Here is a 118,328-nt window from a genome sequence, read left to right as displayed (position 1 = left end):
AAGTATATTTCAAGTATATACCTGAAGATTGTAATTTTTATATATCTTATGGACGAATACTTGGTGTAAATTTATATTTTGAGTAAAATCATTGAAATGTGTTTACTTTTATTGAATGAATTCATTGGACAAGGTGCTAGTTATGTGCATAGCACATCGTAAAGTGTCCCTGAAATTAGCTGAAAATGAATAAATAAATAAAAGAGATGTTTTTTGGCAATGTATAGTCTAAAATCGCAAAATAGAATTCCTGCGTTAGCAGATTTATTTCACACAAAGCACATGGATGTATTGGCTGCTTATCATATGGATTTATTTGTTGTTGCGTGGGAGTGTTCATTATAACATGCAATGGTACGTAAACTATTAATTGCAACTCTTTTACGTTACCAAATCAACACTGAGACCCTGTTCTAGAATGGGCGATCACTGGCTGCGAATGCGGGGTAGAATTATTTACGTTCACTTGTGCATTAAACGCTCTGTTTCGACTAACCAGAGGCGAGTGCGCTTAGTCAGCGTGGAGGAAATACACACTCCTGTCGTGAGGCACTCTAGGCTCTGACGCTATCCAGCCACACTACAAAAATGGCGGAAGGGGAGTTGGACGTAGACTCGCTTATCTCCAGGCTACTGGAAGGTGAGTGTGCTTCTTTGGGTTTTTCCCCCCCCTGGCTATAATTATGCTTCGCCGTCGTACACAAATAACGACGATGTTTTCGCTTAATATGCGACAATGAACGACAATGCGGGACTTTGCGGGCTACCCGCGTCATACGGAGGCCCGCTTTGGCGAGAGAAAAGCCCGGAGTTTGAGTGATGTGATACTTCACTTCACTGGCCCGTCATCAATGCGCTCACGCCCATTTCTCCAGGGAGAACTGTCCTCCATTCATTAGGTCTAGTGACAAAATATCCAACGATAAAATGAACAAACTTACTGCATTCATGTAATTATCTAATTAACTTACCTTGCCACGTCCTGTCACAACAAGCAAAAGATAGCGAGTTAGCTACGCTGATTGGTTATATTCGCACCTTTTTGTTAGTTAACTTAGGCTACTTTATGACCACTGTCGTGTTAAAATTTACAACAATATTGCTAGATCCGTGTCGCACGTCTATAGCTTGCTCATAGTTCTCAACTGGACCAGTCGGTTAATTGAATAGGCTAAGTTCGAGGCTACGCCATGCATATTTGGCATGAACTGCAGAACAATTTCGTGAGTTTGCTTTGGTGGGTGACGTTCAGAAATTGAAAAGCAACCGATTGGTGTTTCTAGTTTAATGCTAAATACAGGATGGTAAGTTTTTCCCCCTCCATAAATGATTCTCTTCCCTAGCATTGGCTAGCCGCATAAAATATAGGCTACACAGCATTAGTATGCAGTCTGTATACGAATGGGTGTATTTTGATTGCTTTGGTTTTTTATTGCACACCATTCTTTTCGATCTTAATAATCTCATAAATAATGGGAAATGCATTTAAACCTTGGCACTTAAAGCAAAACATAAATAATAAATAAATATATATATATATTAATAAATATATATATTGAAGGGGATGGCCTATTTCACTTTATCATTGCACATTTTGCAGTGGACCTGTATCAACTCTAGTGCTCGCTACAGGTGAAATGATATAGATTAACTCGTTAAACAGATTAAATTTAACTAGTGCTAATTGAGCATTATGTCAAATCGATCAATAGGGCACATTTTATTGTCACGATTCTGTGAAGAAAGAGGGGGAAACCCCTCAATGTCCAACTCTGAGCCAGTCCCTATTCTGACGTCAAAATCAAAGGCGGCCAAATATGAATTCTCAAAACAGGCACAGCTGTTCTCATGCTACAATGATGCACAAATTGGCTCCATTTGAGGCAGCAAAAGAGAGTCTGAATGGACAGCAGTAATGACTAGCTTTGTCTGGACAAGCGTCTTGCTTGACTAGTTACAGGAAAATTAAGGGATGTTCGTCATCATTGCTGCAGCAATGCCGAACTCGCCTCCTCCAGGCAAAATGGTGACCAAGGATCCGCAGAGGATCGGCAGTTCATGTTGTACTCTAAAGCCTAGATGGAGAAACAGATGTTTGTTTTCATTCTTCTTCTGATGAGAGCAATTTGTGATTAAGCTTCCTTGTGCCGTGTTATCAATATTCAGGAAGTGCTCAGTCTGTGTTCATTGAGGTGTGGCAACTTGGCAAGTGTGGCAGACCCCCTGTGCCTCTATCTCCCTGCATCCTAATAGGAAAAACGGCGATGATGATTGGGGATGCCTTCTAGCTATACTGTCAGAGACCCTGGAAATATAGGCCTAAATATGAGAACGAAAAGTATACCACCTGTACTTTGGCAGTAAGATGCTTCTTCTGCATCGTAGTACCAACATAGTCCATAATTTCTGGAGCCTCTTTCTGGTTTCCATGCAAAAGTTGATGACATCGGCATACAAAGTAGTTTCTGTCTGTGTGGTATTATCCCAGAGGGGAAATCTGGATGTGGAAAATGAAAGTGATTGCTTGGCTGTGCACTGGTAGTGTTTGGTCTGTGGCTGCTCTTCTCTGTCTGCTGGGGTTTCCTGCAGCTCTGCCAAGTCTCTCTGCTTTGCATGCAAATGTCAATGGTCACAGCTGTGTCTGCTAGTTACAGTGTCTTTACAGTCACTGACATGCTCACATACAGGTGTGTTTGTATGGGGCGACATTGGCTCAGGCGGTAAGAGCAGTCGTCTGGCAGTCGGAGGGTTGCTGGTTCAATCCTGCCCAGGCTGTGTTGAAGTGTCCCTGAGCAAGACACCTAACCCCCAATTGCTCCTGACGAGCTTGTTGGTCTGTTGCATGGCAGCCAATTGCTGTGTGTGTGTGTATATGAATGTATATGTGTGTGTGTGTGTGTGTGTGTATATGAATGGGTGAATGAGAAGTATCAATTGTATGTCGCTTTGGATGAAGGCGGTATAGGGTAAATGGTAAATGGCAGGCATTTATATAGCGCCTTTATCCAAAGAGCTGTACAATTGATGCTTCTCCATTCACCCATTCATACACACACTCACACACCGACGGCGATCGGCTGCCATGCAAGGCCCCGACCAGCTCGTCAGGAGCATTTGGGGGTTAGGTGTCTTGCTCAGGGACACTTCAACACAGCCTGGGCGGGGGATCGAACCGGCAACCCTCCGACTGCCAGACGACTGCTCTTACTGCCTGAACCAAGTACACACAAGTGAGTGGATGGAAATGACGTCCTTCTCCCACCTGGGGCATGTATCATGGGGAAGTGTTACTGACTTAGCTGGATAACTGTGGGTCAACCTGTAGCCTAATAGCTAAGGTGCTACGATTAGTGGTTCAAGACCCAGTGTCGCCATGATAAGATCCGCACAGCTGTTGGGCCCTTGAGCAAGGCTTTTAACCCCACATTTCTCCAGGGGGATTGTCCCCTACTTAGTTTAACCAACTAAGTCACCTTGGATAAAAAGCATCAGCTAAATAACAAATTATTGTTTTTATTGTGACTGCACCCAGAGTAGAACGCTGTACGTGGGCTGAAGTAAAAAGTGCTGTTCCGCATTTTTCTTCTGCAAAGTTATCCAGCTAACTCAGTGAGTCTGCTCTGATACAGGCCCCCATCTGTAACAGCGCAGTGTTGAGGTGTGTGACTCAAGACTAGGGTCAGGGGGACTGCAGTCCTGGAGAGCTGTGCTAGTTTTTGTGGTTTCCTTCTAATCAGCAGCCAATTTGTGCTTTGGAAACAAGGGATGCACACTCTTCAGCCAGTCAGTGACTTTACATCACATTACAGTTATTTAGCTGACACTTTAATCCAGTTGTTTTGACTAAGTGAGGGCCAATCCCCCCTGGACCAATGCGGGGTTAAGGGCCTTGATCAAGGGCCCAACAGCTGCACGGATGTTATCGTGACTACACCAGGGCTTGAACCACCAACCTTCCAGGTCCAAGTCAAGCACCTTAGCCACTAAGCTACAGGCTGCACTTTTAAACCAGCAAACACCAAGGGTTTGCCCTACATCATGATCAGAAGTGCATACGTACTTAATCCTACCGCTAATCCACTCCTTCGGCCTCTCCCTGCAACACTCTCCTCCAACCCACAAGGCGGGCAATGTCCTAGACCTTGTCTTTGTAAGGAACTGCTCATGCTCCAAATTCACGGTTACCCCTCTGCATACATCTGATCACCACTTCATCTCATTCTCCCTCCCTCTTCCTCCCCATCCTCCTCTCCCTCCTCCCTCCCACACTTCCTCAGCCCGCCGTAACCTCCGCTCCCTCTCACCCTCTTCCTTTGCCAGCACCGTCACCGCCTCACTCCCCCCTCTCGAATCCTTCTCCAAACTCCCCGCTGACTCTGCATCTGCCACCCTCCTTTCATCTCTCTCCTCCGCCTTTGACTCTCTCTGTCCCCCTGTCTCAAAGCCACCTCGCACATCCCCTCCCAGTCCTTGGATATCTGACACCCTCCGTACCTCCAGGGCCAGCCTCCGCGCAGCGGAGAGGAAGTGGGGGAAATCCAGAGACGCTTCCGACCTCATGACTTACCAGTCTCTCCTGGCGGCATTCTCTTCCGATGTCACTGCCGCCAAAGCAAAATACTATCAAACGCAAATTCAGAACTCTGCTTCTAACCCCCGGAAACTTTTCTCCATTTTCTCCTCTCTCCTCAACGCACCGCCTCCTCCTCCTCAGTCCTCCTTCGCTGCTGATGACTTTGCTGATTTCTTCGATGAGAAGGTCGCAGTCATCCGCAGATCCTTTACAACCGCCGCCCCCCTCACTGTGCCCTTCCCCCCCTCTAGGCCCATCCCTTCCTTTTCCACTTTCTCCCCCCTTACAGACTCTAATGTTTCTCAACTCCTGCTCTGCCACCGCCCTACAACCTGTGCCCTTGACCCTATCCCCTCTTCTCTTCTCCAAACTATCACACCTGACATTCTCCCATTTGTCACCTCCCTTGTCAACTCCTCCCTGTCTTCCGGCTGTTTTCCGGCATCCTCCAAGAGGGCCCACATCACTCCGCTGCTAAAAAAGCCTACCCTGGATCCCTCCATCATCCAGAACTACCGCCCGGTATCTCTTCTTCCTTTCCTTTCTAAAACTATAGAACGAGCCGCTTCTACTCAACTTTCTTCCTTCTTTTCTAACAACAACCTGCTAGACCCCCATCAGTCTGGCTTCAGATCGGGCCACTCGACAGAGACTGCGCTCCTCTCCGTCAGTGAGTCACTTCATGCCGCACGAGCAGCCTCCCTCTCCTCTGTCCTCATTCTTCTAGATCTCTCTGCTGCCTTCGACACTGTGGATCACTCCATCCTCCTGTCTGCCCTGTCAGCAACGGGCATCTGTGGCACAGCCCTGGACTGGATTGAGTCCTACCTCTCTGGTCGCTCCTTCCAGGTTGCCTGGGCTGGTTCGGTATCGACACCTCGGCCCCTCGCCACAGGAGTTCCCCAGGGCTCAGTCCTTGGCCCGCTTCTTTTTTCTCTCTACACTCGCTCCCTTGGCCCTGTGATCACTGCACATGGGCTATCCTACCACTGCTATGCGGACGATACTCAACTCTTCGTCTCGTTCCCGCCGTCTGATACGCAGGTTTCAGCCCGTATCTCCGCTTGCCTGAGGGACATCCAGAGCTGGATGGACAACCACCATCTAAAGCTCAACTCAGGTAAAACTGAAATGATATTCATCCCTGCTAATGCCTCTCCCCATCTGGATCTCTCCATTTCCCTCGGGGATACCACACTCACGCCGTCACCCAGTGCAAGGAACCTCGGCGTGGTGATGGACAGCAGACTGTCCCTTTCCGAGAACATTGCGGCGGTGACCCGGTCTTGCAGGTTCTTCCTATACAACATACGGAGAATCCGCCCCTTTCTCACCCCCCACTCGACCCAGCTCCTGGTCCAAGCGATGGTTCTGTCCCGCCTGGACTACTGCAATTCCCTCTTGGCTGGCCTCCCAGCGTCTGCCATCAGACCCCTCCAACTCATCCAGAATGCAGCAGCTCGTCTGGTCTTCAACCTTCCCAAATACTCACACGTCACCCCCCTGCTTACTTCCCTCCACTGGCTGCCTGTCATGGCTCGCATCAAATTCAAAACATTGGTGCTAGCCTTCCAAGCAGTTAAAGGGTCTTCCCCAGCTTATCTGCAAAAAATCATCAGACCCTACACCCCTGCCAGACCTCTTCGTTCAGCCTCCACAGGCCGCTTGGCACCTCCCCCTCTCAGAACCTCCACCTCACGCTCACGACTACTGTCTGTTCTGGCTCCACGGTGGTGGAACGAACTCCCCGTTGAGGTCAGAACTATAGAATCCCTCCCCACCTTCAAGCGCAAGCTGAAGACACACCTCTTCAAACAGCACCTCTCCCCATCCCTCCCTACCTCCCTGTGAACCTTAATTGTTGTCTCTGTGACTTGTGTATCAGTATTTTAGTTGGCTAGGTAAGCAGTGTTTGGATAGTTAACTTTGGTGACTTTTGCTCTGTTTGTTTGTTCAAAAAAAAAAAAAAAAAAAAAAAAAAAAAAATTGGCCCTTGTCCTTATCTTTGTTGTACAGGTAGCAGTTGAAATTGTACTTACCTCTAGGGTCTTTCAGCGAACTTATCCCTGGTTATGGGTATGCACTTTGTTGTACGTCGCTCTGGATAAGAGCGTCTGCCAAATGCCAATAATGTAATGTAATGTAATGTAATGCCACACTAGTTTTCACTCCTCCCCTCTACTCAGGACTGATTTAGACCTGAGACACCAGGTGAGTGTAATCTCTGGGCAGTCAGTTAATTGATTAATCAATGCCGTCGTCAGGCAGAGAAGGACGCCAGGACTGCTGACCTCCGGGGCCAGATTACAGTATCGGGGGCCTAGGCTTCACATGATCCGGGCTTGGGGGCTTAGTTTCTCATCTGGCCTCCTTGCAGAACCACCATGGTTCCTGGGGTCTTTTCAGTTCTTTCACGGCATCGCGTTTTAACAGGATGGCGAGCCACGGTGGGTCAATGGTGCAGTAGTGCTACAGGATAGTGAGGACTGAGGAAAACCGACAGGTACCGACATTCCCCCATAGTGGGTTTGGAAACTCACATCACATCACCAGCTTTAGATGTGACTGGGTTTGGAACCTCACACCAGCTGTGATTGTGGCTGAAAGTATTCTGTCCCTCCCCTTTGTGCTAATGCACTAGTGAAATATCACTTACTGCAAGTCCAGTACTGTCTGTGTGAGCTAAATTTGCTAACATATGGCTCAATGCCCCAGTACATTAAACCTCCAGTATTCACTGCCAAGTGTATTCTCCTCCACCCCTCCCCCCATTTCCATATTCGTCCCACTCTCATGGGACCTGGGCTACTGCAGCACTGAAAATGGTTGAATATTCTGCAGTATAAGATAAAATATGAGCATAAACGTCACAAGATACAAGCCAGGTGTGAGAGAGAATGCTGTAGCACACAAGGGTCCTGTTGTGTGTGCTCTTAGCGTGTCTGTGTGTGCTCTTAGCGTGTCTGTGTGTGCTCTTAGCGTGTCTCTGTGTGTGCTCTTAGCGTGTCTGTGTGTGCTCTTAGCGTGTCTCTGTGTGTGCTCTTAGCATGTCTCTGTGTGTGCTCTTAGCATGTCTCTGTGTGTGCTCTTAGCATGTCTCTGTGTGTGCTCTTAGCATGTCTCTGTGTGCTCTTAGCGTATCTGTGTGTGCTCTTAGCGTGTTTGTGTGTGTGTGCTCTTGGTGTGTCTCTGTGTGCTCTTAGCATGTCTCTGTGTGCTCTTAGCGTGTCTCTGTGTGTGCTCTTAGCGTGTTTATGTGTGTGTGCTCTTGGTGTGTCTGTGCATGCTTTTACCGTGTTTGTGTGCTTGTCTCATCACTACACTGCTCTGTAGGGGGGTTTGGACCACAGCGTGGAACTCTGATCGCACTCAAAGGCACCAGTGACCATAGTCGTCATCCCCCCCTTCATTATTTCCCATTGCCAGTCCAGTCCAGGGGGGGTAGGGGGGGTTGAGGTGGCAATGGAGGGGTATTCTTTGCATCAATGCCAGCTATGCTTTCTGTCACCTTGCTCACACTGTTACACAGTCATACGAGTTTCTGAGATATCCACCCCATACCCCATACCCTCCCGGGCCGACAGTGTGACGGCTCTGTGTCGAAACGCCTGTCTGTATCTCTGCTGCTCTGATGCAGCCTATGTCCCTCCAGTGAATATATCCAGCACACGCACAGTTACACAAGTCTACCGTTCAATTTCAAGACAACAACTGCAAGAGAAATTGTGTTTTTTCCTCTGCGTTAATATGCTATATTTTTCCCAAGTAAACTGACCATTTTGTACCGAACAATCTAGACTATCCAATGACCCATATGAACCCAATAAGGACTTATAAAGTACAGAGTAACAGCTCATCGGAAGAAACTTTCCCAAAGGGACATGTTGCTGAGGTCTGCATAAGCAGATTTAAGCACAGGACAAATTTCACTGCAGCCCCTGAGATGGACCTCTCCCAGCTGTGTCTCTCTGGTTATGATCTGGAGAAGATGCTTTTGGGGGGGTGCTCCCCGGGCTCTGTGGTGAGTTTGGGGGGGTTGGGGGGTCGGATGTGTTGTGCTTTGGGGGGGGGGGGGGACCTCCTGTAACCAAGGATCCTCCAAACTATGACCATATATGGTAACACTCACACAGACCAGTGCCCCCACCCCCCACAGATACATAGACACACGGACGGACAGACACACACACACACACACACACACACACAACAGAGGAAATTCACAAGATCTAGAAATCCATGTGGAAAAAATAGTACCTTGGACGTAGGCTGATCATTATGAACTTTGTACTAAAGTAGTCAGTGTGCTAAAGTCCACTGGAGTATACTTCAGGGACACTAGGGTGTGACGATCGCACGCTGTGACAACCTAAAACAATGATGGATAAACGCAGGAAGAGGAAACCCTGCGAGTGACATTCCTTCCCATGTGATTCTCACGGTTTCCTGCGTCTGTGTGTCACTGTCGTCCGCGGGAGGCTGTTGTGGGTGTGGCTGGAATGCAATTGAACCAGCCTGTCGAGCTGCCAGTCAACCGTTCCCATGCCACCGATAATGCTCAGTTCTTCTTCTACTCTTCCAGGAAAACTTCAGTCAAAGCAGATGTGGAACTGAGAGCTTGACGAAATGTGAAACCTAGTCTAGGTTCCGAACGGCAGCCTGATTAATCGTTGTAGCTGGACAGTGTCAGTCCTGGATCTTTCCGGAAAGACAGACGGGGCATCAATTGGAGAACTAGACAGGATGTGGAGGCGTCTAGAGACGCTAGAGCAGGCGTATGAAATTAAAATCTCATTGGACACTGTAGTCCTCCAGGACTGGAGTTAAACCTGCAGACACTGTGGCCCTCCAGGACTGGAGTTTGAAACCTGTGCATTAGAGTGTGTGTTTGTTTGTTGGGCTTTGATAAACTTAATGGGCGGCACCACCTTGTCAATCACTGACTGAGGCAATCGGAAGATTTGTATTCCAGCCAGAATACAATGCTGAAATTGGTAGAACTCTGGCCTCTGTCTGCCAGGATTGATGCAGGAATCTCCTACAGGATGCTCAGAAGCGGTAACGGTAGTAGGAGTAGGAGAAGGAGTAGGGAATGTTAGGATGCCCTCTTCTCTCCAAAAATACCCAAACTGCCCTGACCCCTGATATAAACAGTGCTGATATCGGTATGGAGTGTCCCGTCTGTTTAGATTGGGGCGGATTGCATACAAATAAGGGAATAAATGTACAGGCTTTCTCAGTCTCCCCAACCATGTGACATGAGCAACGTCCAATAAGGGATGTTGTGCCTTGTCCAATCTGGAATCATGATTGTCAGTCTGTACTGTTAGACTGAGAACTGGTTCATTAAAAAGGTTTCGCATAATTCACATAAATCCAGTCTCGGGACTGTTTAGTGGTTTGAACTTGACTTAACAACAAGCAGCAGTCATCTTTCGGTTGGGATCGCAGCAGTTTGGGGTGTCCATGTTCTCACTCTCCTCTCTCTGCCCCCCCAGTGCGGGGATGTCGCCCCGGGAAGATTGTTCAGATGACGGAGTCGGAGGTGAGGGGGCTCTGTGTCAAGTCCAGAGAGATCTTCCTCAGCCAGCCCATTCTATTGGAGCTGGAGGCGCCACTCAAAATCTGTGGTGAGTACGCCCCTCCCTCTTCTATTTGTACATCACTTTTATTTTTCTGTAAAGTTTTGTGAAAAATTTTATTTCACTTGCTATGTGGGTTATAAAGGAGTTAATATTGCTATAAAGACACTGTGAACATTCACTCAATCTTCATGAAGAAAATGCATTGAAACAAACTGCTTGGACTTCGGCAAAGTTATGACCACATCGATGCACTTGCTTGATTCAGCACACTGCTCACCTTGTAGCTGGAACACATCCAAGCGCTCTGCACAGACGGCGTTCAGCTTGTTGGAGCTAGCCAGCCTATCAGATAGCAATGACATCAATGAGCCTTAAAGACAGTCACTAAAACTGCCTGTTCTTGGTAAAGCATATGAGAGGCGCTGGAGAATGGACATGTAAAACTGGATAGAGAATATTTTTATTCTTATGGATATTAGGACCTAAAATAAAAAAACTGGGAAGTTGTACAATATGGGACAACTAGGTCGCATTGGGAGCTGCATTGTTCAGAAGACATTTTCCCTCTTGTGAATTTATGTTGTTGTTCTTCTCGTCTTCTCTCCTTCGTTTCTCCTCTCCCTCCCTCCCTCCCTACCCAGGGGACATCCACGGGCAGTACACAGACCTGCTGCGGCTCTTTGAGTACGGGGGGTTCCCCCCCGAGAGTAACTACCTGTTCCTGGGGGACTACGTGGACCGGGGCAAGCAGAGCCTGGAGACCATCTGCTTGCTGCTGGCCTACAAGATCAAATACCCCGAGAACTTCTTCCTGCTGCGCGGGAACCACGAGTGCGCCTCCATCAACCGCATCTACGGCTTCTACGACGAGTGTGAGAGCGCCTACATGTGTACACACACACACACACACACACACGCACACTTATGGCCACACACACATACGCACACTGTTATGGCTGTACACACGCAAACTGCAGCCGCATCTACGGCTTGTGTGAGGGGTTAGACATGCACAGTTTTCATGTAAGAATATAACAAAAAATAATGATGAGAACAGGCCATTCAGCCCAGCAATTTGCCTTTTCCTACCACGAAAGTCTACCAACTGCTTAGTTTACCTAAAAGTTAAATCGTAGCACTGCATCAATCCTGGTCTTTAAAACCCCCAGTGTTTCTGCCTCTATCTCCTGGTAAGTTATTCCGCACACTCTCTCTTCCTAATGTCTGTAAAAATACTTCCTAAGTCCTGTAAAAATACCTGTATCAAGTTTATGCCATTGTTTGTACCTGTAATGATAGGTCAGTGGTATTAATTTGAAAGAGATACTTTTCATCTGAACGTGTTCAGTCTCATTTAATTTCTAACCAGCTTTTCCTGAATTGGAATTAAGATTTTAATCTCCTTTTGAAATTGAGCCCTGACATTCTACGTCTTAGAGTGATTTAATTTTGAATGTGTGTATTATGCGTGTGCATGCATGTGCGTTTGTGGGTGTGTGTCCATTTCTGTCTGAGTGTGTAATTATGTAGGTGTGTGTGTGTGAGTGAGTGACAGTATATGAAAGAGGTGTGTGTAGTTGCAGAGGCTGAGGGGAAATTTGGCTAGTGCTGGAAGATGTGGCAGTGTACATAATATATTTATTGTATATTCATCTTAATGCCCTTAGTTTCTCTCCAATGGGCAACAGACACGCCCTTCCTCTTGCGTGTTTGAGTCCAGTCGGTTAACGCGGCCAGACTGTTCTGTCGTACAGGCAAGCGGCGGTTCAACATCAAGCTGTGGAAGACCTTCACCGACTGCTTCAACTGCCTGCCCATCGCTGCCATCGTGGACGAGAAGATCTTCTGCTGCCATGGAGGTAGACTGCTGTCTGTCTGCTGTCTGTCTGCTGTCTGTCTGCCTGGGCCGTGGTGTCCCCCGGGTTATCTATCATCCATCTGTATATTGTATTATATACATCTTCCAAATGTATGTAGTAAATTAGTGCTGATATTAAAGTGCCAGTCTACGATTTCCTTCCTGCATTTGGTGGCCAACCATACTGACTAGGGGTCATAACGGGTCTATTCTACACTACAATTCCCATAGTTCCCTGATATCAAGACATGCTCAAAACACAGCAGCATGGTTTTCTGCATTGGTTTCTTTTTCTCAATCACTTTCCTACTCGTACTTTCATCCATTGTTGTAAAAGTACTGCAGACAAAGACAACTGTGCTCATGTGTTTATGCTACTCAAACTCTCCTGCATTACTGCCAGAAGTATGTATCACATAAACTATACATCTCTGCAACTCTCATTTCTTGTATAGGTTTCTGTTGCTTCCATGCGTACCACCGTACAGGGTGGAGTATGGCGGTCCCTCCACTAACTAAAAAATTGTAATGTATAGAAATGAAATTAACGCAGATGGTCTCAATGGTAGAGAAATGCCAGTGGGGAATATGTCTCAAATATGGTATTTCTTTATATGGAAAAAACTTTCAAATTTACCTTTAATTTGAAGGTAAGGGCTCACTATAATTGATTGTATATTACTTATGATCGAAAAAGCAGTAGTATGATTTAGACATCTTGAATCAGCTTCTCTACTCACTGATTAGCTGGGAGGAAGTGTCTCTCACCAGTCTTTCTCTGCTGGCAGGTCTTTCGCCTGATCTTCAGTCCATGGAGCAGATCCGGCGCATTATGAGGCCCACTGATGTCCCGGATACGGGTAGGCCCACACACACCTGTGCCCACATCTGTACACTAACTGCCCGCAGGCAACAACTGAAAAGTACAAATTGAAACATCTGCCTACTGAACTAGTTGATCAATGCATGAGCAGATTTAATGTTCGGTTTGTAAATGAAGTCTTACCTCTCTTCCATGCTTAAATGTAATCTCCATTTTCATACTGAGGTGACTTTCGCTTTTTGGCTGGAGTAGACTAACTGTTAAATTGAGCAAATCCCGTAGCTTCGCCGTCGATTTGAGTTTAAACTGGTAAATGTGCTAATGCAAATTAGGCTACTGTAGATGGTAAAGTGAAAACGTTTCATTCCAGTAAAAACGTTTCAAGCAGCATTGTCTGCCGACTTTTCCGAGCAAAAACGTTTTTCTCCATGTTAAATTTCGTTAAAGTGAACATTCCATTCATTAAACGAAAAAATGTCCCTAAAATGTTGTGTTCATTAATGTGAAAATTCGTAAATAGAACATTTGTAAATCGAGGCATACCTGTATATCTTTTACACCACCTATCTCCATGTAACTGTCAATAACGGCCAGCAGGGGGCAGAAATTACTAGTGAAAAGCTGAAATATGACTCCAGACTGTTGCCATGGTGCTTCCCATAGTGTTTTGTTGTTTAGCTTGTGTGTTGTCAAGGGCAACATTTGGTGTACACTATGATTTTGCTCCACTCTCTCTGTTATATTTTAAAAAAAAACACCAGAATGCAGTACAACAGTGTTGTTAATGCTCTCTTTTTGCCTGCCTCTTTCTGCTCAGTTCAGTTTGTTTGCTTGACAGTAATACACTTGTTTTGCCAAAGTATATGTGGAAATAATAAATACAATTACAAAAATAACTAACCCATATTTAAGTAAAGGCTGAAAATAGTGTGTAAGGAAAATGACAACAGAGGCCTCATTCTCTCATGTTTGGTGTAAAAAGAGACCCTTTGTGGCTAATGGCTTAACCCACACTGTAGCCTCATACATTGGCCGGTTCAGTAGGTTTGTGATCAGCTCAAACTAGTGTACCAAATAAATACTTCCACGAAGGACATTAATGACTTGAAATAAGTCCCTGATAATTACTGCACATGAATATCTTGGAATGCATTTATCTGTTTAACATTTTGTGTCTTATTCTTTTCTCGACTTCCTTTTCATAAAAAGCCTAACTAGGGACGGGAGTTGGAAACTAGCAATAGCTACAATCCCTATGCAGAACATGTTCTAGCATTATGATGCTATGCTATGCATTGTCCCTATTAAAACAAACATTAAATGCCGTTGTTGTTGTGTGTGTGTGGGGGGGTGAATGAGAGGCATCAGTTGTAAAGCCGTTTGGATAAAATCGCTATATAAACGTCCCTTTACCATTTAAAAATGAAATGTGGTCATGGTGTGTAAATATCGGGTGTGTGGTTCTCCCAGGGCTGTTGTGCGACCTGCTCTGGTCGGACCCCGATAAGGACGTCCTGGGCTGGGGAGAGAACGACCGCGGAGTGTCCTTCACCTTCGGAGCTGACGTGGTCAGCAAGTTCCTCAACCGCCACGACCTCGACCTGGTCTGCAGAGCGCACCAGGTACGCTCGAACCACCAACGGTCACCGTGAAACCAATTGTTCAGCTAATTACCTGGGAGAAAAGAAAACCGGCGCTTTATTTGGATTTGAGGTCCCGATTTAATGATGGTTGACCAAACAACAACTGCACTGCATCTACACACGTTGAATTAATATTTTTATGAGATAAGATGCTGCAGGCATGTAGGCTACACGCTGACACTGCTCTACCCGCAGGTGGTGGAGGACGGCTACGAGTTCTTTGCTAAGCGGCAGCTGGTTACTCTGTTCTCAGCGCCGAACTACTGCGACGAGTTTGACAACGCCGGTGGGATGATGAGTGTGGACGAGACCCTGATGTGCTCCTTCCAGGTAAATTCCAGACCAGCTGAAATCAAAATAAAAAAAATTCTTCAATTTTGTCAATTCTTTATAACCATGTATTTTCTTCCCAACCACTTCCTGGAAAACCTGGTATTAAAGGTACTGACAACATGGACACCAGGGCGTTTGATATACGTGGCTAACTCACCTGATTAGTTCATTGCTGAAAAGCAAAGACATAACACGTTTATCTCTGCATATTGTAGTTACTAAAAAGAAAGCTGTTGATAGAATAATCACTTTTTAAAATCAAGATAGCATTTGTATGTATTACAAATGGACACGGTGGCATTTTTCCTGTGAAGGGAGTCGTAGCTATGTTATCAAAAACAAACAGAAAACTGCTGAATTCCTATTATGTAGCCATATAAAAAGCTATAAATGTTTACTCTGGTGTGTGAGGTAGTTACAGATCTGATATTAGGGAGAGGCTGGGATATATTCCAGACTGAGTATGAAATTAACATGAATTAATAATGTTTAAAATATTGTTCAGAGGAGAGCCACTAATGCCTCTCTGAAAAGTGACAGGTCTTTACCGCTCCTTTTGCAGATCCTGAAGCCGTCTGAGAAGAAAGCAAAGTACCAGTACGGAGGGATGAATTCAGCGCGTCCCGTCACCCCGCCCCGAACAGCTGCTCAACCAAAGAAGCGGTGAAAAAAAAAACAGAAGGGTGAAAGCGCGAAGGGGGGGGCGGGGGGTATTGTGGAATTGCGAGACCCCCTCCCCCTCTTCTTCGTTTTCAAGAGAATACACGAGCTGAAGCTTTTTACCGAAACAGAAAAGATCCCTTCCCGTTCGTCCCCCAGACTGTCTCTTCTGTAAATCGGCTTTTCCCGCACGTCCAGCGTCCGTCCGTCTTTCGCCCGTCTATTTGTTTACACGCAGTGTTTAAACTCCACCGAGTCGCCTCGTCGCTCCCTGCTCGGCTCGGGAACGCTGGCTTTCCCGCCTATTCGCCACGGCAACCGGCACGCGCAGCTCCTCCAACGTTTTTTAGTTTTTCTTTTTTTTGCCAAGGAAGAATAATCGCCCAAATGACTGCTGGTTCTTCAATAAAGGTTTTGGGGAATTGACCTCATTTGTCATCGTTTTGTTTATCAAAATATGCTGATTTACTAGCCTTATCAGCCTTAACATTTATGGCTTCCACTGATATAAGGTATCTGCTACCAAGAGCATCTGCAAGTATTACATTGGTTATTTAGATTACTCTTGTCCACAGCAACTTCCAGGTGATTAGACTAAGCAGGGTGCAATGTGGGGTTAAGGGCCTTGCTCAAGGGTCCAACAGTTGCTCTGATCTTATATTGTGGCTACACTGGGTTTTGAACCACCAACCGTCTGGGTCCCAGTCAAACACCTTAGCCACTAGACTATAGGCTGTCCTGTATGTGTGTTAAATCAAGTGTGTACTGAATAGCAAAATGTATTTGACCCCAATGTAGTGTCCATTCATGCAAATGTGACTATTGCGGCAATAAATAACCTTACAAATCATATTTATTCATAAAATGTCACAAAAGTAGGAAACCAGTTTTAGTCAGTAATTTTATTTTACCAAAAATAAAAATGGTGAAATCAATTATTCTGAAACAATGTAAACTCCTTTCCCTTTAAAACTATCAACTATCCCTTAAATACTGTCATCACAAAATATTTCAAGTTCTGCGAAAGCCAAGGCTACCTCAAAGCATTCTAGGAATAAAATACAAAGTTAATTCACTCTCTTCAACTCTTTTTCTGTGGTTATATAGGCCTGTGCCCAGGTCATCACAGAAACAGTCATTTTGCCCACCTTGTAGTTCCACTAAGTGAAATTCATTCAAATGATCTAAAAGAACGTGGTCCAGCGCGGTAAAATGGGCTGTGATTAAACCAAGCAAACATTAGTGTTAAGTCCCCTTTTTGTCAGAAAGGGGAAACGTTTGTTTTAACAAACAAAAAATTAAGGTTAATTCAAGGTAACTACCTTACAGCAAAGGCATTATTCCTATTATTGCTTGCAGTTGAGTGCTTTTAAATAAAGTTAGCAGAATCAGACGTTTATTCTCAGTAACAGCTATTAAAATGCATGTGCCTTCTCATGCATGGCAAACGGCATGTTAGCAGCCTGAACATTACACGTTTACTACAAACTCTTGAAAGGCTGGTTAAAAATAATTCATTTAAAATCAGCATTATGAAAATGGTTTTACATTCTTCCTTTCAGGGATGGCCTTATAGTGGCAAGCTCTGTGCTTGTGTACATCCTCTTGATCTTTTATTTGAGTACATTTCACACATTATAAATATCCATTGCTTAACAACTTGTGATGGTACTTCATACTGTCACAGTGGGATGGGGAAAGCGGCTTCAGCAGTGCGGAACTTTCAAATTTACATAGCGCAAAAAAATAAAATAAATGTAAAGCTGGCAGTAGAAGGTCACTGATGACACAAGATGGCGGTTCCCAGATCCAGGTATTTAATGTGTGGTGATGCCTGTATGATTTGTTGTATCGGGTGTGCTTGAGGTCGAAGGCATCGAATACCTGCATCTGGCTGGAAATCCCAGAGGAGAGGGTTGTGAACCACCATCTTGGCTCCCACTGACCTAAGATACCTCTGAGCCTCCTTCAGTAGAAACCATATCGCATTGTCCCCTCTAGATGTGCAGTGCAACTACATCAAAATACCATCCAGTTATTTCCCTCGTCTCAGCTAAGAAACTGACAACCCTTACTACTGTTAAACCCTTTCAGTCCCAACCCCAATATGAAGTGGGCTCCACCCAAATCCCAAGAGGGGTTTGACTTTGGTTGAGAAAATTGAGAGAATTTTAGTAGGGTTTTAATAGGGGCTCAAAACAATAGTATAGCAGTCATTTTGATTGGTCAAAAAAGTTTGAGGGGGCCAGATGGCACTCTTGGGATTTTACAGTAGATTCACTCAAGTGCCATATGGTACTCTTGGGACTGAAAGGGTTAAGAGTTGACAATTGGTTTAGACAATGGAGCTTACAATTAGTTGTAACAGTTTTGCTCAAAACAAAATGGCAGCTTTCAGCAGATGTTTTACTGCAAGAGCCAAAGGAAATGCGAAAGGATTAAGTTTTCTTCTTTCTTTCCAAGAATCTGGGAGACACCACACGCCCATGCATGCCTTTCACAACGATTGTTTTTTAGCTGGAGGGGCTTTTCGGTTTTTGTTTGCTGTGTAAATGCCTGGCTGTATGTGTGTTCAGCCAAATAAGGCCCATTTCCGTTAAAACATTCCTCAAACACACAAGCCATTTCTCTTTTTAATACCAGCAATGCTCAGCCCATCTCAGCTATGCCTGGCACTGGAGTCGACCTGACCTGACAGCTTCATTTCGTTTTTTTTTTTTTTTCCCTTCCTTTTTCCATTTCATATTTCCAGTAGGTCTAGCGCTCCCTTCATCAATGTGAGAGCCCATTAAAAACAAGTCAGATCTTAAAGATCTTGTCCACTATTTAACAATATTAGTAGCATCACACGAGGGAAGTCCTCAATTTCAAATTCACAACAAGTATTAACACTGTAAACACCTCAAGTTTATAATTATTCCCAAATATGTACACGTCCTTGAAGTCTGCAGCAACAAGGCCTTTTGTTTTGTATGTTTCTAATAGCTGACCTATTGTTAGATCTAACAAAACGGGTCTGGTCCAGAGTCAGACTGCACTCATATCAGATACTATTAATACACACCAATGATGTGGGTTAGTACACAGAACGTGTTTTTCTAAACGTGTTGTTCTAACTTCAGCAACAACTCAGCAGTAACGCAAGGTTAATACAAACAGAGAAGTGAAAAAAAACGGCATAAAACATTTAAAAGTCAAAAAGCAAAGTAAGGAAGTGAAATCTACAGCTGCTGTGGTCCATGTACTATGAATAGGACCTGGAGAAATAATCATGTAACCCTCTGGGATGTCATCCTAAATTACAGCTGAGATCCTACAGGGTTTCCTGTAGGCACTCAAGTTGAGCAATCATTTAGCAATAAGCATAGACTGGCGTTAGCTCTGTTAGCCACGCTGCTCAAATTACTTTGTTTCTTCTGCAGTGGTACATTTACACAAATCAAAAAGGACTGTGCTCAGACATATTGCTTCTTTGCAACAGTGGTGGGGTTTGGCGTTGGAATACTGATTGCATATGTGGCTGATGGTGAAATGTGGTGGATATTTGCCTCTACGCGGTTTTGCATCTGTGTGTCCTGGAAGTCTTGTTAAGGTCAATGAAACCATGAGCTCCAGCAAAGAACCAGGAATTCCCCCTGCAGAAAGTTTAAATTTGGCCACAAACTTTCTGCAAGCCAGTGATACTTTAAAATCAACCAAAAAATGGTTATCTGACTGCTCTGCAACAGCCATCTCAGACCCTAGACTTAACTGACAATTTGTGGTTCGAATGGAGGAGTCTGCACTTGAAAAGCTTGTCTCATAAGACATTATAGGTGCACCGATAAGTTGCACGGAATACTGGAAGCAGGACTGTCAATAATTTTGACATCATTTTGGAAATGAATGAATGGTTTAAGTGTAAAGTTGTGTCAAGTGTAAATGAAAACTGAAATGCTTATGAAACAATAACGATTACTTCTCCAGGCCCTGGTCATGACTGTCATGTTCCTGGCACCCAGAATGTATTTTTCCTGATACATAAGTTAAGTTTGTTAACGATATACATTTATACAGGAGGGTTTTTTTCCCCCTTAGGGTGTTCCAAGTCCATTTTCTTCCCTTACTTTACTTTCCCATACTCTTCTCTTCCATTTGGACTCTGGTGATTCAAAGCCACAGCCTTCCAGAGATCCTTCCAGGGTTTCAGACAGTTCTTTAGCTGGACACAGCGGACTGCGCTTCAGTGTCAATCCTTCCACACGGACCCCAAAGATGGCCGCCGCTCGGCGTCAGGAACATGATGTCACATGCCGAAACGGGGATGGGGTCACTCCCTTGCCCCGCGCCCGTCGCAGAACAGGCTGGGAAGAGCCTGCCCACATCGCCATAGGAACAGAGGAATTGATCTTTCTGATTGGCCGGGCCACGAGAAACGTGTATTGAGGAATTGCACACAGGCAGCTGAGAAATGGACATGAAATCATCTGACCCATCCCTGAAAACATTGCGAGAACGTCCCTAAAAAGCGAGAGAAATGCCTGTTCCTTGTTTGGCTTTCCCCCTTTTACTGGCCTACGCTGACAGAACCAAAGAGGACTAATAAATAACATAGAATCACAAAATTACACTGTACTAAACAATATTGATTTAAAACAATTGGATTCAAAATACAAGGTGAATAATAAGAAACAAAAATAAAATAAAATAAAAATAAGACAAAACTAAAAAAAAGCCTTGGTCTTTAAGAATAGTGCAGATTTACCCCTAGACTAGGAGCAACACTCAAGTCACGCAAGACTGAAATAACAAAATACAAAGGCCAAGCTTGCCATTTCCTAAAACAAAATTATGTACAAAAACATCTGTTAGACACCCTTCCCGCCGAGGCTCCTATTTTACCCAGGGGAAGCCGGATTGTAAACCTGCGCGGCATGCAGTCTGTCTCAGCAGTGCAATCAAATATCCGCTAATTAGTACAGAAAGTAGTCATCTATGAGAAGCAGTGTTCCAGCACTGACCTGGTATTTACATTCACCTCGTACTTGGCACTGCACAATCTTCAGCAGGACACCGTCAGGCTAATGTGCTAGATATACCTATCGATTATGATGCCGCAATTTTCTAGACTTCGGATTGGTGGAGCAGTTTGTGACTGGTTTATGATTGGTGGAGACAGAGGTGTATGTATCTGTGATTGGAGACGGTGAGCATTTGTGATGTGTATACAATCTGTGGAGAATTTGCTGTGCGTTTGCGATTGACCTTTCCAGAAGACATCACAATGTTTATATATTTTTTTTCAATCTAATGCTTCTCTCCCCTTCTTTTGCAGGTCTTGAGGAATGGATTTTACCTATCCCTAGTTTACGTGGTGTTTCATTGCCTCATTTAATGCACTTTTGTAAGTCTTTTTAGTGAGAAACCTCTGCCAAACGACTGTTGTAAATTGCGAATTGTGATTGTTGGACACGGCGTTGTGCGTTTCTGACTGGCTGGGGATGGTGGTATATGTTCGAATCTGATTGGTGGAGACAGAGGATTGTGTGTTTGTTACTGGTGAAGAGAGCATTGGGAATGCTTGCTGGGCCAATGAGAGAGCCTCTACAGACACATTCAGGAGGAAGGTGGGGGGTTGGGCGTCCCTCCTACACCAGGACCCTCAGGGGGAAGGAAAGGGCCGCCCCTAAAGACAGCCCCAAGGCCAGGAAGAAGGTCATCAACGCCCCAGCCGTCTCTGCGTCTTTGGGCGCCACCAACCTGGGAAAGAAAGAGTGGAGGAGGGGGAGAGAGTGGAGGAGGGGGGAAGGAGAGGAGGGGGAGAAAGAGTAGAGGAGGGGGAAATATGTAATATAATAAGTGTATAATATAAGTCAGCTGCGAGGAACGTCAAATTACACCTATATAAATTCCAACCATTTACATTTACCTCCACAACCAAACTACTCAGCTCCTGTTCCCCAGGGCCACAGTGTCTGTAGGTATTTGCTCCAGCCATGCACTACAACACCACCAGATTTCACCAATGTGAGCTTACTTCCTGAACCAAGCAGGTTAAATTATTAGTGAAATCAGCTGGTGTTGCAGTGCAGTGAAGTTTGCAGACACTGCAACCCCCAGGAAGCAGGAGTTTGAGTAGCCCGGCTCAATTACCCCACTCACCCGAGCGGTCACCGGAACCAATTATGTCCCTCTTCCTCTCCTTATGTTCCCTTTCTCCCTCTCCCAACATTAGAAAATTATCTTCTCAAGCTCTACCCCCGATGCTGATGGTCTTTATCCACTTTCCGATACAACTCATTAGCTCGCTTTCAGTTCCTCCTAATTCCTTGTGTAAATCGTGCAAAACAACTTTCCCAGAAGAGGCCTTTATTTGCAGGACTCATTTTGTATGGGTAATTTAGCTTATTCATTAACTGTTTAATCCATTAAAAAGTGAGGGTTAGCCTATAAGCCTAGTGGCTAAGGTGCTTGATTGAAAGGTTGGTGATGCTGTTGGGCCCTTGAGCAGGGCCATTAACCCCACATTGCTCCAGGGGGGCATTGTCCCCTGCTTAGCCTAATCAACTGTAAGTCTCTGGATAAATGCGTCAGCTAAATAGCTAATGTAATGTAACATTAGTAGTGCAGACTATTTCTTGCAAAACTCCATTGTTCACAGGCATTACAGCAGTGCCATGGCAGTTGAAATGTGGCGTGTGTGTAGATGTATAATTAGCCACTGCTATAATTAGCCATGTGTATGCCATAAGTTATATAATTATACTTAGGTATTCTAGCTGCCAACCGTGGTATGCTAGTTGGAAAGTTGATGTACTCTTCAAGGGTTAAAGTTTTATCTATGCGAGTGTGCTTAAATGACTGCAATGTGACGTAATGTAATGGATGTGTGTGTGTGTGTGAGAGAGAGAGACTCACTGTGGCGCGTAGCTCATAGACAAGCAGACACAGTAGCCGCTGGTCCCAGAGAACAGCAGCATGATGATGGAGAAGGCTGCGTCCTGGGGGAATAGTGCTGGGAGGTAGTAATGGTTCCTGATGTTACACAGCATGATGAGGGGGATGAAGATCACACGCGACACCACCAGCACCGGGAACAGACGACTCTCCTTCGGGGGCTGCGGAGAGGTGGGGGAAAACGGTTATCGGGGCTGTCGACTCTCCGTCCTGGCACTCTGTTCTGGGATCCCATCGCTACCCGTGACCTGGGTTTTCCCTGTCTGAATGAACCTGGTGAAGAGTTCTATGGTGAAAAGTGTATCGATATGTAAGTGGCTTATAATCAATATATCACATGTACGCTGCTTGTTATAAAATCAAATGAACCTAGAACATTAATTACAGCTGAGCTTATGAAAACGCAAGAAACCACAGTGAAAACTGTTGAAATGAGAGCAAAGAATGCAAAGAATGCAACGTACATTTACTCACTTAGAAGAGAATGTTAATCAAATGTTTAGTATGTCTATATTAGAAAAGAATATTAGAAGAGAATATTAATCAAATGTTTAGTATGTCTGTATATTTTCAATGATTTACTGCTGATAAGTTTGTGTTAGAAGTGCATAAGTGACTCATGTGTAATCCGAAGTACCAAACATGATTTTTATGCTGTGGAAAGTACCAAACATGAGTTATATGCTGACCCATATGTAACCTGAGTGGAAAAATACAAGATGACGTGTTTGTTGGAGGGCAGTTTGTGGGGGCAGGGGCGTCCTGAACTTTGTGTGGAGTTGGCAGAGCATGAGGACCTTGGGCGTTTTGCCACAATGATGTTTGCACCTGTTTTGGGTGGGAGGAGTGGAGATGGGAGTGTATAAAATGGGTGTAAAAATGACATTCGAGGTCCATTTTTCTGCAAAACTGGTCCGGCTTTATGCACTTGTGCTAATAATGTCTGATTTTCCTGAAGAGCTTGCTGCCTGTCTATTCCCTCGTGAAGATGTTTTTCGACAAATTGGAGATTGGACTTAGAATTAGTTAGCTGGCTAAAAAGTGAAAGTTTTCTGGTCGACTAGGATATACCCAGGCTATATCTGGGTAAAAACTTGGGCTATATTGTGGTTAACCTAGTCTGGTTAGGTCTCTTAACCTAGATTTCCACCTCCTGAAACATCTAGATTGCACGTTATTTATTTATTTATTTTTTACATGTAGAGGGTGAGCTTTTGCGGTAAAACACCAGGCCGGCCACTCACCCACTGGACCACCGTGGTGATGGTTCTGCCGACCCAGTCCATGATGTTGAAGAAAAGGAAGCAGCACACAGGGATGAAGTACACCTCTGAGCGGGGGAGGGGAAGAGAGAGAGAGAGGTCAGCACCATTCTGCCACCAGGCTCTCCAGAGCTCCCAGCAGCCTCTCCTGATTTAAGAGCGGATCACACATAGAGCCAGGGCTGAAACGGTCTCTTCCAAGACACTTTTCAACTTCGACGAGTGCGGCAAAGCCATTACCCATTTTATTGGGCTACTTCTAAATATAGGTGACAGCTGCTGAGACCAGTGATTTGTAGGCGGTTTTGACTTCAGACAGACTGACTGAATTTATTTGACAAACCGACAATTAGTTATAAACATATACAATTCATCAATCAAAAGGAAAAAAGGTATCAGGATAACACCGTAAAGTTCAAGAGCTTATATAAGTAAGACACATTTACAAATGCTAATTGTAAACGTGTTAAGTGTGTGTTAGTGATGCAGTGACGTACCCCATTTTGTTCCTTCGGATTGGGTCTTCACCTCCACCGTTATGGCGGGGAACACGGACAGAGTGACTATGAAGACAAACGTCACGCAGAACGCCATCACCCAAATCTGAGAGAGAGCAGGAAGGGGAAAGGTTAAACCAAAAGCGTGACTGGACATTATGACACCAAGATCACAAGAGGCTGACTGAGGGAACATTCCATGGGACGCCTCACTGGAACTTTCCACCGAACAGTTCTTGGCTTACGCTTGGCATTGTGCTTTAAAAAATAAATAAAAATAATAATCTTTCTAATGAGACTTTCCAAATCTAGAAAAGCCAATACCAGCTTTATAACCAATTAAGGAATTACATTACAGGACATTTGTTATTTAGCTGATGCTTTCATCCAATGTGACTTACAGTTTATTAGACTAAAGCAGCCTGTAGCGTAGTGGTTAAGGTACATGACTGGGACCTGCAAGGTCGGTGGTTCAAATCCCGGTGTAGCCACAATAAGTCCCGCACGGCCGTTGGGCCCTTGAGCAAGGACCCTGCATTGCTCCAGGGGAGAACTGTCTCCTGCTTAGTCTAATCAACTGTACGTCGCTCTGGATAAGAGCGTCTGCCAAGTGCCATTAATGTAAAGCAGGGGCCAATCCCCCTCGGAGTAATGCAGGGTTAAGGGCCTTGCTCAAGGGCCCAACAGTTGATCTTATTGTGGCTACACTGGGGCTTGAACCATCAACTTTCCCGGTCCCAGTCAAGCACCACAGCCAAAATGCTGCCCTATTAAGTAAGAATTAAGTAAGGGCCACACCATGATCAGGATGGCATGCCTATTTAAGGCGGTGAGGGGGACGCACCTTTTTGAAGACCTCCCTGACGGACAGCTTCTTGTCCGGGGTGCGGGCCGACTCCAGTGTGATGAAGGCCTCCTTGTGGCCGGAGTGGACTGGCGTGCCGTTGGGCAAGGAGCCGTTGGCGTGGCCGTTCTGCTTGCCGTTGCCCAGAGCCACCGTCTCATCTGCCGGGGGTGGAGAAGCACGTCAGCCATCTTGTCTTGTGCCAAGAGTGTGTGAATAGGATCGTCGAGCAAGGCAACATATGTGAATTTTCCACATATTACTGCATGGCTGCGTTGACTAACGGGGTTCAGCTGAAGGACCATGTTCAATGTTAAAGTGTGTAACCTGGGGGGTCTCTTTTCTTTAACGAAGCAGTTTGCTGGATAATGGCACTGAATAAATCCCGGAAAACTCCCAAATCTAGATCAGATTTAGTAGAAATTAAAAAGAACGGTTCCGGATTTTACTCACATTGCCTTCTATTGTAGTGGAATGATTGACATTGGAAAATAAATACTGTGCCTTTAAGAAGTGAACAGGATATTATGTACGTGCCTAGTGACCTGGAAGTGTGTTTCTGTGTGTGTGTTTGTGTGAGAAACTGTGTGTGAGAGAAATCTGACTGTGTAGCTCTATCATCAGATATAATATAATATAATGTCTAGCAGTAGATTGCACTCGACTTGTTGAAAAGCAGGGCTCTTTTTCCAATAAGGACTATATATTATGGTATTTCAATGATTTAGCAGGTACAGAGCTGATTTTGAGTGTCAGATATTTTGTTCAAATATCTCTTCAAAATGTATTAAGTTCATATTTCATTTTGTGAGAAATTCTTAAATTAGTAGTTACTTTGAATTCATACTTTTGGTATCGGAACAATAATAAAGGCTCTCTGGATTCTGACCACATTGTGAGACTTAGATTACATTTTTTAAGTAACATTCCACCGCCTTGAATGGTGAGCTAAAGCAAATACTTTGATTTAGAAACATTTGTTTAAGAGAGTTTTTTTCATTAACTTCGTTTCTGTGCATCGTGCCTCAGAAAAAGGTGCAGCTTGTGGATGTAACTGTGGTCATCTCAGCCGAGTCGCAGACTTACCACTTTCTTTAAGCAGGAGCTCATGGTTGAGCTCATGGTTGGGCTCAGGTTCGTAGTTCTTGCTTTTGTTGAAATAGAACTGTGCAAACTCCTACAACAAGAGCCAACACACACGTTAGAGTGTCTGTCATAAATGCTGATCCCCCGAGACCCGACCCACGGCAGAGATCAGACACCTTGCAATTAAGCCAAATAATATCCATGCACGACCCTGCTGAAAAAACTTTTCACAGGTTTTGAAACAGCTGGTAGCTGGTTGACCAGTTGAGACAAGATCCTGGCTCAACATGGTTTAACCAGCTCAAGCAATGCTTTGAAACAGCTGGTAACTTGTAATTTCAAGCTGGTCATAGCTGGATTCTACAGCAGGTGAATGGTTAGTACGTATGACAGAATAATTATGTACTATTTATGTGGGGTGGTAGTCATCCAGGCATTTTAGCAGAGCAGTTTGCACTAGCTTGGACTCATTGCATCTCAGTGTATGGAGGAAGGCAAGAACTGCCTCCCATTTGTAACTACCTGAAAATGAATCCGTGGGAACTCTGGGTAATGTAGTCCCAAAACGTACAGCGGGGCAGAGGCTGTACTCACCAGGTGTGGCAGCAGGATGTAACTCAGTAGGGTGATCAGGGTGCCCACACAGGGGGTGATGAAGTAGCCCAGGGCTGCCGTCTCCTTACCTGCTTCACCTGCGCGGGTGAGGGCAAGAGGAAGAGGAGTCAGATACACCCACAGTAACCCCACACTGCGTTTTATAACAGCTTTCCAACTGGGTGTTCACTCATGAGCTATCAGTGAAGTGTGTGTGTGAGAGTGTGAGTGTGTGCGGTACTCACTGTATATGGACAGCAGCATGTGTGTGTGTATGGAGTGTGTGTGTGAGTGTGTGCGGTACTCACTGTATATGGACAGCAGCATGTGTGTGTGTATGGAGTGTGTGTGTGAGTGTGTGCGGTACTCACTGTATATGGACAGCAGCATGGCGAGGGCAGCGAAGGTGCCGGCCAGGCCCTGACCGCTCATGAACACAGCGCTGTACTTCTGCGGCAGCATCCCCACCAGGCCGAACAGACTGCCCTGCAGCACGGCCCCGAAGGCTGGGGAGAGAGAGACCTTCAGCCTCGATACACGCTCATAACACACTGTCCATAATACATAACACACGCTCATAACACACTGTCCATAATACATAACACACCGCTCATAACATACTGTCCATAACACACGCTCATAACACACTGTCATAACACATAACACACCGCTCATAACATACTGTCCATAACACACGCTCATAACACACTGTCATAACACATAACGCACTGCTCATAACACACTGTCCATAATACATAACACACTGCTCATAACACATAACACACGCTCATAACACACTGTCATAACACATAACACACTGCTCATAACACACTGCCAAACATACTGCTCATAATACACTGTCCATAACACATAACACACTACCCTGCAGCACAACCGCAAAGGCTGGGGAGAGAGACACCTTCAGCCTCTATACACGCTCAAAACACACTGTCATAACACATAACACACTGCACATAACCCCCAAACACACTGCTCATAACCGCCCCAAACACACTGCTCATAACCACAAAACAGACTACTCATAACAGATTACTCATAAAAGTAATTGGAATTTACCCAGTTTAGATTTACTTTTTAATATTTTATCACATTTGTTGTATTAGTTGTATTATTAATTTAAAAGGGGATTACCTTTAGAGTGACTTCACATTGCTCACATTTTCCACAGATTATCTAGCTGAGTATGTAAACTATTCTACGAATGCCAAGCTTGAGGTCTTGCGCTTAGTATCGTCCTGTAATCTGGTTCAGTTCCCCACTGGACCACTTTACTGTATGAGGGGCACAAACTGGGCCACGTTCATTAACGCGGATCCAGTGGGCTCAGATACGCACAGTCACTATACCTGAGGCCAGAACTACTGAGATTTCTGAAAACACACAACATGTTTATCACAGAAATCTGCTTCCTCCTCCGAGTCACACCCGATTCAATATTTAATAAGTCAAAAGTCACACCTTTAGTGTAAAGCTGCTGAGTATTAAATGTGGACACAAAAAAAAAGTTTTATCAGTGCAGCAAACAGCAGCGTAAGCTACCTGCAGGACTCGCAGACGCCCGCATGAAAATGTTGACGTGAAATTCCAGCCTTGACTGACAGACTGGCGAGGAGCCAACCTTTACCCCAGTGCAGTACATTAACAGTGCATTAATACTCCTGCTGTTGGTATGAGCCTGGACAACAAGACGGGAAATCTCACAAATTTCAATCAATAAAGATATATCTATGTAGAAGAAGATATACTGCATTGAACCCGGTCGGGTAATCTGTCCTCTGCATTTGGCCAATGCTAGTTACCTAAGAGTGGACCTTGCTCAAGGGCCCAACAGCTGCATGGATCTTATCGTGGATACACTGGGGCTAGGACCACCAACCTTCCGAGTCCCAGTCATGCACCTTAGTTACTACGTTTCATGGTATTAAAGAAATGGGAATGAACAAATTCGTTTTCTGCATATTCACGTCGGCTGCCAGGCGTATTTGAATTTTTTCCGGTTTCTCTTTGTACGCCATAGCCATAGCGAGGCAGGAGTTCTCTGTAATTACAACCAAATTCCTGCCACTATGGTGAGAAAACGGTGTGCCTGCTAACTCATATGCTTGTGGAAAAACAGGCACCACAGTGGCTGGGATTCATCAATCAAGTCAATAAAACAGTAATGTAAGGCCTACAAGGATGATTTAAACCAGTGGTCTCCAACCCTGATGGTTTTCATTTTTACTCTGCACTTAACTAACCAATTTCAGGAGTTGATTACAGTTAACTGGTTACCTGGGTCTGAACAGGTTTGGAAGATTTTAAGGTGAAAACAAAAACCAGTAGAACCAGTAGCTGGTATGAAGACCAGGGTTGGAAACTACTGCCTTATTCTAATACAGTATACACACAGACACTCCTATGTGGACAAGTGTACACGCTTATGAGCACACACAAACATGCATTCTCTAATTTGACCTAGTAGATTTCCAGAGAACTCCAGTCGACAGGCCAGGGGTCTGTTTTTCAATCGGAAAAACATTTTGCTATGGTTTCTGTGTTGAATGATATGCATCCTCCCAACAGTGTGCAACGTTTTACAACAGCCTTTGAGGTATGTTTGCTCCCATTTGGGAGGTGAGTCAATAATGACGTAGGCCTATGCTTTAAAGGCCGGAGAACGCCTTCTTAGACACCATAGGAACAAACCGTACAACGTCAGTCAGTCCGGTCAACACACCACCGTTTCTGTTTAAATTAACATTTTTGCTACGTTTTGCCATGACTGAACGTGGCCCAGAACTCACAGTTGATGAACCAGATGGTAGCCATGGTGATGGAGAAGAAGGTGTCCGTGTTCTCCACAGGGGTCTTGACCAGACCGGCGGTGAGGATGAAGAGCAGCAGGATGCAGACCAGGCTGCCCGTGATCCGCATCTTCTCTGAGATCCTGCCGGGCGGAGGGACAGACAGAGATCAGACCTCTTATGGCTGGCTCTCAGGGCGTGGCAGAGCTTGGACCACTCTAACAATCTGTCCTTTGACTTGAACACATACACTCTCAGAAATAAAGGTACCCTATAAGTGCATAACATTGCACCCCTAGCCAGCAATATATAACTCATTTAAATGGGGTTTTTTTGCTAAGAAAATGTACTCATTTGTACCAAAAAGAGGACATTACTGTACTTTCAGGGAACATTTGGGAAATTTGATCCTTGAAGAACGAAAAATGTACCTCCACTATCACTACATTTCTCAGAGTTTCAATTAAACGTTTTCATTTCCTTTCAGTTTTACTCAGATGTTTGAATTGCTGCAGGAAATTATTTTGGGACTTGATGTGAGAACAGATAGAGCTCTACTTTGCAGAGGGTAGACAATTGACCTCCCCCGCCAGGCCCCTGAATTTCACTCACCGCTGGTACAAGAAGGAGTTGAGGAAGGTGAAGAGCAACAGGGGAAGTTGGGATAGCAGAGTCATCCAGTTATTGAAGTAGTATTCTTTCCGAGCCGTGACCGTGCCGTTGACCCATTCCGACGTGTTGAGCCGATCCTGGAAGTACTGCGGGAAGAGAGGAGAGAGGCACGGGATGCTGACTCAAAGGAACCAGCTTTTCCCACAATCCCAAAACCATATTCCCAGAATTCCGGCCCATTTTCCGACAAAGACTGACGAATCGCCTCTTCTCATTGCACCGTGACCCCTCTAGACATCCTTCCTTTCTTTGGATTTGCTTCTGAGATAATGCTGTCGGTAAGGCTATTGTGCGCTGGTACTTCCTTTTGTTACAATAAAAATAGTTGTTTGTTAGGTTAACATTACACTAATTCATTCTTGCTGATGTCGTATGTTTGTATTCGGTAGCATGGTGTTGGTTTAGTAAAAAAAAAAAAAATTGCAACTTTCATGTTCAAACTGAAATGTTCACATAAGGCTTCAAGGCTTTACATTATCAAAAGAGGTTTACTGTGAACTGTGGATGTTTATTGTGATGCCGTATTTTTGCATTCCTGAGAGTAGTGTGGATGTTTTTCCAAGACTCAGGATTCAGGATTAGAACAGGATGAGAACATCTGTGATGTTATTGTAACATAATGTTATGGGTACAATGTTCCTCACCCAGAAGAGAGCAGGAAAGCGTGTGTAGGGTGTGTAGTTTCATGTGACAATGCACTGCAAAAAACGTCTGTCTTAACAAGAGTTTTGGTCTTGTAGTGAGGCTTCAAATCACATTTTATTCTCATATGTAGAAAATATTAGCTTGTTTTAAATTGCGGTTTCCTGCCCCATTGGCAAATCTTGAAATGAGTCAAACTGTCTCACCTCATTGGCAATATCAATACTTGAGATTTACTTATTTCTTTGGTTTTTGCTATGCGCTGGCATATTTGGATCCCTCTTGGGCACAGCATCACAGTCCAGGGGAGAGCTAGTCCTTTTCCCCCAAACAACAGCCTGAGGCATGGCTGACCAGACAGAGGCTAATAGCCCTACCAAGGCTAACAGCCTTGTGGTTAAGCCTCGAGATAAAACACTACTTTTCCACCGTCAGCGCACAAAAGAAGCTCTTTAGCTGCCAAAGCAACTCCAATCCACACCCACACCCATCACAGGGAAACCTTGGGTAGCATAGTGAACAAGTAAATGTTAAATTTCACAATACATTTTCACTGATGTTTATAATACAGATTGTTATACTTAGCCAGTGAGAAAAAGAACGATGCAAATCAGTTAAACTTTCGAGCTGAGTTACTGCTTTCCAGCGAACACAAAATGTTCTCACAATGTCACTGAAATGAACTGCCAATGTTATAACATTGCAACGACATGTCAGCAACATTGTGAGAATGTTTTGTGTTAGCTGGTCTGCATTGCCATTTCTAAAGCCAAGTACAGAATATAAACAGTGTGTCAAATGCTCTGCTAATTCCCTTGTTAAGAGTGAGGATTTAAATTACATGTCCTGTTGATTCCAATCAGGCTGGGCTGAATGGGCGTAAAAAAAAGGGTCCAGTTACCATGGTTGCAGTCATGAAGAAGTTCCAGGGAAGGAGAGTGCCCAGGCCCAGAATGAAGAATATAACGCCCACCAGCCAACCTCTGTTTGGGGGAAGAGATGAGCTTGTTAGGGCTGTAACACCATACCCCCAACACCCCATCACCCACCCAACACTGCAAAAACAACTTCGTATTTTAGTCTTGCACTATATTGAGACTTATTGAGAAATCTCATTTCTTATTTTGCTAAATAAGACAAACATATTGCCAATCAGATAAGACAGTTTGATTAATTTGGGGTAAGAAATATCATTTGTCAAGCAAACTTAAAAAACAAGCTAATATTTTCTACTTGAGAGAAAATTATTATGTCCAGAACTAAGACACTTGTTAAGACATTTTTTTCTGCAGTGCAGCCAGCCCCCTGATCTGGGACCACCGTGGAGAAACTCTCTCTGCCGCATTTGGCCATCTAGCCCCCACCACTGGGATCAGCACTCACCGGTCCACAGGGGCATCGTTCCGGGTCTTCATCCTTCACGGGTTCTGCTGGTTCTGAGGAACACACACACACAAAGCAGGGGGGCCTCAGTACAGCTCCTGTTCAGCACAGTTTGTTTCCGAAACGAGACCATGGCAGGACAGAGGGCAAAGAGTCCACCTCAGGTACCCCTCCCTCCCCCGTTACAGACAGGCGTACGGACGGGAAGCCGCATGGAGATGGGAACAAACAAAAATGAAACAAAGACCCCCGTGCAGGGTGGCTTGGGGGGGCGGAACTCCAGCTGAGCCGATCACCTTGGGCCTCACGAGCGGCCAATTGAGCACGTACGCACCGAGCCAGCGGAGGGAGGGAGGGAGGGAGGGAGGGAGAGAGAGCGCAGCTCAGATAACATAAAATGCATGGGGCAGCCTGTAGCCTAGAGGCTAAGATACATGACTAGGACCCAAAAGGTTGGTTATTCAAGATCTGTTGAGCCCTTGACCACATTGCCCCAGAGGGGATTGACTCCTGCTTAGCCTAATCAACTGTAAGTGGCCTTGGATAATAGCATTATTAATGATAAATTATTATAACATAATGACAAGCACAGGCCATTCAGCCCAACAATGATCGCCTTTTCCTACCACTGAAGTGGTACTGTTTAATTTGCCTAAAAGCTGAATAGTATCCAGCACCAGATCAAGCATGGTCTTGAAAACCCCCCAGAGTTTCTGGCTCCTCCTCCCCAGATGACTACCTCTCACTCAGCCCTACATCGGTCTCCCTTACTGCGGTGTAATCTGGCTGACCACACTGTATCCACAGCTCACATTCCACAAACTTCGACATCAACAGGAGCAGGTCAGGTGAACCATCTTCTGTCCAAGGCGACAATAACAGAGTGCCACGAGGGAGGGATCAGCTCATGTATCCTTGACCACAGGGTGTCAGGTCCGTCATGGCGGTGCCGCTTCACCATCCACACGGATACAGAGCTTCTGAGCCCTTCCAGACCCCCGGTACCAGCACGTCCTGTCCTACAGATAACGCCTATTTTTAAACCTCGGCCTTCCCAAAATCTCAGAACCTGTCCGAATCCTCTAACGCGCAGGGACAGGGCTCTACTGTGCTCCCATTATAGGGGCGTCTGCTCCTGAATAATTGATGTGTGCTAACATTTTGGAGCATGGACTAGTTAGGATGCATTAGTGCGGTCAAACGTTTTTCAGCTTAGGACCAAACACGCTCCTTGGAGAAAAACAATGCTAGCTTAGAGCCCTGATGCAGGAATGTGCCCTCATATCTGTTGTTCAACTTATGCCTTCACTGCAAAAAACATCTATCGTAGTGTCCTCCGTATTCATGGCGGACCGTCTCCCTCCCTCCCTGGGGGAGGGCAGAGCTGGTCATAAGGGGCTCTGAGTGGCTGCTGTTACAGCTGCTGCTTGCAGCTGAGACTCAGCTTCAATAACAGACCGTGGGACCAATCCATGTTTTTAACTCAATTCAAGGCTGTATTCCAAGCAGACATGCAAGCATGCCAAAAAATACAATAAAAAAAGAAATAATATCACCAGAGAACGTGTTGTCAACCAGTCAAAAGTCAGATGTTACACTTCTAAATATGATGTCTCTACTGAGTCACACAATCCATTCGATCAGCAATCAATCAGCATGATCGGAGACAGCGCAAGGTCACTGTTCCCACAATGCAACAGTGCAGTGGAGGCAGGTGTACATGACAGAACTGCCAATACTGGTCTGCTAGCTCAGAGAACTGCTGTAGCACAGGACACAGAAATGCTACAATGACTCAATGTTGGCATTACTTCTTAAAAACATTGACATTAGCATGATATTGATGATTCTGGGCAGATATCAATTATCAATATTTGTTTCACCATGTTGGCTGACTCCCTTGCCAATACCGCCCTGTTTCACATTGTAAACTACAACCACTTCCACAACAAGTAAAAGAGTACAAACTTCAAACAGGTTCTCCAAATAATACAGTATATATAGAACATGAACTACAAAGAGCTACAAAGGCACAATAGAGTTTGGCTGGTAAAAATGAAAAACGGTTGTTAAATGAGAGTTTCAGATGACTATGATTAGGCTGCTTTTAACTGAAAGGTACAATAGATAGATTTGTGTGTTAAAACATTGTTACAAGACCATTGTAAATCCCTTCCTATCATTGAAAAAGGTTCACTAACATGTTGACTCACCCTCTGCCTGTATTTATAGTCCTTAAATTTGGGTTTCAAAATATACAGTTGACTGAATATGCTGACTGTTGACTTGAATCAAGTTCTACATTATAAAATAAAAATGCTCCTTTGGAACAAACATGGGACGTCGATAAAAATATGATCAGCACTGTCCTGCTCCAACACGCAATACTGAGCATTCAGTTCCTTCAGTTCAAATCAGTTCTTCTTACTCAGCACTATTGAACACACAGAACACCAGCCTAACTACACGGTTACTGCATAACAGCAGTGTTTCAGAAAATGGGCAGACTTACTAATACTACAATTTCATTTCGATTTAATGTTGCGTTAATAGTTCAGCACTTCCTGAATTCTCTCTCTGTACCTGTGACTAGTCTATAAGGGACCCTACAGGCAAGAACAAGCAAATTGCAAGGAGAAATTGTGACCTTTTTAATTACATGTTTACTATAGAGAACCACTTGCCTCAAATATTTAGGGGAGGGTGGTACTCGTAAAAGCACAGAATGACAGATGAGGATGTTTACCAAACACAAACTATCCAACCAAGTTTATGTAGATTAAAACACAATAGAGTTTTCCCTCAGCTTTCACATGTGTGGGGGATGAGGTCACAGAACATCTAACCAGATGCAGACTCATGAATTCCAGCACGCAGTACTGAGGGTTCTTTATCCTTCCAGTTCAACTCAGTTCTTCTCAGTCAACACTACTGAACACACAGAACAGCACTCTAGCTATAGCCCGCACCAGAATGCAGCAGTGTTTCAGAAAATGTGTGTAATAACAGCATACCTGTGCACAGTTGGCAGGCAGCGGGCAGTGTTCACACAAACTCAGACCTCTTCTCTCTCAGCTCTGCGGACAGCTCCTAGCCTCTGGCTGTTGATGCTGGTCTGTGGTGCGGTGGTGTGGATATGAGTGCTGGGCGGAGGGGGAGGGGGTTGTTATTGGAGGTTGTGTACGCAGGGAGAGTGGTGCTGACCTCACGTAAATAGGCGGAGAAAAAGTAATTTATTCACAGGGCAGCCCATTCTAGGAGGGCTTAGACCAAATCTGGAGGGGGGTGAGGAGCCCCCTTCCTGTCCTCTGAGCCCATCTCATTTCTCTCCCTGTAGACTCACTGCACTTTGACACAGAAACCCAGGTGCAGTGTGTCAACAGCAAACTCCGCTTCACAAAGTCAAAGGACGGGGGGGGGGGGAGACAAGGTAGCCTAGTTTAAACACCCAAACGTCTCCTCACGGGAGGGGCTTTCGGTTCCGATTTTGTTTTTTTGAAATGTTGTTTGTCGAAAAAAGGTTCCTCCCAGAAAGTGAATCTGGGTAGATTTACTACTTTCACCCTGAGACAAGGGCTCTACACTAACACTTTTCCAGTGAGCGTGTGCTGTTAAGGTTAAACATTTAGGGGCACACTAATGCATCCCAATTAGTAGAAGTGCCCTAAATGATTTTTCCCAATCAATATTCAGGAGCAAACGCTCCTATAATGGGAACACTGAGGAGGCCTGCAGGCTCTTGCCCAGAAAACAGCGTAATCATACGGAGAAATCAGCTCATTCCGTCTGACGCACCACTGTGTTTGCATCCGGGTGGAAAAAAACCGCTGGTATAATGTGGCACATCTGCGCACAGGAATTGGTGGAAGCGCCTCACCCGCCCGCCCGCAATCCCACGATGAGTCACCGATGACACTGCGCTTCCCATCTTGCGGGTACAGCTGTCCCACTCTGCCCTCACTGCCAACGACTATTAATCACGTGCTGTCGGGACGCACAAGCGCAGACAATATCCTGTCTGGGAACACACGCGTGTGTGTGCGCATACACACACACACACACACACACACACACACAGACAGACACTTACACCTCTATCTCTTCATCAGGTGAACCCAGGCCCAAGGACACAGCAGGTCAGGGGAACTGCAACAAACAGCTGTTCCCACAGTGCACCTGCGATTTGCCTCAGCCCTGTCTGTAATGTTCTGTACCCATTGCCACTGCTTACTACACAACCATTTAAAACAAACACGACCTTTTTTCTGTCAACACAAACAGAAACACGTCAGTCCTGAAAGACTGGAATGGAATTAGCCTCAGTGCTATTAATGAATGGCATTTAAGAAAATACTGCAATTCCATTTCAAATTAATGTTGCGTAACCTATTCAGCACTTCCTGAATTCCCTCTCTGTATCTGTGACTTGTCTGTAAAGGACCCTACAGGCAGGCTCAAGCTTATTACATTTTAAATGATATGTTTACGAATTGAAGGCCTCAAATATAGTACTCATAAAACCACACAGAGCCCATAATAACAGGTGAGAAGCTTACTAAAATGTATGGAGATTAAACACAACAGAGTGCCTAATTTTCTCAGCTTCCATGTGTGGGTGGGGGATCACACAGAGATTCTGAATGAATTCAAGCTACCAGTAAAACTAAGTTATAACCACAAAAGTGTTATACATAGGTCAATACTGCACTTATAAACAGACTATAACATACAATTATCCCCTTCAACGACAATCATGCATCTTATGGACACGCAAAGATAATACACGGTTACCAATAATAATGTTACTTCTCATTAATTGTGCATCGCATTTCACCAAGACAAGCAATTTACACGCACTCAAACAGGCCCCTGACTGAAATAGTAAGCTGCTTACCACAAACTGCAGTCACTACAGCAAGCTCCCACAGAGGCATAGCATGCAGGCATTTTTCCCCAATCTTCACGGTATGGTGAACACAGATAATCAGTAGGCCTAACATAAAGCCAGGGAGGTCCAGTAGTCTAGCTTGCACCAAGAGCACAAGAATGGACAAACCGTCTATCAACATACGTGTCCAACATACTGTGTAGCATGTCTCTGTCAGTTGTTCACTCCACTTGTAATGCTCTTTAATAGAGTGGTGTGATCGTTGTAGCTATTGACACCGATGCCACACTAATAACATGTGTAGGCCACTTGTGTACTAACAAGGATTTAGGCAATTAAATGTTTGTGAAAGCAGTGCCCCAAATGAAAATAAATGAACTGATAGAAAGCCCTTTCAAGGATTAAGCCTAATAGAGACCAAAATAATACTGGCACAGCGATCTGCGAAATTGACTTTTTATCAGGGGTAAAAAAGAAAAAAAAGAAAAAGAAAGAAATAGTGTTTCTAAAAAATAACAAAAACTTTTGGTGTAGAATATTTATCCAGCACTAGTGATCTTCAGCAAGCAACCTCTAGAAATGAACCAACTCCCGAATATTCTTGAAACCCATCGGGGAAAAAACACTACTGAACCCAAAAACCTTTGTTTACCAAAAATACTTTTTAGGACACCGACAGAGTACGTGGTGGTTGGAATTACAGTGGCGACTCATCGCAAATGCAGACTCACGCCACACGGATGTAATTAATACGGTCGACCTACTTATTGCGCCCCCCAGTCATTCAAGGTGAGCGACCTCCTGCTACCACGGCGCTCAAATAAGATGTGCGGAGCTCTTGCTCACGTTCGTGGCAAACCTCAAATACAAACAACGTAGATGGAGGGGTCATTCAGTAGTTCGGGCAGCTCGACAACAGCAACCCGCTAAATGTATTTCCTACAAACCAAATACATGTTTACAGCCGCCGCTCAGGCCACTACTAGCCCACTACAAAAAGAGGAGAAAGCGACGTCGCAATGAAGGGTGTACGGCTGTCATGTTAGCATATCAGCGGATTGAGCAAGCCAACTACTTCGTATTCCTGAGACCACTTGGTTGGTAAATCGCCAAGTTGCGAGCGAGACCCCGCACTAAATATGCCAAACGTCCTCTCACAGCGGGATCCGTTGAACTGGGACCTCATTATAATCCCTTCAACAGACGGACGCCTAGTTACAGGGAACAAGACTTCTCATTGTGGCTCGTTTCTGGCAGCGGTTTACGAGCCACGAGAAAGGACATACAGACTTAAATAGGAAAATTACCTAAATAAACAGACGTAATGAAAAATGACAATGTTTCCTCTTTAGCCAGCTAGCTAGCTTAGGCACGATCTGGCTCTGCTATAGCACCTGGATACGAAATCACACTCACCTTTCGGGTGGCGACGGGATCTCTACTGAATTTCCATTTTTTGTTCACACGACGTTTGAAGAACGGACGGAGAATAACGAATGTGGTTTTTTTTTGTGCTGATCTGGCAGCGATCGCGACGGAGACGTCAAATCCACGCCATGTGCTCCCCGATTCAGTATCACGCATGTAATTACGTGACTACGTAGGAGGAAACATTGCGTTAACCACGCACTCGGAGTCGCTGATCGCGTTTAGCGATTATATCTCAGTTCTCAGAAATCGTATTGCGAGGAAATCCGGAATTGTTACCGAATGAAAGGGTGTATACGTTTGTTAGCTGGACCCATATCTTTAATATTCTACAGTCCTTTCTGTGAAATCATGTTCCCAGCCATTGTTGCTGTGTTTCCAGTGTGGGGCGGCCAAGCATTGCTATTGATTGTCAGTTGCCACCCAGCTCATTTGCATAGCTGATTAAAACTATGAATTGTTACCCAATGAAAGTGGAAATACATTTACTAGTTGGACCTATATCTTTAGGATTGTATTGTATTTTCTGTGAAATCAAGTTCCTAGCAATTGTTTCTGTGTGTCAGGTGCAGGGTGGGCATTAATTGCTATAGACTGTCAATTCACAAGCTGCTCATTATAGACCTATATACCCAGGGATAAACCCAAACCATGCACTTTTACAATTTAATTAAAGTCAAATCAACTTTATTTGTGTTGCACATTTCACGCTATATTTGTCAGTACGTGCTTTAGAGCAGTGCTTCTCAACCAGGAACTGATTTAATTCATTAAGGCCATTTTTGGTGGTATGATTGGTTCAGTTGTTAAATTAGTTGTTTCAGTTTCTGGTTACAAAAAAAACCTTCTGGCAAGACTAGAGTTGAGAAACACAGTTTTAGAGCAAGCCCCAGCCTTTTCCCCCACAAAAGCATGCCTAGGGCAACAGTGGCAAGGAAAAACTTCCAAGGTGGAGAAGGAAGAAACCTTGGGAGGAACCAGACTTAAGTCGGGGGGCCTCCTCTGGCCAGCTTAGGGGTGACAATTATGGTCAGATCAGACAATTAACAATTCATTCAGAATAATTTGGTTGTGTGATGGGTTTTGAATGTGTGGGAGATTGGCAGGGTGCAGATGAAGGAGGTGGCGGTCCCGGGGCAGTATGTGGGGGGTGCCTCAGCGCTGCAGCATGGTTGTGATGGTTGTGAGGGTATCCTCTCCACCAGTAAAACCAGAAGACAAGGGAAAAAAATGACAATACGGCAGTGGGACACAGATGGGACTTCTAGGAAACAAACCGAGGCCTTAATTGTAAGGAGGATTTACTGTTGGGCTAATTCTAGTGAGTATTTAATTTTGTAAGTCATCTAGGACTTACTTGGACTTGGACTGCAATTTAACTGATTACTATCAAGTGCTGTACTTTTAGAAAACAGACAAACATAAAGTCCACAGCTGCTCCCATCTAACTGACCTGGAAAGGAAGGACATTCATGAGCATATTCAAAAACTAAATTTACTGGATGTAGTTTTCCTGTTATGCCAAAATACTGTAAAGATAAATAGAGTGAGAGACGGTCAAGAACTGCTAATAAAGATGAGTTGTGGTGCTTCAGTGAATCCATTAATATTGCTTTTAAAAATATTTTTCCCTCTAATATCCTGCAATGTTCCATTGTAATATGAATCATGGTCCAATGTAACAAATCTGAAATTCACTGGAACAAGGACAAATTTAAATCTCAAATCTCAAATAAAAAATGTAGAGGGGACTGCAAGAATTCTTTTTCGGGTACTGTTCTGATTAAAAATGACAGGTATGTGTCTATAATGGAATCATTGAGCAAATTGTTTCCTTTAAGAATCACTACATCATGCGATTCTAAGTTAATGGGTAAATTTATTTTTGAGCTAATACATATATTTTGGTTAGGAGATTTGGACATGCATCGAGCAGAACAGGAGTGAGCAACTTCTACTTTACAATGCTCTACTAGCTCTTTTGAAGATATACAGTCAAATACGCATATTATGAATTTAGACTGTATAATTATTTTTTGTATTAAATCAAAAGTGTACTCCGTTTTTTTTTTTTTAAACCCACAGTGTCGTTTCCAGGTATTGTCATTTTTAAATATAATCACGTGTGGGTAATAATGTAATCCAATTAGTACAGCTACCAATGTATATTTTTGCTCTTTAAATACAGATCTAAGGCTAACATTTTGACCTCAAGTGGTACTGGATTACATGCCACGATAAGCGTTTTTGGAAGATGAACAATTGCTCTGTGTAGGTCAAAATCATTGTTTTTTGAATTTCCGCAGTTACACAAGTACTTTGTTTGACATCCAGATTCGGACTCTAACGCAATTTTTATATTCTCTTGTGTTAAATCGGTCAAATGTATTATTAGAAAATCATTTGGTAACAATAACAATTGCTGGGAACATGATTTCACAGAAAATACTGTAAAATATTAAAGATATGGGTCTATAGAGTAAATGTATACCCCCTTTCATTTCGTAACAATTTATAGTTTTTGAGTTATGGGCTATGCAAATGAGCTGGGTGGTAACTGACAGTCCATAGCAACGTATGGCCACCCCACACTGGAAACACAGCAACAATTGCTGGGAACATGATTTCACAGAAAGGACTGTATAATCTTAAATATATGGGTCCATCTAACAAATGTATACCCCCTTTCATTTGGTAACAATTTATAGTTTTTGAGTTATGAGCTATGTAAATGAGCTGGTTGGCAATTGACAGTCTATGGCAATGCATGCCCATACCACACCTGACAGACAGCAACAACTGGTGGCAAACAGTTTTTCTAGAAATTAGTGCACAATTTTATATTCTCTGCAAATACATCACAATTATATCCAACTGTATTAATTTAACAATGAAAATTGACAAAATTATAGTTCATAAATAATTTTATTCACCGAACTTTTATTTTGATAAATGCGAACCGGAAGTCTCCAATTGTGGGCAGCAACATTTCCCAACTTCACTGAGCTGCTATTTCATCATACCCTTAGTGATAATATGATCAGGCACTGCGCCTAGTAACAGCTAATAATAGTACGTTGACGATATGAAGTTACGGGAACACATGCGTACTCGAGCATTTATTAATAATCTATGGTTTCACATTATTCAATGGGTGAAACAATAAAATGGTAAAAATGTGAAAACGTCAGCGCCAGGTTATTTAATAGGGTGCTATATTACATGCTAAATCATATGCCACGAAGAGTCGTGCACAATTTCGTTCGGATGTCTGCAATCAAATATATTACAGTGATAATTGTTTTGGAATAAACGGACAATTAAACTGCTTGAGAATTCGCTTTTTGAGAGGCGGGCTAGTGTAGTCTAATCATTAAAACAAACCATAATAATTAGAAAATAATTCAGTTAATTATTTTCTATATAGGCCTACAATACAAATGATAGCCTATGTGCCATGATATAGGCTACTGATGATGATACAAACGTAATTTATCGTAATTGTTCCGAAGAATATAGCCTATCTAACGAAGATGCGCGGTCTCTTTCGTGCAAAGGCTAGGAGTAAACTCCTTTCTGCGACCTTATAATTTTTTGCTAACGCACCTGCAATGCTATGAATGAATCAATTTAATTGAGTTATAGAGCGCAATAACTTTATCACAGGCTATTACTAAGAAAAAACAGGCGTGTTTTAAGCCGCAACAGGCGTTGGCGGTCATTGCATTTATTAGCTATAGCTGCTGGATTCAGGAAATCAGGAAAAAGCCCATGGCGGGTAAACATGAACATAATCAATGTTGCATATATAAGATAACAACACATTCTATGCTATCCTACCAGTCCACTGTTTTGCTTCACAAGTTAGTTGCATTTCTGTTAAATTATATAGTTCAATGTAATCTCCTGGTCTCTCTTGTGAAACTGATAAGACTATTCTTATTGGCTTCGGGGTTAAATAAGAGGTAAATACATACTATATTGTATACGCATTGAAAGCTGCAATTTATTAGCAGAGGCCAAACTGACGTATAACTTACTGCCTACTGTAGGCTATAATGATCACTATTTAGGATAAATCAGCTAATCCAATAACAGCACTACCGTTGAGGAATAACAGCAACTAAGACACTCATATAGGCTAGCTACCCGTTATACTATCATAGCCTACTCGGGGAAATGTTGTAGTGTAATATCAATTTCTATAATCTGCTAAAAGAAACCATACAGTAAACGTGCACTGTTTCTTTAAATGCAGTCATTCAAGGTCACATAAATCATAAGCGCGATAACTTACAAAATCCGTATTGTCTGCCGTGCGCTTTTAGACAAAACCACCCTAAATCCCCTAATAGCTAGTTAGCCTATGGTTTATACGGTAATTCTAGAATATAATTAAGGCGCTAGAGAGACTTACCTCTTCAAGTTTCTGCCACTGATGATACAATCTGTACGATCCGCGCGAACTAATTCAAATGCTGGCGGTTTTTTCTTTTTCTTTAGTTGCCTGGGCGGAAGACAAGCTTTTCAGCTTTAAAGAACCAATCGCAATACAGTAGCCACCACTACAAAGCCGCCAAAACAACACAACCAACCGTTTATTTAATTAAGCTAAATTATATTTTCTCTTTGATACGTTCCAGCATTAGCGTTTACATCAGTTTACATTTAAATTAGTCTGCACAGCCCAGAACATTTTTTAATTTAAGTTAATTTAGACTTTATATAGGTCTATTCGTTAATTTTCTATTAGCCTAACTTAGACTGGTTAGAGCTAAAATAAAATACAAATATAGCCTACTGAGTAGCTACTTCACGGTAAGTTTTTTGGCCGTGGTCTAGTGTGTTTCAGGTTTAAAACAAAGATCTGATATCATTAAAGAGCAATTTAATATCCTTCGTAAATTGTATAGGATATTGTAGGCAGCAAGTGTAAGTTTCAAAGCCATTTATTTTCATTTAATTAGGCTTTTTAATTGTCAGATTTCATGGAACAAATCAATACGACAAAGATAAAAGAGTGAAACAGTCAAAGCAAGGCAACACTACAAAAACAGGACTTAAAACGCAAAAGGAGCGCTTTTTTCACACGATGGGATGACGATTCATCACCCTGTAATTACATCACAGAAATGCTGCCTCTGTTAGGAAACTTTGAAAGACGCTATCTTCAGGATCTAAACTGTTCTAAAAAGGAAGCTAGCCTACCTCCTTATTTAAACAAGCATTTAATCAAATATTCTTGGTGGGAAAAAAAACTGAAAACTCATCCAGGACATCATGAATATGGTTCAGCTGAATATTATATAGTTAGCTGGTCGGCTAACAGCCCAACTGTAAAGTGGGCAGTTAAATAAAAGTGTATGATGGAAACTGTGTTCCACACCCGCGGGCATTCCTTCCAGGCTAGTGATTACCTCTATGCAAAACATATCTGGGAACCTTAATTACGCCTCCATGTTGAATACAAAAATTATTTTAAAAAACGGCTCAAACTAGGTTTTGGAACAGACGGTTGCTGGTCTGGCTGGATTTTACACCAGGGCAGCTATTTTAAGGGGAGTGGTCTTTTATTTTTTAGCTTAGGGACAGAGAATCCATGCCAGAAGCTACTGCCTTGAGGAGAGTGATTCAGGAGCTTTCTTTTGTGTTATTTTGTTTGTGAGTGTATTATACTCAAGTGGTCTAGGCCTAATGTTTAGAGGACATTGAGTCTAATGGTGATTATCTTATTATATGGTATCCAATTGTAATAAAGTTGCCTGAAAGTTTGACTTGAACCTGTGATAGTATGGCACAATGTTGAGACTAATTGAGTCTCATAATTGCTTCCTTGACTAGCATTGGCTCAACTCTGGTCCTCATACTGACAACCGCCAATAACAGATGACAATCAAAAGCCTAGAATCATTGCTGAAAACTTTATTATACCTGCACTAAGGAAGTGATTGAATTCACCTGATTAATCAGAAACAGTTGAGAAGCCAACTGAAAGAACACCATTTGCACCACTGTCCGAATACTTACAGAGGGCACTGTAGATGTGTGAACTGGTCCATCAGCCCCACTGGTCTGAATGATTGGGGGCATGACAATAGGACTGGGGGTGTCAACTAGGTGCAAAAGGCTGGAGAGAGCTTTGGGTGGGACGCAGGGTAGTAGTGGTTCTTACAGTCACCAAGCACTTTATTAGGAGCATTTTTACTTTATTACACCTACTTATTCATGCGATTGTCTAATCAGCCAATTGTGTCAGCAGTGCAATGCATACAGTCATGTAGATACGGGTCAGGAGCTTCAGTTAATGTTCATATCAATCACCAGAATGGGGAAAGAATTTGATCTTAGTGACTTTGACCGTGGAATGATTGTTGGTGGCAGACAGGGTGGTTTGAGTATCACTGCTGATCTCCTGGGATTTTCATGCACACTAGTCTTTGCAAGGAATGATGCAAAAAAACAAACAAAAACAAAAAACAGTGAGCAGCAGTTTTGCAGACATAAATGCCTTGTTAATGAGAGACATCAGAGGAGAATGCCCAGACTTGTCAAAGCTGATAGGAAGGTAACAGTAATGCAAATAACCACACAGAATAGCATCTCTGAACACATCATAACTCAAAGTGAATAGGCTACAACAGTAGAAGTCTAAAAATAAGTCTAATAAATACCTAATAAAGTGCTCGCTGAGTGTATAAGATGCATTCCTGAAATTGTAAAAAGGTACATAAACAAGGATTGTTGATGCCAGACTGGGTGGTTTGAGTATCTCAGAAACTGTTGATCTCCTGGGTTTTTCACACACATCAGTCTCTAGAGTTTGCAGAGAATGTTGCGAAAAACAAAAAACATTCTGCGGTTAAAAACATGGTGACGAGAGAGGTCAGAGGAGACTGGTCAAAGCTGATAGGAAGGTGACAGTCATGCAAATAACCACACATTACAACCGTGGTATGCAGAAGATCATCTCTGAACACACAATGCATCAAACCTCTAAGTGGATCGACTACATCAGCAGAAGACCAATTAGTCTAAAAAATAAGTATAATAATACCTAATAAAGTGCTCACTTGAGTGTATTTTATGACAGACTGAATAGAAAGACTGAAAGCTACTGTGAATTTATCCTGTAAGTTGCTTTAGATAAAAGCATCAGCTAAATTACTGTAATGTGGCGTATGATTACAAATATGCTCTTCTCATTCTTTTTTTCCCAGAAATCACATCTTGACAATGCTTTTAAGCATTTTGTAAAGATAAGAGCTGCACTGTTGAACAGGGCACAGATTGGTTTGGAGGAACCCTGACATTTATATGAAAAAACCCCCCAAAGTGTACAGGCTGAAATATGCCCATATCTGGGTTTTGAACAGGGGTCAGTGGACCGTTGGGGTCTTTCGCCAGCCGGCATACTGTATGCACCAAACCTCCCCCCCCCCCCCCCCAAGTCCAGGATCGCAATCTAAACAGTCATCAGGAAGCGTATTATAACCACATGCTACAGAGAACTTTAGAAAGTGCTCACAGTGACGTGCCCATTTCCCAGCCAGGGCTCCCTCTGGTGTTTTGCTACACATTGTCACTTTCATCTGCATCGAACATGGGATCCAGTCCTTTCCTCTGTAGGCCATCAGAGGGAGACAAAGCCTCCTCTCCTGGGAACTCTGGCGTGTGTAGTCTTATCGTCTTCACCCGTTTGTTGTTAATCACACCCCCCCCCCCCCCCCCTCTAATGTAACTGTGGTTGTAGTCAAGATATCAAGATATTCCTTAGAACCTTTTGAACAGCTGCCTGATATTGCTTCTTTTTATTATTATTATTATTATTATTATTATTATTATTACCTCTGTCTCTGTCTCTCTCTCTCTCTCTCTCTCTCTCTCTCTCTTACACACACTGCACATGTTATTGCAGCATTGGTGAAACAAAAAAGGCTATAGACTACACAGGCCTTCTCTCTTACCAAATAAATTCAGACATACCCCAAAATCATTCAATATTTTGCATAATAATAATAAAGTGCTGGTACTGAACTCCTAAGAATGGTGTCCGTCCACTCAGTTGTGCATTTGTGCAAGTCCTCCTCAAATGCTAACTGGGCCTTTTGTGGAGCATTGTGCATCTATGGTCTGAAAAAATGTTTCTCAGCGTGGAGAATGAATTCTCGCACATTGCTGTGGAGGCACCGAATGTAAAGGCATGTTTGAAAGCAGTCAGTACGCTGGGCATTGCGATCAGATGTGTGTGGTACTTTGAGAGGATGTGCTGTATAGTCCAATTTCCCTCGATTGGCTGTGATTGTTTTTGCAAGCTGAAGAATTGTTTCGCAACTTCGTACTCTGTATCAATTACAGGCAATTGTAAGCCATTCTTATATTCATTTTCTTTATCTTTATCAGTGCCTGCATTTATTTTGATGTGATAGGTCAAGTACCACACTTCCTGAAATTTGACCTCACGTAACGTAAATATGTTCTTATTTGATTAGATTTTTTTATTTTCCTGCTTTTTTATTTTTTATTATTATTTATTAAATTTGATGAAAAATTTAGCAGTTTTAATATGATACATAAAAATAAATTAATATAAAGCAAAGTTCCAGGGCTTCACCTGGGAGGGGGGGGCGTGGCCTGCGAATGCCCCCCCACGACGCCGACACTGATCCACACACGTGCTCTGCCCAGACGGATCCCTGATTCAGTATAACGCATGTAATTTCGTCACTATTGCGTTAACCACACAAGCAGCAGTTGATTTAATCTACACACTCGGGGAGGAGGCGTGCGCTGCTGCTGCACTGTGGAGGAGCTCGGAGCGGCAGAGCAGGAGGGACAACGCGTGTTCGCAACTCTCGGCACCGCAGTATCATACGCAGAGGCTGTGGAGCTACTAAAAAAACATTTCGCCACTCCTCAAAGTGCTCTTCTCTGCCGGGTCAAAATTCGGACGGAGGCACCAACGGTCTGGTGAGTCAGTGGCGCAATATGTGGCGGACTTATGGGGCTTGGCTAGTTCATCTAAGTTTGGGGCGCTATGAGACGAAATGATAAGAGACCAACTTTTATTACACACAAACTGTGACAAGATTAGGGAAAGACTTGCTGGAAAACGATGGGCTGACATTAGCAGTCGTGCTAAACCTAGCGGCTCAGGTTGAATCTGCTTTGGGATGTGCAGCTAATCTCTCTGCCTCCCCTAACTTGCTAGCATCGGCTGCGAGTGCACTCGGCTCATGGCAGCAACAGTGGCCTGCACTGTTCAGCGGGGTGGGCTGCCTCAGTGTTTTCACTCACCAGCCCCTGCTAGACCCAAAGGTGACACCTGTCATTCAGCCCCGACACCGCATCCCACTGGCTCTCCGCGATGACACACCCTCACCCTGGATCTCCAATCTGGTGGTGGCAAAGAAGAAGTCTGTGGGGCTGCGACTGCATGGACTTGAAAGCGGTAAACAAGGCCATCATCCCTGACAAATACCCCCTGCCAATGACAGAGGAGCTCACTGCCTAGTTCCATGGGTCCATTGTTTTTCCAAACTGGATCTCAGCCTGGGATACCTCCAGGTGCCACTACACCCCGAGAGCTGCAACCTCACTGCGTTTATCACCCACAAAGGGGTGTAGAAATTTGGTCCTTTGTGAAGTAAAACTAGTAGTCCTATCATGTCTAGGAAACGACAGAGTCCAAATCTCCAATTTGTCGAAAAACATCTTCACGAGGGAAAAGACACCACGGCAGCAAGCTGTTCAGGAAAATCAGACTTTTTTTAGCACAAGCCGGATCAAAAACATGGACCCGGACTGCCATTTTTACACCCATTTTATACATAGTTAAAACATCATTCTGGCCAATCACCCACACTGTTCTTATCTTAACTCCTCCCAAAGCTCCTCCCACAATGCTCATCGCCAACGGTCCTTATGCTCTGCCTACTCTGAACAAGGTTCAAGGCGTTCTGCCAACTACGAACAAAGTTCAGGACTCCCCCTGTCCTCACTTCACTCTGCACCTGCTATTGGCAGAGTGGAAAACTACCAGACCTCATAAAGTTCTGGATGCCCCCCCTCTAACACACATGTCATCCATACACGTCACTCTGTATCTTTCGCTTTTATAAGACAAACTAAGCAGCAGCAATCATTGAAAATATACAGAGATACTAAACATTTAATTAATATTCACTTCTAATATACTTTTCTAATATACAGACATACTAAACATTTGATGAATTGTGTTTTCATAAGCTCAGCTATAATTAATGTTCTAGGTTCATTTGATTTGATAACAAGCAGCGTACATGGGATATAGTGATTAGAAGTCACTTGCATATAGATACACTTCTGGCATAAAACATCGAGAGTCCTGGAGAAATCAGCTGTACAGTCATATCTTGCTCTGCCCGTGTCTTTGACAGTTCGAGACGCCTCCCCCCCAGCTGGCTGCTGTGTAATTCTAGCACAATTTAGCAGTTAATCAGTTTGAAACTATACAGGGTACATATCATACTTTAATAAGGACTTTTAGCATACATCATCGAGCGCTTTGGAGGAACCAGCCTGCTCACTAAGGTGGAGTCTGATTTTGATTTGTGATTGTTTAGAAGCTTTTAGAAGGGAAATCTTTTGTTCTTTGAATTTTCCCCTACAGTCCGATATTCAGGTTAGCAACAATGTATTAATATAGCAAAAATAGTCTTTAATTACAGTATGAAGCATGCCGGGTAAAAGCTAGGCAGTTCAATTCCAAACTCATGTTAGAAAGGAATGAGCTTTTATGCCCCAAACCTCCTGATGTAAAATAGTAGTAGTTATCCTGTAGGGGAAAATTCACAGAACGAAAGATCTCCCTCCTAAAAGCACGATAACCAATCACAAGTCAAAATCAGACTCCGCCTTAGTGAGCAGGCTGGTTCCTCCAAAACTCTCAACGATGTGTGCTAAAAGTTTATCAATATATCTGTATTAAAGTATAATATGTACCCTGTATAGTTCCAAACTGATTAACTGCTAAATTGTGCACAGTGAGCCCAGCCAGCTGGCAGGGGGGGGGGCGTCTTGAACTGTGTAGACCAAACTGTCAAGGACACGGGCAGAGCAAGATATGACTGTACAGCTCATTTCTCCGGGACTGTCGATGTTTTATGCCAGGAGTGTATCTATTTGACCTAGAACATTAATTATAGCTGAGCTTATGTAAAGGCAAGAAACCACCGTGAAAACTGTTGAAATGAGAGCAAAGAATGCTACGTACATTTACTCCCTTAGAAGAGAATAATTAATCAAATGTTTAGTGTGTCTGTATATTAGAAAAGTATATTAGAAGTGAATATTAATGAAATGTTTAGTTTGTCTGTATATTTTCAATGATTACTGCTGCTTAGTTTGTCGTATAAAAGCGAAAGATACAGAGTGACGTGTATGGATGACGTGTTAGAGGGAGGGCATCCAGAACTTTATGAGGTCTGGTAGTTTGCCAAGAGCAGGTGCGGGGTGAAGTGAGGACACGTAGTTGGCAGAATGCCTGAACTTTGTACAGAGTTGGCAGAGCATAAGGACCGTTGGCAATTTGCCACAATGACGTTGTGGGAGGAGAGTTGGGAGGAGTTACGATAAGAAAAGTGTGGGTGATTTGCCAGAATGAGGTTTGAGGAGGAGTTGTAGGTGGAGTAACTGTGTATAAAATGGGTGTACAAATGACAGTCGGGGTTCAGTTCTGGAGAGCTGATCCGGCTTTATGCACGTGTGCTAATAAAGTCTGATTTTCCTGAAGATCTTGCTGCCTGGTGTCGTCTTTTCCCTCGCGAAGATGTTTTTCGACAAATTGAAGATTTGGACTCTGTCGTTTCCTAGACACGACAATCCCTGATTGGGTGACAGGCAGATGAATACACATTATTTTGTATGCATATGATGTGATCAAGGAAACCAAATGGTCATTGTCAGCAAAGACAGTGAACCCCCCTTGATCATTCAGTATGGGCTTCCTAACCCCCCTTGATCATTCAGTACGATTGAGGTGTTCGGTGACCATCCAAGAACAATGAAGCAGGAAATGTATTCTTCCCTACATGTGCTTATGTACTGATCAGATTTTTACCCTATGCCTGTTTTTCCCAGCTTGATTTTCTAGTAAAGTGAACAAGTTTTGGTGTGGTTTCTGTGTTTGGATTCCCGTCTGTCATTTGAGCCACCCAGCGGTCTAGTGGTGAGGATTCAGCGTTCAAACTGCCACAGCCCAGGTTCGAACCCTGACCAGGGAGTGATTCTTGACGGAACAGGAGAATAAGCAGCACAACTATGTATAATTCATGGCAGCACACAATGGGGACACTGCAGCATTGTTGGGACCCTGCCACACAGACACACACAATGGTGACAACCTGCTGCTGAACATACAGTAGTGTTATGAATACACAAAGGAAGTACACAACACTACAGACACACATGCCCTTTCCGAAATACAGTAGAGGAACGATTTCCAAAATGTGCCCAGAGAGTACAGTAATGAATGTTTTCTAAGCAATTATATTTCTGGCTAGGGGTACAATTTTATGTACCTATAGGGTACTGTCCCAGCAACAGTCAAATGTACCTTTTTAGGCACTTTTCCTATCTTTAGCAGTGTGGGAACACTGATACATGGTGTACAATGACACACCCTCTTTGACCGATAAGTAACTGTTTCTGTCATGTAAATTTGCCATTCGCAATTCCTTCTCCCCACCCTCTCCCCCTGCTGACCCTCCTACCTTCCCCAACTCCCTAGCCTCCTTTTCTCCCCTCTCTGACTCCGACACTTTGAAACTCCTTACATCCCACCGCCCAACCACCTGTCCTCTTGACCCCATGCCCTCTCCCCTTCTACAATCTATCTCTAATGACATTCTCCCTTTTCTCTCCTCTCTAATCAACACCTCCCTCTCTTTCGGCACCATGCCCTCTTCCCAGTCACTCCCCTGCTCAAAAAACCTACTCTTGACCCCTCTGCTCTGAACAACTACCGGCTTGTCTCTCTTCTTCCCTTTCTCGCTAAAACTCTGGAACGGACGGTCTGCTCCCAACTGTCCACTTATCTTCTTCACAACAATCCCCACGATCTCAACCAATCCGGCTTCAAGAGTGGTCACTCCACTGAGACCGCCCTGCTCACGGTCACTGAGGCACTCCACTCTGCTAAAGCCAAATCCCTCTCCTCTGTCCTCATCTTCCTCGACCTGTCAGCCGCCTTCGATACAGTCAACCATGAGATTCTGCTCTCATCGCTGTCTGGGATGGGTGTCACAGGATCTGCACTTGCTTGGTTTTCCTCCTACCTCTCTGGTCGCTCCTACCAGGTGACTTGGAGGGGCTCAGTCTCTGACCCCACCCCCTACAAACTGGAGTCCCGCAGGGCTCAGTTCTTGGTCCTCTCCTCTTCTCGCTATACACCATGTCTCTTGGTTCTGTCCCATGGCTTTTCTTACCACTCTTACGCTGATGACACCCAACTCTTTATTTCCTTCCCCCCCGATACCCAGGTCACCACACAGATCTCTGCCTGCTTGGCTGATATCTCTGCGTGGATGACTTCCCACCACCTGAAGCCAAAACTGAGCTTCTCTACATCCCTGCTAAGTCCTCTCCAACAATCGACCTCTCACTGACTGTTGAGGACTTTGTAGTTTCCTCCTCCCGTACGGCAAAGAATCTCTTGATAACTGCCTCACCCGCAATTCCTGTACGGATCACCCAATATGTATTTAGATTCCTTGAAATTAAAGGTGATGGTCTGGACCTCATATTCATTTTCATTTGAAATCAATGTGCTGGAGTACAGAGCCAAAATAACTGAATTAGTCCAAATACTTATGGACTGTACTGTACATTTAATGTACATTAAACAATGTGCAAGTCTCTTTCTTTGTCTTGCAACATACAGTATTTTAAAATACATGTCAGTTATTTTTCAACATTTCCCAAAATTGTTTAATGTGGCAAGGGGAAGAGTGTTGAAAATTATGACGACATATGCACAAAGTGCATCACCAAAGAGGAACAGCGCTCAGAGTTCAAAGTTCACGGACAGGGACAGACGGACACTGAACTGGATAGCTGCTAAACCCCCAAAACTACAGCCTCAAAAATGGCCACAGAAGTAGATCAAAATCTCTGTGAGCCCGTCTCTACAAAAACTGTACGTGGAGAGATTAAGATGGTATTTATGGCAGGGCTTCCATTTGGGAACGGACAAGCAACCTGGTGTAATAACACCAGGAGTAAGTCAGTTGCCTTTCATCGCCTCCACAGTCACCAGATCATTGAAATTTATTGAACACCATTAAACTTTTATGGGAAATTCTGAAACATGTAGCTCAGAATAACAGATTGCAAAGTAGATTTCTGGATTGCAAAGTAGATTTCTACCTCTTTCATCATGCAAATAATGAGGCTAGGGACTTTTCCTTCTTGAAGTATTATCCCACTACACACAGTCAATAACTTTCCAAGAAGGATTTACTGTAAGGCAAAGGGTACCCCTACTCCTTATTAGTTACTTAATATCCATATAAGGCCATTACATTATTTTTCTAACCCCTAGTATATTGCATATGTGCATAGTGAAATAAAATTAAAGTTATTGAAAAACTGAAATAATGGAAATATACAGAAAATATGGATTTAAACCATTTACCCTACATTCACATGAGGGAGTTGAGCATTATTCATTTTGTGGAGAAGAGTGATGCAGTAGGAAAATGTGAGGAAGTTAGTGAAAATATGTGTTGGCACAAAGGCTCCACCAGAGGGAGCCATAGAATCCTCTACCACTCCATTCCCTTCAGTGAGGTATCTGCAGAGAGAATGAATGTGCTTAAAAAAAGCTGTGTATACCTGTCTTTGAAAGAGGAGGGTCAGTTTGTGGAACTGACCTGTGTCTGGAAGAGGCTCTGTCCATGAAATTGGCTGAGCAAGACCTGGTCTAGACATGTGGAAACCTGGACTGGATTAATGACTCTGAGAAACCCGAGCCTTTTGTGTGTATTTGCTACCCTGGGAAATCGCTTAGTGATCCAGGTGTTAACACAATGCAACAAAAGTGAATCCCACAGTGGAGGTTTGGCTTGAAACATCAAACTGAAATCATAGATTTTTTTTATAATTATGCCTTGTATTGAATTCTGAATACATCATTATTCCTCAATAATTTGATAAGATCCAGCAGAAAAATGGTTGGAGACACGAAGGCTCATCTATTTGACAAGAAAAGACTTCTTTGTGTTTAGTTATTTAATTGACACATGTTCTTCATTCTCCAAAATATTTGTCACACCTTCCGCACCTGTTCCACAAATGATGTTGTAATTTCCAGCCAGTTCATAGATTGAGGATGCTGTAGCTTTTGAAGATATATTTAGTGTGCTTTTGGGCCGTGTTTCCTTAGGGCATGGCCAGATAGATTATAAGGCAGGGCACAAATAGGGATGCTGTTGTTATTGTCTGGGTATTGAGTTGACAGCTAAAGTGCATGTTTCCAGCACATCTTGTTCTTCACCGCCTGGCCACTCCCACTCTCCCACGGTCGGTTGCGCAGAGGAGCCAAGATATTGACATTCCCCCCGAAGATCGCAAACTCCGGTGGTTACCGGAGGTATTGCAGTTCATTAAGACACTGATTACAAAAAGCAAATTACCCCCATTTAAGTCATTCAAAAGAATGAATTTACCAATTATTTACCCGGCGAATTTATGGTATTCTGGACCGTATTTTTACATAGTAAAATGTATTCACACTGAACTAATTACACAGCCGCATAGAAGACGATGTAGGGGCGGCCTGTAGCGTACTGGTTAAGGTGAATGACTGGGAGCTCTAATCCCGGTGTAGGCACAATAAGATCCGCACAGCCGTTGGGCCCTTGAGCAAGGCCCGTAACCCTGCATTGCTCCAGGAGAGGATTGTCTACTAAGTACTATAATAAGTCTAATCAACTGTACGTCGCTCTGGATAAGAGCGTATGCCAAATGCCAATAATGTAATGTTTAAAATTCCTATTCATCCCTTCACGTTTAGATACGCAGTGCTCATGGTATGATGTCAAAAAAACCCATCATCTTTTCCTCCACTCGTCTATTCGCCCCATACCTCCGAATATGAGTAGGAAATGAGTGAAGGAAAGGAGGCTAACGGTAAATTATTTTGAGAATTGGGTCATAGCATGGCAGTTTGAACATGGCAGCCTCCGTGAACAGGCATCATGCGCCATTGAGCAGCTCCCAGCGGAAGCTGTCTCCAGTTCTGGGTGTTTTTGCGCACACCGTGCAGGGCAGCGGTGAGATTTGGCCACTCCCTTTCATGTGCCCGCCCTCTTTTCACTCTGATGGGAGCGCGCTGCGCGTACACAATTTTTAGAGCTCGGTCTGACACTCGTAGTTGCGAGTCAAGCTGCAGTTTAGAGGACTGTAATCAAATTATAGAAATAGCGGTTTTCCCGGTTTAAAAAAAGAAAAAAGCTTTTGAAGACTACATAGCTAACTGTTTTCTCCTTCACCAGCACCACCATATAGTCTTGAGAATGGCAGATTCGACACAGTCTTCTCAGATCTCTTCTTCACAGGGTTTTGGCGATTCCGCCGCCGGACAGAACTCTGCAGCTTCAGGCAAAGCATCCAAAATTTCCGGTAAGACTAGCTAGACGGTTAACGGAATACAGTCCATGCACGTAGGCTCTGGTGCCAACCAACAGACAAAAAACTGTTGTTAAATATTTGATTACGCTCGACAGTTAACGTTAGCTAGTAACTGGAGGTGAGCAATTTACGTTGCTGCTGGTGAGCTCATTTGCTTAGACTAGTTTTTTATTTATTTAGCGGGAGCACTGGTACAGTCGGCTAGCAGTTATTTAATTACAATCTAGCAAGCTAACTAACTAAGTAGCTATGGAGCGTTTTTTGGCGTTAACGTTACTATGGAAATGAGAAACGTTGCCTTACTAGCTGGCTAGAACGTTAGTTAGCTAACGTCACGTAATGTTATTAGCTAAATGGTTCACAGATGTTTGGAAAAAGTGGTTAGTGTAATTTTTGCTACGAATTTACTGACGTGATGGTTTCATGTGCAAGGCGCGCAGGTGTGCGAAATTCGTAGGTTACACCCAGAAGCAAACGAACAATATTGCAATAGGTCTAACGTTAACTAAAACATTAGTTAGGGCAAAACAAAGAAGACCAAGTAACGTTAGTCACTGTTCCTTAAGCTTGCTGGGATAACTATTGATCCATTCACGTGTTAGCTAGTGTGGCTGGTTTTTAGAAGACGTAACATTTAATCGCCGTGTTGGTAACGTTGCCAGCTGCTAATAATGTATTGGTATATGTGAATCATTTTTTTGCTATAACGTTACCTTGCCAAACACGGATTCATTGTCGTTGTACGTATTATGTTATCTCGGGCTGTGTCAATGTTACGGTCGTCTGCATTGCAGGGCAATACCAATGGTGACAGCATACATTAAAGGCGTCGCGGTCCATTTACCGTTGTAAACAAACCCCACCTAAATAGAAAAGACAGGAGCATTTGCATCTGCGTTGCAAATTGCATTTGGCATTTAAAAACAATCAATTTTAAATGGCAAATGTTCCATTTGCAGCGCTGTTATTATTGCAGCTATGCCCAGCGGTGTTCCGAAAGGTAGAATTATAGCGTTAGTTACTAACTAATGCTTTGCGATTTTGTAACGTTTGGCGTAAATGTATATTCATATTTGCACTACAAATTATATAATACGAGGTACCTTCGAGGAATCCTTGCTTTGCCCTAAAAAACTATATTCCCTAATTTATTAGTGATGTTTCAGTTATTGTAAATGCTTAATTTGGACAGAATTATTGATTTCACCCTCAATTAAATTCAGTCTTTCACGTGTATGAAGTGCAAGAGGGCTCATTGTTTGATCGGCTTCCCTTTTGTTTCATGGCGATCGCTTCAGTAATGGAAGCCGACGTGTCTACATCACTATTAGAAGCACGTCGAAGGCGTGCGTGTAGAAAGGCGCATTTGCTCTCATGAACGTATTTTCAATGTTTATTCTTTATTATGGAAGCAAACGCAAATTCGGACCGCAAAGCCAACCAGCCGCCCTAAGCCAGATTTAGTGGCTCCGTGTCTTGGTGACATTGCGTCTGTAGTTGATATTGCCTAAGATGATGTCTGTGCGAACTACTTCCATGAAGGTGGAAACCTGGTTTGCGTTGCCATTTGTGCTATAATGTAACAGCGCCGCGTAAGACAACACAGCCAATTATTGGTTATTGGCATCTACCCAGAATTCCAGTATTAGCTATTCCTACTCATTAACATATGAATCCTTTTATTCTGGTCTGGTAGTTGTACCCCCTAGACTTCCACCAGCTTGATTCTGTTATTTTCTCAGACTGTCCGGATTCCTCCTGCTGGAAATTAAGAAGTCTATTTTATCCCGATTTGGGATTTGAACGATGCCGACTGAACCGGTATACAGAGAGCAGATGCGCCCCCTGTAGCGGAGTTCCATATGCTTGCAAACTGTGTGAAGGCCGCAGTCTGGTCCCCACCCCACCCCACCCATATTTAATAGAAGGCTGCCTGCAGCACCTGCTCTGGTTTTGCACAGAAAAGCAGCAGAAGTCTGAAATCTGGGGGGGAGGGGTCAACCTCTGGAGTTTATTCTCATTAAATTACTGCATAATCAGAAGGTTGACACTAAGGCATGACATCACTTGATGACAAATTTCTCTTTGCCCATTCTGCATGTTTAGTGTCATTAGGAAATGGGATATGTGTTTAACTGGCTCTTCTCCATGTCAGTCAAGGAACCTTTTAACAGCAATGACAAAACCAGTGAGGAAGCACTTAAGAAGACAGGCTGTATTCTATTACAATTACACTCAGTGAGAAATTTAGCAATCGGTAGACCTGTAAACCAGCTTGTTAATGCAAATATTTAAGTATCTCAGAAACTGCTGATCACCTGTGAATTGTGCGAAAAACAAAAAAACATCCAGTGAGCAGCAGTTCTCCAGGCAAAAACGCATTGTTAATGAGAGGTCAGACGAGAGAGGCCAGACTGTTCTAAGCTGACAGGAAGGTGACAGTAACTCAAGTAACTGCGCATTACAACAGTGGTATGCAGAAGAGCATCGCTGAACACTTCAAACCTCTGGATTGGTTACAGCAGCAGAAGACCAATAAGTAAAAAATAAATAAATAAATAATAATAATAATAATTAAGTAAAATACCTAATAAAGTGCTCACTGAGTGTATATGTATCTGTTCAGAATGAGAAAATCACGGCTAGTCTCATAACAGAGAAAATATATGGTGCATCTCACTTTTTTTTTTCAGAAAGGCAAGTCTGACTGGATGAAAGGTTTGCAATATGTGAACTGCATAAGGTCTGGTAACAGCTTGAATTCAATATAGCGTCCCTAGTTTTTCAAGCAAGGGTTTATTAACAATCCTAAATGTGCTGAAGATGTTACTGCTGCACTTGCACAGTTTACTCATGTTAAACAGTCTTCTTTGAAATGCAATTAAGACACCAAGATGCTTGTCCAGATGGCAAAAACAAGCCAGGTCTTCTTTAATCAAATTCTCTTTGCTGACATTCACCAGCTGGCAAGTTAATGTCACACTAACTCAATAGCTTTGTCTAGCAGGCCTTAATGCTGAAATCTGATTTGTTTTTTCAAGGCCAATCATTTTAAGTGGTTGTCAATGCGTTAGTTTTACACCAGATTTGTGTGTTTAGACGAGCTACATGTTTCTTATTTCTGTCCTAAGCTAAAGTTAGTCAACACTGTGAGGAGTGACAAAAAAATAAATATAAATATATATATATATCGGATTCTATATGATCATGCTGTTTAGACTTAAAGGAAACCGTCAGCTACATAAGATATGGTTTCAATATAACTTCATTTGGTTCACTTCAAACTGCCGGTCCAAAGTAGCCTATGACTGCCTTTGGAATATTGCATTGGGGGCCATAGGTGCATTGCAATGGTGAAGAGGCCTTTGTGACTTATCCAAAGGACTAGGGGCGGCCTGTAGTGTAGTGGTTAAGGTACATGACTGGGACCTGAAAGGTCGCTGGTTCGATTCCCGGTGTAGCCACAATAAGATTCGCACAGCCGTTGAGCAAGGCCCTTAACCCTGCATTGCTCCAGGGGAGGATTGTCTTCTGCTTAGTCTAATCAACTGTACGTCACTCTGGATAAGAGCGTCTGCCAAATGGCATTAATGTAATGTAATGTCATTTATGCTTGCATTTTCTCACGTTTGGGTGATGACATCACTGAGAAAATTGGTAACTGAGTATAAGCAGTAGAGTTGACATATACCCAGCAGACAGCACTTTGAGTAATGCATTTCTGTACTGGTGATGGTATATTACATTAAATTACAGTTTTTTTAGCTTATTCATCTATGCAAAGTGAATTACAGTTGACTAGACTAAGCAGGGGCCAATCCCCCCCCCCCCCCCCTAAAACAATGTGGGGGTTAAGGGGCTTGTTCAAGTGGCCAGAATCTGCCCAACCACGACTCATCACAAACCATCCAGGTCCCAGTTAAGCACCTCGCAACTAGGCTGTAGTCTATTCCCAGTATATTGGTGAGGTCTGTTGAGCTGGTCAGGTCTCTGTATCGAACTGAAGCAGCCGTTCCTCAGGGTCTCATATCAGGCCCAGCATGACATTGCAAAATGTTCCTAATTTGTCTGGCTTGATGCGGTGTCCCTGGACTCTGTGACTGTACACAGTGTTCTCGAACTCTCTCGCGTTGCAGTGCTCCAGACCGTCCGTCCGTCTCGACGCAGTGCACTTCAGCTGGGACTCCGGGGGGAGATGAAGAGGGGTTGTGCTTCTGTGTCTCCTCAGCATTGAGCTCACATCGTCTGATGTCATCCTCACAAGAGAGAGAGTGAGAGTGAGAGAGAGAGAGGGCTGCTTTTGAATCGCGCCTTGTTTGAACAGTGTCGGCTTATGTAATGCACACAGCGATGGGTGAACCTACTGTGTCAGACACACATTGTCCAATGGGTCGAGGGCTAGTGAGAGGGCTACGATGCCCAGGAATAGATGGTTGTGTAATCATGGATCGGTAGAGTTTCTTGGCTCACTGCAGGGTAGCTGGCTTGGACTAATTTGGTTAGATGGGTGTGGATAGTGTGGAAGATTTTCAGTGACTTAATTTCATGCAATCACAACAGCAAATTTGTGTTTTGCTTTTGCATAATAATACACATTTATCGCGGCATATTTAAAAACAAAACCGCAAATTGCATTTCATTGCCTGTTCTGTCAAAAGCACTGAATGGTGAAATACAATACGGTTGTCATATGTAATATGCATCGTTGTTGTAGTGATTGCATTTAATTTAGTTCCTGAAAATCTTCCAGTGATGGTAAGAGTTATTCAGTGGCTGTATTTAGCATGATCAGTTAGGGGATACAGTTAGTCTGGTTAACGTTAGGCCAGCTGTGGGCTGCTGGTACAGTGGATAATTGGTGGTGGCAGTTTGATCTAATTAATTTAATTTTTCTACACTTTAGTAGTTTATTTGGTGTATTGGAACCTATGAAATACTCTCAAAAAGTGCATACCCTACCTTCTGGTCCTCTTGGTTGGCTGAATTACCCCAAGCATTATCAATCGAGCAAAGAAAAACATTTGAATCCAGAACAGTTACATATAGACCCAGGTCTGGTTACTTGCAGGGGCAGTGTGTTGGGTTATTTGTCGGATTAGTTATTAGTGATTAGGGTGGTCAGCCAAAGCTGGTTTTGACAGTTGACGTGGTTGGAATCTGCCATGAGATTCTCATTCCTGTCTTTTTATTTTTATTTTCACAGAGTCCTTTCTTTCCTCTTCACCTGTAACTCTCATTCCGTCTCCTCAAGGCAAGTGTCTGCTTCTCTAACGCTTCTAGCTGTCTGTCTCTCTCTCTGTGTCTCGCACTCCTCCTCTGGGCTGCCTCTCATCTCTCTCTCTCTCGCTTTGTGTCTTTCGCTGGGCTGCTGCTTTTGTTCCCTCCATCTCTTTCTGCTGCCCCCCCCTGTTCTCCTCTGAACCCTCAGACCAAAGACCCTCCTCCTTCTCCCCATGATTATCTAAAGGCAGTGGCTGAAATGTTATTCTGCACGTACTGATCTAACACATTCCTTATAGTCGTGCAGAACAGGAGTCCTCTTGTGTGTTGCAAAGGCCTATATCACCACACTATCTGTTCTGCTGTATCGATAATTCAGAGCCAAAGGGCGAAAACGAAAGTGACCCCACAGTACCACACCTCCACTACCCATGCCAGTATTCCTGTTTTTTTGTTGAGGAGGGGAGGGGTGGCAGGATACAAAATATAATACTATATTAAAATAACCTTTTAATAATTTAAAATGCTAAAATGATAACTTAAAAGCAGATGAAGAATGACCACATTCTCAGCTTTATTTTTATTTTTATTTTTTTAAATTTTTTTTAAGAGTTAAAAAGGATTCCTGTTAAAGAAATCAGATTCACAGAAAGTGTGTGGCTATAGGAGGTGGGTTTATGGGGGGTATAGTTTCATGTGGCTGCTGAATGTTGCCTCCTGCTATTAGCTCAGTTTGGGCTTTTGCATGACCCCAAGTTCTGCCAAGTTCTGTTCTTGCTAAACAAGCCACAGTTATATGCTCATCTGTGTTCTTTGCTCATTTATTTATTTGTTCATTGTTTGATTGCTAGTGTAGTTGGCATAACAATGATTTAACAGCAGATTGGTCATGATTCACCTAGCAATTGTTAAGTTATTGTTGTTTTATAATAGTAGTTGTCGTAGTAGATGGTAACCGTGAGGACAATGATGTGGGATATTGTCCTCCACAAAGATGGCAGCAAATTTTCCATTTGGCATTTCTCTTATTTAGTTGGTCTTGCAGTCTCATACGGGATTCCTCTCAGAAAAATCTGTCAGTTGCTTGATGCCATTGTTAATTTGTGTTGTTTTTTGATATGTAAATTCTAGTGTCCATATTGCTCACACCCACCATCGCACCATTGGCACCAGCCTGGTGTCCAGATGGCCGTTTTTGGTTTTGTCATGCCACAGAACCATGGTAACGGCACCTAGCAACCATGCTGAAAAACACAAGGCAACACAAAGATGGATCTGAATCCATAATTTCACCATATTAATATGATTTATGGTGATCTCTACTGGAAAGTAGGAAGTTACTGCACCTCAGTTAGGCCTATTCTGCTGCTGTAACATGCTTCCAGAGTGCATCTGTTTGTTGAGCATTTTGTGGGAAAGTCATTGTCTGCATTTTAAGTGAATTCAGCCGGAGACAAAAAGGCCCCATTGTGTGCCATTCTCAACAAGCGCTTATTGATCCAGGCGTTGTATTGCCACTAGTGGGAATGTTTTGACTAGAGGTCTCCTGCTGCTACACAATACTGAATACAGGTGGGGTGGTGCTTCTGCATCAAGGCTTTTCCAGGAGTTTCCCACACTGCTTTGTGGTGGAGGGTTCTTCGGGAGCGTCTGTACGATTGGGGTGGTTGAGGTTGTGTTGGCGGCGCAGTGAATACGAAGGATCTCTGCAGTTGAATTTGACCCCTTTTCAGACTTTGCAAACTTAATGAGGCCAGAGGAACGGGGAAGAAAGCTCCATTGTTTACAGATTTGCCCAGAATGGATTGCCGGTTGGTCTGGACCTGAGTGGCTTATTGAAGGCAAAGTCGGAGAGCACATGCCAAACATTCCTTTCCCTATCGTTTGATAAGGTGGTCACATTAGGCCTCATGATTCTATGAACTGGTGTGTATCACTGCGTGGTACTCTTGCTGCTTCAGCGGAGTGTTGCGCTTTTTGAAATTTGGGGGGTATTTCACAAAGCAGGGTTATTGAGTTACCTGGATAACAGCGTTGAGGGTGAATAACCCTGGAAGAACCCTTTTTTATTTTAGTCAATCTTTCAGATTTTGGAGGGTTTTACTTGCAGTTCCAGCTAACTCAATAATCCTATCTCCTCGAGGGCGGGGTGGCATACCTCTCCTATATCTACAGTATATGAGGGTCAGCACTAATGAGACATGTCTCATGCTTGGGTCTCACTTTAGCCAAAGCAATCCCCCCCGCCCATCCCCCACTGCTGCTGCAGAGAAATCCTAGCAGAACCATTGGTCCCATAAGCCTCTGAGACCACCGGACCACCTCATCCAGGCAGTGATGAACCCTGTACCAGCCACAGCCTTGCATGGAAAAGCCTGGGGGGGTGGGGGATAAAATCTGCTTTACTGTGGCCTACCCTGCAAGTGTTTCTGAAACCTTGAGGGAGAAATGGCAACTTTTATGTTTCAGTGTTTACAAAAACTGTAAGCGTCTGTTTCAGGTCACTTGTCTAGTATCGTGTTTGTTGAACAGTGGCAAGGCTTTAAAGTTCAAAGTTGACCATTAGTTTCATTGGTATAACATTCTCAGCACCCTTATTTTTGGCTTTGGTTTAATTTGAATTATACACATTATTGAGTTGAGCCAGCTGATTCTGACTGTACAGCCTGACCCCTCTGTCTATCGCACTGTTCTATTATTGTGGAGTTTTGCCCCATTCCATGCATGGCTGCTTGGGCTACGCTGGCTTTGCGCATGGCTTTACACTTTCTGCTCTACAGGAAAGGGATTGGTGTGTGTTCATTCCTGCTGTTAATCTGGTGTTTTCTGCACAAACGTGACGTTCCTACTTCTGGCTCTGAATATGAAAATGCTGCTGTCATTTTTTAATTAATCACTTCCTACCAATCTCTCAATTTGGTTGAACTTCAGAAGCCAGCTCAATTATAATTCAATTTATATTCGAAAGCTTTACTGATGTTTTTAAATAAAATGTACTGTTTTCTATCATTCTATCGTAATAATACTCACCCTAGTGTGGGGAGCCAGAAGTGTGGACTATTGGCGTATTTTATGTGCGTTGGAGGGAGTGAGTGCACTGATTTCACCCTGCTCCTCCTCTCTTCCTTCCTGCTGGATGAAATCAGATGAGGAATCAGAGAGGAAGGCAGGGCAGGGTCCCAACATGCCTTCTGAAGGTGCAGCCACCTCCCTTCCCTCTTGTGCTCAGCCTGGCTCCTCTCCAGTAGATCAGGGGAGCCTTGTTCCTTTAAAAGGCGGACGAATCAAAGGTGGGGACTTTAAACTCAAAGATGAAAGGGACGGCAAAGCAGAAGTCCAAAGGGTAAATTGGGACTCCTCTGCTACATTGCTGGATTTCTCCATTGGCACCCTGCCCTCCAATCCCTTTGGCCTTGACTCTGCTCAGGACAACACCTCCCCAGGGACAGGAAACGTCAGAGTATTTGAGGGAATTTCAGAGAACCAGGGATCCATTGACACCCAAAGTGGAGACGGGTTCCTTGTCTTTAAGGAGTGCCACTATGGAAGCCCTCGCCCGGATGCACACAACTCCTTCAGGACCTTTCACGAGTTTGGAGCCCCGGACCAGGACTCCCCCGAGTCTCCGTTTGAAGTCTTGGGAGATTCTGCACGAGCAAAAAGCCTTGGAAGTGAAGTTTCTGACATCACTGACCATTCACAGACTCAAACACTGTGTCCAGCACCAGACTTCGAAAGTGATGTCCCAGGTGATGTAGTCAAGGAAGGAACAAGACCAAGCATACCAGGTGCTCTTCTGGACCGTCCAGACAGGTCATCTGAAGTGGTTGAGTGGAACAATGGACAAGCTTCCACCTGGAATAAGTTAGATCCTCTAGGCTGTGGGGTACAGAAGGGTGCATCTGAAATACAGCCTTGGACATCTCCTGTGCCACCTCCTCATTTAGAACCCTCGCCAATCTGTCCATCTCTGTCCTCTCAGGTTGAAGATGATCCCTGGAAAAGTGACCGGGATGAAGCGGAGATCTTGGACGCGGACAGTTCGGATGAGTCGGATGACACCGTGATCGAGGACACAACTGACCGCTTCAACTTGTCAAAAAATGTCTCCTCTCCGCAGCGTAGATTAGAAGGTCCAATTGAGTCAGAGATGCGCCCAGTTTCGATGGCTTTAAGTTACATCAAGGAGACGAATGAGCATAACCTAACTGAGGAAGATGATGAAGAGGAGGGTGTGTACGAGATTGTGAAAGACCCTGCCTCAGAAAATACTCTTGAACCCTCTGAACCACTGCAAGCTGCATCTGTAGCCTCGGATTGGCACCAACACAGCGAAGGACAGAGTGGTCCAGCAAATTCAGACTCTTCCAGTTATAGCTCTGTAGCTGCGTCTTCAAAAGAGATGATGCAAGTTGTTCCATCAAAAGAGCTAGAATTTGAAATGTCCCGGGAACCCTATGCTAACCTTATTGGTTCTGATTCAAAGAATGAGCATAGCAGCCACAACCCGCCAAGCTACTGCTCACTGACCGAAGAATGGAAACCCAATGAGCTACATGATCTTCCTGAGCCAAAAGCTGTTGAGCAGGTTTCTGAGGAATCAATTCAATTCGAAAAGCTGTCAAGTGTAACCAAAGCACAGCCAGCCAACATCGCAGAGATCCTCACTGACCCTCCTGGTTTGGACTGGTCTGTAAATCCAGGGGATGTGTGCATGCCCGAGGCTTTTCCCAAGGCACCGAAACCTGGTTCTCAAGCGGCAGAGGACTCCCCAGAGACAGCGAGCGACCCAGAGAGCATCGAGCCGGAGTGCTCCGTCTCGGCCGCCACCGATAGCCTTGTGGGGTTCATGAGGGAGTGCCTCAATTCACGCCAGCCCAAGGAGCCTGTCGAACGCTACGGACGCCACGTGGCGGAGGACAAGTCCCCCCAGTTGGCAGCCCCTTTCTCAGGGTCCCCCCCTGCAGTACTGCTGAATATGGAGGAGGAGCGCCTCACCATCTGTGCGTTAAAGGAGTTGGGCAGCAGCCAAGAAGAAACTGAGGACCTGGTACAGTGGACGGCAGCCCCCCAAACTAACTCCAAGCCCCAATCTGGTCCCGTCGCTCCCTTTGCTCCTAAACCTCCCTCCCCTTCTCTTAACAAACGGCCATGGGAGGCACTGCCAGGCGGGGATGTAGACGGGGCGGATGCTAACGAACCCGCTCAGCTTGCAGCACATGCATTAGCGGCCTTACTAACCAACCTTTCAGGTAACATGCCTCTCTCTCAGGCTTTTAGCCTGCTAACCCCACAGGCACCCTGTCATTAGTAGTCATTAGTGTATGGTAAATGGACTGCATTTATATAGCACTTTTATCCAAAGCGCTTTACAATTAATGCCTCTCATCCCATTAACACACTTGCACACCAACGGCAAAAGGCTGCCATGCAAGGCCCCAATCAGCTCATCGGACGCAATTTGGGGTCAGATGTCTTGCTCAGGGACTCTTCGACACCCGCAGGGTAGGCTATCAAACCGGCAACTCTGCGACTGCTAGACGACCACCCTGACCACATTCTTAGTAGTTGATTCAGTAACTCACACAGCCTTCTGCCCTTCCTACTGTGTCCTGTCCCTTTGTCCGTCCTCTCCTCAACAAGCAGCTTTAGAAATAGTCTCTCAGTTATGTCATCTGCTGTTTTGTTTTTTTTACCTGGCGACCTGTAAATTCAGATGCATTTTGATTGGCTGTTCATGCAGCTGCAAAAAATAACTCTGAAAGTGATCCCAATGATATTGTTTGTCAATGTTTTTTCTTTGAAGTGGTGTGAATCCATTTGAGTTGGAACAATTTTTAAAACAACATATTTATAAGTCATAGTTCTAGTTCTAGTTCTTGGTGTGGACGGGCCTTAAGTCTACCTATAGATACACGTGTGAATTTATTTTAGTTTCTATCCATTAAGCACGCAGGACTACATGTGTTCAGGCAATTTCATGTAGAATTATTTTTTTATTTTTTTATCAAACCACAAATGAAGCTTCAGCATAAGGTTCATGATATGATCAGGAGTCATGCAGTCTCTGCTGTTCAGATGAAGTTTTTTGAGTGATGTAGTTGTTGTACCATAGCAACAAGAACTGAGTAAGTAGGATATAGCTGGTACCTGCCGGACTGAAATTGCAATACAAATGCCCTATTTTCAAAGCTCCAGATTGGCATTTTTAATTGGCCAGGGCTAATTTAACCATGGCCTGGTCTAATGATGGGGAGCTCCAAAGCCCCTTTTCATGTTGTTAAACCCCAACTTCTGCCTGTATTATATTGGGGGACACAACGGACCGTAACCCAAACAGATGCCACCCAAACAGAAAATGTCCGAATCACAATGCAAAAAATAAATATCACATTACGAATGAATCAAAAAATTAAGTACATTACGATGGTCCAGGCACTAAACCGTTCAGCTAAACTTAACACACAAAATGAGTGAGTCTTCCCAAAGTAAGCTTTCTGAAAAACTGAAAACAAAACATGGAACAAGACACTTGGCTTGTAAAGTGTAAAGTGTTAACAAATAGAGTCTCAAAACGGGTACTAAAACAAAGCTCTTTCAAAAAGTGACTCCTAAAAAACTGAGGCTTCTGGCTTTATGAATTTGGGCAGTTGAACACAGCTGGACATAATTGCCAATTAGGACAATTAGCTGCACCTGCAGGAGCTAGCCACAGGCACGCAGAGACTCCAACAAGCGAATATTTTGACAAACCCTGAAATTGACCTGTTAAGGAAGACCTCGGTAGGCAGGACGGTCGCTTTGCAGAAGCAACGACAACCTCTTTCTTTTGTCTCCGTGTCACTTCACTATTGTGAAATGAACTCCACACAGCAAAGCAGCGTTAACCCAGAAGGTGCTCCAGTGATCAATTATATGTAAATAAACTGCAACCTGAGCTCTCTCTCTGTGTTTCAGTTTATCGTTCTCTGGTGAGAGGTCCTAACAAAGCCGTTTGGCCACAGGGCCACCTTCCAGGGTTGACTGAGCTTTTCCCATAATGCACTATTCTGATTGTTCATAGCCAAGCCTGCCGGGCTTTGCGTTAAGAGGAAGTGATGTGTAATGTGCGTTTAATTGGCTGCTTTTGCTTCCATGACTCTCCATTTTTGTTCTCAGGTTAAAGGAGTGGATAGGCTTCACTGAGAAACTAGTATATTTTACAATAAGTTTAAGGTGTTTTTTTTTTTTCATTGTTTGTTTAATTTGAAAATGAGTGAAGTAGCCCTGGAGGTTGTTGGTCCTCAGCATTGCCACGTAGTGACTAACTGGGTCTGTGGCTTTCTGGGCCTCGCTGAAATGTGAGTTTACGTAATTGTGTTTCTCCAGTGCCCTGGGGGAATGGGGCTGGGTGGCGTCACACAGTATCTGCCCCAGAGCTTCACCAACTCCCCAGCTCTGCCCTTAGTAAAGAACCATCAGGAGGATACACACACACACACACACACACACACACACACAGGGGCCATATAGTAGCAACGGTGCATGCATACGTGCATGAAAACATGCACATGCGTGACGCACTCCCCTCCTGTCAGCCAACGGGAAATGGAAGAGCTGGACTGAACAAATGTGCTGCTGTGTGCAGTGGAATGTGGCTAACCAACACTCAGGATTTCAGTGCTGAGAGAAATCTGGTCAGCACTCTCTGCCTGTTATAAAGGACATTTTTTCCTCCTAAAGTGGAAATATCTCAGTGAACCTTGACATGCTCATTACTAAGAAATCACAGGGTATTCCCCTATTTTTTTTTCTTCAGGCCTGGTGCATTTATATAGCGCCTTTATCCAAAGCGCTGTACAATTGATGCTTCTCATTCACCCATTCATACACACACTCACACACCGACGGCGATTGCCTGCCATGCAAGGCGCCGACCAGCTCGTCAGGAGCATTTGGGGGTTAGGGGTCTTGCTCAGGGACGCACGCACAAAGTTTGTGTTTGTTGAATTGAGGGGGGGGAGGTGGGGGGGTGGGTTTAAGCGCACATATGGATTGAATCCTGATTTTCTCTGAGTAAAGCCTTGTTTCCATGGGAACATCATCACGTGACTCGATTTGGGGCTAAGGGCCTGTATGCCATTGTTCCTGGCATTGGTGATCAGCAAAGATCCTGAGCCACAACATAGGACCTGCACGACTGACTTACAGTGCATCCGGAAAGTATTCACAGCGCTTCACTTTTTCCACATTTTGTTATGTTACAGCCTTATTCCAAAATTGATTAAATTCATTTTTTCCCTCCAAATTCTACACACAGCCCATAATGACAATGTGAAAAAAGTTTTTTTGAGATTTTTGCAAATTGATTAAAAATAAAAAAACTAAGAAATCACATGTACATGTAGGCAAATTTTCAGTTTGTGATTGACATACCTCAAAATGAATGGCTGGATTGTTGTGAAATTCGCTTTTTGTTTTCCAAAGAGGAAGAAACCTCTAGATTTGACCAACCTCATGACCTTTCCTCTAGTGCCAACATCAGACCAAGAATATCTCTTCAGTAATGACTAGAATGGATTGCCAAGAAACTTGCTGTGCACATTCATGCAAGAGGAGAATTTTTGTGCCTTGGCAGTTTCTGTTCTCATGGTTCTGTACTCCTGCATGTTGGATTTGAAAGTAAGCAATGAATAATGACGTGAAACTTCTGTCAACTGCAAGATAAACTTGAGGGTATTTACATCCGTATTGCATGATCTGTGTAGGAATTACATCCCTTAGTCATACACAGTCCCCCCCAAATTTATGGGACCAAAAGTAATCGGACAGTTGGCTTCTCAGCGATCAGGTGTATTCAATTGCTGGAAATGATATTGTAGCACTGTCCAAATACTTATGGACTGCACTGTATGTAGGGGGTGAAACATGCAAAGATATGAATTCTAGACAGCCCAAACAATACAGCCATGGAAAATTGAGCAGTCCACCATGTGTGCATTTTGTGTTTTGTACTTTTATTTTTAAGGCGTTTTTCCTGTTTCTTAGAGGGTGGTGTGGCGAGTGCTCACTGCCATAATCACAATCACAAGATTATCAGGCCTGACTGAGGAGAGCCATTGCACAGTTAAAGGGTCACAGACTCAGTGACGTGGAGTCCGTCTAGGCATGTACACCAGAGTCCAACAATACAGCCCCGTGCCTGGGATTAGCTCAGATTGCTCCATGCGTTCTCGTGTGTGTGTGTGTGTGTGTGTGTGTGTGTGTGTGGGCATGTCGCGTACTGGTTAAGGTACATGACTGGGACCCGCAAGGTCAGTGGTTCCATCCCCAGTGTAGCCACAATAAGATAATAACATCCGCACAGCCGTTGGGCCCTTTACCAAGGCCCTTAACCCTGTCTCCTGCGTAGTCTAATCAACTGTAAGTCGCGTTGGATAAAAGCGTCAGCCAAATGACATGACATGTAATGTAATGTTATGTAGTGTGTGTTTGTGGGGGCGGGTGCGGGTGCTTCGAATTGCACTTTGTCCCAGTATCATGTGAGGAGTTGCATCAGACTTGCCCCCACCCGACTGCTCATTTCTGCACCATCGAGGAGGAATTTAAAAAAAATATGTTTATGTTCCGAATCCAACAGCTAAACAGGCTTGTCTAATGTTCGGCACTCTAAATACACAAATACTCTAAGCGCTATGATATTATCAAAGGATTCATGGTTTTACCTTCTTTCTAACACAATCAATGTGTGAATTTGTTACATAATCCAGCTGAGCAATTGAGTACCTCTCAGAAAATGGTAGTTTACATTATTGTATGTCTGACAAAATGTGGCTTAAGTGGGTAAATGATCCCTCTGAACATGAAAAGCACATAATGAATGAAAAATGTCAAAGGGAACCTCTGCCTTAATAGATACTAAACGTTATTATTTATCATGGATTTTTAAAAAAGTAAATTGGACTAAATGACCTATGTTAACGTAAGTTACAACCGACGTCTAGTCCAACATTCAAATGGACAATGGCCTATCACACTAGTACTGTGAGAGGTATTTAGCTAACGTTACACCAAATATACTGACTTCTAGCAGACTCAACTTTAAAAAATACGAGTTGGAAGGCGACGGTTGGTAGCTAGCGAAAGCTTGCTAATTAGGTGATGATGCCAGTGAGCGAGATTCTGTTCAAATAACATTCTAAGTCAATAAAACCCAATGTAATATCACCTAGCCTAGTTAAGACATTCTGTAACTGCAATGAAACCGTATTTACCGAGCGTACTAAATAACAAAGCGTGCTAACTTCACTTGCGGGCAGTCAGACTCGTTGCTACAGAAACGGATGTGAATTGGTTATATCGCGAGATTTTAGATTTGGAGAAGTTTTAAATGTTTTCATGATTTAACTCATTAACGCTTTTGGCTGATGGTCGACTGATATGTACAGCAGGTGAACTAGATACAGTACATGTTCTGATTTTCCTTTAACGATAATCTGTTTTGAAAACGTGCCAATTAGGACGCCGCTGGAATTGATCCATGTCAATAAGATTGGCGCCGGGTGCTATGGGAATGTTTGTAGAATCTTTGTGATGCACTTACACGCTTTTCTATTTGCGCTATGTCCAAACTCACATATTGATGTCACACTTGAACGTGTGGCGTCATCTAAATAACCATTTCTAATTGTATAAAGACGTTTTTGACTTATACTAAGAATACCACCCATGGGTGAACTTACAACCCTTTGGAATACATCAGTTCTGCGCCCTTTCTAGGTTATCGTCAGTGAGGTACATCCTTACCTGTTACTTCAGTAATGAAGTTTCAGAAAATGATGAATGGACATTATGATTTATGATTATACTGTCTTTGGGTATAGGAGAACTGCAACACTTTTATACCCCCATTCTGATTATCACTGACGATGTGTTTTATATCAGAGTTAAATTGGAATATAACCTGATATAAATGTGTGGTAAGGTATCTTTCCTGCCAGCATAGGAACTCACTTGGGAGAAACAAGGTTTGGCTTTGTTTTGCTCATTAATATCAATGAATCTCTGTTCTGATTGGCTGGCTAGCATTCACAGTGTAGCCCATACAACTCCTTTATAATCCTCATAGGAAGGGAAATGTTGTTTTCCACAATATGGGAAAACAACCTTTAAGTAGATTTTCCTTCACGCTCCAGAAGCCTTTCAGATCTGTATCCTGCTGTGTTATGTAATCAGCTGTGCGTGGAGACCCTGTTCTGTACATGTACTGTGGATTCCCCTTCACTGCACTGCAGTGTGCAGGTGTGTGCATGTGCATTCACATGTGTTGTGTGTCTGTTCTAATGTCAGTCCCAGACAGTGTGCAGGGATAAAGCCTCCTCTCTCCTGTAGTGCACTAGCTGGTGTGTGTGCAAGTACGTGCGTGTGTGTGCACGTATGTACGAGTATGTGTCTTGTCGGTGCCAGTCCCAGAGAGTGTCCCAGGGTCTCCTCTTTCCAGTCCCGTAGAGGATGTGTGGGGTGATGAACTGTCCTCTCTCTCTGCAGTGCAGGAGTGTGTGTGTGTGTGTGTGAGTGGATGTGTATGTGCGGTGATGCACACCTTTCTCCACAGTGCGGGAGTTTGTGTGCGCGTGCGTGCTCTCCTCTCTGTCTCTGCAGTGTGGGAGTTAGTGTGTGTGTACGTGGTGTGTGGGGTGATGACTTCTCCTCATTCTACAGTATGGGAGCTGGTGTTTGTGTCCGTGTGTGCATGTGTCCGTGTGTGCATGCATGCGTGCGTGCACCCATGCTCTCCTCTCTTGTCTCTCCAGGGCGGGAGCTGGTGTGTGTGTGTATATGTATGTATTTATGTGAGAGTGTGTGTTGTAAAGCCTCCCCCCTCTCTCTCCACAGTGCAGGAGCTGGTCTGTGTGTATGTGTATGTGTGTGTGTATGTGTGTGTGTGTGTGTGTGTGTGTGTGTGTGTGTGTTGTAAAGCCTCCTCTCTCTTTCCGCAGTGCGGGAGCTGGTGTACTGGCGGGACCCGCGGAAGTCGGGCCTGGTTCTGGGCTCGTCCCTGCTGGTGCTGCTCTCCCTGGCCTCCTTCAGCGTGATCAGCGTGGGCTCCTACCTGCTGCTCGCCCTGCTCTGCGTCACCATCACCTTCCGCATCTACAAGTCCGTCATCCAGGCCGTGCAGAAGTCCGAAGAGGGACACCCCTTCAAGTGAGGGGCAGGGGCGGGGAAGGGTTGGGACTGAAGGCACATCCACATCAAGAACCATAACCATAACTATAATAATAACCATAACCATAAGTATAACTAAACCATAACTATGACCATAACTATAATCATAAGTATAGTTAAACCATAACTATAACCATAACTATGACCATAAGTAAAACTAAACCATAACCATAACTGTAGGGAAGAATACATTTCCTGTTTCATTGTTCTTGGATGGTCACCCAACACCTCAATCGTACAAAATGATCAAGGGGGGTTAGGAAGCCGATACTGAATGATCAATGATCTGTCTGCTTTGCTGACAATGACCATTTGGTTTCCTTGGTTGGTCACATCATATGCATACAAAATAATGTGTATTCGTCTGCCTGTCACCCAATCAGGGACAAGTACCTGCATTTTACTTCAGGAGGTTTGGGGCATGAAAGCTCATTCCTTTCTAACATGATTTTGTAATTGAACTGCCTTGCTTTTACCCGGTATGCTTCATACTGTAATTAAAGACAGTAACTTGAATATTGGAGAACTTTTTACTTTTCATCGAGACAATTCCTACATAACCATAACCATAACTAGAACTATAAGTATAACCATTACCATAACGATGTAAGTATCTGCACTGATGAATGACAATGTAGGTAGCCTCTTGGCTATGTCATCTGCCATTTTGAATGTGATGCCCTGTTAATTCGGATGGAGGGTGGAGAGGTGGAGATGGAGGCGCTGAGGGAGGGAGAGAGTGAGGGAAGGGTAGTGGGGGAGGGATGGAGGGATGCTGCCCAGAACAGGGGAGCTGATCTGCAGGGGTGTTCCCTCCCAGGGCCCTGATGGAGAAAGACATCACCATCCCGCCTGAGACCTTCCGCAAGTACACCGACCTCAGCCTGGCCCGCCTCAACCACGCCCTGAAGCAGCTGAAGAGGCTGTTCCTGGTGGAGGACCTGGTGGACTCTCTCAAGGTGTGTAGTTGTACTAAAGCATTGCATTACAGTTATTTAACTGTCGCTTTTTTTTACAAAGCGACTCAAAGTTAATTAGCAGGCACCAATCCCCCTGGAGCAATGTGTGGCCTTGTTCATGGGCCCAAAAGTGCACTGATCTGAATGAAGCACCTTAGCCACTAGGATATAGGTTGTCCAGTGCACCGCGTGTGTGAGAGCAAGCAAATAATCCTTTGTGTGAACATGCGCATGTTGACGTGCTCTTTTAAATCCAGTTGTGGGAGTAATATGTGTATGTGTACACCCTCGTGGGGGAAGACATCTTCCTCACCTTTTTATTTTCTGAACACTTTCATCTGTAACACAGCGCTTCAGTGGGCTTGTGCATGTACTGCTGCTCCCTCGTCTCAGCCGAGCCCTGCCGGTTATGACCCTGCTAGGCCAGGCTAGCTGTTCATTTCTCTGTCTCTGTGTCTCAGCTGGCTGTGCTGATGTGGCTGCTGACGTATGTGGGAGCCGTCTTCAACGGCATCACTCTCCTGATTCTGGGTAAGAGAGGTGGACACACACACACACACACACACACACTGCCCTGCTGCCCCTCCTAATGACCCCCTCATACACACACAGAGACAAGCACACACACACACGCACACACACTCATACACACACTCATACACACTGCCCTGCTGCCCCTCCTAATGACCCCCTCATACACACACAGAGACACGCACACGCACACACACACACACACACACACTGCCCTGCTGCCCATCCTCTCACACACAACAACACATTTGTACAGAAAACTACCTTTCTTGTTTCTGACTGATTTACATACGTTTTTTAGTCTAAGGTTGTAAGTCAATGTTACTGTTTTTGGCGTAGCTCTCTCTTGACCTATTTGACATGGATATTGTCAGTGTACAGATGAGAGCTGATGACAGGGCTTTGACTTCTCTGTGCTGCTCTGATTCGTCCCCAGCGGACATCCTGCTCTTCAGCTCTCCCCTGGTGTATGAGAAGAACAAGGTGGGTGCATGCTCATGGCTTCTCCGCACGTGCTCAGAAGCACGATTGTAAATAAAGCCTGATTGAGTGTAACACACACACCTGTGTGTCTCTGTTCTGCAGACCCAGATTGATCACTACGTGGGCATTGTGCGCACTCAGGTGGACACCACACTCGCAAAGTAAGGCATTGCCGTCTGTCTGCTACCTGCAGCAGAACAGAGTTCCTGCTCTGTAGAACGTACCAGAATATCTGAAAGGCTTGAAAAAATACACTCAGTGAGCACTTTGTTAGGTACTTAGATATATTATTTAGACTTATTAAGTCTTCTGCTGCTGTAGCCTATCCACTTAGAGGTTTGACGCATTTTGTGTTCAGAGATGCTCTTCTGCATACCACTGTTGTAATGCATGGTTATTTGCGTTACTGTCACCTTCCTGTCCAATGACCTTTCTCATTAACAAGGCATTTCTGCCCACAGAACTGCTGCTTACTGGATGCTTTTTGTTTTTCGCACCATTCACTGCAAACTCTAGAGGCTGTTGTGCAGGAAAATCCCTGGAGATCAGCAGTTTCTGAGCTACTCAAACCACTCTGTCTGGCACCAACAATCATTCCTTGGTCTTACCCATTTTGACATTTGGTCTGAAAAACAGCTGAACCTCTTGACCATGTCTGCATGCTTTTATGCATTTAGTTGCTGCCACATGATTGGCTAATTAATTATATGCAAGAGCAAGCTGGTGTACAGGTCTACCTAATAAATGCTGACTGAGTGTATATGCATCAATCCTGGTAAACTTAAATGGTTCAATGGCTTTGGAGCAGATACTGTTACACATAAAGAAATAAAGCGTGTTTTAAGTGACAAAGTAGTGTAATAGTCGTGATGCTAACATGGTGTTTTCTCCACTAGACTACAAGAGAAGCTTCCAGGAGCTGTGAAACGCAGCAAAGCTGAATGAAGGACTCCTCAGTCTCCTGACCCCCCGACTTCCCTCCAAAAAACCCACTGGTGCCCCCTGCCCCCAGGCCTACCGACCGTACCCCCCACACCCCACCACTCCCCTTCTACATATAAACAGCTACACCAGACCAGCCGGTGCCCATTAAACCACATACCTTACAGACCGCTCGCGTGTGCAAGAGCCACCGATGAATGGTAGCTTTGGAGCGGGGAAGACACACACACACACACACACGCACGCATGTATACGCGGCGGACCGACTGGGTCTGCAAACGTGTGGACGCACACACACACACACCCAACACACGCGCGCGCACACACACACACACACACACCAACACAAACACGTATACACGACAAGCCAAGCTTCATGAACTCGACTGAATCTATAACCTCATTTGGTGTACTGGGTGTGGGCGGCTGCAGAGAAGGCTTCCTCAAAAGCAAACATCTTTACTCAATGCTCCTAAATATTTGGGGAGGATTGGGGGGGGGGGGCGCCTTTTCACCCCCCCAAAAAAAGGCTGTTTCCCTTGATTTCCTTCGGCGTATGTCGAACGATTTAATTTGCAAATGTTTGTTTTCTGGAACGCGGTACGAAGAGCCATCGTTCTCTACCCTGAAGCACTTGGAGGCCTCTATCCCGAATGACCCCGAGCTTCACCTAACGGCCGACCGGAGCGATCTTTAGAAAAGCTAAGCTAGCGTAGCGTCTACCTGTGGCTGAACCTGCAGTTATGCTTTGGCCTAGTTCCCCCGCACTTCGTTGTTTTTGCCCGATGTGTTCACATGTAATGTGTTAATGTACATAGGAGTGTGTCACTGCTTCACACTGTAAAAAAACAACACAGTGTTTATCCTACCCTACAGAGCCCTTTCGTGTCTACCCGCTTGTTTTAATTGCACGTGATTCATTGAATATATTTATTATAATTATTATTATAATTATTATTGAGCTAGCTGCTATGATTTCCCTGTTCTCCCCAGCACTAGAAACGTCAAGGACTGCAGGACTGGATCATATGCTCTTATAACAGGAAACCACAGCTACGAAAACTTTAGGCTAGGTACAGCCACACGCAGTTAAACCACCGACTTGAATTGACCAATCCAAGTTTTCTTTCTCTTAATATGAGAATGTGATGATTGGTCCAAATCGGTGCTTTAGTGACCATATATGGCAGCTCCAGGGTTAGTAAGAGTGTGATGTGTGGAATGAAATAAGCAGCTTGAATGAAGCGATTTCATTCCTGTTTGCCACCAAGGCAAGAAAATGTCCGTCTGTCCTACATGTTTCATATTGACCCTCTGCAGTGTCTCAGCACTGTTCTGCTATCTCCCTGCACGATGTGAACCCCAAATAGGTTTTTGACAGGGCGGGGAAACGCTCCCTCTCCTGACCCACCGTATCCATTGCAACGGGCCCTTCTCCTGCGCCCAGACCTTGCTCTCCACTCCGGAGATGCAGTACCACACAGGGGCTGTGTTGTGAGCCTACAGGAGAGGAACCAAAGGGCAATTCCTTGGTACCAGATGCCAGATATGTGTGTGATAAAGCTCTGTACAGCTACATAATACTGATAGAAGCCTCTATAGACATCAGGAGTAAATAAACCTGTTGGTCTCTTATGTAGCTCTATTAGGCGTTACCATGCAGATATACTGCAGATAGCATTCCGCATTTGTAATGTTGGTTACCACAGAATTGCCCAGAAGGTTCCGTGCCCGTGGGGGTGGGGGGTATTGCCATGACTACAGACACTCCTATCCCGCGGGTAGGATAGGCCCTGATCCAAATCATTTATTAAATATCCGATGCAAAATTGGATAGTGTGTGAAATATGAAATATAATCTGTGTAAACTGCCCTTGATTAAAGGCATCTTTAATTGTTAAACATTAGAAGAATAGGTTTTTTTTATTTTATTGTTTTTTTATGGCTATCACCAGTTGGCTGATGGCCTTGTAGAATCATCTCGGTACACAAGTCTGTAACTGCTGTATTGGTCATTTGTCTGTAATTGCTGATTTGTCAGCAGTCGAAGCGCTTTGCAAAGAACACTAAAACCGCCAAGGAGCATGTTGTCCTTACTGAGCAGGTTTGTCGGTCTTCCACCCTCCTTGTATGAACGAACATACACACACATGCACACACACACACACACACACACACACACACACACACACACACACGTACATTGGTGTCTGTGTATTCAAGCAGACCTCAACAGAAGTTAAAAAGTCTTACTGTCTTTGAACTTTAGATTCTGCTCCAGTCGCCAGAATATCGAGATGTTTCTTAGACGTCTTTGCATTTGTGTTACAAAGGCTGAAATGTCACCCTTTTTTTTAAAAAAATGTAAAAACTAATTTGTGCTCTACCCCATCGTGAGGTTCAATAATTTGTTCATCGTTTTTCTAACGGGGTGGGGCTCCTTGTTGATTGAAAACGTTTGTCTAGCTGTTTTTCTTTTCTTTCAGGGCAACTAGGTGTACTAAAATATGTGCTGTTTGTGTGGCGTCTTCAGTACACGTCGGACAGATTCAGAATAAAAGTTTTAGGAAGACAAAATGTGATTCCTGTGCTGATGTGGAAGTGATATTAATAAAAAACAAATTCAAACAACGGGTCATGTGTGTTTTTGGAAAGAAGAATGTAACTTCAGTGTTCATGTTTGATGTATATTTTAGCGTTTGTTTGTTTTTTGACGTGGGCCTGTCGTCACTTCAGAGAGCTGGAGAACTTCAGCAGAGACGAGCAGCCGGAGGCTGTTTAAGGTCCCGTATTGTGGTAAATGGCATTTCCTTTGTGTGTGTTCTAAACAAATTGAAGTTGCTATAAAAACACTGTGAATGTATCAAACCCCCCCAGTGAACTGAGGGCTTCAGCTGGCCAGGATGACCTTGGCTCCTTGCACAATAGCAGCCCCTGCTGGCTGAGTGAGGAATCACAAGTCCACCCGTTAAAGGGGCAGTTGACAGAAAGTGTGTTTCTACCTACTACTATCTATCCACAGCTACTGGGACTCAACAAGTGTCCACGCAAGCAGAACTTTTTGCCGACGCGCTCAAGTATTCTGGGGCAAAGTGTTCATGTCTTCTTTGTAGTTCGACATTGCTAAGGAGCTAAAGGAGTCCTTATGTTGTCTTTCCACAATTTTGTTAAAGTGCACAGCTAATGGACGAAATAAGCCCCATTGAGTTCTCACTTGCCCAGATTCACTTTGGCTTCTCTGATCTGATCTTACATGTCCATTCCATATGTCTGGCTGATCCAGCAGGCGCACGGAGTAGCAGTAGCCACCCACATGCTATCAGGACCAGTGAACCAGTGCTGTCCTTAGCCCTGGCGAAGAGATTTTAGCATATAGCCTAAGCAAGTGTTCACACTTGTATGTTCTAAAGTGGGCTAGCACCAACTTTAGCCCTGGGCTAGCTGACCATGTTCTGGACCGGGGTTAGCCTCAGAAATACCCCCAATCACGGTGCCAAAAGGCTTAGCCCAGGGTTAATGATGCTTGTGTGAACACAGGATAAGATGGCTCTGGTTTATCCTTAGCCTGAGGCTAGGGATAATCCAGGTCTAACTACAGTGTAGTGTGAAAAGGTGGATACCATTCTCCTCATGATGCAGAGACACTGGGCATATCTTATCCTGGTCGAGACCCCAAAACTGTCTGCCTGAACAAGAATGGAATTGCAGTCACATAGATGCAGGCTTGTGTAAAAGTGGCAAAATACTGACCACAGCAACGGACAACTGTTCTCACCGAACAGGGAGATGTGGATCACACACACACACGGTAATATCTCTTCCTGAACTTCAGAGTGTTGTGTATTGTAAGAGTATTATAAAACTCATTTTGGTGTCATATCAAGACCATTCTGACAGTGTTGCAGGAATGCAGGAATATGTTAATCTTACATGTCCATTCTCCGACAGCCTCCTTTAGCACCCAGGGAAACGGCGAACGCTGTGGGAACATCTACCATCCAGAGGTTTAGAGTCCAGGCCCAGTACTGCAGTACAAACATTGACTCAAAATTAAATTGGATAATAAATAATAATAATAATAAAACGAGTCACTGTCCAAATACTCATGGACTTCTTTTATACTTGTTTAAGCACATTTAAAAAAGACTTGCATGTACAATAGAGTGTAACAAGTGCTGTGTTTTATTTGTTTGGATGTCAATAGAAAGTGCACAACATACCCCCCCCGAACCCCTCAAATCCCTCAAACCCCAATCACAGCTCATCAAAGGCCTCCCGCTCACACACTGGGGACCGCCATGCTACAGCAAATAAATAGCAATAATCTCAGAAACAGCTATAGTTAGGAGCAGCCAGCCGGCTCTTTCTAATCGCTTATTATATTTATCTCCTGGTCTCCTTTCCGAGCTCCTACCTACACCCATCGGAGGAGGAGGAGGCAAGGATGGGAGAATCAAGGAAACGTTTATTAGACAAATGGAATGTTTTCAGTCTGAAACCACCTCAGTTACAGACGCAGATGGGCAGAGGCGGATCCACAGGTTGGTCATTTATACGTCACGTGTTCTCAGGAATTCTGCTCGGAATTCTGGGCCCCCTGTAAGAACATTACTCTGGTCTCCCCTTCGGTATTCCCACTGGAATTTTTGTGGGCCCTCACCAGCCCCACCCTCTCCCCCCACCCTGCATTTTCTGAGCGCAAAAGGATGCGCTCACGTTTCCTTGCTCAAGGATCCTAGCCTTGCTTGCCCCTAGCTCCTTCACAAGGAGCATTTAACGGGTTGAAGGAACGTCCTTAACGACGGATCGATTTCCAGGCCAGTCGAGGAACGAGGATCCATACTTCCAGATAGAAAGGAGGTGAGTAGAGGAAAGGAGGATACAGTTTGTTTCGAATATTGGGATGGGCACCCCCGTAGGGATATAATAATAAATAAGCGATTGGGAACGTGCCCGGGGTGAGGTGTGCTACTCCTGCTCCACACCGCCCCCTGGTGGCGAGTCGAGTGTTCTGAGCGGGGAGGTGTCCGGATCTGGGGTCGGGGTCGGGGTGACGGCAGGGTGGCTAAAGTTCCTGAGCGCCTCCTCCCGCTCGGCGGGGCTGAACACCAGGGTGAGCGGGTGAACCTGCTGGATGTGCCGCTTGATGGTGCTGACTTTGAGGGTGGCGAGGGCGGCCCCGCACACCACACACACCAGCCCCCGCCGCCGGCTGTCGTACTCCATCAGGTACTCCGTGCGCCAGCGCTCCTGGTAGTTACGCTGCTGGTCCTTCCCTGCGTGGGGGCCCAGCCGGCCGGGCCCTGCCCCCCGCCCCGGGGTGGTGCTGCTGGGGGGACTGACATCCGGGGGAGGATCTTCTGCATGACCCTGGAGCCCTGCTGAGAGGAGAGAGAGAGAGAAGGGTGTTAGACACTGATCAGGGCCCGAGTTATGCCATAATCACCGTGCGTCTTTTTCATCCCTGTGTTTGTGGAACAGTGCGTGTGTTTGTGTTTGTAGCGTGTGTTAGGGTTTGTTTCTGAGTGTGTGTGTGTGTGTCTCTTGTGTGTTAAGGTATGTTTCTGAGTGTGTGTGTGTCCAGTGTGTGTTACTGTGTGATTCTGTGTGTGTGCATTTGATGCATGTTAATGTTCATTTGTGTGTGTCTCTTGGGGTTTTCTGTTACCTTCCTGTGGGCCCGGGATCCCCTGCCTGTTTGTGTGTGTGTGAGTGTGTGTGTGTGTGTGTGTGTGTGTGTGAGTGTGTGTGTATGTGTGTGAGTGTGAGTGTGAGTGTGAGTGCGAGTGAGTGTGTGTGTATGTATGTGCGTGCGTGCGTGCGTGCGTGTGTGTGTACGCCTGCTGCATGTTAATGTGCTTGTGTGTGTGTCCTGTGTGCGGTTACCTTCCTGTGGCCCCGGGGCCCCGGCCTGTTTGCTCCAGGCGTCGGCGAGGGCGCGTCTCTGGGGCCGGCTGAGGGTGGCGGTGTCGGGGTGCTGCAGGCGGATGTGTTGGCGGAAGGTCTTGGCGTTGGCGGTGGGCAGGGTCTGGGAGCACACCATGCAGACTACCGCCCGGCGGGTGGGGCAGCGGGCCACCAGGTACCCTAGCCGCCATCGCTTCGGCAGCCTGCCCGCCGACGGGCTCCGCGGCAACGCCACGCCTGCTCCGCTGTCTCCAGGCAACCCACCGTCTGCGCTGGCCCCGCCCCCTCCGGGCACCCCGACGTCCATGCTGGCCCCGCCCCCATCCGGCAGAGGCTCCGGTTTGATTGACGTTTGCTCCAGCAGCGAGCCACTCTCTGATTCTGACACAGAGAGGAGAGAGGGACGAACAGAGAGAGGTAAGGGAGAGTGAGAATACCTCACACACACACAGGGCTACTGCACAAAAAGTGCAGTATGGAGTGTCTCTCCACAGCGCTGTACAGCAGGGAGACCGGGTGCTCTCCCTCCCCCTCCCTCCCTCCCACTCTCTCCCCCTCCCTCCCTCCCTCTTTCTCTCTCACCCTCTCTCACTGTGTTTCTGGGCCCAGGTGTGCAGTATGGAGCGTCTCTCCACAGCGCTGTACAGCAGGGAGACAGGGTGCTCTCCCTCTCTCCCTCCCCCTCCCTCCCTCTTTCTCTCTCACCCCTCTGTCCCTCTCTCTCTCCCTCCCTCTCTCACCGTGTTTCTGGGCCCAGGTGTGCAGTATGGAGTGTCTCTCCACAGCGCTGTACAGCAGGGAGACAGGGTGCCGGTCGAGGACGTGCCGCTTGATGTGCTCCAGGTGCAGAGAGGGCAGCTGTCCGGAGCAGACCATGCAGACCAGCCGGCCCTCCTGGGCCCGGTACTCCATCAGGAACTCCTGCCGGAACCAGGCATGCAGAGAGTCGTCCACGTACCGCTCCAGCACGAGGGCTGGGGGCTCGGGGGAGGGGGAGGGCTGTTGAGGCTCTGGGGGGGCCACAGCGGAGGGACGCGGGGCCGGATCGGCCTTAACCCCGGGGGTCTCCGACGTCGGCTCACCTGGGAAACGCAGAAGGGAAAAATGACTGATGATGATTCTGCTGAAACAGCCGCTCTAGTTGGGCTAATATCCTTCACAGCAGCCACACTCTCAGAAATAAAGTCACAGTGGAGTACATTTTCTCCAAGGATCAAATTTGCCAAATGTACCATGAAAGTACAGTAATGTTCTCTTTGGGTACAAATGAATATGCTTTCCAAGCAAAAAAGGTACAAAAAAGGTTCATCATATATTGCTGGCTATGAGGTACAATTGTATCTATAGGGTACCGCCACAGTGACAAGCATTTATACCTTTTTAGGACAAAACAACATCTAACTAAAGGAGCTACAGCGTTAGCATTAGCACTGTAAGTATTATTTGTGCTGCAGCATGGCACTTTTCTTTTAACTGTCCTCCTCAAAAAAAGTGCATGAACATCAAAATCAACTGGAAATTACTCAATTATTATTCATCCTGGCTCTGTTCTCTGCATTTCTAAAGACCTTATTCAAAACACACTTCTAATCCCGTTTAATATTTTAGTGACCATCAGTTTTGGATGTACAACAGACTCAAGTTCAGGACTATTACTGATTTAATATTAATTCCATGCTAATAACACTATGCTTTAATATTGTCTTTGTTTCAAAACATAAGGACTCGTCATAGCCAGTGCCTTGCTGTAGTGCAGCTAAATGTTCTGTTCGTGCTAACATATGGCCAGTTTAATCTAACAAATCCTCTTATCCTTACCTGACGAAAGGGGTACAGAGTTCAGCGCCCCCTCTTGGCTCTGCGTCCCCGGGCCCGAGGGCCGGGCGGGACTCGGCGCCCCCTGCACCCGGAGGTGGGAGTCCCAGCCGACGCGGATGGCCTCCTTGTCGGCAGCGTTCCAGAGCAGGGACTCCGGGTGCTTCTGCTGGATGTGGCGCTTGATGGTGCTGAGTTTCAGTGTGGCTAGGGAGCTGCCGCACACCATGCACAGCATTCGGTGCCGCTGCGCGTCGAAATCCATCAGGAACTCGGCGCGCCAGTACTCGTGGTAGTACCGTCGGTGGTCGCGGCCAGGGATCCGGCTGTTGCCCGAACGCGACGCCCTCTCCACCCGCCGCTTGCCTCGCTTGGCCCGCGATGGCCCGGCCACCGGCGACAGGAGGAGCGGAAAGTCCGGCCCTTCGCTCACACTCCAGTAGGTGGTGCCGGGGAAGAGCCCAGGGGTTGCCTCCTCGCCCTCCTCCTCCGCACCGAAACCGTTGGCCACGCTATCCTCCTCTACGAGAGAGAGAGGACATGGTGTCGGTCAGGCTCCGTCCCAGTCCACACAAGTTTGTTTTGGAGTCAAAACATAACATTCATACAGTGTCCTCTTACTAATGTGACAGACTAGCTAGCTACTGAATAGGACATTTGTATTTCTGTACGTCATGTGAATTCTGTAGTATTATGAGTATTATTATAAATAATAATCATAATAATCATAAATCAAATCTCACAGCAGTGAAATGTGGTTCAATAGCCTATGTGCGGGTTCATTCAGTTTTTTCCATTGACTTCATGTGTGATTTTAGTGTATTTTCAGCTGAATTTCTGGTGATTGAATCTATTACCTCTGTCTCATTTCATGACCTAATGATGCTGACCATTACAGTGGGCTCCACAGTCGGAAACTCGATGAACACTGCATGGAACCACGCAGATGGTGCACATTAAAAGTTATAACCCGAATTCACTGCCAGTGTTATAACGGTTCCGCGTAGGCCTACACTGACCAATGAAATGGATTTGCATGTTCGTGTTTCAGGTGGGGCAAAGCCGCTTTGCCACTGCGCAAGTTCTTCACCTGAACCATTTCAGATAGCCTACGGTTGCAACAATGAGTAGCCTAGCTAAATAAAATCGCGATGCGCGCATTTTATAATATGCACAGAGAACGCCCTAATACACGTTTTGTTAATCAAATAAGCTGTGTCATAATAATGTAAGAGAGTCGTATGCTTCCATACAGCTCATACATGTCATGAAATAGCCAAACTGACATTAAGATGTTTCGTTGAGGAGCTGGTAGGTGTGCGTAATCCGGCGAGGATGACTCCGAAAAAAACATCTATATTATGGTGCCTAGAGCAATGGTTATCTCCATCGCCACGTCGTAGATCAAGGACAAATCCGTCTTTCCATCCCTGTTCGCACAGCATCGTTCTCAGTGCAGCCTAGTTCATTTCAAACATGAACATCTGCTATGTCGCGGTACGGTCTCCTAAATTGTTTCTGCAGAACAGTAAGATTACATTTTCAGAACACGTCCGTTGAAATGATTAAAGATTGAAGTTTCTGATCAGTAAATATTTTTTTCTCAGAAAGAGTTTTTCGTATGAACATGAAGACGGTGGTTCACTACTTTTAGTGTCCGCTAGGTGGAGCCTCTAATACACAGCTGGCGCCCAGCCGGATATTTTGCCTTTGTTTACTCAAGAGCCAGGGAGAATATGGGGCCATACCGTGTGCTAGTAATGACCGTCACACGGATTAACACTGTGGAAGGGCTAGACGGGTGAGAGGGCTTGTAGCAATCAGAATGAGGAAAAACTTAGTTTGTACCTGCTGAGTTGAGACCCCAATCATTCGGCATTTCCGACGCTTCCTCCTCGACGCTTAGTACTACTGAGAGAGAATGTGTCTGCTCCTCGCAAGGGTGATCCTGGGACTCGGATTTTCGCTTCTCTTGTTCTTCCATTATAGTGTAATGTGGTATTAAATAGCACAGAGTCTTCCGTGTTTGTCAGGTTACCGGAAACAGGGATTTTAAAACCATTCAGAAAGCCATTTAAAAGACAAGCACCCATAAAACCCTTCGCTGTTTCTATATCCTGAACACCCCTCCCACTGTCTGCCCGACGCCGGAGACAAGTTAACTTTTTTACATCGATATAGACCGTTTTAGGTCGGTTGAGAGCGGCGTTTAAAGCACAATAACTGAAACTATATTGTTTACAGTTCGCTAAACCGGCCTCCTGGCGTGAATTGTAATGCTCGTGTTCGCGTGGGGAACCGAGCTAGGGGCCCCTGGGGCTCCTCAGGGGGCTCCTGGGTAAATTTAAAGGGACATACACACCTTTGGCACGGAGTTGAGCTTAGCTTGGGGGCCAAATCTTTTTAAGCAAATTGTTGAAATGCTATTATTATTATTATTATTATTATTATTATTATTATTATTAGAATTATTATTATGAGTAGTAGTAGTAGTAGTAGTAGTAGTAGTAGTAGTAGTAGTAGTAGTATTGTTATTTCCGCCTAGTAACAGAAAATTGTGTTATTTTAAAATGGCACAATTATTTATTTCAAAGGTTATGAACACACGGTCAGAATTGACTTCTGCTGCTTTCGCAGATACGGTGTTTTACGCAGGCTACTGCCGAAGCAAACACGTTTTATGATACATTAGATAAGTATGATTAATAAACATATTTAATTAAAACAAAACACCGGACAGTTAATCAGCTACTTCTACACATTCAAATACATTTAGCAGTCGTTTAATCCAAGGAGATCTACATAGCTAGAGGGACATCCGTGTATAGCTACTATATGCATTATGGTATGCTCTATAGTGCAATAGTGAAGGTGGCGACCTCGAACAATATAACAAATAAATGATATACGTAGGAAATGTATGCTGTTGACTTCTAAAGATTAACTGAATTGTAGCCTACCCTTTGTCCTGAATATTTAAAACACCGGTAAATAACGCAACTACGGCATAATCGCTTATGTAGTTTACGATATAATATAGGCTAATTACTTCAAGGAGACAAGTGTTACATTGAGGGGAATGTTCCCGTGCGGAAATGGTTCCTGCACATGCTCAGATGAAATCGGCTTGTCAGAAAACTGGGACGGTGAATGCATCCAAATCAAACACTGGAAAGAGAAACAGAAAGAAACGCCAAAACAGGCGACAAATTTAAAACGAGCCCTCGCGAATTCAGTTGGATCCTTACTCTCTGCTTTAATGCGAGTGTAATATATTGGGCCCCCCTTACATTTATGTGGACCGTCATCGAGAAAATGGCGTTAAGGCAGGACGCGAGTTCTACTGTAACGTGGTGTAGCCTATTAGTTGAATCACCGCGTTTCTCTAAAGCGTGTTTGGTTTTTCCAGTCAAATCCCCACTGTAATATCTTATTAAAAGTAAAACCAACTTTAAAATATGGCGAAATGAATGAAAATGATGCCAATAATACCTGTTACTATCTGAATCGAATCTGTTCATTTCTAGTCCCGGTTAAATAATTGTTATTTTCCTTTGTTGATTCATTTATTGTAGGAGAGGATTATTTTCCTTAAGCTTGCTTAAATGTAGCATTACCGAATGTATGGTCATGCATTATAAACAAACGTCTGCGCTATTTTGAAGCATAATCATAATTGTGTCGCGTTCACTTATTAACTAATGTTTCTTGGTCATGCTTAAGCCTCTCGTAAATTATAGAATGAACACGGCGTCTGGATTACACTTTAAATTTGCAGACCGTTGCTGTCATTCTTTAAGCCATGAATGGCAATTTTCAGCAGGCATAACTAGTGTTAATGCCATGACACAGCGATATAATATTTTACTCTCGTGTTTAAGACCCGCTGACAGCTTGTCCTTGTTGTAATTATGTGTACCCAGTCCGTGTAGTCAAAACCATCTGTGTTTAATACCTTATATTTAGGTGAGACGTACTAGAACTGAATGCTATTATCAATTAGCCAACTATGTTACAATAGTCGCTGCCTTTTACTGCACTTTGGCTTGAGAGGACCTTGTTTGACACAACACAAAAAAATAGACTGAAAATGATGAACTCGTATTTTAGCTGGATGCAGGGCCCCTCAACATGGTGTCCTAACATCATCCTGTGTGCAGCTGTTGTGGGGCAGGTGAGTTCACTTGAGTGTACAGGGTGCAGTGGCTGAGCATTGTGATAACCAGGTTGTTTATTTGATTTCCAACTGAGACCTGACTGTTTCGTACCTCCATGAACCAACCTAACTCCTTATGCCCCTTTTCTAGGCAATTCCCTGAGCTGGGGAACGGGTTATACTCCGTAATACCAATAAAAACATATAAAAGGAATAAGATGAATGAGAATAATCCACTTATTCAGTATCTATTAGGTAAACTAAATGAAACTGACATAAATATGAAGAAATACCTTAAATATATCATAACTGCAACCAACTACGTGTTATAATGTAACTGTAACCGTCTTTCCTTCTACCTCCACTAAATTATGGCTAAATCACATCTATTCATACACTGACAGGATCACTTTTATAACTGACAAATTCAAATTCTGGTCCTATGGGATGACTGGAATGCAGAGTTTGCTCCAATAAATCACATACATTTCTTTTTCACAAAGTAAAAAGAAAAAAGTAAGCAATGAGATCTACCTGATTGGACAAAACCTGTAAAAACATATACCCTTGTCCAATCCGGAAAAGGATCTTACTTAGCGTCCAGGCAGAGAGAAATAGTGCACACTTACCTAGCACTTTATTAGGAACACCTGTACACCGACTTACTCATGTGATTATCTAATCAGCCAATCATGTGGCAGCAGTGCAATGCATAAATGCATCATGCAGATATGGGTCAGGAGCTTCAGTTAATGCTCACATCAACCATCAGAATGGGGAAAAATTGTGATCTCAGTTATTTAGACCAGGGCATGATTGTTGGTGCCAGACTGACTGGTTTGAGTATTTAAGTAACAGCTGATCTCCTGGGATTTTCACCGTGTGAGAAAAAAAAAAAAAACATCGAGTGAGCCACAGTTCTGTGGGCAGAAATGCCTTGCTAATGAGAGAGGTCAGAGGAGAAGGGCTAGACTGGTTGAAACTGACAGGAAGGTGACAGTAACACACATAACCACGTATTAGAACAGTGGTATGCAAGAGAGCATCTCTGAACACACAATGCATGAAACATCTTAAGTGGATAGGCTACAGCAGCAAAAGACATAATAAGTCTGACAAATAGGTCTAATAAATACCTAATAAAGTGCTCACTGAGTATATAGGCCCTAAATGATAGATGAGAGGCAAGCCTCCGACTGTTTTTTTTAAGCCTCTGCTCCTCAGAGAGAACTGCCAGCGAGAAAGAGCTGTGTCTGCATTTCCACTACAACCTGACTAATGATTTCAGACCCATTCACCTTTAACATGCAATCTGACATTTCCATTTTGTCATATTCTCTACCATCTTTGGGACTGCCCACCAGTGCATCATGGCAGCGCATACGAAGTTTGGATAGTCTTGTCACAAAGCTTATTTCAGCTTTCTGTATTGAGGGAAACAAACTGCCTTGTTTGTTCTTGAATTAGCTTTTAATGAGTATTAGGTTTCGTGTTTTCCATGTATTGTATTCCATTGTCCACCCTCTTTGCCCTTTTTTCTGTTCCCTGACCTTCTTGCCAGCTCGGACAGAGGCCAAGATCCTACCACGCAACTTAGCTTACTTTACAGTAACTAAGTCTAGGACATTTTCATCCTGGTGAACTAGTACGTGCTGCGCTAGATAACCACCAGGAAAACTTCCACAACCTGGAACTTGGTACACGCCCTGTGTATTACCAACAGCTAAACAAACTTTTGCGGCCTGCAACCAACACCGCCGGCACGACCGGACCATGCATGGCATTGCCTAGGCTAAAGCCAAGGTCACCAACTGGTATGCAGCTCCCCACGGAAATTCCACATTTGAATTTATTCCTGTGCATTAATGTGTCCCTCATAGGATAGTGAGGGAAAGTTTTCTTTCGCATTTGCTTCTTCAGAATCATCACACTGTCATTCTTCTCCAGTGACTCCAAGATTTTCTGGATCCAATTTCTGTCTTTGGAGCCTTCCAGCTTATCCAGGTAACTTTGCTGTCAATTCCGTGTCTTCTCATACCCAGCCAGAATCTGTTGACTAACTTCAAAGCCGGTATTCGCAGGCACTGTTACGTACCGAACAGGACTTCTCGAGCTCACAACCAGAATATTTCCATGCTGGAGAAGGGTAGCCAGGAGATACTCCTGAACTGGTCTGAACTATTGAGACAATCCATTGAAAAAATAATTAAAACAATTTGACCTTATTTCAGAATGAATGAAAGCTGTTTTGGGGAATACAAGGTGACTGGATCAGCTGGCCTTCAAAACAGGACCTCTGGTATTGTTTATAACGTGAATAAATTAAACACCATATTACCTGGAAGAAAAGGCTTTGCACAATGAGTAGCTAAAATGGGTACAACTTGCTAAGCATTAAAAAAAAATGACAAGCAAAGATCAAAAGGACACTTGGACTTTCTCGTAATTATACTGTCAACAGAAAGCTTGTTTTCTTTCACGTTTGCACACAGTTCCTTCACTCTTCTACCGGGGACTCCGTGATAGGGTTTTCTGATATCCTGGATCACCTTGGTGGACACTTCCAGTTGATCAATTTTACTTTGCTGTCGCTTCCGGGTCTTCTCATATCCGGTCAGAATCTGCTGAATAACTTCACAGCCGGTATTCCCCGGCATCACTGTTATGTTCCCAATGTGACCTCTCGAGCTCTCGACCAAAATGTATCCGTGCTGGAGGTGGGTAGCCAGGTGATGCTCTGGGTTTATATCCCGATATAACTCCAAGCTGTCAAAGTGCAGAAGATTCACGCAGGCACAGTGGCATCTTGTAATTGGCAATATGAGCGATGTTAGTACGAACGGCAATTTCACGGAAGCAGAAACAGAGACGTGTCAGGATGGTCGTACCTATGACTGAATTTGAGGAAACCATAGTCTCAGAGGGAAGTGGCCATTCCTTTGCAGACATCAATTGGTAATTTTATTTTTATTATTATTATTTATTATTAACCTTAATTTATTTTTCTTCTGAGGGGGAGGTACCCCACTACCTGCAGTGAAATTTACCAAAGCAGCAGATGTAGGTAATCCAGCTAAAACCAAAAATGGGTTGTTTCAGTAGTTCAGATGAAGTTCTATTATTTGCACTATGAACTTACAAGTAGTCCATTATGAACTGAAATCCGTAAGTGTAATACATTTAAGGCTCAAATTTACAGTCTCCTTTACAGTTTGTACAGTTTGGTTGTACATGTATGTATGTGTGTGGGGGGGTTCTAAGGAGAAAATTAAGAAAGGAAAAACAACATAACAGTATTTAGAATCATGCTACCATAATTAACAGCAAAATATTCTAATTTCACCATCAATGTGACTGTACATTGCACTCATACTAATAAATCCTGTTAATATGAGGACATTTCTTACAGCTGCCCCCAAATTTAGACTTCAAAAAGTCCTGTATAGCCACAGTGACCCTTAGAAACCCCTGCAGTCCTCTGTCATTTGGTGCGACTGGGAGGATGACCCTGCATTCCACAGGTTTTGTGCAGGTCCAATCTGTCCAATGTGGCGCAACATTGGGTCAAGTGGTAAGAGCCGTCTTCTGGCAGTCAGGGAAGTGTCCCTGTGCAAGGCGCCTAACCTCAAAATGCTCCCAGTGAGCTGGTTTGTACCTTGCATGGCAGCCAATCGCTGTTGGTGTGTATGAATGGGTGAATGAGAAGCATCAATTTTACAGCATTTTGGATAAAGCGCTTTATAAATGCCAACCATTTTTCTGCCAATGATCCAGTGGGCTCTTAGTAGCTGGGGGTCTATCAGCATGGCTACCTAAATGGTAAATGGTAAATGGTTGGCATTTATATAGCGCCTTTATCCAAAGCGCTGTACAATTGATGCTTCTCATTCACCCATTCATACACACACTCACACACCGATGGCGATTGGCTGCCATGCAAGGCACCGACCAGCTTGTCAGAAGCATTTGGGGGTTAGGTGTCTTGCTCAGGGACACTTCGACACAGCCCAGGCGGGGGATCGAACCAGTAACCCTCCGACTGCCAGACGACTGTTCTTACTGCCTGAGCCATGTCGCCCAACCTGTCCTGCAGGTTATTGTGACCCCCCCACATGCAGATGTTGTCCTTGTTGACCTGCCATTTTGGCAGGTAATGCTTCACAAAGCAAGACCAGACGTGGTTGGTGAGCCACCTGACTGCCCCATTAGAAGGACTGCAATGTCTAAAGAAACATACCCCAGTACTTTAGCATTTAGAACTCCACTTTGATAAGGTGGGAGGACTTTGGAGGACTGTGACCAACTGAGGGCCTACTTTCATTACTGCCTTCACTGACCAAATTTCTCTCTCCCTCGCTTCACATCAATAAGGTGCTCTGAGAGTAACTGAAGGTTTGAACTCATATCTGCACAGTTCGTTCCCTGATCCAATAACAACCCAAAGGGTTACTACAACAGTGGTCACTAACCCTGTTCTGGGAGATCAACCATCTTGTAGGTCTTCACTCCAACCCTAACAAAGCACACCTCATTCAACAGCTTCAGATCTCATTGACCTGCTAATTAGTAGAAGCAGGTGTGCCAAATTACAGTTGAAGTGAAAACTTTCAGGACGGTAGATCTCCAGGAACAGTGACCATGAACCTCCAGAGGGCCATGAGGAAGGAGTCTGTCTCTAGGTGGGTGCATCTGGCTGTCAGATATTTCAAATATGGGACCTGTGGTGTACTAATCTCAGCTCTCATAACAGAGAATACGGTCATATGCATCTTGGAACTATTATCTTTGGCATCCTCTGGGGTTGCAGCTGTTTGAATCACAAGCCACACCTCCCGAGGCAGCAACAGGAAAGATGGTCCCTGATCGTCTTTGGTTTTAACAGCTCCGACAGTTATCAAGCTCATCTGCCCAGAGTCAATGTAGCGCCATAGTTGCTGGTTTCTCAGCTCCTGCATTTCTGCCACCCTCTCCTCATGCCCACAAACACTGTAAAATAGCATGAGTCAGATTGCAGTCATGCCTACAAGGTGGTGGCGGAGTCAATCCAGAGGGTGGTCTTACTTATCGCGTGGGTGAGCTCATTGACCAGCAGTTTTGGCAAGCTGGGCTCCAGTGAGGGTTGGTTTCAGATCACAGATACACCAACGATCTGTAGACACATTCTGACATGTCACTAAAGATATGGATCTCTCAGCACATATGTAGCACCTGGGCAGAGAGATGAGTGCCAGGTCTTCAAGTTCATTCTTCCAGTCACACCAGGTCTGGAGTGAGTCTGGATCGTTCCACTGTCCTTTGCCCACAGGTGCTGAACTAAGACGTTCACCCTGGTTGTGAACAGGACAATGTAGCCAAGTAGATTGTATTAACTGGCTAAGACGTGGTACACATTGGGCATGGCAGCGACTGCATGTGATTTATGAAAATTTAAAATCTTCAGTGTGTTTGATTTTAAACCTTTTGTAATGGTACAAAAAAATCTGGGTTCAGTGTATCTCCATGTTGATTTCATGATTAATATTCAGTAGAGCAGAAAAAAGGTGAAAGATGTGAAATACAAAACTGCTTTTCATATATTATGAAAATGTAAACCCAGGTTAACTGGCCCTAATTTCTTGCAGAACAAAATTAGGCACATTAACACCAAGTTAATGTTATGCACCTGTTTTAAAGCAAGACAACTGAAATTGTTCAGTTTACAGCGTCCGCCAAACCGAAAGCCCAGTACTGAAGGAAAGGTCTTGGCAAAGTAAGCGGTGATGCTTTTCTGATTACACACAGGCTACGTTGCTGCTTCTGCTGTTTCACAGAAGCCATATCCCTGTAGGTAGAGCATCAATGACAGAGGGATGACACAGGCTACTATCTTTGTTACACAGTGGTAAAGGTGAGGGCACAGACTGGTACATTCTTTTTTTTTTTTTTTGATATTTTTTCGGCCTTTTTCAGCTTTATTGGACAGTATAGTATAGAGAGACAGGAAGAATGGGAGCAAGAGAGAGGGAAAGACATGCGACAAATTGTCAGACGGTCGGATTCGAACCGCTGACGTCGCGGCTCGCAATGAGCATGCGGTTAGTGCTCTACAGGCTGTGCCACCGAGACACCGCCACTGGTACATTCTTTGGGGAGATCCCTGTATATTTTTGCATTTATGTTTGTTTCTTTATTTAAATGCTTTTTGTTTAATTGCATTTAAAAAGAAAACCATATGCATAAATGTATTCACATTGCCTTAAACCAATTTAATGTTTGTTGACAATTGGGAGATACGGTTAACAGTCGGCAGGGACAGCTAGCAATCACTCTATGCAAATAGGGTAAGCTGGGGTCAGGTACCAAAGTGAAATATCCCTTTAAGGCTTGTAGTAGCCAACATTGCCCAACAGGTGGCACCAATAGAGGTGCAGCTATCAGTTTGCAGTATGAGAGAAAAGGACCAGCAGGTATGGTTGCCTCATATGTCCAGTTTTTTCAGTTATATTTCCATTAAGGGTAGTTTTTGCTCAAATGCCCTTGTTGTGACTGTTTACATATTGGTAAAAATATACGGTGGTAAATATAGGTTTGGGTGAAAGATGACTGGAATCAAAAAAAGTGAGTGAGGGCTTGTCTGTGCTCTTCCGAATTACAGAGTATGCCTCAACAATAAAAAAAGTTAAAACATTTACATTTAGAGAAACAGGAAAATAATCCAGGATAAATAAATAATATGAATCAATCAACATATTATACAAATATTATACACAAAGTGGATATTTCCTCGTCAGCACAGATACGGTGCCCAACAGTGATCTGGAAGGGTTCAAATATTATCTCACACAAATGCATATAATGCCTAACAAAGACTCATAAAAGAGATCTCATAAACATAAAATCAGAAGAACTATCAGCCTGTAGTCCATACAGCTATGAAGAGTCGGCCAACACTTATCTCTAACCCTAAAAACTTTCACAATGGCACATTGCCTAAAAAGACTTTTGCCTGCATCATTACATTTATATAGAGCGTTTCTCCACACTCAAAGAGCTTACAGTGATGAGGGGGAAACTCGCCTCAACCACCACCAATATGTTTTTGCCAATTGAATCAGGGGATGACTAGGTGGCAGTTTCAAAGAGCCAGGGTTGGGAATTTAGCCAGGACACCAGGGAACCCCCTACTCTTTGTGAAGAGTGTCAAACCTGCTTAACAATATCTTTGTCTAAAAAACAAGATCTCACAAAAATGGGTAGGTTCAGTGCTGGGTTTAATTTGCAGGTGTGAATGTGTCAGACACAGGCACACACCCTGGCGATTGATACTGACCTGTCCTTCCCTCAGTGGAGACTGCTGGAATCCTTCATTCATTTGGTATCATGCTTCAGGTATTTCAGGCATCACTTCATCTTCAAAATTTCTTGGACTCTAGGCCCAGTGACTGATATTTAAATTCATACATGAAAATGTTGAAATCACATGCGAAATTGAGTAAAAAAAAGGGTCAGTTTCGTAAGGGTCACATGAGGATATTCCTCGGGCAGTTAAAAGCTATATAAAAAGTTATTGTGACCCCCCACATGCAGAGAAGGCGACACATTCCCAGAAATCAACCCCCCTGCCCACGGGTTCACTGAGAGGCCCATTCAAGTGGAGAAATATGGCCCACCTGTAGTCCAACGTGAGGCCGCAGTGAGGGAAAACGGGCGGAGGGGGTGCCACTAGTGCCCTCCTGAAAAACATGCCAAGAGACTGAAACTCGCTATAAATGCAAAAAATAAATCTGCAAGTCACACAAAGACAAATTCAGTCATGTGCAGATTGAACATAACTGATGTAAGTGACCCAAAAATGTAACAAGAGGATTAAATTGACTCTGCCAAAATACCACTGGCTTTTATGGGATTAAATCCCATGGTGAGTAAATGCTTAAATTGTCTCTTCTATACTTTTGTAGGAACCCCCCAAATACACCAAAAGCGGAAGTATCTGAGAGGCGAAGGAAAAGCGTGTAGTCTTACCAGGCGCTACTGGAACATGGTTATTTAAGTGTTTTCTTGTTTATCTGACTCCATACGATAAGTTTAACTGCTTGTCTGTTCTAACAGTTCAAAAAACTATTAGAAAAAAGGAAAAGTCAAATATCCGCCAATAGTGTGGCTCTATACGATTGCTGTCTATCTGTGTAGACGCGGACGTGCCTCTGGCCTGGATAGCCTACAATGATACACTTATGTATCTTGTGACGGCACTATGCTGTCTATGTCTGTTAGGACTTTAAACTGCGAAGTCAATAGGATGCAGTGCATGTGCAATGCAGAAATAGAATGACAATATAAAGATGTAATATGAATGGCGCGCAGGAGGTCGTATTAGCGAGAGTCCTTGAACCATTCCACGTTTCCCTCTATATACCCAGGGTTTATAGGAAAAACAACAAATCATCAAATAAAGAGTCACAAGACAGCGGCAACAACAATGGCCCTGCTGATCTTATCTCTGTATGCAATAGTCCTGTATTGACGAGGACTCTTTTCATCAAACCTTGCTGACCCTGACTGGTAAACTGGTAACATGGTAAACAGAGTTTCCTTTTTAGGGTCTGCAGAGAGGCACACTCTTCCTGTGCATTCGTTTTTGTTCTGTCAGATAGGAAAGCTGCTGTAGCCTTCATTGTAAAAATTATATTGAAAAAGTTTTACCTAGTTTGACCTTATTTCATATGAATAATTATAGATAATATATTATATTACATTACATTATTGGCATTTGGCAGACGCTCTTATCCAGAGCGACGTACAACAAAGTGCATACCCATAACCAGGGGTAAGTGCGCTGAAAGACCCTAGAGGGAAGTACAATTTCAATTGCTACCCATACAACAAAGATAAGGACCAGGGCCTATTTTTTTTTTCATTTTTTTTTTTTTATCAACAAATAAACAAACAAACAACAAAGCAAAAGTGACCAAACTTAACTATCTGCTTACTGCTTACCTAGCCAACTAAAAATACCGAAACACTACGTAAATCACAAAGACAACAATTAAGGTTCACATGGAGGTAGGGAGGGATGGGGAGAGGTGCTGCTTGAAGAGGTGCGTCTTCAGTTTGCACTTGAAGGTGGGGAGAGATTCTACAGTTCTGACCTCAACGGGGTGTTCGTTCCACCACCGTGGAGCCAGAACAGACAGTAGTCGTGAGCGTGAGGTGGAGGTTCGGAGAGGGGGAGGTGCCAAGCGGCCTGTGGAGGCTGAACGAAGAGGTCTGGCAGGGGTGTAGGGTCTGATGATTTTTTGTAGGTAAGCTGGGGAAGACCCCTTAACTGCTTGGAAGGCTAGCACCAATGTTTTGAATTTGATGCGAGCCATGACAGGCAGCCAGTGGAGGGAAGTAAGCAGGGGGGTAACGTGTGAGTATTTGGGAAGGTTGAAGACCAGACGAGCTGCTGCATTCTGGATAAGTTGGAGGGGTCTGATGGCGGATGCTGGGAGGCCAGCCAAGAGGGAATTGCAGGAATTGGACCAGGAGCTGGGTCGAGTAGGGGGTGAGAAAGGGGCAGATTCTCCGTATGTCGTATAGGAAGAACCTGCATGACCGGGTCACCGCCGCAATGTTCTCGGAAGGGGACAGTCTGCTGTCCATCACCACGCCGAAGTTCCTTTCACTGGGTGATGGCTTGAGTGTGGTATCCCCGAGGGAAATAGAGAGATCCAGGTGGGGAGAGGTATTAGCAGGAATGAATATCATTTCAGTCTTGCCTGGGTTGAGCTTTAGATAGTGGTTGTCCATCCAGTTCTGGATGTCACTCAGGCAAGCAGAGATACGGGCAGAAACCTGTGTATCAGACAGTGGGAACGAGATGAAGAGTTGGGTATCATCCACATAGCAGTGGTAGGATAGCCCATGTGCAGTGATCACAGGGCCAAGGGAACAAGTGTAAAGAGAAAAAAGAAGCAGGCCTAGGACTGAGCCATCAGTCAGCAAAGTGATCAGCAGCGAAGGAGGACTGAGGTGGAGGAGGTGGTGCGTTGAGGAGAGAGGAGAAAATGGAAAACAGTTTCCGGGGGTTAGAAGCAGAGTTCTGAATTTGTGTCTGATAGTATTTTGCTTTGGCGGCAGTGACAGCAGAAGAGAATGCCGCCAGGAGAGACTGGTAAATTGTGAGGTCTGAAGGGTCTCTGGATTTTCCTCATTTCCTCTCCGCTGCGCGGAGGCTGGTCCTGGAGGTATGGAGGGTGTCAGATATCCAAGGACTGGGAGGGGATGTGCGAGGTGGCTTTGAGACAGGGGGACAGAGAGAGTCAAAGGCGGAGGAGAGAGATGAAAGGAGGGTGGCAGATGCAGAGTCAGTATATATATATAGTATATATATATATATATATATATATATATATATATATATATATATATTATATACACAATTATAAATAATGACATTATTTCAGAATACTGTAAATGTGCCTGCCTATCTGAGCTCATTGTGATACTGTATATTTTTTTGGTCATGAATAGGCCTACTGGAGAAAGTTAGTAAACGTTTTAGAGAATCAATAAACCTTTAAACCGTTTAAAATGTGTTTATTTTATTGTGCCATATTAAATAGAGTAACAATGGACCTCGGGTTGGTTTTGTAGGGTTGTAGTGGTCAATAAACCCTGCAAGATTGCTGACCTGGGGGAGGCCCCGGTCGTCTTTTCTTGTGCGTGACAGCTGCCAATAAAACACTATAACAATAAACAATGTCGAACTATTGATAGAAAGCTGAAGGAATATAACATAAAAAGGTGGAAGAACTCATGGCTATGCTATGTTCAGCAATCAGACAACCTGGTTATAGAAGTAAAAAATAATTACCTCCACATTGCAACTACATCACTCTTTAAAATGTTAGGAGGAAAAGGTTTCAGTGGAAGGTATAACATCAGAAAGATTCTGCTACCTGTCACCTGCATCTCGCATGGTGCTCCCAGTTATGATTAAAATCCACTGAAGGATTTAGTGTTTGTGGAATTATGACAAGACTGCCGAATGATGACTATAATAACGAATTGTCATTCGCAACGACATGGGCGAGGTGTTAGATTTTTCCAAACATATCTGCAGTTAACACGGTCCCTAAGTGTGCGGCGCAAATAATTTATAAATACGCCCCTGATATGCGTACCGTACCGCCCTTGTTATTAGGCCCATGAAACGAAATTTGTTTCGGTGAAACATGGACCGGCTGGGCTGGTCTTCAAAAAGGGACACTCTGGTAGTTATCTCACAACCATTAACACCCTTTCAATCATTGTTTGCAACATGGACAACTTAAATACCATATAACAGGAAGAAAAGGCTTGTACAAGTCATTGCTAAAAAGTACTTAGCAGGGCAGTGGAAAATGAACTCCTGCTGCGAGTGACGGATTTGTTGTCATTGCGCACGGCTCGCCGAGCACTTTTTTGCCTTACAAGCAAAGACTGAAGGGACACTTGGACTTCGCGTTATTCCAGAGTCAACAAACTTCGTGTACAGCTGTGGAAAGTTTATTTTCTTTCGCGCTTCCACGCTGTTCCTTCAGAGTCCTCGCACTCTTCTCCGGTGAATCTAAGATGGGGTTTTCTGATATCCTAGATCAAATTGGTGGCGTTGGACTCTTTCAAATTATTCATGTCACTTTGCTGTCAATACCGGGTCTTCTCATGGCCAGCCAGAATCTTCTGAATAACTTCACAGCCGGTATTCCGGGACATCACTGTTATGTGCCCAACGGGACCTCTTGGGCTCTCGACCAGAATATTTCCGTGTTGGAGGTTGATGCTCCAGAGATGCTCCAGGCTTATATCCCAATGGACACTAACTCCAAGCCGTCAAAGTGCAGAAGATTCAGAAAGGCGCAGTGGCACCTTGTAATGGCCAATATGAGCGCCGTTCGTACGCACGTCAATTTCACGGAAGCAGAAACGGAGACGTGCCAGGACGGTTGGACCTATGACAGGACTGAATTTGATGCGACCATAGTCTCAGAGGTAAGTGGCCCGTTCCTTTGCTGACATCAGTTGACTGTGACAACAGAAAGGGTGGTGGGCGAAGGACCTACAAGGTGCCCTCATTCCAGAACACATAGCCTACTCCGGTGGTTCCCAAACACCCTTGCAATCGCATTAATTAATCGATTCAACACACGATTGGCTAATTCAATTAAATAACGGTAGTAATGTGAGATTCTGATGTAGACTAGCTCGGATTTTTTGGGGATGTTTTTTTTCCTTTCTTTTTTGGGCGGTTGGGGGTGCAAGGTGTCCGCATAATTATATCAGAACTTTATGATGAAATAGAGACATCAGTGATGTTGAATGGGGACGAATGGCTGGTTTATACATTCAACTACAATCAAGTGAATAGCTTTCACATTGGATACAAAAAGGGGGAAATTCTATCACATACATAACAAACATCCCAAAAACTATTTGACATTTCCAAGTCAGTGATCCTCAAAATCATGGTTAAGTGATTACTGTGTTGCATTGGATATATCCGACTTCAACCTGATTGAAAATGTGTGGTGCAAAGCAAAAGATGAGAGATCCTGAAAGAAAAATCCCTCTTAGCAAGTTCATAAAATACAACAGAAGATGTTTTATGGTTTCTTGGTGTGTTTTACAAGAATAGTGGTGTTGTGTACAATGATTGTAAATAGGGGTTCCAAAAATGTTGAAACCTATTTTTTGGGAAAATAAAATTACTAGAAAAAACATTTGTAGCAATTGTGCTTGCCAAAAAATAATATAATTCCTTCATTTCTGAGTATTCAATATAGCTTATTATGTGTGTTATTTGTTTCATCTGCTCATCTTTATCAAGGGTACCAATACATTTGGCTGACACTAAATGTACTGTTCATATTGTGAGTCCAGAACTCAAAAGTTCACAACACTTAATACCTATTCAATGATGAGATATAAATGCATTAAGGCTTGGTAATAACTGAGAGCTGTACTAAGGTTTGCGCTGACTTGTATGTACTGAATGTGCTTCTGCACAGCCGCACTGAACTGTAAGGGAAGTAGTGAGCCCATGCTAAAAGATTTACCATGATGTGTGCTCCGCAGTGGAACCTGGTGTGTACGCTCCGTCCCCTCAAACAGATGAGCCAGACCATTTACATGGGGGGTGTCCTCGCTGGAGCCATCATTTTCGGGGGACTGTCGGACAAGTAAGCCTCCCTCCTGCCATCTCTCCCCCCCCCCCCCCCTCCCTTCAGTCTTACAGAACCCATATATCTTTATGTACACTTTCAGAAATAAAGGTATGAAAAGTGCCTAAAAAGGTGGGGCGGTACCCGATAGGTAATTAATATATCATTAATTTGTACATTTTTTGCTTTGTTCACTTGTACCAAATGAGAACATGACTGCACTTTCAGGGTACATTTGTGAAATTTGATCCTTGATGAACAAAAATGTACCACCACTTTATTTCTAAGAGTACAACAACGCAATTATTTTATTGATTAAAAGGATAGCCATACTGTAACAACAGACAATATGAGAGAACAGTTTCAGTCTATAACGTGAAAATGTATTATAGAAATGCTCTGTAGATTCCTACATACCTTTCATGAAGTGATTGGCATGTTATATCAACCTGATCAATAGTCTCTAACTTTGTTGTCCTGGACCCTACAGCTTGATTATGCCCACAAATCAGATTCTGCTCTCCAAATGTATAAAAACCCTAGCATCCCAACCTGTATGTACTGATCTGGGAGAACAGTTATATTGGTACTGGATTAACATTCTCCAAATGCCGGAGACTGTATTTCCAGTACTTAACATTAATCTCTCTGTGGTTTCCTTCATTATTTACTATGCACAACCTTACTTAGTGAAACATATTTGTGTTGCTTCTTAGCTGCAAAGGCAAATTAAATGTGTGTAACTATAACATGCAGGACTGATACCTATACCTTTCTGTCTCCTCTGTCTCCTCACTTGCACCCCTCTCTCTCCCTCCCTCCCTCCCTCCCTCTTCTTGTCCCTTCATCTCTCTTATTTATTTTTTATTTTGATTATATGTTCTGAAACGTACATTGAACCGGAGCGTAGAATTGCATGTTAAATAGAGTATATTCAGCATGCACATATATGTGATGTAGGTACTGCACCATTATTACTCATTAATCATTAAACCATATTTTTGGAAATTGGGGGAGGTGAGGGAGGTGAGTTGCAGAATCTAGGAACAGGTTTTTATGAGGCTATAGTGCACTCATGCACTCTCCTTTAAGTCAGTTGCTAAAGGCAACTGCTAAACTGCATGCTGGCTTTGAGCTATTAAATAGGTCATAAATCTAACCAAATAGTTGCTGAGCGACAAACATATTTTAACTTGAAAATGAAATGAAAATGAAAATGAAAATATAAATGATCTAACCCCAAGCATTATCTAATGAGCATTATCATGTTATCAGAGAATAATGTAAACATTTAAAATTTGACTGAAAGCTGCATTGAACCCACAATATCCTTAGGTGAACACATTTCCTAGTGTCTTCATGCTTGGTGTGCAATACCAACCTAAATAGATTTTAATGAGAAGCATCAATTGTACAGTGCTTTGGATAAAGGCGCTATATAAATGCCTACCATTTACCATTTACCCTTTACCTTGTAGCCACAACAAATCCTGGTACTATGCAAACCATTGTCCAGCTGTACAATAATTCAAGATCATTGGTTGAAAATTGGTTCTAATTGCCACAGCCAATAGAGTGTACCTTGACTAGCTCCTCTGTGGAAGGGCCCTAGTCTATTATCACCTGTCTTTATCTTCTAACCCTGTTGTTGGACTTTGTATTGTAATCTAGGAATGTCACACTTGCATTAGTATTTATCTTGGTGCTTTAGTGCTGACTTTATCTACTGTATATATATATATATATATATATATATATATATATATATATATACAGCGGGTAAAATAAGTATTGAACACATCACCATTTTTCTCAGTAAATATATTTCTAAAGGTGCTACTGACATGAAATGTTAACCAGATGTCGGTAACAACCCATGCAGCCCACACATGCAAAGAAATCAAACCTTAGATGTCCATAAATTAAGTTATGTGTAATAAAATGGAATGACACAGGGAAAAAGTATTGAACACATGAAGAAATGGAGGTGCAAAAAGGCACCAAAAGCCAAGACAACAGCTGAAGTCTATCAGTAATCAGAAAGCAATCCTGCCCCTTGTCAGTGCAAATTAATATCAGCTGGTGCGGTCCCAACTGATGGCTTATAAAAACGTGTCTCATTGCCAAGGTGTCACACAAGAAACATCTCATGATGGGTAAAAGCAAAGAACTCTCTCAAGACCTTCGCAACCTTATTGTTGCAAAACATACAAATGGCATTGGTTACAGAAGGATATCTAAACTTCTGAATGTTCCAGTGAGCACTGTTGGGGCCATAATCCGGAAGTGGAAACAACATCATTTCACCATAAACCGGCCATGACCAGGTGCTCCTCGCAAGATTTCTGACAGAGGAGTCAAAAGAATTATCAGAAGAGTTGTCCAAGAGCCAAGGACCACTTGTGGAGAGCTCCAGAAAGACCTGGAATTAGCAGGTACAATTGTTTCAAAGAAAACAATAAGTAACACACTCAACAGCCATGGCCTGTATGCACGCTCACCACGCAAGACTCCATTGCTGAAGAAAAAACATGTTGAAGCTCATTTAAAGTTTGCTGCACAACATTTAGACAAGCCTGCGAAAAACTGGGAGAATATACTCTGGTCAGATGAGACCAAAATTGAACTCTTTGGATGCCATAATACACACCATGTCTGGAGGTCAAATGGCACAGCACATCACCCCAAAAACACCATACCAACAGTGAAGTTTGGAGGTGGGAACATCATGGTGTGGGGCTGTTTTTCAGCATACGGCACTGGCAAACTTCATGTAATTAAAGGAAGGATGAATGGAAAAATGTACCGAGACATTCTTGATAAAAATCTGCTGCCATCTACCAGGATGATGAAGATGAAACGAGGGTGGACATTTCAGCAAGACAATGATCCCAAACACACAGCCAAGCAAACTCTCACTTGGTTTCATCCATCCATCCATCCATTATCTGAACCCGCTTATCCTGATCAGGGTCGCAGGGGGGCTGGAGCCTATCCCAGCATACATTGGGCGAAAGGCAGGAATACACCCTGGACAGGTCGCCAGTCCATCACAGGGCACACGCACCATTCACTCACACACTCATGCCTACGGGCAATTTAGACTCTCCAATCGGCCTAACGTGCATGTCTTTGGACTGTGGGAGGAAACCAGAGTACCCGGAGGAAACCCACGCAGACACGGGGAGAACATGCAAACTCCGCACAGAGAGGCCCCGGCCGACGGGGATTCGAACCCAGGACCTCCTTGCTGTGAGGCGGCAGTGCTACCCACTGCACCATCCGTGCCGCCCCTCACTTGGTTTCAGATAAAGAAAATAAAGCTGCTAGAATGGCCCAGCCAATCACCTGACTTGAATCCAATAGAAAATCTATGGAAAGAACTAAAGATTAGAGTTCATAGAAGAGGCCCACGGAACCTTCAAGATTTGAAGACTGTTTGTGTGGAAGAATGGGCCAAATTCACACCTGAGCAATGCATGCAACTAGTTTCTCCATACAGGAGGCGTCTTGAAGCTGTTATTACCAACAAAGGCTTTTGTACAAAGTATTAAATAAATTTAACTAAGTGTGTTCAATACTTTTTCCCTGTGTCATTCCATTTTATTACACATAACTTAATTTATGGACATCTAAGGTTTGATTTCTTGTGTGGGTTGCATGGGTTGTTACCGACATCTGGTTCAAATTCCATGTCAGTAGCACCTTTAGAAATATATTTACTGAGAAAAATGGTGACGTGTTCAATACTTATTTTACCCGCTGTGTGTGTGTGTGTGTATATATATATATATATATATATATATATATATATATATATATATATATACATAAGTATTGACATACTTACGGACTTGACCTATTTTACTAGACTTCTGTAGTTGAATGACCTACTTATTGTAGGTTGCTTTGGATAAAAGCAATGTAATGTAATAAATGTAATGTAATATCATGAATTTACATTATTGTGGGGCTCCAGTTTCAAGAGGAGGACTGGTCTTATCATAGTGTAATATTTCATTTTGAAGATGGAGATTCCAATACTGGACATAACAATTATTACCTTTATAACCATTACCTCTGAGTAAATTGCCATTTTGTAGAGGTATTAATAGGCTGAGCTGAAATACCTCCAAACATATGAATTTTGTTCTCTCTACAAAGAAACCATGAATCTTTTGACATTAATATCATGCTGCTTAGCAGTTCTTCCAACAACACACTAATTTACCCTCTAACTAACGAGTACATTTGGCGATTTTAAAAATATATTTTTATAATAATTAACAAATTAGTTAATTTTACATGTTGGATGAGTCAGAAGTTTCAACTGATTGTTGAAATCTTAAACAAGGGTGTTACTTTTAAACAGTATTTTGTGTTAAACTTCACACATATATTTAGTGCCCTCGTAACAACAGACTTATGACACTCACTAAGGTCTCGAATTTTGTTGTGTTGAATATTAAACAAGGGCGTTACTTTTTAACAGTAATTTGTGTTTATTGACAGTCGGTTGATGACAATACCTCTTGTTGTCCTGTAGGTTTGGGCGTCGGGCTCTGCTGATCTGGTCCTACTTCCAGCTGGCTACCCTGGGGACCTGTACGGCCTTCACCAACTCCTACCTGACCTACTGCATCTTACGCTTCCTCACAGGCATGGCCGTGTCCGGGGTGATCCTCAACTCGGTCTCCCTCAGTGAGTTTCCACTTGCCCTCAAAGTCACATAGTGTGGTCAAAGGTAAAATAGGTAATTTTGGACTTCTAACAGTCAAAAGAGGAATTGCAGCAACAAACACCCTCAAACCACAACACTGTGTATCCCTCCACCTTGAACACGCCGATGTTAAACCCTCCCTCTCCCCACGCCATTGGCTGTTACAACCAATTTTCAACCAATGAGCTTGAATTATTGTACAGCTATGTGTCGGTCCACCGACTGTATATTTCGAAACCTGAATTTAAGGATTATAAACACAGGCAGATGGTGAGTCAACATTTTTTCAATGATAGGAAGGGATTTACAATGGTCTCATAACAATGTTTTAACAAAAAAATATTACCTATTGTGCCTATTGTTAAAGCCAGAAGTTGGCATGAAAACCCAAAACACCCTATTGCCCACCTCTGATCTAACACGGTTCTTTGCCCACAGAGGTGGAGTGGATCCCCACCAAGTCCCGCACTGTCGTGGGCACCTTGTCCTCCTTCTTCTTCACGTTCGGACAGATGATCCTGGCGGGCGTGGCGTACCAGCTCCGAGACTGGCGCAAGCTGCAGGTGGCTGTGTGCGCCCCCTACTTCATCTGCTTCCTGTACAGCTGGTGAGGATGCTAATTATCTTCATTATTTTCATTATTTTCATTATTATCAGTCTCCCATCTCCTAATTCAGGGGGTAAGAGTGGTCGTCTGGCAGTCGGTGGGTTGCCGGTTCGATCCCCCGGCCTGGGTGTGTCAAAGTGTCCCTGAGCAATCGTTACTATAACTGTCTTTTTTCATACAATAGTTATAGTATAGTAATAATATGTATTACGTTTAATATTTGCTACAAATTTCTGTGTTCCTTTTGTTTTTCTTTGCTCTTCTTTTATTTGTGTAAAATGCATGTTTATAATTTTGGGGTGGAGGAGGACTCTTACAAGCCCCTCAGGGTTTCTTTCCTCCCCTGCACATATTGTCTTGCATCTTTCGTATCATGTCATCCATATACAGTACTGTGCAAAAGTTTTAGGCAGGTATGAAAAAATGCTGTAAAGTAAGACTGCTTTCAAAAATAGAAATGTTAATAGTTTATTTTTATCAATTAACAAAATGCAAAGTGAGCTAACAGAAGAAAAATCTAAATCAAATCAATATTTGGTGTGACCACTCTTTGCCTTCAAACCAGCATCAGTTCTTCTAGGTACACTTGCATAAAGGGATTTTGTAGGCATATAGTCAGGTGTGTGATTCACCAATTATACCAAACAGGAGCTAATGATCATCAATTTAATATGTAGGTTGAAACACAACCATTAATTGAAACAGAAAAGGCTGTATAGGAGGGTTAAAACTGGGTGAGGAACAGCCAAACTCTGCTTCCAAGGTGAGGTTGATGAAGACAGTTTAATGTCAGAAGTCATACACCATGGCAAGACTGAGCACAGCAGCAAGACACGGTAGTTATACTGCATCAGCAAGGTCTCTCCCAGGCAGAAATTTCAAGGCAGACAGGGGTTTCCAGATGTGCTGTCCAAGCTCTATTGAAGAAGCACAAAGAAACGGGCAACGTGATTGCCTGGGAGTAAGCAACATCATGCTTACTTCCCTTCGCAATCGGAAGATGCCATCAGCTCAGAATTGACAGAAACCAGTGGGACCCAGGTACACCCATCTACTGTATGGAGAAGTCTGGTCAGAAGTGGTCTTCATGGAAGAATTGTGGCCAAAAAGCCATACCTCCGACGTGGAAACAAGACCAAGTGACTCAACTATGCACGAAAACACAGGAACTGGGGTGCAGAACAATGGCAGCAGGTTCTCTGGACTGATGAATCAAAATGTGAAGCGGTACAAGAATGAGTGTCTGCAGGCAACAGTGAAGCATGGTGGAGGTTCCTTGCAAGTTTGGGGCTGCATTTCTGCAAATGGAGTTGGGTGATTTGGTCAGAATTAAAGTACAGGCAGATACTTATCCATCATGCAATACCATCAGGGAGACATCTGATTGGACCCAAATTTAATCTACAGCAGGACAACGACCCCAAACATACAGCCAATGTCATTAAGAACTATCTTCAGTGTAAAGAAGAACAAGGAGTCCTGGAACTGATGGTATGGCCGTCACAGAGCCCTGACCTCAGCATCATCGAGTCTGTCTGGGATTACATGAAGAGACAGAAGCATTTGAGGCTGCCTAAATCTAGTTCAGGCAGCCTCAAAGCTAGTTGTCCAAGATGTTTGGAGCAGCCTACCTGCCAAGTGCCTTCAAAAACTGTGTGCAAGTATACCTGGAAGAATTGATGCTATTTTGAAGGCAAAGGGTGGTCGCGCCAAATATTGGATTTTGATTTTTCTTCTGTTCATTCACTTCTTCTGTTCATGCATTTTGTTAATTGAATAATAAACTATTTACATTTCTATTTTTGAAAGCATTCTTATTTTGTGGCATGAAATGAGATCCTGCATCAGACGATCGCATGCACAATCAGGCACCGCGTACTGGCTGGGCTCACACCGTGGACCCGTCTCTCTCCCCGTCTCCAGGTGGTTCTCAGAGTCGGCCCGCTGGCTGATTCTGAACCGCAGGTCAGAGGATGCGCTCAAACAAATCCACCGAGTGGCTCGCATCAACGGAAAACCGGAGATGGTCGACAAGATCACCCTGGAGGTGAGAGAGAGAGAATCTAACCATCCTTTATTTACACTCCCCAAATACCAATGACAGTACATAAACAAATAAAACAAAAAACATGTAAAAAAAAATGTATGTAAAAAATGAATTCCATTCTATCAACCTATTCCATGTGCAAAGAACACACTATGAAGAGAGAGAGAGAGGAAGAGACGGAGGGAGGGATAGATCTGGGGATAGGTTGGACTGAGAATAGATATATGTAAACAGAAGCTCAGCTAACATTAACCGTCCTGATTTTGCAGGGACAAGCAGAACAGCAGATACACAGATTCCTCTACGCTGTTTGTGATATGCAGTAATGTGTTTATTGCTGTGTGTGTGTATGTAGGTGCTGGAATCTAACATGCAGAAGGAGATTCAGTCCAGCAAGTCCATCTACACCATGTATGACCTACTGCGCACCCGAGTGATGAGGAAGATCTCTGTCTGCCTCATGTTCGTTTGGTGAGGCCTCCGTCTCTCTGTTTCACACACTCCCTTTCTCTCTCACACACACACTCTTATCGAACAAGGGTTTTCCTGGCTTGTTGTGTATTATCATCGTGTATTTAATAAATAATTAATAACTCAAAATCAATTCAACAAAAAAGTAGTGGTTGCTGTTTTTGTTGGCGTGAGCATGTTCTGCCAGCAGTTTCAGACTTCGCCATCCTGACAACAAAAGTATTGTGCATCATTTCTACAATTTGAGGTCCTTTGTGGGGAATATTGACTGAACTATTTAGGGTGTCAAATTTGATACCGAAAATTAGGACACCCTACAAAATGGCCGGACCCCTAAATAGTGCACTATATAAGTATGTGTCTATAGGGAGCCATTGTCTTTCTCTCTGTCTCACACGCACACACCCTGTCTGTCTCATGCCCCCCTCTCAGATAACCCTATGCTGTTAACTGTGACCATTGATTGACAGAGCTGACCTTCACACTCACTCATATTTTAACACCAGCAAAGTCAATCATTCATCATGTAGAACAGAGGATAGATATGTACATGGTGTAAGGTCATCTGGAGGATTGTTAACACCCCATCAAGGCATAACAGGAGGGAGAGTGGGGAACTGTCATTTTAGTCACTTTTAAATAAAGACGCATGCTTTGCCTCCAGGATACTCCATGATGGTCTGCAATTGCTTCCCCACTTCCCGTGATATACACCCTTAAACAATACATAATGCATCACATTTTTGGTATTTCAAATTACACATAACATAGATTTTTATTATTATTTTATTTTACTTATTAACCTTTATTTATACAGGGTAAGTTGACTGAGCACACATACTCTTTTGCAGTAACACCCTATTAATGACACCCCCCCCCCCCCCAAGTAGCCTAACCTGTCTTTGTATTTGTTTTGGCTTGCTTTGAGCAAAATATTTAAAGATTTAAAGATGTTTTAACTACCTCCACCAGGTTCTCCACCAGCTTTGCTTACTACGGCCTGGCCATGGACCTGCAGAAGTTTGGCGTCAGCATCTACCTGATCCAGGTGATCTTCGGGGCGGTGGACATCCCTGCCAAGCTGCTGGCCATGACCTCCCTCAGCTTCCTGGGCCGGCCCATCTCCCAGGCCGGCTGCCTGCTGCTCTCCGCCGCTGCCATCTTCGCCAACATCTTCGTCCCCTCCGGTCAGGCAGCGTTGCGCCCTCGCCATTTTCACTCTCGCTATGCTCTTTACGCCACAGTGTGAGTCACTCTCAGAGCCAGGAGCGCTACGCTCTTTACACCACAGTGTGAGTCACTCTCAGAGCCAGGACCGCTACGCTCTTTACACCACAGTGTAAGTCACTCTCAGAGCCAGGACCGCTACGCTCTTTACACCACAGTGTGAGTCACTCTCAGAGCCAGGAGCGCTACGCTCTTTACACAGTGTGAGTCACTCTCAGAGCCAGGAGCGCTACGCTCTTCACACAGTGTGAGTCACTCTCAGAGCCAGGAGCGCTATGCTCTTTACACAGTGTGAGTCACTCTCAGAGCCAGGACCGCTACGCTCTTTACACAGTGTGAGTCACTCTCAGAGCCAGGAGCGCTACGCTCTTTACACAGTGTGAGTCACTCTCAGAGCCAGGAGCGCTACACTCTTTACACAGTGTGAGTCACTCTCAGAGCCAGGAGCGCTACGCTCTTTACACAGTGTGAGTCACTCTCGGAGCCAGGAGCGCTACGCTCTTTACACAGTGTGAGTCACTCTCAAAGCCAGGAGCGCTACACTCTTTACACAGTGTGAGTCACTCTCAGAGCCAGGAGCGCTACGCTCTTTACACAGTGTGAGTCACTCTCAGAGCCAGGAGCGCTACGCTCTTTACACAGTGTGAGTCACTCTCAGAGCCAGGAGCGGTACGCTCTTTACACAGTGTGAGTCACTCTCAGAGCCAGGAGCGCTACGCTCTTTACACAGTGTGAGTCACTGTCAGAGCCAGGAGCGCTACGCTCTTTACGCCACAGTGTGAGTCACTCTCAGAGCCAGGAGCGCTACGCTCTTTACGCAGTGTGAGTCACTCGCAGAGCCAGGAGCGCTACGCTCTTTACACAGTGTGAGTCACTCTCAGAGCCAGGAGCGCTACGCTCTTTACGCAGTGTGAGTCACTCTCAGAGCCAGGAGCGCTACGCTCTTTATGCTGCAGCGCAGTGCAAGTTCGAAAGTATGTGACTCTCAAAGTGTGGTTTAGCTGGGCACTCTCTGAAATTTTTGTTCTTTAAGGAATTTTCCAAATGTACCCAGAAAGTACCGTAATGTTCTCTAATTAGTAGAGAAATCTCATTACAAATTTGTACAAATTAGGTCGAAATTAATGATATACTGCTGGCTAGGATGTATAATTTTATGTACCTATAGGGTACCGCCCCAGCGACAAGCATTTGTACCTCCCGCACCTTCCGCGTCACCAAGGCAACCAGTCTGATCTGCCACTGTCATCTTCACCCTCATTTTCTATTTTTTATTTAACCAGAAAGTCTCCTGAGATATTATACAAGACCTGGCCAAGACAGCAACAACAATAAGTAAACATCCAAGTGAATAAAATCCTACGGGTTTGATGACTGTCGAACATTTGTTTGATCCCCTGTGCAGATATGCAGACCCTCCGGACCACTTTTGCTGTTTTGGGGAAAGGGCTCACCTCGGCCTCCTTCACCTGTGTGTACCTGTTCACAGGAGAGCTGTACCCCACTGTCATCAGGTACCCCTCTACTGCACGCTCGCTGCTGTGATAGCACAAACACTCTATGCCGTACCACAATGCCAGCTGCTGCAGTCCACCTGGGATTAAAAGCACTCAGAAATGAAGGCATAGTGGAGGTACATATTTGTTCTTTAAAGGAGTAACATGGTGGTTGAATGTGACACTTGCCAGTTAAGGCAGCAATAAAACAAAATGTACATAATTATTTTATTATTCAGTTATTTAAATATATTTTAGCCTAAATTTCCCACTATGAAAGTTCGCCCAAACTGCTGGGCGTGGTAATGAGAACTGTCAATTAGCTATGATATGCCCCCACTTTCCTGTGGGCCAGCGGCGTAAACTGTGGGTCAGGAGATATAGGGGAGGGGTTATCCTTGTGTGATGCTCTACGAGAACATTCAACCACTTGAAAATAGGACGATAAATTTAAAATGCTTACTTCTCCAAAACTAAAGAACTAACATATTTAAAATACTGTAGTTTCTTCAATGTCCTCTTGTGCAAATTGCATATAAAAACCTAGAAAGTGACCAGCCACCATGTTACTCCTTTAAGGAACACATTTCCCAAATGTACCCAGAAGGTACAATAATATTCTATTTGGGAGCTAATGAGTTCCAAAAAAAGGTAGAAATGTATTGCTGGTCTGGGGTATCTATAGGGTATCAACCCAGTGAGAATGTAGTGGCATGACAAAGGTGCTGACATCATTCTCTTTCATAAACAGCTGCGTTAAAGGATATTGTGTAAACAGACAACATCCGCTTCTAACTGTGTCTGCACAGTGAATAAGTAACCACTGGAGCTTAACGATGCCCTCTGAACCCTCTCACTCCCCCTTCTCTCTTTCATCTCCAAGGGCCTGGGTGTGACCCGATTACCTACTGACCCTGCCCCCCCCCCCCAATCTCCAAAGTTCACATGTCTCAGACGCAGCACAGAACTAATGTGATTCTAGTGCTGAAAACATTTACATAGCTGTGCACTGAACCATGAGTACGTGTTCCACAAGTTCATCTGCATACAGTACATTGACATTATACGGAATCAAAATGTGTCATTTAACCAAAAAGTGGTCAGTTCGTTAGTTTTGTCAGTAGCTTTCCCTGTTTTATCTCCCCCTTTTTTATTCTTCTTTGGAAATAATATTTTCTTTTTCAAATGTAGAATGAAAAGCTTTTAAAAGTCAGTCTCTCTCTCTCTCTCTCTCTCTCTCTCTCTCTCTATCTCTCTCTTTCTCATTCTACAAATGCAATTCAGAATGCTTCATTGGGATGACAAATTAGCACATTTGTATTGCCAAAGCTTGTTGAGCAACAACAAACAAAAAAAGGCAACATGAAAAGAGTAAAAAAAATTGTAAATCTGAACATAGTATATTAACACATCAGTGTATTAACACATTTTGAGTCCGTATAATGTCAATGTACTGTATGCAGATGAACTTGTGGAACACGTGCTCATGCTTCAGTGCACAGCAATGTAAATGTTTTCAGCACTAGAATCACATTAGTTCCGTCTCTGTGCTGCGTCTGAGACATGTGAACGGCTGATTTCCCAGTGTACACAACTTTGGAGATTAACAATATAAACAATATTAACAATAACTGTCACTCTCTCTCCCTCCCTCTCTCCCCGTCTCTGCCCCCCTCTCACCTCTCACCTCTCTCTCCCCCATCACTCTCCCTCCTCTCTCTCTCCCCCCTCTCCTCCGCCTCTCTCCTCCCACAGGCAGACAGGTATGGGGTTTAGCTCCACCATGGCAAGGGTGGGCTCCATGGCTGCCCCAGCAGTGCTGATTCTGGACGAGTTCCTGCCCACGCTGCCCAGTGTCGTGTACGGGGGGTCAGCTGTGGTGGCCGGGGTAATCTCCCTCTTCCTCCCCGAAACCCTCAACGTGCCCCTGCCGGAGACCATCGATGACGTGGAGGAGAAATGGTAGAGCGCATTCACACATCACAATATCAGGGCAATGTTAACTCGGGTATTAAGAGCGGTCATCCGGCAGTCAGAGGGTTGCCGTTCGATCCCCCACCCTGGGTGTGTCAAAGTGTCCCTGACCAAGACACCTAACCCCCAATTGCTCCTGACGAGCTGATTGATGCTTTGCATGGCAGTTGGTGTGAATGGGAGGCATTAATTGTAAAGCACTTTGGATAAAAGTGCTATATAAATGCAGTCCATTTACCATTTACAATACGTCAGATAAGCATCCTGTGCCGGTTGAACAAAGAAACACTATTCTTTGTTGAACCACCAAAAGAACATTCAGGTTTTCGTGTGTTACATTAATGTACACTCAGTAAGCACTTTATTAGGTATTTATTAGACTTCTACTGCTGTAGCCTATCCACTTAGAGTTATGATGCGTTGTGTGTTCAGAGATGGTCTTCTGCATTCCATTGTTGTAATGAGTGGTTATTTGCGTTATTCTTTCCAAAGTCTAGGGACTAGTGTGCGTGAAAATCCCAGATGATCAACAGTTTCTGAGATAATCAAACCACCCTGTCTGCCACCAACAATCATTCCATGGTCAAATTCACTTAGATCACATTTTTTCCCCATTCTGATGGTTGATGTGAACATTAACTGAAGCTCCTGACCCATATCTGATTGTGTGCATTGCACTGCTGCCACACAATTGGCTGATTAGATAATCGCATGAATAAGTAGGTGTAATAAAGTAAAAAAATCTTCCTAATAAAGTGCACGGTGAGTGTATGTAATACATACTAGGCAAGGTGGCCTAGTGGTTAGCACTGTTGCCTTTCAAGAATTTGGCCAACAGTGCTAACGACTGGGTTCAATTCCCAGCCAGTCAGATCCTCTCTGCGTGGAGTTGCATGCTTGTCAGGTTAGGTACACTCTTAGACTGGCCTCAGAACTGGAGTTGGTCCCTGGGTGTTGCACTATGGCTGGCCACTGCTCCTAAATAACTAGGATGGGTCAAATGCAGAGGACACATTACCCCACGGGGTTAAAGTGTAGTGTATCTTATCTGTCTTATCTTTGGTCACTGTGTGAGTGGTGTGACATCCTTTAAACCTGGGAAGTGTGCCGCAGAGGTAGAAATGTTGCTCTAAGACACACCTGAAGAGAAGTAGGGGAAAGTCAAGTCACTTAGAACTCTTAGTGTAAATTAGGGTGTATGTCAATGTAAAATCTTGAGAGGACTGCAGATGTGTGCAGTATGATATATCAGATGGGATTTGAGGTCTACGGAAATGGAATCTGACTGAAATTGGATGGGATTTGAGCTCTCCTGAAATGGCAGGTCTCTTCTCTCACAGGGGGACACAGAAGCAGACGTCGCAGACCATGAAGGAGACAGTAGCGTTGCAGGACATGAAGGAGGGTGAGGATGGAAAATCCACTGGCCTGGATGCTCTCTAACACACTGCGGACTTCGATGCACCGTTTGCCCTGCAACAGACACACTGGACGCACCTTCAGACAATGCACTGACTTCAACAATGGTGCGACCCAGCACACTATACCCACCACACAATCAAGCAAGCACACAACAGGACAGAACACGCATGCCTCGCTTCCGCTTTTCATGGGAAGAACACAGAAATGCCTTGTGTTCCCTGTGTCTACCACAGGGTGGCGCCACACATCTGAGAGCGGAGATGAGATGTTATGTTTTTTTCCTCCCGTGTAGAGCTTGCTGTAGAATGAGCCCTCTGGTGCAAGTTATCTGCCATGATGTTTATAGCAGTTGAGAGACTACCCTTTTAATTGCAGGGGAGTACAGGTCAAATATATAATACATAAGAATGACATAATAATGATATTATAATTATACATATTATATATCATAATATTTATGTGTGCTCCCCTGTTGTTGTTCAGATGGATGATATTATTAGTACTGCTAGCATTAATCATTCGTTGTCACTGGACTTGCAACAAGGATCTATTTTTATTTGGTTTGTTTTTTGTTTGCCACTGTAATTCTTAATGTTCTGTGCAAAAACAGTAATTCCAGCAGACTAAATACAGGTGTCCTGAACTTTATCATAACCCCCTGCCGTATGTTGCACCCCTTCCTCAATTTCTCCAAATTACCTGGCTCCATGGTAACCGTTCCCATGGTTACGTTGTGATGACAGCTTTGATGTGTTTCTGTGCCTGTTGTACTGGAAACCTGGAATAATGATGTGTGTATGTTCGCCTTGGATCTCAAGTTACAATCCAGTGATCATAGCACTAGAAAATGTGAAAGAGTAAACCTTTTAAACAGATTTGTTTCATAAGATGATTAATGGCATATATAGACAATTATGACACAAGTTAAACTAACCTAAATAGCAAAAGATTTTACATTAATTTTCTGTAACATTCGTTGGATGCATGGAGTGTGGTTGAGGTCCCCTTGAACTATGAACTATTGAACTATGATATCACATTGTGGTGAAGAACAACAGATCAATCTCAGTGACGTGTAGTTCACTATGATTGCAATGTCAAGCTTTAAGACCTGCAACCTTCATACTGAATAATGCCTGCATCTCTGTCGCAGTTACAGAAGCATTGACGTTGTGAACAAGATGTTTATATCAGTTTGAAACCACTGCACTTTTTTTGTCTGCAGTGGTTTCAAACTGATATAAAGGAGGACGTTTTATAGAAATGCTCCAACTGGGAAGTTAGTTATGCAGCATAACAAATTAATCTGCATATACATATTTATACAGCAATTATTAAAGAAAATGTTCCTGTTGCTTTTGTTTAATTTCACAGTTTACAAAATTCCGAAGTCTCACTTTAATTTCAATCAAAACAAATTTTGCTTTTAATTTTGTTTAGGTTGACAATTTAATATGGTATATTCTTTTGTATTAGATAGTCTTCCCCTGGCGAATCAAACTGTTATGCATTACATAGTTTTGTAAATGTGATGTGTACATTTTTAAATGATTTTAAAAATATATTATCTCTTGGGTTGCTGCAATTTAATTAACTGTTTTAGAAAGAGGATGTTTAAATATTTTTAGAATGTTTTAGCCAGCATTGTGTTTATTGTCAATCAAATTTGTGTACCATTAAAAAAATTAAATAATAAATTATATTATTATTATTGGCACCCCTCACTGTGAAAAATACTGTACTATAAATGTTTCAGTGGAACCAATGGAACCCACCAAAATCTAAATTTCATCATTATTGGTACCCCGGGTTTAGTACATAGTTGGTGCATCCACCTCTGGCAAGGATAACAACATGGAGTCTTTTCCTGTAATGCTTGACAAGGTTAAGGAAAACATTTGAAGGGATTTTGGACCTTGCAAGATTCTTCACATTCTTGTGTTTGCACATATCAACTGCCCTCTTCAGTTCAGCCCACAGGGTTTCGATTGGATTGAGGACCGGCCATTGCTGAACATAGATTTTGTTCTCCCAGAACCATTTCTGTGTGGATTATGAGGTATGCTTTGGGTCATTGTCTTGCTGGAAAGTCCACTTACAGCCAAGTCTCAGCCTTGTGGTAGAGGCAACCAGATTGTCAGGCAAAGTTGCCTGATTAACCAGTGCCCGTGGAATTAAAATAGCCCCAAAATATCGCTACCATATTTCACCGTGGGTATAAGGAACATCTCCTTTTATGCATCTTAGTTTTGACTCCAAACATACCGATGCTTTATCTGACCAAAATGTTCAATTTGGTCTCATCTGACCAAAGCAAATTTGTTCAATTATATGTTAAATTAATTTAATTTAATTTAATTACCAAATGAGACTGGTAATTTAATGAGAATGAGGGTGGACCTGTGTGTTTAAAGAAGCCGGGACATTGAATTTGCCAAATTCACGCTTTTCTCCATTCCTCAGTCCTCACTTCTTTTTCTCACCTCTCCCGATGGGCGGAGCTAGGAGCAGGAAAAGGAGCAAGGAAAGGAGATAGGAGGTGGAAACATAAGTGAGAGAGAAGGGCCCTATCTTTGGGGTAGAAAGGAGACAAGGCAGAGCTGGTGTGGTTGATGCAGTTCAGCTGCAGACCTCCAGCACAGATAACCAGCAGGACTGAGGAAGCTAAGCCCCACTCACTTAACTTTTTAAGCGCGTTTTTTAAGTGCGGCATCAATGCATCCATTACCATATCTTGTTTTGTATTATTACGACTACCATTGTATTATTGGTACTATTATTACTATTACATTAAAGCACCCTTTGTACTGTGCGTTCTCTCTCCATGAAACACCTGTTGAGTGTGGGAAGCATTCAACCCCACTTCACCCCGTGTGCTTTCTGACATTCCTCCAGCCAGTCAGACTCAGATCATCATCATTACACAACTGTTTATACAGCTGTGGATGTACTGAGCGAAGTCTGTGTCTAATAAAAGGAGTGGAACCCCGACCCGTGCAAACACGCCCCATAATTACACTGCGTGGAACATTAGAATGACTGACAGGGGATATACAGTACTACGCAGAAGTCTTAGGCACAGGTATAACATTCTGTACAGATAACGTTCTTTCAAAAATAATTCAATGAAAGGTCCTAAATAAACGTACTATACATTTTACATTACATTTTAGTCATTTGGCAGAATAGTTAAAAACTGAATCAAATCAATATTTTTTGTGACGACCCTTTAAAACTGCATCACTTCTCTGAGATATAGAACTGCAGGACAGTGTTGGCTAAGACAATCAGCAGGGAGGTTGTTCCAAGCATGTTGGAGAAATTGCCACAGTTCTTCTGCGGACTTTGGTTGGGTCTTTGCTTCTGATCTCAGACAGCCTTGATCAAGTTTTTATGTAAAAAGTAGTCAATTGCTTATAGTAATATGTTACTTTTTTAAATTAAATACAAAAATGTCTTGAGACTTTCACATTTGAACCTCAACAGCGTGTGGAGAAGAACACTGCGCTACGTGCAGTTTTAAGATGGTGGCCGCGCTGGGTTCAGCGAGGTCTGGGTACTTTGGCTCGCTTCCCAGATGGAAAGCTGTTAGACCCTCGACTTAATTGCTTGACCCATTTCGTGGAAAACCCACCTGTGTAAATGGATCATTTTGCAAAGTAAAATGAGAGCTGTAAAAATGGCCCTTGTTAAGGGAATGTGCTAAGTAAATACAGTGAAGTTGTAGTAGAAGGGACTGTTCTTGTCATTATGTTATGTAATGAGAGTAATGAATGCTCAGGGGAAGCAGGTGCAGACC

The 118,328-nt window shown here is 43.9% G+C and overlaps 6 protein-coding genes and 1 non-coding gene across 13 annotated transcripts; 5 read left to right on the top strand and 2 right to left on the bottom strand.

Moving 5' to 3' along the window:
- Positions 1-505: 505 nt before the first annotated feature.
- LOC133133749 (serine/threonine-protein phosphatase PP1-beta catalytic subunit-like) lies at positions 506-15,901 on the top strand. The gene is made up of 8 exons (XM_061249929.1): positions 506-640; positions 10,072-10,203; positions 10,800-11,030; positions 11,913-12,017; positions 12,805-12,876; positions 14,310-14,461; positions 14,678-14,812; positions 15,378-15,901. Exons 1-8 carry the CDS (start codon positions 589-591, stop codon positions 15,480-15,482), a joined length of 984 nt encoding a protein of 327 aa, XP_061105913.1. The 5' UTR covers positions 506-588; the 3' UTR covers positions 15,483-15,901.
- On the top strand, positions 5,309-6,391 carry LOC133132178 (uncharacterized; the record flags this gene model as incomplete). Its single annotated transcript, XM_061247427.1, has 2 exons — positions 5,309-5,422; positions 5,618-6,391. Coding segments are annotated over 2 exons (888 nt in total), but the record flags the coding sequence as incomplete, so codon positions are not given.
- Positions 15,902-16,358: 457 nt separating the features above from the next.
- Positions 16,359-42,987, bottom strand: LOC133133748 (equilibrative nucleoside transporter 2-like). 5 transcript variants are annotated; one of them, XM_061249927.1, is made up of 14 exons: positions 42,932-42,946; positions 35,213-35,341; positions 32,199-32,251; positions 31,717-31,798; positions 30,114-30,259; positions 29,502-29,644; positions 27,066-27,200; positions 26,695-26,792; positions 26,101-26,191; positions 25,015-25,175; positions 24,171-24,276; positions 23,656-23,741; positions 22,373-22,572; positions 16,359-21,214 (listed from the first exon to the last, which is right to left on the bottom strand). In XM_061249927.1, the coding sequence occupies exons 3-14, from the start codon at positions 32,228-32,230 to the stop codon at positions 21,103-21,105; spliced, it is 1,392 nt and encodes a 463-aa protein (XP_061105911.1). In that variant the 5' UTR covers positions 32,231-32,251; positions 35,213-35,341; positions 42,932-42,946; the 3' UTR covers positions 16,359-21,102. The 5 variants fall into 5 exon arrangements, with proteins under 5 accessions (XP_061105911.1, XP_061105909.1, XP_061105910.1 ...); XM_061249925.1 differs by lacking the exon at positions 42,932-42,946 and adding an exon at positions 38,503-38,680; XM_061249926.1 differs by lacking the exon at positions 42,932-42,946 and adding an exon at positions 36,076-36,216.
- An 11,894-nt stretch (positions 42,988-54,881) lies between these two features.
- On the top strand, positions 54,882-78,155 carry LOC133132773 (reticulon-3-B-like). Of its 2 annotated transcripts, XM_061248476.1 has the most exons (9): positions 54,882-55,173; positions 60,386-60,433; positions 63,549-65,654; positions 72,381-72,588; positions 73,430-73,568; positions 74,030-74,099; positions 74,536-74,582; positions 74,685-74,743; positions 75,479-78,155. In XM_061248476.1, the coding sequence occupies exons 1-9, from the start codon at positions 55,068-55,070 to the stop codon at positions 75,525-75,527; spliced, it is 2,832 nt and encodes a 943-aa protein (XP_061104460.1). In that variant the 5' UTR covers positions 54,882-55,067; the 3' UTR covers positions 75,528-78,155. The 2 variants fall into 2 exon arrangements, with proteins under 2 accessions (XP_061104460.1, XP_061104462.1); XM_061248478.1 differs by lacking the exons at positions 60,386-60,433; positions 63,549-65,654.
- LOC133134187 (U8 small nucleolar RNA) lies at positions 71,165-71,298 on the top strand. The gene has a single exon (XR_009709296.1). It is a non-coding gene; the product is annotated as a U8 small nucleolar RNA (small nucleolar RNA).
- A 1,634-nt stretch (positions 78,156-79,789) lies between the features above and the next one.
- LOC133133856 (zinc finger translocation-associated protein-like) lies at positions 79,790-85,567 on the bottom strand. 2 transcript variants are annotated; one of them, XM_061250108.1, is made up of 5 exons: positions 85,095-85,567; positions 83,250-83,768; positions 82,172-82,513; positions 81,411-81,812; positions 79,790-80,905 (listed from the first exon to the last, which is right to left on the bottom strand). In XM_061250108.1, exons 1-5 carry the CDS (start codon positions 85,228-85,230, stop codon positions 80,493-80,495), a joined length of 1,812 nt encoding a protein of 603 aa, XP_061106092.1. In that variant the 5' UTR covers positions 85,231-85,567; the 3' UTR covers positions 79,790-80,492. The 2 variants fall into 2 exon arrangements, with proteins under 2 accessions (XP_061106092.1, XP_061106093.1); XM_061250109.1 differs by having other exon boundaries at positions 79,790-80,902.
- A 13,309-nt stretch (positions 85,568-98,876) lies between these two features.
- Positions 98,877-116,226, top strand: oatx (organic anion transporter X). The gene is made up of 10 exons (XM_061249784.1): positions 98,877-99,396; positions 100,480-100,583; positions 105,112-105,266; positions 105,724-105,892; positions 107,816-107,939; positions 108,295-108,410; positions 109,383-109,597; positions 111,043-111,151; positions 112,889-113,095; positions 114,448-116,226. Exons 1-10 carry the CDS (start codon positions 98,980-98,982, stop codon positions 114,548-114,550), a joined length of 1,719 nt encoding a protein of 572 aa, XP_061105768.1. The 5' UTR covers positions 98,877-98,979; the 3' UTR covers positions 114,551-116,226.
- Positions 116,227-118,328: the final 2,102 nt, after the last annotated feature.

Source organism: Conger conger, chromosome 7, assembly GCF_963514075.1.
Source record: "Conger conger chromosome 7, fConCon1.1, whole genome shotgun sequence".
Lineage (NCBI taxonomy): Eukaryota > Metazoa > Chordata > Actinopteri > Anguilliformes > Congridae > Conger > Conger conger.
This window is presented reverse-complemented; position numbering and strand designations above follow the sequence as displayed.

Bases quoted from the DNA above. Each gene is read 5' to 3' on its own strand.
- LOC133133749 (XM_061249929.1), top strand. From the start codon at position 589: ATGGCGGAAGGGGAGTTGGACGTAGACTCGCTTATCTCCAGGCTACTG. The intron at 10,204-10,799 runs GTGAGTACGCCC...CTCCCTACCCAG, and splicing joins GGCGCCACTCAAAATCTGTG to GGGACATCCACGGGCAGTAC. The intron at 12,877-14,309 runs GTAGGCCCACAC...TGGTTCTCCCAG, and splicing joins CACTGATGTCCCGGATACGG to GGCTGTTGTGCGACCTGCTC.
- LOC133133748 (XM_061249928.1), bottom strand. From the start codon at position 32,230: ATGAAGACCCGGAACGATGCCCCTGTGGACCG. The intron at 26,192-26,694 runs GTGAGTACAGCC...CTCTTGTTGTAG, and splicing joins ACATCCTGCTGCCACACCTG to GAGTTTGCACAGTTCTATTT. The intron at 25,176-26,100 runs GTAAGTCTGCGA...CACCCCCGGCAG, and splicing joins GCTCCTGCTTAAAGAAAGTG to ATGAGACGGTGGCTCTGGGC.
- LOC133132773 (XM_061248476.1), top strand. From the start codon at position 55,068: ATGGCAGATTCGACACAGTCTTCTCAGATCTCTTCTTCACAGGGTTTT. The intron at 60,434-63,548 runs GCAAGTGTCTGC...GGATGAAATCAG, and splicing joins TCTCATTCCGTCTCCTCAAG to ATGAGGAATCAGAGAGGAAG. The intron at 72,589-73,429 runs GTGAGGGGCAGG...GTTCCCTCCCAG, and splicing joins GAAGAGGGACACCCCTTCAA to GGCCCTGATGGAGAAAGACA.
- LOC133133856 (XM_061250108.1), bottom strand. From the start codon at position 85,230: ATGGAAGAACAAGAGAAGCGAAAATCCGAGTCCCAGGATCACCCTTGC. The intron at 81,813-82,171 runs GTGAGAGAGGGA...TCTCTGTGTCAG, and splicing joins CACCTGGGCCCAGAAACACG to AATCAGAGAGTGGCTCGCTG. The intron at 80,906-81,410 runs GTAACCGCACAC...CTCTCCTCTCAG, and splicing joins GGCCCCGGGGCCACAGGAAG to CAGGGCTCCAGGGTCATGCA.
- oatx (XM_061249784.1), top strand. From the start codon at position 98,980: ATGGGGTTTTCTGATATCCTAGATCAAATTGGTGGCGTTGGACTCTTT. The intron at 99,397-100,479 runs GTAAGTGGCCCG...TGTGCTCCGCAG, and splicing joins ATGCGACCATAGTCTCAGAG to TGGAACCTGGTGTGTACGCT. The intron at 113,096-114,447 runs GTAGAGCGCATT...CTTCTCTCACAG, and splicing joins GATGACGTGGAGGAGAAATG to GGGGACACAGAAGCAGACGT.